General features: G+C 41.0%; 3 protein-coding genes across 4 annotated transcripts; 1 reads left to right on the top strand and 2 right to left on the bottom strand.

The window, feature by feature from the left end:
• Positions 1-11,023: 11,023 nt before the first annotated feature.
• CLCA1 (chloride channel accessory 1) lies at positions 11,024-40,447 on the bottom strand. Its single transcript, XM_004582193.2, has 14 exons — positions 40,282-40,447; positions 38,865-39,005; positions 38,546-38,693; positions 35,992-36,097; positions 31,161-31,338; positions 28,336-28,554; positions 27,570-27,797; positions 24,083-24,257; positions 20,149-20,255; positions 17,445-17,660; positions 16,636-16,897; positions 15,039-15,209; positions 12,492-12,731; positions 11,024-11,687 (listed from the first exon to the last, which is right to left on the bottom strand). The coding sequence occupies exons 1-14, from the start codon at positions 40,441-40,443 to the stop codon at positions 11,305-11,307; spliced, it is 2,736 nt and encodes a 911-aa protein (XP_004582250.2). The 5' UTR covers positions 40,444-40,447; the 3' UTR covers positions 11,024-11,304.
• Positions 40,448-57,307: 16,860 nt separating this feature from the next.
• On the bottom strand, positions 57,308-83,444 carry LOC101530597 (calcium-activated chloride channel regulator 2). Its single transcript, XM_004582080.2, has 14 exons — positions 82,905-83,444; positions 81,972-82,109; positions 80,031-80,181; positions 78,424-78,532; positions 77,193-77,352; positions 74,399-74,626; positions 70,649-70,879; positions 69,611-69,788; positions 68,460-68,566; positions 67,927-68,151; positions 66,204-66,474; positions 63,562-63,732; positions 59,262-59,495; positions 57,308-57,821 (listed from the first exon to the last, which is right to left on the bottom strand). Exons 1-14 carry the CDS (start codon positions 83,088-83,090, stop codon positions 57,397-57,399), a joined length of 2,814 nt encoding a protein of 937 aa, XP_004582137.2. The 5' UTR covers positions 83,091-83,444; the 3' UTR covers positions 57,308-57,396.
• An 18,744-nt stretch (positions 83,445-102,188) lies between these two features.
• On the top strand, positions 102,189-139,039 carry ODF2L (outer dense fiber of sperm tails 2 like). Of its 2 annotated transcripts, XM_004582194.4 has the most exons (15): positions 102,189-102,399; positions 107,798-107,920; positions 110,489-110,551; positions 110,679-110,750; positions 111,687-111,803; positions 114,626-114,811; positions 118,023-118,132; positions 119,373-119,508; positions 128,310-128,420; positions 129,807-129,911; positions 131,693-131,851; positions 133,823-133,908; positions 133,989-134,151; positions 136,808-136,933; positions 138,891-139,039. In XM_004582194.4, exons 1-15 carry the CDS (start codon positions 102,211-102,213, stop codon positions 139,017-139,019), a joined length of 1,875 nt encoding a protein of 624 aa, XP_004582251.2. In that variant the 5' UTR covers positions 102,189-102,210; the 3' UTR covers positions 139,020-139,039. The 2 variants fall into 2 exon arrangements, with proteins under 2 accessions (XP_004582251.2, XP_058514785.1); XM_058658802.1 differs by lacking the exon at positions 131,693-131,851.
• The last annotated feature ends 5,140 nt before the right edge of the window (positions 139,040-144,179 follow it).

The following is a 144,179-nucleotide window of genomic DNA, read 5'->3' as shown; positions in this document are numbered from 1 at the left end:
AAGCATTGGGTTCACATGCTTAGACACTTTTGTTTGTTAGTCTTGGTTACCTTCCTCATTGCTTGTTATTAAGAGCCACTGACTGAGTACCTGGTGTTTGTATTTGACACACATGTTCACTTAATCTAATCTTATGTAGCAGAAAAACAGAGGAACAAAGCTAACTGGATAACTCTTATATATAATCGGTAGATTTGATGGACACACAGTATTATTTCAAAAGAAACTAAGCCGGGCAATCAATAACGTAACCATGTTAAATAACAAATTTGCTTGGATGTAATCATAAAGCCAGAAGCTGTGTTAAGCAAGTCCTTTGTTACGGTTTTGTGAGTCAGTGAGATTTCCCTTTATTTATTGTTTCCTGGTTGTGTCTTAAATATAGATAAGGGAGGACTTTATGTTTGGTAGATGCTTGCAATGAGAGAATCTCAACTGAATTTGAACTGTGGTAATGCAGCAAGGTGGAGAAATCCACTGGGGGGAGGGGTTGGGGAAGGGTGGGAGGAATCCCAGTGCCTATAAAACTGTGTCACATAATGCAATGTAATCAATATATATATATATATAAATGTGAATAAGAGAACTTAATCACCCAGGCTTAGACATTTTTAACACCAGAACAATTTGCTTTAACCTATTAAAATATTTCCTTTTTAGCAAAAAAAAATATATATAGATACATAGATATATAGATAAGGGAGAGAGACAAGATGGCTGAACAGGGCGATACACTGCTGATTCAGGTCACAGAAAGACAATGGAAGAGAAGCAGAGGAACTGCACTCCCAGAGGACAGTTGGAGAGAAATTTGCAGTGGAAATTCTATCAAAAGAGAAAGAGAAGGAGAGAGAAGGAGGATAGAGAGAGAGAGATTGTGGAACAGCAGCTAAAGTGACCACCATCTTCATGGATAGGCACCTAGCAATCAGCAGGGAAGAAACATCATCCTAATAAGGCAAGTAGATGCTGCTGTGGTCAGTGTGCAGCTAGAGGATTTTAAGGATAAACCTGCATCCCCACTGACTTTGGGCCTGATTTGAAGAGTTACAAGGGAGCAGGAAGCCCTCATGAGCAGGTGAAATTTCCCTCTCCTCGCTCCATCATGTTGCCTGGACTCAACTGACCTAGGCAGAGCATCAGTCAACCCCTGTGGATTAGGCAGCTGACTCTGGGAATATCATGGCTCTGCCAGTTGGCAGGATAGGTGGGATGAGAGTGGATTCTTTGCCCCCTTGTGACTGTGGGAGATCTGGCCCTCATTCTGTGATTGTGTCAGTCTTTGGGCAGTGTGCTAGGATTTATATTGAAACACAACAAACCCCTAATAACTAAAGCAATCTTAAACAACAAAAAGTTAGAGGCAACACAATACCAGATTTCAAGACACAGTTCAAGGCAGTTATAATCAAAACAGCCTGAAACTGGCATAAAAAACATGGAGATCAATGCAGCACAACAGAAATCACAGAATTAATCTATACATTTGTACCAAACTAATCTTTAGACAAATAAGCTAAAATCAATGCCTGGGAAAAAGAAAGTCTCTTCAACAAATGGTGTTGTGAAAATTAGATTTCTGCACACAGAAACATCAAAGAAGACCACTATCACATAAGTTACACAAAAATCAGCTCATGATGAATCTAAATCTATGATCTGAAACCATCAAATTACTAGAGAAAAATACTGGGGAAACTCTCCAAGACTCCAGCATAGGTAAAGACTACATGGAATAATGGCACAGAAAAGATTACACATTCGGCTGTGGGGCTGGGGCAAAAAGAGCTCCCTGCAGCATGGCAACTGTGTGTGGGGGGGGTGCCTGAGCCAGGCCGAACCCAAAGCTTGGGGCTCAGGCCATGGTTACTGCTGCCACACAGTTAGCAAGTCCTAGGCTTTGGACAGTCAGTGCACCTATCCGGCATGAGGCTCTGCCTAGTTCAACCCAACCAACCCTACTTTCAAGCCCGCACGCGTGCTGGTGGGTGCCATTCTGTCTAGCCACCCCTGCCCCAGTCCTGGTTCTTATGCTCTCCAGTGGGTGTGGCAACCCAAGAGGGAGGTGCCCACTTTTTCCCAGATCATGCTTTCTGCAGGTGGTTCTGCACTTTAACTTGACAGAATTAGGCCCCAGTGCCAGCCTCTGCCTGCTGATACTTTCGCAATGCCCAACCAACCCTCACGCACTCTGATTTGTGCTTGCACCAGTAGGAACAGTCAGCCCAGCCTGGCTTTTCCTTGATCCAGCTCACATGAGGCCCACAGGTGTTGTAGCCCTACCTGGCCTGATCTGCCCCAATCCCAACTCATGTTCTCCAGTGGGAGTGGTGATCCAGCATGGGAGTCCCATGTGGTCCCTCTCTTGGCTTTGCCCCTCCCCCCACTCGGGTCTCAGGTGTGCTTTTTGGGTGCTGTGGCCTGGTCTGACATGCCCTGCCTCTACTTGGCGTTTACCAGTGGGTGTTGTACCTGGCTCAGCGTGGCCCACCCCCAATTCCAGCTTACATTGGTAGGGGTTACAGCCTAGCCCAGCTAAGCCAGCACCCATTTTCAGCCTGCATATGTACTGGCATTTATTGCACCTGAATCTGGTTGGACCCACATTGCATTCTGGTGTTTGGATTCGCCAGCGGGTAATGTGAACTGGTTCAGCCTGGTTCACCCTGTGCCAAATGTATGGCGGTGAGTATCTTTCCCTGGCCTGGTCTGGGCTGCTCCCTATCACGGCTCTTGCTTTCACCTGCAGGGACTATGTCCTGCCAGAAGAGTTTCCCAGGCTCCTCCATCAAAATGTCTCCCAGTGCAAGATCTTGTGCACACAGGTGGGTCTGTGGACCAGCCCTACTCAATCCACCTCCTGTCCTGGCAGGAACTGTGGCCTTTCCTGACTGGCCTTCAACCCATTTAGGTTTTTATTGTTGGGTGTTACAACACAGCCTAATCTGGTCCACACGCAGACACAACTCACACCTGGCTCAGCAGAGACAAAAACCTAGCCTAGCCCATCCTACACCTACCCTGGTCCTACAGGGCACCAGATGGTGCTGGAGTCTAGCGCAGTCTGGTGCACCCAACCCCAGTCCACACTTGTGTCGAGGGACACTGCAGCCATATGCAGAACAGAATGCAGCTCCCACTTTGGCCCCAGCACTCACCAGTGGGAACCCTAACTTGGCCAGGGTATCTTTTTAGCTCCCCAACCAGGCCTGTTCCCAGCCATAGATCATGCACATGCCAGTGGTTGCTTGGACCCAGTTTGGCATAACCCCTCACCTGCCATGACCTTTGCTTTGGATGCTGAAACCTTGCCTGACCCAGCCTGCCTCCAGTCCTGACTCTCACTGATGGGTGCTAGAACCTGGCATGCTCAGTCTGCTCCCATCCCTGGTTTATGTAAACAGGTAGTTGTGACAGCCTTGCCTGGCATGACCTGTGCTCCAGTCTGGCTTCTGCTGTTGTCATTGTTAAGATTTCCCTATCCTTGCCCAGTCCACCTCCCTCCAAAACCTACCAACACACTTGCCAATAGTTGGAGCTACTATGCCCAGCTTGCCCAACCCCCAGGCTTGGACCATGTGATCACCAGTGGGAGCTATGACCTTTTAGTGGTGTTTTCCACATTCCCCCACTTGGCCCACTCCCAGACCCAGAACTCATGCATGCCAGTGGGTGTTAGGCTACTGCCTGGTATTGCCTTCCTCTACATCTTGGCCTTGTATGAACTGGTGAACTTTGCAGCCTGGCCTACCACACATTTGGGTGCTGCAACCTGGATCTGCCCAGACTGTTGTCGGTCCCTGAACCCATGAATGATGACAGGTTCCATGGCCTCACCTAGCACAACCCATCCCCACCCCAACTCTTGAGCTAACCAGCAGGACTTCTATTTCCACAGGGTGTGGCCCACATATCCCCCACAGAATCTACCACTGGACTTGGTTTTCTTGTGTGCTGTTTAGTGTCATGGCCCTGCCTAATGTGATCCATCCTCTGTTCTGACATTCAACCAGGTGCTTGGCTCTAGTTCTGCCAGACAGGCCCCCAGCCATAGCTTTCATGTGGACTGGTGTGTGGCAGTCAGAGATGCTTTACCCTAAAAGCCCATCTCAGGACTCCCATGCTGGCTGGTGAATCAGTCTGGCCCAAATAGATCTTACAGACTCTCCCCTCCAAACCACCAGGTCTCAGTCCCCAAGCTTACCTGCAAGTTCAGTGAATCTGTTGCTGGGAGTCCTTCTAGATTGATTCCTCACCTACATGCACAGTGACCTTATCCATGGATGTCCCTAGGCAGCAATTACATACCCTAAAAACCCCAGAGCTTACTGCCAAGTGGCCAGGAGGCAGAGCCCAAAATCTCAAGACTCACTCACTACCTGGCAGCGGTGGCCATGGCCAGGGCCCTAAGCATTGAGTCTGACCTGGCTCAGGTACCTGCAGAAGTTGCCATGCTAATGGAAGCTCCCACCACCCAAGTCCCAAGGTCAAACTCCCCTTATTTTTTTCCTCAAGATTTTAAAAATTGGGCTAAAACTATGTACATCTGTGTTTCAAAAGATGAAAATAAATGGTGAACAATCCCATGAAATGATGCTCATGGTCACTAGCCATCAGGGAAATGTGAAGAAAAATCACAATGAAGTTTAATTTCACCCCAGTTATAATTGCTATTATCCCCCCTCCAAAAGAATAACAAGTGCTTGTAGAACATGAGAGAAAAGATATCTTAATACTTAGTTGGTGGGCATGTAACCTAGTACAACCACTGTGGAAGACATTGTAGAGATTCCTCAGAAATCTGAAAAGATATTTATCATATGCCCCAGCCATTCCACTCTGGAAAATTTAACCAATGGAAGTGAGATCAGCATGTGAAAGAGTCATCTGTATCCCCAAGTCTACAACAATTGACTTCACAATAGCCAAAATATGGAATAAACCCAGATGTTTACCAGTGCTGGAGGCCAGCTCCAACCAAGTTCAGAACTCGAGAAGGGTGCGTGGAGTAAGCATGAAGAGAAAAGAAATAGTGAAAAGATGGACCATTACAATTTCATGATCCTAATGGACAATGCAAGAAAGCTGTCCCCTTTATTTATACAGAAGCAGTCACAAACTCTGGCACAGACTTATTATGTCATGGTCAAGTGGATGTTTCCAAGGATAATTCTGCCATCGGTTTCACCTTAAAGCAGAATGTTATCCATCCTGGCCCTGTGGTCAGGAATTTCTCAACAGACATATCAATCAGTAACATATTCCTACTACAATCCTCATTCTACAACTTAATCTTAAACCAGTTAAGAGACGAAATGCATCATAAAAGGAGGGATCTAAAGATCAAGGAAAAAACCCTAAACATAAATTCCCACTACAACCATGGGCTGAATAACCCTAGGTTAGTCTAAAAGCATGTTTTGCAATGTTAGTGCAAACATTCTTGAGCTCTCCCAGCCATATGGTCAACGGTTGCAGCGGAGACAGCATGAATTGTTCTAAGGCCAACTTATCAAGATGTTATCAACTTCCAAGCTCACATTGGTTGTAAAAACCAACAACTCCTCAGGGGCAAACAACAATGCCTCAATTGATTATAGAATTCTCAACGGGGTTGTTGGGGTTGCCGGGTGTCCATGCAAAGGGGGGTGGAACTGCACTGAGATGATTGCAGAGACATCCTCTGGGCCTCATTTTTAAAAGCCAGTATTTATATTCTCTCTTATGTGCCCTCTCTCTTTCTCTCTCTGTATGTCTCTCTCTCTCTCTCTCTCTCTCTCTTCCTGTATCTTCTCTCTCTGTGTCTCTCTCTCTCTCTGCATCCTTTTGTATCTACTTTTCTCATGCTGAGGTTGACAGTACAGAATTAGATTGCTGGAGTCATTTCAAAGTGCATCTGGAAATAGATTTTGCTCAATGTGACTAGTTCCAAGATATGGCAATACTTAGTAAGTTGAAGGTTTGATTAAGGTCGTTACTTCTTTCTTATTTGTTTTGCACTTATATTAAGGCATGAAAGCTAAGTACTATTTCCTATGGCACATAGAAAATATTTATTAAATATCAAAACCATAGCTTCCCACAATGTCTGCTTCCCTAAAATACCACCTACCTTCTGTTCATTGTTAGCTACCTGCTTGTTCATAGGTATGTTGGTAGATGTAAGTGCCCAGAGAACAGACATCATACCTTACCTGCTTATGTTCCTAACCTTCATATAACAGAGCCTGGTGTGCAATATGGGGAGTTGAAAAACCCGACCTGGGCAAGTATTACACTGCTGGGAGAGAAGCAGCCCATAGCTGCTGGGCATTCTGGGCCTGGTTTATGCCACATTTGTGTTAACTCTACCAGTATGCCAGTATACATGTTTATTTCTTTTTTTCCTTTCTTCTTTCTTTCTTTCTAATAAGTGGGGAAGATGGAGACTTTAGCTCCAGACATTCCACCCAAGACCCTTGGTGGGGAGGCTGCAGATTGCCCGGGAAAGGGAATCTGGGGGATGTATTGCAATGGGAACAACATTGCATGTAGGGCATGCTTAACAGGGAAAGAATGACTTCTGGGGTCTTCCTTGGATTGGACCACTGCACTCACAGTTAGGCAAGGGAGCTGAGATGGAGTAGTTTAGAGTGCAGAAACTGGAGGGCATGTCTGGGTCAGGCCAGGGCATCCACCCGTTAGAGACCTGGGTTAGGCTAAACAGCATTATCCACTGCCTACTGGCACTCACAAAGGTTGTGGCTGGGGGACATGACTAGCTGGCCATAGTACCCCCTGCCAGTGTTGGGGCAGGGGGTGAGCCATGTCAGCCTGATCAGCAGTACCCACAAGAATACAACAGAATCAGATCTGGGGGCAGATTCTGTAGTGCACTTAGGCTCAGTTTGTGAGACTGCATCATCTACTGGTTTATGTACAGAGTTGGGGGCAGTGATAGGTCAAACCAGGCTGGTCTCACCTCACAGTAACCCACTTGATACTTGTGGGAGCTGGGACTGGCAGAAGACCAGGTGGTACTAAGCTGCAACACCCATTGGCACATGCAATGGCCAGGACTGAAGACAGATCATGCCATGCAGGCCAGCTGCCCTGCTGGCATACACGAGATTTGGGGCTAGCAGCAGACCTGCTAGGGGATATTGGGGAACTCCCCTATTAGTCTGTACTTCCCTTTGTGGAGCATGGAAGCCAGGACTGGGGGCACTACCCTACTAGGCTGTGCCCTCACTGGTGAACGTAAGAACCAGGGCTGTGGATGGGACAAGCTGGACAAGGTGGAGGTACCTATCATCATATGTAAGAAGCAGGTCTGGGAGTAAGGAGAGCTGAGCTAGGCCACAGCACCCATTGGTGTGCATGAGAGCTGGATGGAATGTGGACTGGGCCAGGCTAGGCTACTGCAGAGGTTGACACATGCAAAAACCAAGGCTGGGGGTGGATCTGGTGAAGACTATTGGGGATTGCCCCAAGCAGGCCAAGGCAACAGCTAATATATGTGAGATTGGGTCTGTGGTGGGCTGATGGAGCTGGGTTATAGCACATGCTGGTTCCTGTGAGTTAGGGAGCTGATTCAAAACTGACCAAGCTCCATCCATTGATATGAGCATTGGCTGGTGGGGGTGACAAAGTGCACCCAACCCTTCACTAGTTGGCACACATAAAAGTCAAATCTGATGTCAATGCAAGTGAGGTCTCAGTCTCTTGAGAGACTCACTGACTTCATCACTGAATTCAGATCCCAGTCACAGGGAAAATCAGAGAATGTGTAGTCCAACCTTGGAGTACATGTATCAGGACTGGGCCTCCTCAGTTGCTGAATTCTGTCCAATAGACAGCATGACCAGATGCATGGGACAGTTATGACAGCCAGCTCATCTAAACCAGTGGGCAATGCCAACTGCCTTGTCAGAGGATTGAAAGCAGAGTGGGTTGGACAATTCTCACGGCCAAGCTTTGTCACATGTTCCTGAATCTGTGGGTACACTGAGATGGACTTTGTGAACCAGTAGACGTTGGAAATATTTTCCCAGCCCTAGGACAATGAGATGGACAATGTGTCAGGACTATGGAAACCTCTCAAGTAACACCCTTGGAACACTCTTCCTCATATCAGGGTCTCTAGGGCATCATCAGGTTCTGATACAGTTTGACAGCAAGGATCAGCCCCCTCCTTTTCCCCTGTGGACACAGGATGAAAAAAATGACTGAAACTTGTATCCCACCCACCTTCTTCCATATATGACCCTCTCCATCCTATTCAGAGCCCAATATGGGCATGCATCTCTCTCAACTATGTAAACAGTAATAAAAATAATGTTTTTTAAAAATAACTTTTAAATGGGTAACTGAGTGTTGAATGTACCCAGCACACAGACAATATACTTAAAATAAATCATGGAAGTGGAGAGCAGAATAATAATAATAATAGTAATAATAATAATTAGATGAGGGAGTTGGAGAGCTGTCAAGGGAGGCCATGCTTGCTTTGTGGAGGAATGTAGGGACTGCTGGAGGAGATGAAAAGATACAGTGATTGATGAGGGTCACCACCACACTACAAAGCCAGTGTGGGAGGAAAGTGACCCACTCAGGAAGAGGAGGATGTAGCATGCATGGGACATCAGATATTTAAGACTTCACAAGTGGAACTGTTTCAGGATGCTAATTGGTCTACAGTATGAGGCTGGGAGTATGAGGTCAAATCATTTGCAATCACCATAATCTTTCATTTTTTAAACTTGCATGAAGGCATTTTTATGATTCAGTTCAAAGGCATGCTGAAGTCTAAGAAAGTTAGAATGAAGCTCAAGAACATTTGAGACCAAGCTATTGACTCATGTATAACTCTGATACTATTCAGAAAGGGAAAGGGAAAAAATGTTATGATTCAAGTACTTGTTGGATGAGGTTAATGGGTGATAAAATAGGAAGGATGAAGGGCATTGATGCATGGCACAGGATGAAACTTTTGAAAAACCAATGTGAAGCAATAACACTTATAACGTAGTGGGATGTGGGTGTCTTAATTGCTGCACCAAACACCAGACCCAAGAATGCCTTTTTCTTCATGATTCTCATGTTGACATTTATCTCTTTTCCTATTGGAAGTTTCACCATATCCACCTATGCAGTTCTCTTCTTTGTCCCATGGTACCTTCCAGAGTTTTCCTTAAGGGGAAATGGAAATCTCAACAAGTTTTAGATATTTTCCAGATTAAGCCCTTGGCAGCCATGTTCCACAGAGCTGAGTGTGGCTTTAGACTCATTTGTCCACATAAAGAGAGTAAATGTCATTCTTGCCAGATAAGTGTCCTAATTGGTTTTGTAAGTTGGAGAAGATTGTTCTGATCCTCTGATCTTATGGTTGGCAAAGCACCTGGATATGCCTTTGCATTCTTTTAGGACATTAGTGTTTACCCAGCCTTGGAACCTTCTTCTGTTCGGTCATTAGAAAAAAAGGTATATATAAGGAACATTAGCCTTGGAAAACAGCCTGAAAGACACAATCCATTACTCAAAATGTTATCCTTGCAGTAGGCTCAAGGGTAGTTTTCTAGACTCACATTATTTGGACTCCTGTAAAATTGCCTTTTCTAAACAACACTAAGGAATTCCTCCATTGGCCTGCAGAGAAGGATGTGATTAGCAGCATGTTAGACTTCTGATGGATTATTATAGGCAAGTTGTTAAAACTGCTGCTCTTAATATTATGGTGCTCTAATTTATTGATGATTCATGGAATGCAACTTCTCATGAGTATCAGAAGTAGTATCAGTTCTCCCCAAATCTCTGGTTTCTTGTTAACTGTGGAGTCTGCTAATCCGGTTACAATATACATTCCCTTTTGTCCTGCCTACTTGGAAGGTCAAAATGAAATGTACTGAACTGCCTGTACCAACTGCACAGAATATTATACCATGCACTGGATGTACTGATCTTTACTCTAGATTTTTATCATATTTTTACTTACTTTTATTGTATGTATAAAAGTACTTCAAAGAGTTCATGGGAATGGAACTAACAGGTAAATTTACTTTGGTGCAAAAAAAAAAAACCTTTCAAGTCCATATATACAAGGCGTCTTCACAAAGTTCAAAGAACGTGCATATTATGAAAAATCCTGCATGCATTTCAGAATTGGCCCAAAATTAATGCAGCTTCTAATTTTACTTTCTCATGAACAATTTGAATTGTGCTTCTATTTCTATGGTGTCTCAAATTCTATTTTAAAATGAAGATTTAAAAGTGAAGAGATAAATTTGGGATATGCATAGAAACAATAGCCCAGATATTTTGTTTTCTATCATGGAGGCACATTTTAAAATTATTTTGTTAAGGGGCTGAGAATTCAAATGGCTTTTCACACGAACATCCACCCCTGTGGATCCTGACATCAGTAATGGAAAACTGGATGGGGAATGCCATACTGCTAGTTCTATGCTTTTATTCCCTCTTCCTGTTCCTCTCCTCCTTTATTGGTCATGTTTTAATCTCTCCCACCTGAATCCAGCTCCCTTTCTCCTCCAACTTCCCTTTCTCTGATCACCTCAGCCTCGTTGTTTTAAAAGTAAGTTCTCAAATACACTTCCTTGCCTGCCGGACGAAGATCAACATTTACCTTTGTATCCTCAGGACCTGGAACAGACAGCTGATGAGTATTTGTTGGAGGAAAGGAGTTACACTAAATACATTAATTACATTAAATACTGTAATGCATAATGAGACATTAGTAGAGCACTTGGCACAACATAGACAAGAATGTTTATTTCTCTTTTTTTTTTTTTGTTTCTAAAATTATTTTATTTATAATGAAGGTGAGCAAGTTTAACGCATTTAAGAATACAGATCTAAGAGCACAGCAACACCCATTCTCTTCCCTTCAAGAATGTTTATTTCTCAATTAGTGTCTAATTCTCATAGTCACAGTGATCTAACTCTGAAGCACCAATGGAGTTAGCAATGCCTTTTGTATTTAATGATGTGAAATCCTTCAACAGAAACCAAACAACTGTTAATAATTTAATTAGATGAACTGCAATTACATGTCTTCTTTAACTGGAGAGCACTTTAAAACACATCTAAGCATATTCCCATAAGCATTGTTTCTTTATAGTATCCAAAATCACTAACAAAATCACTAACAATCAAATTTTTAGATTTAAACATAGTTTTTATACATAGGTACCCAGTTGTTTAGTATTTCATTTATTCGTGTCACCCACCAAAGGAAATATAGAATAAATTTTATATAATTTTATAATTAAAAGAAGTTTGGGTCATTTATTTCATCTCATGGAAAACTCAGCCTGAACCTAGGGTTAGCTGCAATTCCCCTATCCACTTCCACATAATTTTTAAAATGTGAACTCCAGAAATGGTGCTATTGATACTAATATCAGGATAGGGTGGAGTGACTTCAATGCTAGGTGTCTCTGGAGGGATAAATAAAGATACTCGGGCAATGTTGGATATTTCTGATTTCAGATTGACCTTATCAACAGCCTGAATAGCAATGAAGAGATCTGTGCCATTTGCAAAGGTGACGTTTTCTGGCTTAAACACAAAGACTTCCTGAGAGTTGGCCTCCCTTGGGATGAGATCCGTCGTGTTCACCTGAACAGACTTGTTGAAATTGTCTCTGAGATCAAGAATACTTGTGCTTATACAAATGATATACCTGTGAGCTAAAAAGAAATAAGAGGAAAATGATATGCCTTATAATTATCCAAGCTTAAAGGAGTTTTCAAAGCATATGAGAGCTTATACTAACATCCCCCAAATTTTCAGTGAATAAATTAGATTAGCAATCCATATTTACAATGGCTGGTAAATCTTCCACAATTCTTGTCTATGTGTCCTAAAAGGTGATAAGCATATAACTAGATTGGGCATCACTTAGAGCCTGAATCAGCATTACAGGGCATGGTTGAGAGAGGGACTTGTTTTATTATCACTTCATATTTTATTAATTGTTGAGGAGTTTTGGTATCAGTGCTTCTCAAACTGCAATCTGTGTATAATCACCCAGAGGGTCTTAGAAAGCAGACTCTGGCTCAGCAGCTCTGGTTTGGGACCCAGAGTTCCACATTTCTAGCAAGCATCCATGGAGTACCCACACTATGGTCCACAGACCATACTTATCAAAGCATAGGTCTGCTCCATAGAGTTCTATTCTTTACTCATAGTTCCTCCTCCAAATTCACTACTGAGAATGGGGCTCCCTAAAGACAGTTGGACACGACATCAGCAAAACCCAAAGATCCTGAGGCCCGTCTTTTGTGGTGGCACCTTGTTATTCTCCCAAGGAGGCTGTTTTTTCAGATGCTAAACCTCTCTTGTCTAAAAAGCTTTGCTTTTACATTTCAGAGCATATTCAAAATCCCTTCTGACCTCTGCTCTCCTCCTGCCTCCCACCCATTTCCCCACCCAGGGATGCCCTTCTGCATGGATGGTCCACTCCTTACAGGCTCCAAACCCGTTCAGCTTACCTTGTCCTTGATCATAATTATCCCCAGGCGCCGTCCAAGTCAGATTAATGAGATTTTCTCCTTGAATTCTGGCCTTCAGGTCGGTGATTTGACAGGGTGGGAAGAGGTCAGGTGGGGATGTCTTTGGGATATTGGAAACCACAAAAGAACCCCCTGAAGATGTTCTACTAAAGTTCACTTGGTTGTCTTCAAGATTATTTTTATAAATTTCAGATCTGAGAGGGTTCCATTTTATTTCATCTGCATGAAGAAATTGTCAGTAATTAATCATTTAGAAATTCCAGAATTACCTTGATCATTTATCCTATACAATGTTCCTTTCTCTTTTCTCCCAGTTTGTATTTTAGCCTATTAGACTACAGTTTCTTTTTTGTTTAACTTTTTGTAAAGATTTATTTTATTTTTATTGGAAAGTCAGATATACAGAGAAGAGGAGAGACAGAGAGGAAGATCTTCTGTCTGCTTATTCATGCCCCAAACGGCCACAACGGCTGGAGCTAAGCTGATCAGAAAGCCAGAAACCAGGAGCCTCTTTTGGGTCTCCCAAGCAGTTGCAGGGTCCCAAGACTTTGGGCCATCCTCGACTGCTTTCCCAGGCCACAAATAGAGAGCTGAATGGGAAGCGGGGGTGCTGGAATTAGAACTAGTGCCCAGATGGGATCCCAGTGTGTGCAAGGCAAGGACTTTAGCTGCTTAGCTATTGCACCAGGTCCAGATCGCAGTTCTTATGAAATGTTTTAGACTATGGGATACAAAATTTTATAGTGTTTTTTTTAAATTAAAGATTTATTTACTTATTTGAAAGTAAGAGTTACAGAGAAAGAGAGGGAGCAAGAGAGACAGAGAGACCGAGATCTTCCATTCACTGGTTGATACATTTTTCAAGTGGCTGCAGCAGCCAGGGCTGAGACAGACCAAAGCCAAGCACTAGAAGCTTCTTCCAGGCTTGCCACAGGGGTGATAGGGGCCGAAACACTTGGGCCACTTTCTGTTGCTTTTCCCAGTTAAATTAGAAGGAAGTTGGTTTGTAAGTGGTGCAGCTGGGGCATGAATTGGTGCCTGAGTGGGAAACCAGAAGCAGCTTTACCAGTTACACTGCAGTAAATTCATCAATAGGAACCATTGCTTTGGCTGTTAAGTCTCATTAAGGGCCTGAGCTGAGGGAAGACCATGACTTTCCAATGCCAAGCCATGAACTACCACTATTAGCCTTAGTGGTCCCTGCTGCTCTGTCCTTCATTTTCCTTTCTCTGAAAGGAGAATAAAAGGCCCTACTGTTAGTTAGATACTAGGTAGAGCTAGGCTTAGTCACTAATCCAGTCCACTGCTGTATGCTACCCCTAACTCAGATAGAGGAGAAAATGAGAATAAAAACTCGAAAATGTGAAAGAACTGTGGAAGCCACTGTGTCTTTCAGAGGATACCATGGACCCCTTTACTGGACGGGATGGATTACACATGTCTCAGGACTCTTCCCTTTACTGAGCATGCACCCAGGAAGCTTCAAGGAAGGGCTGCTCTCTGTACCCTACCCCAGGATAGGGAAAGGCCAGCCCAGGACACAGTGGAGTTGGATGGAAAACAAGGAACCTGTTAGGACTCAGCCTTGGCATGACTTCCTGCTGTAACCAAGGGCGATGTGGAACTCAATGCCTCATGGACATGGTCTTCCTTCTCCATTGGCTCAGCAGGATGGCCAGTGTTAGAGAGGAAAACAGTAGGCTTGTGAAGATGACAATGAGGTAGAGAACAGATCCCACATTATTTTTACCTCCTGTAGAAATGTCAGTGTTAGAGGAAACAGCTACATTACAAAATGCCTTAAAGTTTTGTTTAAAAACAGTAAATATTTATGGAACACATACTGTTTTCCAGCAACAGTTCATTAAGTGTATCTTGTATCTTCTTGTTTAGGCCTCATAACCATCCTATGAAGTAGTTACTGTTGTCATCCTTCTTTTAGTGTGTGGAAAGTGAAGAACAGAAAGAGTTTGTGCTTTACTTAGTAGAGGCTGGGATTTGAACCAAGGCAGTCAAAAGCTATATTCTATTTAGTGGTTTTCAGTTGAGGTTTATTTTACACTTGTAGAGAGCAGTGGGCAACTGAAGACAATAAAATTTTTGAAAACTGCATTTGAGAAGCAAACAGAGAGAGAGAGAGAGAGACAGAGAGAGATGGGGGGGGTCTGATTCATTCCCCAAATGCCCACAAGGTAACTCAATCCACATCTCCCATGTAGGGTAAGAAAACCCAACCACTGGAGCAGTAGTGCCCAAGCCCTCTAATGTGAGACTTGACACCTATATGGAAACATTTTTGACTGGCAGGCTACTGCTAACATGTGTGAGTAGAGACCAAGAAAGCAGCTAACTATCCCCACAAGATAAAGGGAAGCCCCTAACAAACTTTTATCTGACCAAAATGTCAGTAAAGCTGTGAGAAGCCCTGTCTTGATTACATACAATTCTACTCCAGAGGCTTGATATGATGTCCTCTTGGTCCCAAGTGCTTTACTCCGATCAGATGTGTAGCTACAGATTACTCACCATTCTCAATCCATCCAGGAATGTACATAGCTCCATTCTGATGGGGTGTTGCTTTCTGTATGACTGTGTTGATTCCTCCCAAAGCCCTCACTTTTACACTGTGTCTACCATTTGTGTCGTAAGCTGTAAAATACCTTGAGTAGACACCATCATCCTTAGTAGCATCAGCACCTGCACAGGCAAATGAAGGTATTTGTCAACATCCTAAAGGTAAGTGGGCAACTGTATATTTCCAACTCATGACTAGGCAAAATGCTTCAAATAAGAAAAGGTTAGGATTATCTCCCAGGGCTTCTAAGATGAACCATGTTAAGAATGAGCTCTCATTTTTAATTCACTTGTGTGTGTTTATGCGTTTGTGTGGGTTTATATGTGTCCATGTTTTCTTCCTGAAATGTTTTTTGTTTTTGAAATCAGAGATCTTATTATGAGTCGCTGTTACATTCAGCAAAGCATACTGTAACTCCTCAATGAGTATCTGTTGAACTAAACTGAATATTTGAATGTGACTGCGGAGGAAAACATTTGATGTAAAATTCACAAGTAAGCCCTAGGGAAGATTTAAGTAGATTTGTTGAAAGAATTTGTTCAGAGAAGTTGCTTGTACCATAATAAACAGACATGCTTTCTAAAAAGAAATGTGGAACTGTCTTTATCTCTGTGACACACTCCTTAAAAAAAGAAAAGGCAGAATTTTCACGATGGGGGCAGGCTAATATGGAATCTACATAAATACAGAAATTATATAAAGCTATGCTAAAAATAATTCCTACTGTTTTTTAAAATATGGAAATCTGGGAACCAGCATTGCGGAGCAGGGCTTAAACCACCATTTACAGTGCCTGTGTCCCATACTGAATGCTGCTGCTTCTTCACTTCCAATCCCATTTCCTGTTAATGTGCCTGGACATACAGTAGATGATGACCCAAATATAGTGTCCCTGCCATCCATGTGGCAAACATGGATAGAGTTCCTGGCTTCTGGCTTTAATATCGGCCCTTTGTGGAGTGAACTAACAGAAAAATCTCTCTGTCTTTTCCTGTCTCTGTCACTATGCCTTTCAAAAAATTAATCTTTAAATAAATAGCAAAGCATCAGTTTCTTCATCTGTTATAAAGATATAATCATACTGAAAAATTATGTAGTGAAGATAAACTGAAGATATATGACTACATATCTTCAAATATAGCCTTTTTGGATACATAGATAATAGCAGACAGACATGTATATATGTGCATCTGTATGTATGTATTAGCATGCAAGAGTTCTTGGAAGCATGCTCACATGTGCAGGAGTGTGCACGTCCATCACAAGACAGATATTTGTTTTGCTTGTTCTGTTTTTTCAGGAGCTCTGACAACTCTCAAGAGTCTTGGAGTTTACTGGGTTTGAACCACTAATGCATTTTGGGCTTGACAGAGCTGGTGGTCCTCAACATTTCTCTCAACATCTTTGAATGTAGGGATTTCAGGAAGAGTGGAGAGCCCACAGTCGTGGGCTCTGTCTCTAACTATGCCCACCAGGCCATGCCTTTCTGCCATCCCGTTTGCTTTTTGGAAAGATAAAGAGATATGTTTCAATTACTCAAGTGGTTACCTGCCCCATTGTCAAGTAATTCCAAGGTGACAGTTTTTCCATTCACCGATTCTATGAGAGCTGTGACATTGGCTCTGAGAATTGGTGAGGCTCCTTGGTGAACAGTTGCATAAACTATCATGGGGCTGGGAAATTTGCCTGTGTCCTGGTTCGTTCTGGAAGTCACTGTAATTGGAGGCAGGGTAGCACTTGGCGCGCGGGAGGTGACAGTCAGAGTTAATGTTTGTGAGCTTGCTTGCAGGCTGTATTTCCAAATGCCCACCTGTCCAAATACAAATGAAGATATTCCAGTGCATGAACTGTAGATGACATAGGCATGACTTCAATATCACATATAGGAGAAGCTCATCTGACACAAGCATGTTGCAAACATCTCAAAGAAGATGTGGCCATCTCTCATACTGAGTCAGCCAGGGGAATTTTGGATGTGTTTGGATGAACTCCTTGGTTCCCAAATCAGTAAAATCCTTACTGGGGACACTAAGATCCAGAAGTGGCGTATCATTTTTGTCTTGATTTTCTAACAAGGGAGTTCCTGAGGCACAAAAAACAATGTCCATGATCCCAAAGCTTCAAGGACCAAGAACAGGCACCTTGTCTGTTCTGCCATTGGAAGGTTCCTCCTTTATACCTGGAAATAGCCTTCATTTCCTTTCTCTGGACTTACTGGCATACTGAGTGATTTTTTTTCTCCTTGGTTCAGGACTGGCTTTCCCTTTGGAAAATACCAGCATTTAAAATGCCACAACTATTCTGTAAAAACAAAACAAATCATCTAATTGTGTGAAGGGAAAAAGCTGATTTCATACCTTGGCAGTGCCAGGGACTTGGAGGTAAGCCATTTTGGTGTCTTTGTCCACTGAAAAGTCATTCTGCTTCTTCCCGCTGGGATCCCAGAGGAGGATCTGGGGAGGTTGTGATGTCCAGGTGACAAGAAACAGCGTGTCATTCCCCACTGAGCTGTCCACCACCACTGTGCCATTCATCCACTCCTTGCTCTTGAGGGTTGCCCCCTTACTCTCAAGCTGTGAAGAGAAACAGCTATGACTTCCTAGAAAATAAAGCTCCTATTGTGTTTGTGTGCACACATGTGTGTGTTTTTCTATGCAATCCTCAACGTCAGAATGACCTTATTAAAAATCCTGCTTCTATGCCTGAGCCCTTGGTTTGGTGTCTTAGATCCATGACTGGCCTAGTTCTAAATCACATTTGTAGCCTTTGCACCCACAGCTTGCCTTCTCCCACCCACACAAGGCCGATACCTCAATGTCGTTCATGAATCCCTGCCTCTATGCTTCTCTCCTCCTCTCCAGAAGTCTTGACATTCTTTCCCATCTGTGTAAGTCTTACTCAATGTTTTTAGATGTCAATCTCTGTGATCGACTATAATGGAGCATCCTTCTTTTGAATATGCATATGATTTCTTTGGAGCAGACTTCTGATGTGTATCACAGTGTTTTTTCCTAATAGGGAGTGCACACAGCTCATCTCACATGTCAGTCTGTAAACACTTAAGGGGATTGGTTGAGCCTAACTTTCTACTCACTTAGGGAGAATCAGAATTACAGGAAAGTAACTGCTGGGTCAAGTATTCCTTGGCTAAGGCCAAGGCTGATATGCTTATCTAGAAGAGAAGTGAGTCATTACAGATCAGGGTCTGAGGTGGGAGGACTAAGAAGGTTTTGGAGAAAACGTAATTTTGAGGACTAGCTCTTCCTCAGTGATCAACTGTCCTTAAATTGGTAGTATTCAGGGAAGAGTGGTGTGGCCATGGAGCTAATTTTCCAGTTTCACAGTAGATCCTGAATGATCTTAGATGTGCAGAAAGTGAAGATGTCTTAGATCTGGAAACTGAGACAGGTTAGTAAATGACTTGCTCATTCCCTATCTCTCTCCATCTTAGGTTTCTTAAATAGAAACACAATGGGCAGGAACCACCTGGCTGTGAATTTGTCTCCCCATGAGTTTAATTATTTTTCTTTGACATGTTATTCTTTTCAACAGGGTAACTCAAACGTATTTAATTCTTAGATTAAATAAGTACTGCATCAGACCAGAACCCTTCCTGTTTTGAAATCTCTCCTTTTTAGGCATTGGATTTTTAGTTTTATTCAAATTTTCACAATAAAAGTTAAAATTGAGACTATTGTGCATGCCACTTATTTACTCTCTCTAGAAACTCGTGTTTGGGACCAGCGTTGTTGTAGCATGGAAAGCTTCAGCCTGTGACGCTGGAGCCCCATACAGGCACCTGTTCCTGTCCTGGCTGCTCCATTTCTGATCCAGCTCCCTGCTAATGCTCCTGGATGAACAGCAGAGGATGGCTGAAGTGCTTGGACCCCTGCACCCACATGGGAGACCTGAAAGAAACTCCAGGCTTCTGGCTTCAGATTGGTTCCGCTCTGGCCATCATCTGGGTAATAAATCAATGGACATGAGGTCACTCTGTTTCTCTCTATTTCTTTCTATAACTCTGTCTTTCAAACAAAATAAATCTTCAAAAAAAATCATGTGAATAATTTCTACAACTACTGGAAAAAAAAACCTTTTAAAATATATTTGTCCTGGAGCCAAGTGGTAGTGTACAAACTAGTCCTCTGCCTATGGCGCTGGCATCCCATCTGCTGCTGCTCCACTTCTGGTCCAGCTCCCTGTTTATGGCCTGCAAAGTGCCAGAGGATGGCTGAAGTCCTTGGGCCCCCGCACCCACTTGAGAGACCCTGAAGAAGTTCCTGGCTCCTGGCTTTGAGTCCACTTAGCTCTGCCTGCTGTGGCCAATTGGGGAGAGAACCAGTGAATGTAAGATCTCTCGCTGTCACTGTCTCTCCTCTCCCTTTAAAAATTTGCATTTAAAATAAAATAAATCTTTAAAAATACACTTGTCCTTTGTTTTCAACAGCCCCAGGACTTTTGAAGGACAATTTGATTTTCTTGAATTTTAGGAGCAGGTGGGTGCTTAGAAGAACCCAGTGAGGGAATCTAGTGCCTATAGAGGTGGAGGTCTCTATCAGGGTCAAGAGTGAATGGGTGGAGCCGGGACCATGATCCAGGTATCTGGACTCACACCATGGACTTTCCAAAGTGAAAAGTGCTTTCCATTCATTATTTGAAAATCTTGGCACGTAGCTGGGATTTAAGCTCATGGAAAAATACAGCAAGAAATCTGTTATCCTATTCTGAAGAAAATTCCAAGCCAATTATTCAATTACCCTCATCTTGCTGTGAGTATCTGGGAGCATATGTTATGAAAGAATCTCTGAGCCCATTATTATGTTGCTGGTTTTCTGAGGTTTCTCATGGCAACATTTCCAAACAAGTAACCATGAATTGCCTTGTTGGAGAAGTGTTGCATCTTAGGAATAATGTCTCACATCAGACAGAATCTTCAGTTTGTTTCCATTTTGATTCACTACTGAAAGAGTGAATGTAACACCTAAAATTTTGTGCCATTCAATTCTCCATGGTGGCCATGACTACACAGAGACATGAAACCCTATGAGGAAGAACCCTGACCTGGATGGAGCGCTGGTAGGCGGCGCTGTTGCCTGATGAAAAGGCTCCAAAAGCGTCGATGAGGCCGTTGTTCTGCACTTGATCCGAAGCATATGTTTGTAAACCTCCTAAAATGCAATGACATCATCAGAGACCACATTCCAGAAAGCAAACATTTGCAACATTTCAGCAGTGGTTAGCATTGCAGAATATGGGGTCAATATGAAGCTGCTGTTGCCTGTGATACAAACATCCCATTTGGGCATAGTTCTGATTCCTAGCTGCTCCATTTCAGATCCAGTTCCATGCCAACAGCCTGAGAAAGCAGCAAGAGATGGTTCAAGTTCTTAGATCTTGCACTCATGTGGGGGACCTGGACGAAGCTCCTGTCTCCTGTCCTGAACATTGCAGGACAGATGTAATAGATGGAAGATCTTTTTCTCTGTGTATCTCCCCCTGAATCTGTACATCTGCCTTTCAAATAAATAAATCTTTGTGAGTATATTGCTAAAGTATAAGTAGGTGACATGAAATATGTGCCCAGATTAACTCAGAAGTTAACGCTATTTCAAAATTTCAAATTAATTATTTTATTTGAAAGGCACAAAGAAAAAGAAGGAGAACTCCGATCAACTAGTTACTCCTCAAGTGCCTCTAACACCCAAGGTCGGTACATGTTGAAGGAGCCAAGAACTTAATCTGGGTCTCCTATGTGGGTGGCAGAGAACCTCCACACCCCACTTTTGAGCCATCACCAGCTGCCTCCCAGGGTACAAATTAGCAGGAAGCTGGAATGGAGAATAGAGCCAATACTCAAAGCTGGTAACTCAATATGGATGTGGGTGTCCCAAGCAGTGGTTTTTATCCATTGTGCCAAAGTTCCTCTTTGTTACTAAATTTTTAATTCAAGCTGATAATAGTTTCAGCAACATCTCTGTCATCTGGCTACTGCACCTACCTGCAAAGCAACTTAAATCTCTGACAAGACAAAATTAATAACATAAGTTATACATTTTAGAAGTCATGCCCTTCCATGTTTGAGAATCCATCGAACATTAAGATTTTTGCTTTACTCTTCTTTTAAAAACATTAATGCATTTATTTGAAAGTCACAGTTAAAAAGAGAGGGCTAAAGAGAGAAAATGAGCTTCTATTTACTAGCTCACTTCCCTAATGTGTGCAGCATCAGGCCAAAGTCAGGAGCTAGGAGCTTCTTCTAGGTATCCTACATGGATATGGGAACCAAAGCACTTGGGCCAACTCCTACTGCTTCTGCTCAGGCCATTGGCAAGAAGCTTAATTGAAAGTGGAGCAGTCAGGGCAGGTATTGGTGCCCATATGGGATGCCTGTGGTACAGGTGGCTGCTTTACCCACTAGACCACAATGTGGTGCCCGTTTTCTCTAATTTGAGACAATTCTAACAAACAGCATTCTTTCTAATCAAGGAAAACATGCTATGGTGTGGTTGCAAGAAATAGTAATGGGCAAAGAGATAGTTATAGAAAATTCTGGTATGTAGTAAAATAATAAGATTATACAGCAGATTCAGGTCTCTTGGACTATTTAAAAATAACGTAACTAGGACAAGTGATGTGAAAACACTTTTAAAAATGGAGCCTGGCATTGTGCTTAAGTGGGATAAACCACTGTGTGTCATTCTAGCATCCCACATGAGTACCAGTTCAAATTCCAGATGCTCCATTTCTGATCTAGATCCCTGCTACTATTCCCGGGAAAACAGGAGAAAATGGGCCTTGTGCTGGAGTTCCTGAACTCATTTGGGAAAACTGGATGGAGTTCCAGGCTTCTGGGTTGGCCTGGCCCGGCTCTACCTGTTGTGGTCATTTGGGGACTGAACCTGTGAATGGAAGATCTCTCCCTGTCTTTCTGCAACTCTGCTGATCATGTACATATATAGGTAATTTGTAATCTGTTTAATGTGAAGGAAATACATTTTATGTATTTCATATGTGAGTTTTAAGAAGACAATGATATTTCCACCCCACCCTCTCTTACTCCCAGTCTCCCATCTTCCTCCTTTCTTAATTTTCATTTTTATAATGACAAACTTTCAATTTACTTTAAACTCACAGGCCTAATCCTCCAATAAATAAAAATAATTCAGCAAATAGCAAGTAAACAAACAAGAAAATCACTGTCCTTCAAAAGTGCAGACAAGTACCATAAATAATAATCAAATCTCAAAATATTAATGTCACTTTTTAATATTCTATGAATTTTTATCACAAATCAGGGTAAACATGATTTCGATCTTTGGGAGCCTGTCATATTTCATCAAGCATAGTTTTCTCTATGATCTATTGTATCCATTTTGTTTTGAAAGACAGGATCTCATTCTTTTTTATGGCTGAGTAATATTCCATTGTGTGCATACATCATCATTCCTTTATTCAGTCATCAGATGATGGCCACCTGAGATGATTCCATGTGTTAGCTATCGGGAACTGAGCTGGTACAAACATGAGGTTGCAGACAACTTTCATATGCAAATTTCATTTGGTTTGGATAAATTCCCAGGAGTGGGGTGGCTAGGTCATATGATAGATCAATTTTCAGATCTATGAGGACTATACATACTGTCTTCCATAATGGTTGGGCTAGTTTACATTCCCACCAAGAGTGTATGATGGTACCTGTCTCACATATCCTTGTTAGCATTTATTATGATTATTTTGATTTTTAGAAAGCTGTTTTAATTGTGGTGACACTTCAATGTGGGTTTTTAAGTAAATTAATTTAAAAATAAATTGCTGAAATGTCATCCAATTTTAAGGGAAAGAGCTTAGTAACATGGTTGATGTCTTACCCAAACTGCCTGACCTGCACGACTGCATCTTTTTCCACCTGTCTAAATGTTGGTTGCTAATGGCTATTGCTGCCTCCTTTTCCAAGCAACTGCTTTACCAGAAGGAGCCACCCTACCTAGGGTAACGGTCCCTGCCGCTCCCTGCCGTCCACAACCAATGACTGACCATGATGCAGTCAAGTCTGTGATGCACTCACTCTTCATGCTGAGCCTCCTGTGGGGCAGGCTTCAGCTAGACCCCAACAGCCTCTGCATCCACGCTAAGCTCCTGCCCCACCCTGTCCTGCCCTTCTTCATGTTCTCCGGAGAGCTGTCCCTCTTTCTGTCACATACACAAAAATCCCTGTCACAGGCTCTGCTACTAAGAAACCCCAGTCTAGCACAGATAATGTTAGACTCAGTCCTGCCACAGAAGATAACTGCTTAATGTGATCACTGAGATTCACAACACTGTCTCTACATTTAACAAAGGAAATAAAATGCTGCTCGTCTACTCTGCTAAAGAAATCAGGAACACACAGGGTCTATTTGAACCATCTGTCTGTGTCTGCGAGTCAGGTGCACTGGATGTTAATGTGTTGTGAGGAAATCACATTGTAAACTACATTTTCTGTGGCCTTTTACATTGGTCACCAGGTCATTTGCCCTCCTCTCTGCTACTCTGTCTCTCCGTCTCAGATCCTCCTTCCTGTGGAAAGTTCTTTGTGCCTCGTTGCTCATGCTGTGCGCAACACCCATAGCATGGTTAGGGTGTAGTTAGAAGTTTGTCATCTGTCATCCGAGATCTCTTGGCCAGCTGTCAACTTGGAAGAGAACGGCTCTTGGTTAACCTGTTGGATGTCTCCTGGTTCTTACAAGATGCCTGAGAATAGAGCCCTGCGCTCTCAGCAAAGTGCTGTATTGGCCCTATTTTCCCTAGACTGTCCGCTCCCAGAATCAACGCCTTAAAATAAATCAGTGACATTAGTTCTCATGGCTGCTTGACGGGGAGTGGAGGGGTGTTGTGTCAGGGCAGCTGAGTGGCAAAGATGGCTCCCTCCCTCTCTCCTTTCCTCTACCCCCAGTTCACTGGTGCTCATGGTCCAGGGCCAGAGGCTGTATGGCAGTCTCAGCTGCTACCCTCTCACCTGTCATTTTGGAAAGCTCCTCTAGTTCCAGAGCTGCTGATGGTCCCAGGGCCACGGTGTGGATGATGGCACCACTCTGCTGCACTTCCTTCAGGCAGCTGCTTATGCTGTTGTCTTCCCCATCAGTCAGCAGCACGATCTCAGAGCCATCTGTTGGGTATTTTTTCTTAATAACCTAAGGACAACAACCACAGCACTGAGGGTGACCAGGATGTTTATGAAACCTGTGCTTAAGGAGCACAAGAAAGAAATGTCCAAGGGAGCAAATAGGAGAGATGAAGTAATTTTTTACTTTGTGAACATAAAACAGCATCATTCATGGACCCCGAACATCCTCTTTTCTCTTGGCCTGACAGCTGTAAAGGGAGGAAACTGTGAAACTCAGAGTAGTCCTAGGAATCAACAGTGCTAGGGAAGAAGCAGAGGATGGTACCTACCCATATGGGAGGCCCAGAAGAAGCTCTTGACTCCTGACTTCAAATTGGCCCAGCTCTGGCTGTAGCTACCATTTAGGGAATGAATCAATGGGTGGAAGATGTGTTTCTCTCTCTGTGTGTAACTCTTACTTTCAAATAAATAAATAAATAATTCTTACAAAGCAGGAAGAAGTAAACCACTCACATTTCATAGAGATTATATTTGGGGAATATATTAATTCTGATTGAACATTACCCAGGTAATGGGAATTATTAAAAATTTTGATATCCCTTATGTCTAAAATGAGATAATTTATTCCTCTTAATTACTAGTTCCTAATTGTCCTAGGACACATCTCCACTTTTCCAGGTAGACTCAGATTAAATATTTTTTAATTGGCCTAGAGAGGTTATTTCTTTGGCCAATGTTGAAGAGGACTCTGAAAGAAAATTAGATAAAAGAATGCTGTTATCCGTTTAAGAAGATGAGGGTTACCTTCCCCTAGAGACAGTTGCAGGAAAGATCCAGAAATAAAGTGAACAAAGAGTCAATCCTAAATCCCATAACTTCTCCTCTCCAAATGAGAATCTCCGAGAGGGAAGGAACCTCAATTAAGAAAGTTAAGTGCAGAGGTGGCTTCTGCCCCAGTGTGAGATGAGACTGTCCCCACAGCAGTTTCTGATGAAATAAGTAGAAGAATTCTGTGACTGTCACGGAGTCAGAGACCAGAATCATGTCAGTTCTGGTGCTGGCCTTGGTCTAATCAAGCTGCAGGATCTATAAGGCCCTAAAGACGTTGCAGTATGGATCGTCATGTCCTCCTCCCAGTCATTGGCTATGTGTCATGGAAAATGGGCAGAAATCTCTGTATGCAGCCTAGAGGAGAGAGAGGCCCCCGAGCTGATGGTTGGCAGGTAGAGAACTCCTTGTGCTGTAGTGGATGCTGAGCCATGTATAGCCTGCCTGGATACTTGGTGTTCTCAAGGTTCTACCCCAGACATTGCTGCAAGGAGCCTAAGTGAAAGCCTAACAGGGACTTGAAGAAAATGCAGGCTCTAAGGCCGCCCGTCCCCCCGCCCCCGCCTCATCATCCAGACTCCTGGGGAAGAGGAGGGGAGGAGAGGGTCTTTCTACATTCCAGTCGCGTCTCTCACATCCCCTGTCACTCATCTAAATGGAAAGTACAGAGCCACATGTCCTGGACACCATGTGGCATGAGTCATCTCTCCCAGGGATTTGCATAGCAGAAGTTTAAATCAGAGATTTCCATGTCTGTTTTCTCCCATAATTTGCTTCTTTAATTAAAGCTGGAGTGGGTGACAGAGGCACTGGAACCCAGATGTGTCCAGGCTCCGGAAGAGGGATTTGCTGCTGATGGTGTTCACAATAGAAACTCCCCTAAGAAAACTGACTTTCAAGGTGAAATGTAACAGCCAGAGATACAGGAAGCACCTGAAGGAGGTGGTCTAGTCCTGCACAGAATATAGTGCCGTCTGGAAGCTACACGACCCTACTGCTGCTTAGGAAAGTGTACAAGCCCCATTGACATATGTTGTGACCAAAGAGCAGGCAAAAGACAAAGCTGCTAAGATGCTTGGAGAATCTGAAACCAGCCAAGTAGCCTCTTTCAGCCTCCAATTCTTCCCTTTGTACAGTTAAATGGACTCTAAACAAATAGAGATTGTTGGGTATTTGCATAGAATACAATATTACGTATTTGTAGCAATTGACCATCAGGTATTATTAGTGCGTTAAAGAACTTGACTCAGCTTTATTTATTAAGAGCCTCCTGGCTAAATGATACTATCTCCACAGTCTGGGAGGGAGAGATAAGTTCCATTCTCAAAAAGCTTTATTTGATTGAAAAACATGGCTAGAATATGGCAGAAGAGCTTATTGGTCATTGAGATATCTTTAGGGAAAGAGTCATAGGATTTAGAGAGATACTCTAGCATTTTAGGGACAAGAAGGATGTCAGGAGTAGGTTATATAGCAATGAGCCTTTGCAAGATGCTGAGCTTTGAAGTGGAAGAGAGGAGGAAGGAGTACTTATTTTAAGGATGAGTCCAGAAGAAGTATTGGAAACTCTGAAAGATGGGTGATGCAATGTGCTGGGACACAGAAAGCCTGGGAGCCTGGAAAGGTGGGAGGGAGTTCTATCCTAAAGACATTGACTGTTTAATGGAGAGTTCATAATCTATTTTACTGAAATGAAGATACAGTGATATCCAAGTAGAGGAATCATGTGATTGGATAATCAGGTGAGATCTTTAGATAGGATCCCAATAAAATAATGCAGTTTCTAACTCCTCTTGTTCCATAAATAAGCCTTTTGTTTTACCAAAAGGAGATCCAACATGCTAAGAAATCTAGAATACTCAAACATCTCAAAACTGAAGCATATTCTCCCTACATACACACACACAAATATAATGGTACATAATGTTATATATCCATAATATAGACATATAATATTATGTATAATTATATATAATGTTATATACACATATGCTATATAGATTACACCTATATAGATGCTATGTATTATATAATTTGTGTGCTCTTTTAAAAAAATTAATGTTTTTGAGATTGCATATTTTTAAATTGCAGCATAACCAAACACTTTATGGATCTACTAAATAAAGAGCTCAACCATATCTGGGTTGAGCTATTTCTTCTAAGCTATCACTGTAGTTTGTGCATGTGCATTTATTTGTTACTATGTGATTAGTGCAGCTCTCCCAATAAAAAAATAAGTTCCATGAAAGGAGGGGTGGTGTCTTGCCCTCCAGGTTTTGGAGTGTCCAGCACAGTGCCTGGCACACAATAGGTGCATTAGGAATATTTGCAATGCTGGCATGAGTGCACAGATGCAGAACACACAAATTCATGAAGAGACTTGATAAGAAACGCCTTAGAGGCCTGCATTTTGCAGCATTCAAGCTAATGTTCTGCTTTTGGTTGTTAAACTCAGTGATTTGCTAAGTGTGTAAAGAGATGCTGGAAAAGAAATGTCTCAGGAAACATAAACTGCAGTTGTTGCAAAGTATGATAGAGAAACATGTCTTACTGAAAATGCCGCTCGAAGGCCAGAGCAGATGGATGTCCCTCCCGCGGGCACTGTGGGCAAGCTTTTGGTGAGCGCAGTTCTGTCGGCACTGCTCTTGATCTGCCTGAGTTCACTTTGTACGGAGGCGACACTGTCAAAGGTCACCATCCCAACCCAGGCTCCCTCCTCAACGATCTGCAGCAGAAAAAGCTTGCCGGCTTGATTAAGTCGCTTAAGGCGGTCATCACTCTGGTGGAGGAGAGATCATGTTAGCTTTACCTGGACAAGCTCAGACCAGGAGGGAAGGATTTGGAAGTGACTGATTTGGCATTGAATAATGATAGCAAGCTTACTTGAGACATATCCTTCTAGGATAACAGTTCTCATTTATACTTAGCAGCATCATTAAATTTAGGTAGAATTTAAGTGGTTTAGTATAAAGAGCAAAGCGTAAAGCCAGATTACACAATCATTCAGATTCAATGCTTTTGTGATTATTCTAGGTAAGTTCTATGCCTCTAGCCCCAAAATTTATCAGTGAAGCATAAAGTCAAGCTTATGTGACTCATCGGATCTTTGCTCATAGCTGCAAACTAATTTGGCAAATGAGACAGATGAGACAGATGGTGCTAACTCTTTGGTGGACACAGCTGGAGGGGCTATTCTGATGGCAATGTTGTTGTGATCACTCTGATCTGTGTTTATCCCCAGTACAAGTTGTAGTCCTGATCACACTGCACACATGTCTTTAGCCAGCTTCCAGAAGACCAAGGCTCATTGAACATACCGACATGCTTCCAGACTTATCAAGGACTAAGCACACAATTCTTTGTCCAATCTGCAGCAGTGAGAAGGTGGGAGCAGGGGGCTGGGTTGTCATGGGAGTGGTTTTCTTGAAGTCCTCAGACTCGCTGATCACTTCCCATGTGCTCCGGAGGTTGCATCTTTGGTTTTGAAGGGTTGGAGCTTCTTTATTGTGGTTTTCTTCTGTACAGAATTCCACCACCTGCAATTGTCAACAAACTGGTATATGTAATGATAAATCACAGTTACAGTCTCAGTTCTTTTAAATGACATTTCCAATCTTGTTCAAAAATATTTTCAGCCTTTGTTCCTATCCTTAGTCTTCTGTTAACCATAATCTTGACTCAATCTCACAACCTCTATAATCACAATCACTGCAGAACATCATAGAAGCAGCTCATATTTATTATTGCAAACCAAATCTTCAGCCTCACTGGATCCTTTATACGTCTCAGCAACCCCTCTGCCTGCTTGGAGGCTTCCTTCCTACTCTCAAACTTCAAGCCATCCTTGGAGCACACGTTTGCTAGCATGTTTCTCTATCCTTGCACTACCAAACCCCTTTTCCTTCCCGCTCACTTACACTTCTAGCTGGTGTAACCACTCTGTGCCCAGTCTTGCAAAGCAGTGAATAGAGTTTTTCTTCCTGCCGCTCCCTGCAAACTAGCCAAAAATCAATACATTCTACCTCTCCTGCAATATTAACTTTTTCTCCTGCCGTGATAGACTCAGCCTTATCCACGCCATCATGGCTCCTCCCTCAGCCAACTGCAGACTCCTCTGACTTTTCTGTCTTATTTCCCCTCCAGTTGATTGGCCCTACAACTGCTTTCTTACTCTAGCAAGGAAAAAGTTCATGGAATTTCACATATTGTGAGAAAAAAACGAATGGATGTTGATGCTGAAATTTTTGTGCTAAATTAAACTTACCTTTTAAGTCCATTTTCCACAAACTAGTAGAAGTCCTCTTATCTTCAGCTCACGGTGCCACGTGACTATCTGCACTGCCCAAGGAACTCCCTTCCATAATTAATGCTCATTCAGTGACTGGGATGTTTGTTTCTCTCTCCACCCTTCTGCCTGTGCTTTACAAGTCTAATTTCTCCAGCCTGGCAGGACACAATCCTGCTAGAACTTTCTGCCTCTGGGCTGTTGCTCATGACTCCTACTGGGCAGGAAGTTCCTCCTCCTCCTTCTCCTCTGTCCTCTGCACTGCAAACTCTCCCTTCACCTTTCAGCCACAGGTGACTTCCAAATTGCTGTTTCTCTTTCCTACTCTTTTCCCTGGAGACCTACCACTCAATCCTTTGTGATCTCACAGTACTCTGCATGAACTTCAATACTATTAGACACTATGGGGGCGCTAGATCCATCTACAGCAGACACGTGTGTCATTAAGTTTTGCTTCCTTAAATATTATTTGCCAGGTAGACTGAGAGAGAGAGGGGGGAAGAGAGAGAGGGGGAGGAGGAAGAGAGAGAGAGAGGGAGAGAGAAAGAGAGAGAGAGAGAGAGAGAGAGAGAGAGAGAAAGAGAGAGGTTTCATTACTGTGTGGCAGTAGCTAGGTCTGGACCAAATTGAAGCCAGGGGAAGTTGGCACTGATATAGGATGCCAGTACTACAAGTAGTGGTTTAACCTACATGATGCGACAATGAACCGCTCTAGTCGGTCATTTAACATAGCAGTAGAGGAAGGACAATACTGCAGGTGCCACCTGCAATGTTGGCATCCCATGTGAATGCTATTCAAGTTCTAGCTGCTTTGTTTGCAATTCAGCTCCCTGTTAATGTGCCTAGAAAGACTATACAAGATGGTCTAAGTCCTTGGACCCCTATCACCCATGTTGGAGACTTAGATGGAGTTCCTGGTTCTTCCTTCTGGTTGGGCCAGCTCTGACTGTTGCAGGCATTGGGGAGTCAACTAATGGATGGAAAAATTTCTCACTTCTCCCTCTCTCCCTGTCATTTTGTCTTTCAAATAAACTGTTTTAAAAATAAAAGTAGCAAAGCAGTGGGGCAGGTGTTTGGTGCACCTGTCAAGCAGACCCTTTGGGCTGCCTGCATTCCATATTTGTGTGTCTGGATTCTGGTCCTGCCTCTGCTTTTCCTCTAGCTTTCTGCTAACATGCACTGTAGGAGGTAGCAGTTGACAGCTGAGTCCCTGCTATCCATATGGGAGACCTAGATTAAGATCTGAACTCTCACTTAGGCCCCAGCCAGCCCAGCTCTGGATGTTGTGGGCATTTGGGTAATGAATCAACAGATGCAAGACCTCTCCATGTCTGTTTTTCTCTCTCTCTACCTATCTGTGCCTTTCAAAGAAAGTGGAAAAAAGATAAAAAGCAGCAAAATACTTCTAAATTATTTAAAGTTGTTAAAACTTTGCATGAACTTTTGAAGGACACCACTACTCTTTCAAAAACATTTTCAGTTAGCATCTAAGACAAATATGTAGACCAAAAAAAGAAAAACTCTTTCAAGTAAAAACTTCCTGTTAAGTTTTCACTGACTAATTAAAAGAACTTTCTATTATTTCTTATAAGTTTCTTACTTACCTAAGAATTCGCAACCTTGTATGCTCTTCAGAGCATTTGAAGTACTTCTAAGCGCTTAATCTAGATGCTAGTGAGACAGAGATGGAGGAGAATTGGACCCCGACTCATCCAAAAGCTGGGAGCTGGTGACTTTTACCTTAAGACTGATGATTTCCTCAGTTTTCTCTGTACCTTTGATCTTCCTGAGAATGCCTGGCCAGGAAACCTCACCACACATGTGAGTATCTAAGGGACAAAGCCTAGAGGTGCTTACCGAGCTGATGCTCTGTGCGAACATGATGGAAGCCTTGGCCTCCTGTTTCGCGTCGGGGAGGAACTCGCAGGCTTCCTCGTACAGTCCTGTGTGGGCGTTGGGTCTGCAGGGCCTGCTGATGCAGCTGCCCCCTTGGCACTTGTTGACTTCATTCCTACCAGTGACAGCTGCTGAGCATCTGGAACACGTAACGGGAGAGTTTCAAAGCATCAGGCTCCGTGCTCAGGCTCTGAAATGGCCTGCTCTACTCACATCCCAAGAAACAAACACGTTTCCTTGCAGGTCCAAATTATGAAATCATTAGCAGCATACATTTCTGTCTCTCAGAAACTATCCTCAGGGCTCCCCAAAACCTTTTTTTATGCAACAGAAAGCCGCATCTGGCTTAGGACTCTTTGCATTACTAATTAGGCTCCAAGTCCTTCAGCACCTCCTAGCCCCTGGAAAATCAGGAGTTCTCTTTCATTTTCTCCAAACAGTTTGCTGACATTTTCCTATTTTCTGTTCCTTTTTAATTAGTTTGTTGCCTAGGTTTTTACAAAGTTCTTGCATTTTCATAATTGTGATGTTGACACGTATACTACATACTCATGAGTTTGGTTACTATTATGAATGAACTGTTTTCTCCCATTATTGTATTTTAGCTATATTTTGCATATATAAACAATATCTGAACAGTACTGCAAACTTGAAAACTAGTGAAAAGTATAAAAAGAAAAGATAAAATCATGTCTCGCTATGAGAAATAAGTGACTATTAGCATGTTGAACTATTTTCTCCTTTTCTTACATATCAGTGTATCTCACATATAGCTTTGCTTTCTACTTAAAAAAGACTCCATATTTGAGAGGCCAGTATTGTGCTCTTGGCTTCGGTCTGGCCAAACCCCAAGTTTTGCAGCCATCTGGGGAGTGAGCTAGCACATGAAGATTTCTCTCTCTCTTTCTGCACCTCTTCTTTTCAAATAAATATATAAATCTTTAAAAAAACTTTGATTCCATTTGAAATATAATTGTCACATGTGATTTTAGTATTTTCATATATTTTTATACTATATATAGTATGCATTCAGTCTACTTTGTTTCAGTTTTGCACAATTTCAATAATAAAAGGATGCACTGATATCAATGAATAAACAAAATTTTGACTGCATTTCCAAGTTTGCCACATGATTGATCCTCGAACTGAGCTATCAGATCCCACAGGTTAGGCATTTCAAAGCTCACTGATAATGCTTGTCTTATCCTTTCCTTAAGTCAGCTTTACAAATATGAAGTTGCTGGGTCAAGAAATGAGAAAATCGTTCGGTATTTGCTACCTGACACACAAATTACTTCCTAGAAAACTTTACCAACAGTCCTCTGGGCTCTCATCCTACAGACAGAAACTTACTAGGTAATAAATGAATTTATCAAATCACATCTCTTTGACTACTAGCAAGTAGGAGCGTTTTGTGTTTGTTGGCCCTTTTTATTTTTTTTTCCTCCTTATCAAGATTTTCTTATTTATTTGAAGGATGGCGTTTCAGAGAGAAAGATAGATTGAGAAAGAAATCTTCTATCTGCTTATTGACTCCCCAAATGGCTGCAAGAGTTGGGACTTGTCCAGGCCAAAGTTCCACCCTGGAACTCCTTCTTAGTCTCCCAAGTGGTTGGCGGGAGCTGAAATATTTGGAACATCTAATGCTGCTTTCCAAGGACCTGGATTGGAAGTGCAGCAGCCAGGACTCAAACTGGCATCCAAGAGGGGCTTAACCTGTTGCAACACAACATTGATTTCCATTTTGATTTCTCCTTTGTGAATTATTCATTTTTCTTTGTCTATTTTCTATTCAGGTGTTATTGTTTTACTGATTTTCAAAGGCTCTTTATGTACCAAACCTGGTTTTAAGCTTGGTTTTAATTAAAAGCTTGGTTTTAAATTTTTTTACAAATATCTTTTTCTGTGTTTTTGTTTATTTACTTTTTCATTGAGCTATGTTTGGCTTGTGTGCCATGAAATTTTCCTTTCGATTGTTGAATGCAAAGAAGACATTCACTCTATTGACATTTATTATTTCTTAATGTTCTTTTGGTTTTCATTACAACTTAAGAAAATAATGAGTCTATGCAATTATAAGGGAATTTATTCATTTTCCCCACACAGTTCATACTAAACTGACGTCTTAAAAATGTCTTAAATGATGCTTAAAAAATCCTACATTTCCACGTGGATTCATAATTCTTCCTATGTTAAAAAAGTAAAGTGTGTATATAGATAGATAGATAGATAGATAGATATAAAGAGATGTATATGTATGTATATATATATATATCTGTCAATTCATATTGCTTTAATTAATACAATTAGTAATATATTTAAGTTTTGGAAAGTCAAGTCCATGTTATTAGTGTTTCTTTTCAAAAACTGCCTTTGTTGGCACTGCAATTGAAGCATTGTGGGTGAAGTCCCTATGTCATGATGTCAATCATAGGGCTGGTGATACAGCTTAGCAAGTAAATCTGCCACCGTCATCTATAACACCAGCATCCCACATGAGCACTGGTTCGAGACCCAGCTGCTCCACTTCTGATGCAGCTCCCAGCTGATGACCTTGGAAAAGAAAGCAGGACATGGCCTGAGTGCTGGGATCCGTGCAGGACTTAAAAGAAGCTGCTGGATCCAAGGTTTTAGCGTGGCCTTTTAGCAATCTGAGAAGTACACCATCAAATAGAAGATTTCATTTTGTCCTTACCTTTCTCTATACCTCTAACTTTCAAATAAATAAATTCATCTTTCAAAAACTTGTCATAGCTATTACCATTTGTTGCATAGATTCTAGGGCTTCCTAGGATTTTCAAACTAAGCTAAACATGAATGCCCTTTTGACCAGTTTCATAAAACCTATGTTGCAATTTTGGTTGAATTTATTTGTTCCATGGATTGAAAATCTCTGAACTTACCTTAATTTTCTTTTAAATCCTTTAGAAGGATTTCACAGTTTTTTCAAATATCTCTTCCACACTTATTAGAATTTTTCCTACTTCTATTATACCTTTAATTACTATTTTAAGAAAAATAATTTTTCTATTATATTCTTGAATTAGCTGTTGTTTACATAAGGAACAATAATTTGAATAGTTGTCTTCTATTTGGTCATCTTATTGACTTCTTGTCAATTTTAGTTTCAACTTATTCCCTTGGGTTTTCCAAGTCAGCCGAATATCATCTGCGTAAAAGCCATTTTCTATTTTCTAGTATCCCCTTTTTCAATCTGCGTAGTTTCATGTGTTATTGCATTGATTACAATTTCATGAACAAACGTAGATAATGATGATAATAATGATCTTCTCTAACTCCTGCGAATGTCTCTACATGCAATATATCACTTTAAGTAGCTATCGTCATTTAAACAGTTCCCTTGATTACTTTTATGTCTTAAAAATTAATTTAAAAGCTTAGAGAATAAATAACACACATTACTAAATATTAAATATGTTATTAAACCATAAAAATTAAATATTTATTTATCTATTTGAAAAGCAAAGTAACAGGGGAGAGGGCAGGGAGAGAGATAGGGTAGTGGGGAGACAATCTTCCATCTACTGGTTCACTCCCCAAATGGCCACAATGGCTGGAGCTGGGTGGTCTGAAGCCAGGAGCCAGGACTCCTGGGTCTCCCTCATGCATAGAGAAGCTCAAGTACTTGAGCCATGCTCTGTTGATTCCCCAGGAGCATCAGCAGGGAGCTGTGTTGGAAGTGGAACAGCTGGGACACTAACAGATGTTCATATGCAATGCAGGTTCCATAGGTGGCAACTTTATCTGGCGCACCGCAGATCCAGCCCCAGCAAATTTAATTTAAGAAGACATGGTAATTTTAAGAAGACATCATTTGGCTGCTATGGAAGGAACATGCTGTGTGTGCCTGTATGTTTTACCCAGTCCCAGCCCCGGCTGTTGAGTCATTTGGGAAGTGAATGAGCAGATAAAAGACCGATCTTTCTCTCTTCATATCTCCATCTCTTTCCCTCCTCTCCCTCCCCCTCTCATGTTAATAAAATAAGTCTTATTTTTCCCTTTTAGTGAAGCACATTTGGAAGTCTCTCATGGATCTGGTCTGTACTATTGCAGTCTACATGCACTGAAAGGGCTGGTTACAAGGTTACAAGAACTTGGCCGAAGGCACCATGGCAAGGTCAGGTATCTCCAGGGTTGAGCTTGCTTTCTACTGATACCACACAGGGTCTAGGACTGTCCTCGAGGGAATCTGTTGGTGCTTTAAAGCTGATTATTTTCCAGGTGAGTTTCACAGTTGCTGCCACGGTCATTTCCACCAGCCAAGTCCACAAAGACCTGGTCCTGCCTTCCTGGCCACTAAGAGCCCAGTTAGCACCGTCCATACATTGACCCTGGCACAGGAAGACAGAGGCCCTGAGCACAACCCCTGAGCATGAGTGGTGGCTGACACACGTTGCTTTTTTTTTTTTTGAAACTGATGTTATATAATTTAATGATACATCCTTAATAGTTCAAGTCAATTGAACTATTTTTTTTTCATTAATTACATTGTATTATGTGACACAGTTTCATAGGTACTGGGATTCTCCCCACTGACACACGTTTTTAAAAAGGCAAGTACTTAGTTGCCTTAGAGTAGAGAATTTTACTAACTGAAGCACTTGAAAACAAAAGTTAAAACTTTGTGGAAATGTGAAAAAGAAAGCACCAAGAAGAAATTAAAGCTAGAACAACGGAACAGAAGACTGCTAGCTTAGCATTCATCAATGAATAAAGAAATGTGGTTCCAATTTAAAGTGGCTTGGGAAAAGCAAAATTAAAGCATGCATACCTTACAGCTTCATTTTTCCCCCTGGCTAAGTAGAATTTCTCCTTGTTATTGTACTCATCAAATACTCCCCATCGCAGACGAGCCCATTCTCGAACAAACGCTCTCCCTGTGTGAAGATATTGTAAACACCTGATTACCGTCACAATAGCAAAATACGTTCTCCCACTGGGAGAAACCCAGTCTTCACGTTCATGATGCTTTGATAGTAAGAACAATTCATTGAAGGCATGCTTCTGTTGGACAGATCTAATGCTGTGACTGTACACGTCTGTGATTCATAAACACTACCTGTGTCATGTACTGGCACCTGTTAACTGCCAGGCAGTTCTTCACCCTCAGTTGAAACAGTGGCCAGTGCTCATGGTCAGCCCAGGGGAGCATCGCAGAGTCAGGTGACTGCCTGGGGTGTCCGGGTTAAATCTTCTTAACATCACAGGCATGGACCCTGCCGACTCAGCGCTATCCCTTTCCATGATGCTAATGGTCGCTGCTAACCACCTGCCTTCAACATCCTGTAACTGTGATGAACTGATCCTTTTCTTTGCTAGACAACACCACGCACTTGCTCATCTCTGATTCTTTTCCCCTTGCTGCTTGGAATCTCCCTACCCAGCTGCCACATCACGTCTGCCTGGAGAAGTCCTACTCTTCTTTCAAAGTCAAACTTGGTCTCACCTAGACCTTCCCTGACATGCTTTGACCAGATGTAATGAAACTGGATCTCACTGTGGCACTTGCCAGCTTCCATTGTCATTGCCGCTTAATTGCCAGTCTTGCATACTGCACGCTTGTCTTCTCCCTAAGATCTCTGTATTGTCCCTGCTGGGCACACAGTGTCTGGAACTTACCAGCTGGGTCAGGGAGTGTTTCTTAAATTTGGAAGAGTCTTAGAGGCTTCAGCTTTTCTGGAGCGTAAGTTCCAAGTTAGGTTGGATTATAAAGGGCTTGGTTATGGGGCGTATGAAGGAAGCGCTAGTTCTCCACCTCTGAAGGTTTGGACTTGATTTCATAGCTGCTGAGGTGTAGCCACTGGCCCCTTAAAGGGGAGGGAAGGGGCTAGCAGGGCAGTACAGTGAGTTAAGCTATTGCGTGTGATGTCAGAGCTGCACATCAGAGTACTAATTGGAGTCCTGCCTGCTGCCCTCCTGACCAAGCTCTGTGCTAACGTGCCTGAGAAAACAGTAGAAGACGGTCCAAGCGCTGGGCTCCCGAGACCCGTGTGGGAGACCCAAGTGGATATTTAGATTTCTTGCTCAGCCTGGTCCAGGGCCAACCATTGTAGCCTTTCGGGGAGTGAAAAGTGAATGGAAATCTCCGTTTCACTCTCTCTCTACATAACTCTGCCTTTCAATAAATAACTTCTCTCTCTCCTTAAAAAAAAAAAAGATAAGGAAATACTGTGAGGGCGAAAGGACGGGTTGATAGCACAGGAATGAGATAGTGTGAATGAATGACACTATATGTGGTCATGATGATGTGAGGAAACTTGGACAGATGAGTTGGGAAAATCAGTTCAACGTGTATCTCTTGAGTCATACACTTAGGTCATACTCCTTCTAAGGAGAGGAAAGAATGTTCTCAAACAACAGAGTGATGTGTTTAATTCCTTTCTAAAAAGATCTGTAAGTGCTCCTGTATATTTGGAAGTGGAGCATAAAGGTACCAGGATTCTTGTGTTTGTTTTTGCCACCTTGTTTGCTGAAATAAATAAATCAAGATAATTCTGGGAGATAGTAATCATTTTTGCATTGAAGAAATTCAAGTCATCGTCACTGTTGTGTAGCGGGTGAAGCTGTTGCCAACAGTACAGGCATCTCGTCATCGCCCTAGTTTGAGTCCGGTTGCTTAACTTTTCATTCAGCACCCTGATAATGGCCTGGTAAAAGCAATGGTAGATGACCCGAACATTTGTGCCTCTCCACCCACGTAGGAGACCTGGATGAAGCTCCTGGCTCCTGGCTTCAGAGCAGGTCACTGCAGCTACTTGGGGAATGAACCCACAGATGGAAGACTTCTTTCTCTCTGTTCCTCCTTCCCTCCCTTTCTCTCCCTCTCTAACTCTGCTTTCCAAGTAAATAAATACAAAAAATTGTAAATAAGAAGCAGATTGTTCAATTCCTTTTTGTCCTCATTGAATTGAAATTTTCATTTTAATAAGATCCGTTTATGTCAATGTAATCTGAATGCCCTATGCATTTCTGCCATCTGGTGGCCACAATACGAATTACAGGCAGATTTCATTCTTTAGTGAGTCTCCATGCAATTGCACAGAAACTTACTCATTTACAAGTATCATGTGGTAAGATAATAATTGACAAAATTAAGATACCACTTTTAAAATGTGTAAAATTGAGAAATAGAATTTACATGAAAATTGGACTATTCTTAATCCTCATAATAATTAAAAGAAAATGCTGTCTCAGTTAAATCTATATGTAGCTATTTTGTTGAATTTTATATGCTTACTTATACAGGCAATGCTATTATTATTCACTTCGAAAACACAGTTCTTACATCCCGAGACATGCAGTGGAGGATTTGATCAGCTCCGTACCTTGCGGTCCATATTGAGTCAGCATTTTCCCTGCTAGGAAGTCGGGAGTGAGGTGGATGCTCTCGCCCTGCTCTCCACACCGCCCTATCTGCTCGGTGTAGGGTTCGTCGTTCCCTGCTGGCTGAGCCGCAGCAACCAGGACATCGGCCTGTGATTGCAGAGAAAGGCTTTCGTCACCGTGGGGTCTGAGCAAGCACGGGGACCACATTCACATTGCAGTATTTGGAAAGCACTTCCTTGAATTCCAGAGTAGTTTGATTTTAAAACCGCGCATTGCAAACACAAAACAAATCAGTTTTGAAAGTATTGATGTTCTCACATTTTTGTAGGTCTCCAGTTTGGGTCTCACATAGTCAGGTTTTGTTTTCCATCTTTCAGGAATCAAAATGGCAACATTTTTGTAATAGAATCTTTTCCCTGTAGCTTCAAACAGGTACGGAGAAGCCTGAGTCACCATGTCCTGGGGAGGAGGAAAACACAGGTAGCCTTCTTGACCAAGAACAGCCCGATGGTTCAAGGTCACATCTGCATTCCACACTCCCGGAGCCAGAGCTGCGGATACTGTCAGCAACAGCACAGCGATCCTTGTTGGCATCGCACACACACCGCGTGTCACACCACACTGTTCACCAGGCACACTCTAGAGGCAGATGCTGGTCCTGGCTCCACCACTTGCTAAAGAACATTTAGCACTTTCCAATTCTGAACTCCGGTTGGTCCCATTTACAAAATAGAAAATATCGTAGAGACTGGCTGATGTGGTTGTGATAAACCTAATACGTGAAGCATTAGGAATAACAATCACTTACACCAGCCAGTGTATGTGCGTCCCTGTCATTAGTGGGAGAGCCCCTACTGGAGTCCTAGGTTGACTTCCACCTGGCCCAGCTCTAGCAGTTGTGGCCATCTGGGAAGCACACCAGAGGATTGTTCTCGCTGCGCCTCGCCCTGTTTCGATGTAACTCTGCTTGGAAAATAAATAAAATAGTAAAGGATAATAAAATAAATCTTTTTTGAAACTTTGAGATCATTTCAGATTTGCTTGTCGTGAACTCGCACGGAATTTCCAGCTTCTCCCTATATACATGCATTTTCTATATTTGATTCTCACAAAATTAATCAGAGGGGTACTTACTTACCTCTTACAGGCATGCAATCACTCTTACTGACTACACTGCTCTGTCTCCGAACTTTCACTTTTGTAATTATTCCTGGCTGTTACTCCTGTAATCTTTCTACCTGACTACTAGAAGCGAATTCTTGCCTCTCCTGGCTCCTTCACAGTAGCAAGGTGAAGTGCTGCCCCCGTGTGGTCATTGGTGGGTCTGTGAAATCCAGAGCTTTGCAATCGGAGCCCATATTCAGCATTGCTGGAAGGGGTTTACAATTAGAATAAAAGGAGAATCTGATACATGTCCATGGTAAAAACCAAGCAGTAGCTTCTGTGTATCTGCCCTGTATAGCTGACTTTTTTTAAGGCTCCAAATGAATAATTCAGTTCACAGCAGCAAATATAGACATTATTTGATGTACCAAAAATGTGTCAGACTCTGATACATACATACATACATGCACCTGGCATTTATTTTCTCATCCTACTGATGAAGTGCTATCATTTCCATTCTTCAGATGAAAAAACAGGCTCAGACCAAAAAACCCCACCCTTTTTCATGGCACGAGGCTTGCAGTGATACTCACCGTCGCCGAAGTACAGGAGATTGCCATTCTGCACTTACCTTGATGTGCTGAAGAAGTGTTTCATTTTCTGGCACATTTGGGTCAATGGCCACGACAATACCTTCATAGCCATTATTGTTCAGCTGAATGAGTGAATCACTCAGGGTCCCTTTTAGCAGGTACAGGATCAAGAGGAAGCTGGAACTTCTAAATGACCCCATTGCTGTAAACCCACCTTCAGGAAATGTTGGTAATGGAACTGTCTTTCTGTGCCTCTCATCTCACTATATATATACATATGCTTCTACCAAAATGTGGACACAGTTTTCCCACATTGTTTATCAGAGGACTTTAACCTCTTGAAATGGTGTCACGACGGCATCCTTCTTCAATAGAAGATGATAACTAGAGTCTCTCACTGTGTACTCTGTGTTTCCATTTCAAAAGAGTGTTGGTCTCACTGTTGCGCATGCCAGGTGCTGCAGCGAGGGTGGAGAGCCCACATCCGGGCCCCTGGATGTTTGGCCATAGAAAATGTTGTTTACTTCTGATACCTGTTTGCCCAGCCGGCAATGCTGACTCATGGACCGCCACCCTCAACCCCCAGCTGCTTGGTGAAAGTTTCACTCTTCTACATATTCAACAAACACTCATTACATAGTAAATGCAAGTGTAATATTGAGTTTTTCCTTATGGTGGCTTTTGTTGCTACCCAAATTAACCTTAAACTCAGCACTCCCCTTAGATAATCCACTTGCTCCAAAGCATGAGCAAATAATACAGCTATTCTGGGATAGTTTATAATGAAGACGAGAATAGTTTATAATGAAGATAAGAATTTCTTGCTCGAGTTTCCTCATGAGATCCCCGCGTTCTCTGTTATACATCTTCTACCAGTCACAAAGTTCAAATTAACATAAATCATTTTGCTGACATTAAGTGGCTTCCAGCCCCTACATAGATTCTTTTAAATTCACCAGACCTCAGATGAAAATGCAAACACGCTTACCACTTTCTTGTTCTCAAATTACTAGATTCTTTGATTAATAACTTTATTCGGCCTTCAGCAAACAGTAAACATTGATTTCATCTCATGGTTCCCACTTTCTTTGACAATGGCTCATAAAAATTAAATCACTACCTTTTATCAATATAACCTTAAGCATGTAAACATAAGCTTAAGGTAAAGCATTGAAATAGTGTGGAAGTAACAAATCATTAAATGATTATCCAAGTGATCCAGTAACATAATTCTGTATGAAAACAGGTACACATTTATTTACATATGAAATTCTAAAAATAGGTTGCAAAATACATAGACTCCCAACTTAAATGTCTTTGTTGAGATTTCCTAGAAAAATAGAGCCTATGACAAGCTTGTGTGCTCCTGGTTTATGTGAGAATTAAGCCCAAAGCAGTGAGTGTGAGGGAAAGGGGCAGGACTCTTAATTGACTGGGATGATATTCTACCAGCTCTAACTTCGGACCAGAAATGGTCTCCCCAAGAAACTGTTCAACCCATCTGGACAATAAGTAGCTGGACTCTATGTTTGGTATATGTTTGCAAGGAAAGAATCTTGATTGAATTTGAACTGTAATACTGCATCAAGGTGGAGGAATCCACCACGGGGGAGGGGCGTGGGGAGGGGTGGAGAGATTCCCAGAGCCTATGAAACTGTCACATAATGCATAATAATTAATAAAAAAAAAAAAAAGAAGGAAGGCAAAACATTGTTGGAGGGGCCAGTCAGTGGGGACACCCAGCAGGCCCGGCCACCTGCCTTGCCAGCGAGGGTGACTCCACAAGACCTAGAACAAAGGAACCAGCCCTGTTCCTAGGAGCGAGGAAGGGAAAGCGTTTGAATTGAATCCCTGTCTCCCATTGACAATGGCCTTCCCTGGCCCTTCTGGTTGAGTTTCATGGCCCCCTTGGGCCATGCCCTGATGCTCAAAGAGCCAAGGATTTCCACGCCTACCAGGCTGAGCTCAGGCAGCACAATGATTTGAGTCTGCAAGGCACAGATGACGCCTGAGTGTCAAGGGACTAACGGTATCAATGGAAGATCAAGACAATCCCAGAAGGTTCAATGAAACTAATGCTCTACAGACCAGCTCTCTGCACTACGCAGACCCGCTCTTATTGTAGCTATTGCCAACTTACCAGTGGAGGGTTTGGGTTGTGTGTTTGACAGAGCTCAAGCTCTCATCTTTCCCCTAAGAGAAGATACAAGGCCACTCATTCATAGACTTCCCTTCTGAGTGGGGGCCAATCTGGATCTCCTAAAATACGTCAGGCGAGAGAGTTGTAGAAATAGATGGCAGTGCCTGCTGTTACAACAGCTGGTCTCAAGGCCATCCCAAGAGTGGATTATCTCCCTCCTACACATGCATTTTCCCTGCTCCTGCCCAGGATTGTGTCTGATCTGTGTTGTTTAAGTACCAGGTACAGCATTTCTGCCCTCCCTGCCTCATTGGGACCCTTAGCTACCCTGTGTTTGTTGGTTTATATCTGCTGTCGTTGCCCGTGACTGGTGTGCACTCCCATTTGAGATGCTCCAGCAGGTGTTCTTGGCCTGCCCTGCTGACCTCACCTTGGCTGCAAACTCCTCATCTGCTACCACCACTGGGTCTTCTTGACTTCTCCCAGAGAAGGGATCCAGCCTAGTGCGTCCCATCTACTGTGTAGTCTGTGGTGATGGTTTCACTCTCCCTGGTGACCTAGTCTGGCCTGAGGCTCGGAGGCCAGGGTCAGATGAAGCACTGTGCCACGGTCAGTGCTGCCCAGACGGGCCAAGCAGTAAAACCAGAGGTGCCAGGACAACCTTCCCTCTTTTGTGCTTCCTCCCAAGCAAAAACCAGAGAAAATCACTATTCTGCATGCTATTCCTGCATTCAATTAATGCTGCTGCCTCTCAGCTTCCTAAAAAACAAGAATATACAATGAACCCTCATACTCCGGATGTAACGTTTCCAAGTGAGATTCAGCTGTGTGGTTGCCCATAGCAGAAATATGTTCCTTTTACACTCCATCTGCTGTTGATGAGCATTTCGATTCCTTCCAGGTTGGGACTTTTATGAATGAAATTGCCATAGATGTAAACCCTGATTTGGTTGGGTGTATGTCAAGAGTAAATTTCTAAGTTTGTCTGGTTACAAAGACTCTCCTTTGATCAAAACGTCAGTCACAGTCTCAAGTCCTTTGTGACTAGGCCCGACTAAGGCTTCGTTCTCTGTACTTGTAGAATCCTATTAGAGCAAGAATTCTGCCAAGTAAGTTTGGGGAATATCCCCACTCTTGGCATTTGGGTACCTTCGATATATTATCACCTTGGCTTTCTCTCAGCAATAATCCCATCAAGTCAGCATAGCCAGACACCCATTATCTTTGCTGCCTCCTCTTGGTAATATTCTAACCACTGACCTCACCCTGCTTCTTGGTTACAAATCCCCACCTGTCAAGGTGAGAGTTGAAGGGAAGCCCAGTGTGTCTCTCAGCTGCAAGCCCCTGCTGAAGCAGGCTCTACACCTATCACCATCATCTCTCATGGCATCTTGAACAAGTGCGGGCATCACTTTTCTTTCCTATTAGTTTTCACTGAATTCTCAAACACTGCAAAGTGATCATATCAGTCACTCCACGTTTCCACCAGCACACGATGCTATCCATCTCCACAGTTTCTGAGAGTGGAGTTGCTATGTTCTGTGCTTTGAGTTGCATTTTACGTGATGATTTGCCTTTTTAATGCACGTCTAATAATTTGGATGTTCCTCTTTTTAAAGTTCCTGCTCAAGTCTTTTCACTCGATTCATAATTGTTTTTTTCTTTTTGCTTTATAGGAGTCTGTTACATGTTCTGCACATTGAGTTTTCATTGCATATATGCATTTCTGGTGTCTTCTCCCAGTTTATTAGTTTGCAGTTTTTTAAATTTAGTGGAACTCAATTTAATTTTCTCCTTTATGTACAACTTGTCATATTTAAGGTGCAGACATTATACAATATTCAATTCTAGAAGCTTCATTGCTTTACTTTTTATATTATCATTCTGACTTGTCTCTATTCTGAGGGGAGGTGATATGAGATAAAGATCACGGTTTTACCTGGTTCTGCTTTTCTAGGTGGACTACCAGTAAAGGCAGGTCACTCATGTAAAAGACTATCATTTCCTTCACTGAATTGCTGTCGTGGTTTTGCCGTGAGTGATGTGACTATAACTGTAGACGGCTGCTGCTATGCCTTCCAGGGGACTACGATGTGACCATCATGAACCTCGATACCATACTATCTCACTCACTGCTTTGTGAGTTCTCATATTGGGTAATGCAAGTGCCAGAGATTGGCTTTTGTAAACTATTTCAGGTACATGTCAGTATAACACATAGAATCAGCTCATCAATGCAACTCCTTCTCAGAAAAAAAGGAAAGAAAGAAAGAAAGAAAGAAAGAAAGAAAGAAAGAAAGAAAGAGACATGAACCAGGATTTCTGCCCCACCAGCTGCCTAGAGACTACTGATGGGATCAAGGTCGGGTGGCCAGGGCACCAATGGCACCAGGAAAGCCCTCAGGTGGCCTGGCAGTGAGCTCTGGGAATACGGGATTGTGGGCCTATAAAGTATCTGGTGGATGGCACAGGTGGGTGCATGTAGGAACCTGAGCGTTCATGTCCAGGTGAGGAATGACATTTGAGGGACTTCCATGAACACTGTAACTGTTCTAGCAGGTAAACAATGGTGCTGAGACTGAATTGTTTGAAATGGGGGAAGGCAATCTTTAAAGGTCAGACTGAAGTACCAGCTCACCTGGGAGACCTGAGCTGGGGTAGTTAGCATCTACTATCACCAAATACCATTCACAGTCACACACTGAGGCTGGGATTGGGGCCTTTGTAGCAGGGCTGGATCAAGGTGCCTGTTATTGAGAGTCGCAATAGGGAATGCATACATAATGTGTGGCTGGGCCATGACACTGAGCAACATGTAGTGAATCAGGACTGGAAGCAGAATTTGTGAGGGCATATGGGTGCTCACTCCTGTGGAACAACAATCTCCATTGGCACATGCAAGAGCTGTGGCTGGGAGCAGGTCTGGTTGGGGAGCTAAAGGGAAGCCCCAGCTGGGTTGGTGTTCCCACTGGTGAGTGCATAGGCTGGACAAGGATGCAGACTCCCTTGGCATGGGTGTGGACTGGGTCTGGGAAGTGTCAGACTGGGCTAGACTCCAGCACCCACTGGTACTCGTGAGAGCCAGCATGGGTGTAGAACAGGATGGGCTAGGTCTTGGCTGCCACTGAACCACGTGAACATTGTGTCTGGGCATGTACTAGGTGTGGCTGGGCTTAGCACTCAACAGTGAGAACCAGAATGGGTGTGGGATGGTTGAGAGGGTCACTGCTCTTACCAGGACAAAAGGTAGACAAAGTCAACCTGGGCCAATGACCAACTGGTGTATGCAACACCTGTTATTGGGAGGAGACCTGAAAGAGGAGCTTGGGAAATTCCTTTGTCAGAACACAGTCCTTGCAGATGAGATCAAGAACCAAGGGTGGGAGCAGCTCAGACCAGGTTAGGTTACAATGCCCACCAATATACATGGTCAGGTTTGGGGGTGCGGCTAAGCTGAGCCAGTTCATAACATCCACTGGCAAATCTGAGAACCATGATAGGGTGCAGGAGGGGCTGAGTTGGGCCACAACAGCAGTCAGTTCACATCAGGGCTGGGACTGGTGACTGGCTGGACTTAGTTAGCCTGTAGCACGCACCAGCATGAGCTGGAACTTGAGGCAGCCTCGACTAAGCCAGGCTGCAGCACATGCTGGTAGATACTGAGGTAAGGTGAGCCATGCCAGTCAGGGAGAAATGGGCACTAGATCCATGAGCTCTGAGGGCTTGGAGTCTGGCAGAGCCCTGGTTGTCTGACCTATGTCCTTGTTGTTGGCCTGCCTGTGCAGTGGATGCCAGGTCTGCAAGCCCCAGGACTGGGGAATCTGGAGGGGTCCAGGTCTCGTGGCCTAGGTCCTTTGTGCTCCTATGCAGTGAGTGCCAGGTTCATGAGCCCCGAGAGCAAGTGGGCCTGGGTCACCTGGTCCAGATTCTTGTCCCACCTGTGCAGTAGGTGCCAGGAGCTCTGGGGATGGGGGATCTGGCAAGGCCTGGGTCACTTGGCCTGGGTTTTGGAACCTCCTGTGTGGTGGTCTGTGAGCCCCGGAGGTTGGTTATCCAGAAGGGTTTGGGTCGCCTGGCCCAGGTTCTTGGCCTGCCTGTGTAATGGGTGCTGGATCTGTGAGCCCTGAGAGGTAGGGTCCGGTGGGGCGCTGGTTGACTGGCTCAGATCCTTGGTCCACCTGTGAGAACTGGTCCTCCTCAGTGGAAATGAGAGAGTAGTGGACAGCTGGCCCAGATCCACATGGAGGATATGGCAGCCCATTTAGGCCTACAGAGGACATCTATACCATCCCAGAGGAAGGAGGATAGAACAATGGACAGCTACTCCAGCCAAATGATGACAGGGGACACCTGGGCAAACTCAGACTCTACAGTCAACTATGTCAACCAATGGACATTAAAAGGATCCCCTCATCCTTGTCTCCATGAAATTGACAACATTTTAGAACTATCAAAACTACCTGGGTAGAATGCTTGAAGTATGTGCCATATTGAGACCCTGGATTGATATTGGGTGGCTATTCCCCATCCCTAGGTACTGGGGCAGTTGGGAAGCTGGGTATGGCTTCCCCTCTTAACCCCCCACCGCCCACTGAAATAGGAAGGAGAAATAAAACATTTGGAAACAATGATCACAGCCACTTTTCCTTAAAACTTGATCCATTCTACTCTGATCAACTATGTTAACAACGCCTAAAATTTTAAAGTAAAATAAAATAAAAAATTAAAAAGAGAAGAAAGATAAAGAAAATAAGAAAGGAAGGGAGGAAAGAGAGAAAGAAGGAAGGTAGAAAGGACAAGATAATGGACTCTATGTTTGGAATATGCTTGCAGTGGGGGAATCTCAACTGAACTTGAACTGTGGTTATGCAACAAGGTGGAGGAATCCACCATGGTGGGAGGGTTTGGGGAGGGGTGGGGAGAATCCAAGTACCTATGAAACTGTGTTACATAATACAATGTAATTAATGAATTAAAAATAATAAAAAAAAATTGAAAAAATAAATAAAAAAAAGAAAGGAATGAAGGGAGCAAGGGAGGGAAGGAAGAGAGAAAGAAAAGAAAGAGGGAAGGAGAAGAAAACTGACTGCTGGGCTTGATGGGAAAGTTCCTACTTTATAGGTCAACTCTGCAAGGCTTGACTTTTTTGTAATAATTGTGTCTTTCCATTCATGAACGTGGCATTCTCTCCGTGTTGCTGACTTGTCTCAATCATGTTTTGTAGTTTGTAGGGTACAGTACATGTGTGTGTTTTATTTTTCATTAGAATCATTTTTAGAGTGCTTTTTTGGTGATGACACAAACAGAATTTTTATAAAATTTCATTTCTATTTACTTTTTGCTGGTACAAAGAAACATAATAGATCTTGGAGGTGGTGTTTGGTGCAGCAATTATGCATCTACCTGCAACATTGGCATCTCATGTGAGTGTTGGAGCTCCTTTCTGATCTAGCTCCTCATTAATGCACCTGGGAAAGCAGAAGTGTGCTAGGGCTGAGTGCTTGAGCCCCTGCCATTCATGCGGGGTCTCCAGATTCTGTTCCAAGATCCTGGCCTTGGCCTGGCCCAGCTCTGGCCACTATGGCCATCTGGCATGTAAACTAGCAGACAGAAGATCTCACTCTCTCTCTCTTTAATTCAGTCTTTCAAATAACAAAATAAATAAACAAATAAACAAACAAACAAATAAATAAATACATACATCTTAAAAGAAATATGAGACCAGCATTGTAGTATAGTGGTTAAAATTGCCACCTGCCATGCTGACCTCCTGTTCAGGTGCTTGTGTGTGTCTAGGCTGCTCCACTTCTGAGCTTGCTTTCTGCTAATGACCTTGGAAAAGCAGCAGAAAATAGCCCATGTCCTTGATTGAGCTCTTGATGCTTTGTAGAACTAATGAACCTCCTGGCTCCTGGCTTCTGCCTGGCCCTGGGCTGGCCGCTGTAAGCATCTGGAGAGTAAACCACACAACTTGGGATCTCTCTCTCCTTTTCCCTTTGTAACTCTGACTTTCAAATAAAATAAAGCCTAAGAAGAAATGCAGTGAATCTTTATGAATTAACCTTAAATTCAGTCATGTTGATAAATTCATTTTATTCTAAATGGTTAATGACTTTAGAGTGGGTGTATGTATAAACTTTTCATCTGTGAATAATAACATATTCTGCTCCTTCTTCAGCCCTAGTTAAGCTCCCTAGTAAAATGTTGAGTACAGATGGAGAGAATGGATATTACTTTTAAATTTCGGCCTCAAGGAAAAAACCTTCTATATTTCCCTGTTAAGTGTGTTATATACAGATATTTTATAGACAGCACCAGATTAAGATAACTCCATATGTTTAACTTGTTGATTTTTTAAAAATAACGAATCTATATTTTATTTTATCAAATATTTTTTAATGGACCTATTGAGTTGATGATCAATTTTCTTCTTTATTCAGTCAACATGTTAATACTGATTGATATTTCTATGCTAAGTCACCTCTACCTTCTTAAAATAAACCTGGCTTGATTTCAAATCTTTTGCTAATATTTTGTTAGAATTTTTCATCTACTTTTTCTTCCCCGTAAGGTCATTGCCAGGTACTACTGTCAAGGATGTTTGGCCTTCTCCATGAGTTTAAGATATTTTCTCATTTTTCTATCTTCAGATCAGTTTGTATACAACTGTTTTTGGTTTCGTAAATTTCCTTAAGATTATTGCTTCAACGTTATCATATAATTTTTGAAATACTGCATCATTTAATACAAAGCAAACATTTGGATTCAATAAATGAAGTGCCTTTATATTTCCTTTCCTTGTCACTTACCAAAACCTTAGCCTTGCACAAGAGGCAGAAAAGGAGTCAATATGACAGAAAAAAGATAGGATCATCAAATGAGAAAGATAAAGGTATAGTTTTCATTTTATTTTATTTATTTGATAGAAACAGAGAGATAAAGAGATTTTTGTCTGCTAGTTTACACCAAATGCATGCAAAAGCATGATGAAATTTATGTATGTGCCTTTAACAAAGTGATCACACCCCTACGAATTGACTCTATTGACTTTCATAGGCGCACAAGACGACATGCACAAGGAACAAATTCACCCCAGGCTCATAAAATTGTATGTACAAGCCTGTCCCATAAAGCCTACTTTACAAAGCAAGAAATAAAATCACCCAAATACTTATTGACAAAGGAGTAAATCATTAAGCTTATTTAATATTTACTGTATTTATCTGTCTCACTTAGCTGTTTACACTTTTATAATAGCGTATTTGAAATAAATTAAGTAAAAAAAATAAAAATAAACTGAAAACCATCACTTCGAAATTTCAACAAGTCAAAATAAGAGCATTATTTCTGTTTCTTCTCTATTCTTAAGCATCGTTTCCTGTAACCATTTTATGTCATTTTTTTCCTTTGATTTTTATCTTTTCATGTTGTTGCTTCTTTTTTCCTGTATTGGTTATGTCAAGTTTAAATCTATTCTTTTTGAATGTTAGTTCATTTGTATCATTTCCACATCAATTCAAGGAGAAGAAAAGCAGTTGCCTACTACATGGGATAGCTTTCTCCTTCAAACAGCCTGGAGGAGTTGTCGGAAAGCAGTTTTTGGTAAGATTCAGAGGTCAGTATGTGGTAAGGAGTGGTAAATAAGGTTGATCACCTTCCACCCATCCCAGGAATATTCTTGCTTGTAAGATCTCCATCCCAAGGGCAGCATGGATTCACAGAGCAAGGTAATTCTCTCAACTTTCTGGGGCATGCGCTAGTTAACTCCATTCATACGAGTGTGTCCTTGAGGGCTTCCCTCTTTGCCATCAAGAACTCTGTGGTCTGTGCCCCTAACTTTCACGTGTTGTTTTTTTCTTTCTCTTTGTGTTTGACCCATGCTTTTTTCAGTTCTCTATGAAATACGCAGGAAGTCAAATTCCTCTTTCTTTCGGAGCACACAATTCATTTGACTTCCCTCTGCCTCTATTTAAGGATCTTAACAAAGATCTTAACAGAAAATGAAACATCCACATAACTTTACATCCTTTACTCTACATCACTCGGGTTTTTTCTTATGTAAAAAATAATAACAAGAACAAAGCTTTAGGGGCTGGCATTGTGGCACAATGGGGTAAGCCAACACTTGCAAAGCCAGAATTCCATATCAAAGCACCCATTGAAGTTTCTGTTAATGCACCTGTGAAGGCAACAGCAGATATCTCACATACGTGGGTCCCTGTCACTTGTGTGAGAGATCAGAAGGAAGCTTCTGGCCTGCTTCCAGATGGCCTGGTTGTGGCATGGTGCAGCCCTGGATCTTGCATCTATTTGGAGAGTGAATCAGCACATAGAAGAGTCTGTTTTCTCTCTTGTACATATCATAAAATTCACATATCCTAAGTGCACAATCAGTTGTTGTTGATTTGTTCATAATATAGTCATGACCATCACTAACTTTAGAACATTTTCATGCTCAAAACTAAACTGAATGATTCCATCTTCTCTACCTTTCCTCTCCCCTACCCAACTTTCTAGCACAAAGCACTACTTATCGGCTTTTTCTCTCTGTGTATTTGCTTATTCTTGGCATTAAAAAATACTTCTCCCACATAAAATGTAGTTCTATATCCTTGAACCAGTTACACAGTTTGACAACACTTTATTCATTCTGTATTCTGTCTTCTCACTCTACTGTTTTCTCTGCTGTGCAGGTTTATTTTAGTTCAATAATCCTCTTGGGAATCTGCTTTCTTGGTTCTGCTTTTGAAGTCGTATCTAAAAAATCTTTGCTTCGACTTAAACCAATGTCCTGAAGCATTTCTCCTATACATGTTTTTGGTAGTTTCAAAGTTCCCAGTTTTATATTTAAGTTGTGAGTCCATTCTGAGTTGATTTCTGTATTCTGCAGGAAGTAGGAATCTGGTTTAACTTTTTGGCATATGGTTGTTTTCTCAACACTATTTCTTGAATAGTTTTTTTTTTTTTAAGATTTTTTACATTTATTGGAAAAGTAGATTTACAGAGAGAATATGATGGGGAGAGGAAGAGAGAGAGAGAATCTTCATGCACTGGTTCATTCCCTAAATGATCACAACAACCAGAGATGAGCCAATCTGAAGAAAGGAGTGTCTTCCAAGTCTCTGTGTGGTTATAGGGTCTCAAGGCTTTGGACCATCCTCCACTGCTTTCCCAAGCCCTAAGCAGAAAGCAGGATGGGAAGTGGAGCAATTAAGATATTGCTGTTGATGTTATATTGGGACTCTTAATTGACTGGGATGATATTCTACCAGCTCTAACTTCGGACCAGAAATGGTCTCCCCAAGAATCTGTTCAACCCATCTGGACAATAAGTAGCTGGACTCTATGCTTAGTATATGTTTGCAAGGAAAGAATCTTGATTGAATTTGAACTGTAATACTGCATCAAGGTGGAGGAATCCACCGGGGGGAGGGGAGGGGGAAGAGTGGGGGGATTCCCAGAGCCTATGAAACTGTCACATAATGCAAAATAATTAATAAAAAATATATATATAATAAAAAAAGATACAATATAGTACCTACATGGACACTGGTGATTGCAGGTGGAGGATTAGCCAGCTGAGGCATTGCACCAGCCATTGCACCATTGAAAATCAGTTGCTTTAAATATGTGAATTTATTTCTGAGTTGTCTGTCTTTCTCTATTGGTCTATGTATCCTTTTGTACCATGATGTTTCAGTTACTATTGTTTTGTAGTACCATTTAGAAATTGGGTATTTTAATAATCCAGGTTAATCTTCTTGCTCAGCATTGTTTTGGATTTTTGCCCCATTCCATAAAAATTTTAAGACCACTTTTTCTATTCCTGTGAAAAAATGAGATTGCCATTTTCATGGGTATTGCATTAAGCCCATAGATGATGTTGAGAGCTATGGGCATGTCAGTGATATTAATTCTTTCAATCCATGAACATGGGATGTCTTCTTCAAGTTCTTTAATTAGGGTTTAAAATTTTATTTACTTATTTATTTATTTGGTTATCTTTATTCCTGTCATATTTTTTAAATTTTTGTAACTAGTATGAATGGAATTGCTTTCATTTCTTCTTCAACAATTTTATCATTGATATATAAAAATGCTATTATTTTTATTATTAATAACTATGGATATTTATTAAGCACCAAGAATATAATGTAATAATTGCTATATTTTTAAAATTGATATAGTTTCCTATGTTGAGTTTACAATCTAAAATGAAATTCAAAAATGTTTTATAATGACCTCAAATTTTTCTCAACTTAGAAATGGTTATTTGGCAGATAGACAAGGCAAAATGATGCATTACTTTAGTACAGGGATAATGAGGCTCTGAACATGACCTAAAGAATCTCATTTGCACCATTTTCCCTAATTACATCCAGCTTCCTAAGAACAAGAGCATTTTGCAACTGGGTAAAACAACAAACTGCTTCAAATTGTCCTGTAGTTTATATACAGGACCGGCTGCTATATGCCTTAAAATGGCTATAAGGTACCATTCAGCTGTCTCATGTCTATTTCATTTTAGTATTTAGCCATTTGTTGTGTTGAAGTATAATTTTGCTGATCTTGGCAGATTTTAGGATAATCTAGACTGGCTTGTAACTCTAACAAGATATTTGTCGGCATTTAAGGTGCAGAACAATTTTTTTGGGGGGGGTGTGCAGGAAATTCCTCAACACCATGGTGAGGAGTGACTAATCTTTGTGTCCCACCCAGCGAGGCATGAGCCAATCCACGCCAGCTCTTTCCTGTCAGATTTCAAGCTCTACTTTCTGTTGTTTGTCTATTTATTTAAATTGAAATGTCAATGAACTAATCATAGGTTGTGGTTAGGACTTGCTTTTTTTTTTTTTTTTTTTAACATACTGGTTACTCAAAACCATGTCAATTCCATAATATTGCAAATTGCTGTTGATGTTATATTGGGACTCTTAATTGACTGTGATGATATTCTACCAGCTCTAACTTCGGACCAGAAATGGTCTCCCCAAGAAACTGTTCAACCCATCTGGACAATAAGTAGCTGGACTCTATGCTTAGTATATGTTTGCAAGGAAAGAATCTTGATTGAATTTGAACTATAATACTGCATCAAGGTGGAAGAATCCACCAGGGGGAGGGGCATGGGGAGGGGTGGGGGATTCCCAGAGCCTATGAAACTGTCACATAATGCAACGTAATTAAAGAAAAAATTGTCCTGTAGGACTTTAAAAAGAGAATGCTTACTGGCCTGAGTTTTTTAGTAGTCAGACTACATCCCATGTAAATTTTATGATCTAGGCCAGGTTTGTCTTCCATTCTCTATTATCTTTTTCACCTATTTCGACAGACTTACAAGGTCAGCTCTCAGGTTTCCCACATGAGTGGCAGAAATCCAAGCACTTGGGCCAGGCCATCATTGAGGAGCTGAATTGCCAAGTGAGCAGCCAATTCACAAACCAGGGTCAGTACGATATATGAATCAGAGCACAAGTAATTGCTTTACTTGCCCTCTGATCCTTTCTTTTATAGTGACAATCTGTTGGTTCATGCTTAAAGCTCTTCAACATATATTTCCAACCTTATGATTCCACATATTTTCTTTGAATAATTTATCTCCATCCTTTCTTATTGCCTTTTCCATATTTGTAATAAGTGTTCTTCATTGTAATTCTAAATCGGGATCTTTTCTGAATCTTCTTCTAAACTGACAAATTTCCTACTCGTTGGCATGTCTGGTAATTCTTTACATACAAAAAAATCTTCAAAAAGTTCATGAAAATGTGTATTAATGAGAAAAATGATACATATACTTTTGAAAATTTCACTGAGATAAACTTAGATGGTAATTATATTTTTACACCAACTTTCAAAACTCTATTAGTATACTGGATAATTTGCTGTAGATACTCTGTATTATATCATCTTACTTGGAGTACTAAGCAAAATGTTGGACAATCATCTGGGTTCTGTGGAGACTTGGCATTAGTTTTGTCCTTAGTTCAATGGCCTCTCATTTAGCTGACATAAACCCTCATTGTTAGTGTTTTCCTTTGATCATTTCAACAGAAAACCAAGTATACCTCTTAATTTCTATTACTATGAGTAAAACACCTGTGAAGAAGAAAGAAACACCTACCCATGAAGGAAGAAATTTTATTTTGGGTCAGAGTTCTGAAGGTTCGGTGTCCAAGACTGGGCAGCCCCATTCATCTGATGCTTGCTGAGAATGTTGGATGGAGGAAGGCAAGCAGGGGGATGATCACATGGTAAGTCAGGAAGCAGAAAGAAGCTACATGCAACTCAACTTTCATAACCCACCCTTTCATCAGAACTACCTTTCAAAGATATGACCTAGTTACTTAACGATCTCCCATCGGACCCACCATCCATATACATTGTAAGTATATCAAGCCTCTGTTTTCAATCCATTGACCTTTACTACTGATATAGTAACTACTGACCCAAGATTTGGGGAAGCAAGCCCCCAATATCTGGACCTTTGGTGAACATCCAATCTGTCATCCAAACTATAACACCAGTGTGTTTCCCAAGCCCTCCTGACATAGGTGGTGTTGAACCTTACACTCTCTCACCCTGGAACTAGGCAGGCGCAGACACCTTTTGTTGTTTTAGCCTCATGGATCTTATTTTCCACCAAATTTCTTTGCAATGGAAGACACACACGAGGACTGGGGGATGAGATTTTGGGACTATCCTCTCAGTGGTTTCTTGCTTTTTCAATTTGCTTCCTAAATTTCTGATTTCTCAGAACTCATGCTTCTGACTTGTCTGCCTAGGAACACTGCTGTTCTCTGCTTGCAACCTACCCAAGATTCTCATGCAAAATGGGGAGAGGCCCAAGTGGAAAACCTCATTAAATGTGAATCTTACCTGAGTTTTTTCACTTTCTTAAGTCATAACTGTTCCAGTGTCTTTGTCTTTTGTCGATGCCCATGGCTCTCAAGTGTTGTGTTTTATATTTGTTCAGAGGTATAAATGTTAGCAGAAGCACTCTGAGTTTAAAGTGAGGAATTTCACTGTTAGTACAATAGAATGTTACATTGACTTTTAAGTTCATGTCCTGTCTAGGGATCAACTCTTCCAAGAATAATTACATTATAACAAAAGGCAAATATAATCTTTGGCTGATTTTCTAGTATTAGCATGAAAGCACCAAGGTACTCTGGGGGCACTAGACTGTGCTTGCTTAAAAGCAACAGCTCAGTGCACAGGCTTCACATATCAGCCACCCTTAGAAATCCCCTACACCTGACTCTTGTATCGCTGTCATTAAGATGTAATCCCTTAGACAGGAAAAAAATATATATGATGAGATATCACTCCAACTTTCAGAAAAAAATTCTGCCTTCTGAATATCTGTTCTGACCCTTGACGATAATAGTGATTGCCTATGTTACTCTCCCTTTCCTCCTCTTGTAATCGTGAGTCAAACCTTCAGTGATATGACTAGTCATGTAATATCCCTCTAGTGACCAATGCTTCAAACCTCATTGTTTTTGGTCCTATTCTTCTGTTTCTATTTTTTTTTGTCTTTGTATCTGAAAGGATTTCAAGTAATACATAAAAGTACAAAAAAGAGTACAAAAAGTACATAGATTTAACAATTTTAACATTTTATTCACCTCATATGTAAACATTATATTTACACATATTATATTTTGAACACAAAGGTGGATATATTACTGTCACATAGTGTGTTTCTACTTTTGTCATTTGTTCAGTTCCCTTCTGTGAAGATGTAGACACTGTGAGACTCAGAGGGTAAAGCAGGCAGGTTCACCATAGCTGTAGTGTAAAGTTTGAAGAGGAAGTCTGAGCAAGGTGTATGTTGCTGGCTTTCTTCCCATCACTGCTTCAAGTCTCACTCAGGTTTTATATGGTCCCTTTCTTTTTGTACAGGTTCCCCACATTTCCCTCCCCAAAAGCATGATCAAATTTTTTCTCTTAATTGGCTGTTGTCATAAAATTGAGATTTATTTTATGCAATTATTTACATTTCTTCAAAAAAGTCTTAAGGTCTCTGAAACTGAACGATCTTTCTAAAAAAATCTTTTTTAAAAATTAGAAGTAAAACTAGATGAAAGAGGGTTTTTATGTCATTGCACCTGTGTTTAAACATTCTATTGCTCTTGGTAAATAGCTCTTAACTATAAAAGGATTTCTAGACTTTATTTAACACAACACAAAATCAGCTAATAATTTCTATATGGGTCTCTTCACCTGACTTCTTTGGCTGAAAATGAACAAAACTAAATGAGTCATATATTAGTAAAATAAGCACGGAACAATGTTCTCTATTCTTTACTCAAAGCCTTAGGAGAGTTCTAACATTTTCATCCTATACTTCTCAAGGCAGAAACTGAGAAAGCTACTTTGATAAACAATAAATTCAATAGGCCTTTGTTATAACACCATTGTGAAGGGACAAGGATAATATCAATATTTTAAAGTTATTTCCTATGTTGAAGAAAGATCTCTTTGTGCAATAATGGAATTAGCTGTGGGATAGTTATCCAAAAAGTAAAAGGCAAATAACTTTACGATCAGGGCTTCCTAGATAAAATGCAACTTGATCTTCACTCATAAACAAGCAATCTGTTCTATACAGATAAGGAGAAAAGAAAAATTAATCAAAGTAACTGAACAATTGCCTCATATAGACAGTGATACCACTAAACCTATCCCCCTTTATCCACTTCAATAAATTACCCATTTCTTGACTTTAACTTTGTCCTTGCATTTTAACAGGGTTACCATCAAGAGCAACTTTTATTGGTTTTCCATAACCAAAGCCTAGGGATTCTGTAATTTACCCTCCAAAAATGAGTATTACAAAATAATTTGTGTCTATCATGTAAATATTCTATCTGTGTAATATGTATAAATACAATGCATTCAAATACAGTTTTGATGTTAACTTGATGTTACTGGTGAGTTTTTACAAAGTATGAAAGTCATAGGTCTTACATCTATGAAAGAACATGGTTTGTAGGGTTTGTAGGGTTCTTCATAGTAATTGTGTTCCATTTTCTTCCTTGTCTGCTCTTTTTCTCCTATTTAAAGCACAATGTGCTATAACTATAATAAGGCAAGCCATTCCTATTGAACCAATCGCTCCCTTTAGTATAAGATGATCTCTGGTAAGTACAGGAATAGAATTCAGAGGAATAAATAGAGACACTTGGACAATGTTAGACACAACAGACTTCAAGGAGTTCCTATCCATTGTTCGTATGGCCACATAAATTCTGTGGCTTTCTTCACGAAGTTGATACTCAGATCCATTTGTGAAAAATTTGAGTGAGAATGTAAATAACTCCCTGGTGCCAGCTTGGTGAGGACTTAGTTTTGACGTATTCACTAAAACAGCATTGTTAAAGTCATCTCGAATATTCTGAAGACTGTTACTCAGTCTTATTTCATAGCTGGTAGCTGAAATTAAGAAATACAATGAGATGGTTATATCAACTTAAGTTCTCTAGCTTATTAGTAATGATGAATGAGAATAACAACAAAATAAAATACTTTAAACATAACCAGAAATATGAATATGAACAAATATTAAAATATCTCATTAGGATGCCTTGAAACTTAAACAAGAACACTTACATTTTCTGAAAGGCCAGATTTAGAATAATAAAGATATTTCCCCCATCTTGTCTTGTGAATTTCATGTGATTCTATTAAAAAGGCCAATAGGAGCAGGCATTTGGTGCAGTGGTCAAGTTATCACCTGAGAGGCCCATCTCTCATTGACATATCTGGGTTTCAGCGCTGGCTCTGCCTCTATTACAACATTCTGCTTACGTGTACTTGTGATGGCTCAAATTGTTGGGACCATGTCACCTTCATGGGAGATATGAATGGACTTCCTGACCCCTGGTTTCACCCTGGCCTAGCCTTGGCTGCTCTGGGCTTTTGAGGAGTAAATTATCTTTTGGAAGGGGCTCACTCTCTGTCTCTCTCTCTCTGTCTCTCTCTCTCTATCTATCTATCTCTCAAATGAATAAAATGAAAATGCTTGCAATTCCTCCTTTTACAATATTCACAGTGGCTATATAAAAATCCAAGCAGTTACTAGGGAGAAGGATTAACCTTATTAAATAGAAAAATACTGTAATACTTCAATAGCAAAAGCCACCATCTACTCGAGTTTGAATAGATGTAAATCCAAGCATAGACCAAAATCTGTTCAGTAACTTGGGTCATTATAAAGATGACATTCAAATTAGTTGAAAGAAATTTAACTGTCTCAATAAATTGTGTTCTGATAATTAGACAAAAAGCTAGGAAAAAAGAAAGACGGTACAAGGGGGAAACATGAATGTTAGCAGAGGCCTCACAAAAGGAAAATATAAAGTAGCACTCATCAGTGTCCACGCCAGAAAGGATAAGGCAGCCGTAATTCAAGAGACGGCTTCCCAAGTCCTTAAAAGAAAAAATAAATAAATAAGGACAGCCGAGTGAGAGGGGCCAGGGATCCAGGGCTTGTATGAGTTACGGGACGTTCTTCCCTAGACCTGACTTGTAAAAATCACGAATGGTATCCATTGTCCTACTTTGAGAAGATGAATCACCTTTAGGATTTGGAAGCACATGTTCTCTTCCCACTGCAGAGAGATCTGTGTCTCTCTGTCTGCCAGCAAGAAAGACTTTTGTAGGATCAGCAGCTGCAACTAACCCAGTCTTAGCCCCACTCACTTGCTGGCCTCTGGGAACCGCTGCCTTAGCAGCAATGCAAAGCTGCTCAGGACAACCTTTTGCAGCTTTTTCAGCTCTGAACTCTCAAGGTGTTTCACCCAGCTTAGCCTTTCAGTTACAGGAAATGCTGGTTAGTAGGTGAAAAACGTGTGATGATGTCAGCAAACCTACCCTGGCCTTGATCAAAATCTTCTCCAGGTGCTGTCCAGGATAAAGTCACCTCCTCTTCCACTCTGGCAGCTTCCAGGTCAATAATTTTACATGGTGGAAACACATGAGGGTGGGGGCCAGTTGGGACTCCCCGCACTGAGAAGGAGCCCCCGGAACTTGTTCGGCTAAAGCCCCACTTTTGTTTCTCCTCTTTGCTGTGTACTGGGTTTCTTGGAGCATTCATCTGAATATTACCTGGGACACAAAAGAAAATAGCCAAAACTCACAAATTACATCCCTGTTGAACAGCTTGTTCGTGGCAGATTATTAAGTACCATTTCCAAAGCCCTTTTCTTGACGTATCTTTAGAAAAACTGAGCTTGTTTATTCAGTCAGTCATCCATTCACACATGCTACACCAGTTATCACAAATAATATCCCTCATGAACTTATAGTCAAATTAATCATGTTAATAACACACATTTATCATTGTGATAAGATGTAAAAGAGGCAGGGAAAAACCACAGGTGTATCATTTAGGTTGATTATAAAGGAAGCAATCTTTTAAATGTTTCCTGAAAGTTGTTGAAGTGAAGTAGATAAGCAACAGATGTAGAACATTCCAGTAAAAAGTAAGCTTGCTTAAGAACTGCAATTTGTAGAAGAGTTTTCCAGGAAAAACAAACCAGCAAAACAAAGAAATAAGGAGGATAGTTTGAGAGGGCCATACAGGACAGTGTAGTTGGATTTAGATTTTAATCTTACATCCTACAGAGAAGCAGACAGTGATGTGATGATATTCATGTTACTGTAAATGTTCTGTTTTTCTCTCTATTGTAAATTTTGCTTTACAGTTTTTCATCTAAGTGTAAGTATAGTAACTATGTAGTACAGATTATCACATACAGATGTGAAGATACAATGCAGTGTTCATCTCTACCTCCAAATCGAAGTTGGACTCCCAATGAAACTGTTGAATGAAATTTGACAATAGCATGCTGGATTCCCTGCATTGTCCATGCCTACAATGTCAAGATAACTTAAATAGCACAATGATGGACTTATGACTGATTGTGAAAGACTATACCATTGTAATAACATGGAGGAAATTAGTCTGTGTGGGGGGGGGGGGTGAGGATTAGAGGAAGGGAGGAAATCCCAGAGCCTATGGAACTGTATCATGGAATAATAAATTAAGTAATTCAAAATAATAATAATAAAAAATAAAAGTCACTCTGGCTACCTGGTGGAGAGTGGATTAAAGAATAGTAGCAAAGAGGCCACTCAGGCAGCCATTCTTTTGTTCAGGTCAGAGTAGGTGTTTGCCCTGGTGGTTAAGACCCACTGAAACAACAATAACCCATGCTGGAGTTCCTGAGTTCAAGTCCTGGCTCTGCTGCTGATGCCAGATTTTGTTGATATATTCCCTGTAAGGCAGCATTGGTGAGTCAAGTACCTGGAACCCACGGAAGAGACTAACATGGAGTTCCTGGCTCTCAGCATTGACTTCAGTACTGCTACAGCTGTTGTGGGCATTGTGACAAGCAGATGGTTGGACTCTCAAACAAACAAACAAACAAACAAACAAAAACAAAATTGGGGCTCGGCGCGGTAGCCTAGCAGCCAAAGTCCTGGCCTTGAATGTGCCAGGATCCCATATGGGCACCGGTTCTAATCCTGGCAGCCCCGCTTTCCATCCAGCTCCCTGCTTGCGGCCTGGGAAAGCAGCCTAGGATGGCCCAAAGCCTTGGGACCCTGCACCCAAGTGGGAGACCTGGAGAAATCTCCGGGCTCCTGGTTCCTGGCTTCAGATTGGTTCAGTTCTGGCCATTGTGGCCATTTGGGGAGTGAATCCACAGACAGAAGATCTTCCTCTCTGTTTCTCCTGCTCTTTGTATATCTGACTTTCCAATAAAAATAAATAAATCTTTTTTTAAAAAATTCAGGTGGAGAGAAGATAGCAGGTGGGCTAGATGGTAGCAGTGGGGGAGGCAAGAAAAAATGTATTTCAGACAAAATTAGAAGAAAATGTTGGTGGATTCAAATATGGAACAATGAAGGCAGATTAACTATTTGAGAGGAGGTGTAGGCTAAGCAGAAAGATACTGATGATAAGTCGTAATTTTTGAGTACCTACAATGTACCAGAATGACTCTGTGCCAGTAATTACTCTAATTACTCTGGATGTAGCAGATATTTAATTTTCTGAGCAAGACAATGAATGGGGTGCAATTACTACCCCACACTTTTGCAGTTGGTAAAGTGAGGTACACAGAAGTTAACTAACTTGCAACATTACACACCTAGTAAATGCGGGGAGTCAGTTTCAAATCCAGGCACTGACGCTCAGCTGGCAGCATGAGAAGGTTAGGACTGAGCTCTGAAAATTGCCGACATTTACAGATCCAGCAGACAAGAAGGTGCTGGAACAAAGGACTGAGCAAAAATTTCAGAGAATGAGAATTGGGAACCAGGTGGCCACTTGGGAATAGGGTCACAGCAAGCCCAGTGGAGTGGTCAGAGCGGAGCTCAGATGGCAGAGAACAGAACAGTCAACTGGAGGTGGGAAGGCTTAGCGCCCAGGGTCAGGATAACTGCAGGGAACTGGATGAGAAGGAGTACAGGAGTGACTGTCCGCTGGGAGGTAAAGGATACAGTTGCTGCTGTGTCAGGAGATTTATTTGCTGGTACAGAAATAGAGCAGCTGCTGTTTTTCAGTGATGGGATTCCTTAAGGTCACTGCCCCAAGATGAGTTGATAAAGGGAATAGTTTTGTATACTAGGCAAGCAAAAAGAAACCTAACATTTCTTTTCTGTGCACTCTCAAAGGTGTAGATGCAGTGCGTATATTAAACCATCTTGAATACTTCTAATATTACTGTATTGTAAGTACTGATACTTGCATCCATGGCTTTAAAAAGATATTCAGACCATCTGAAGTCTCCTTGACAAAAATCAAATTCTTCCTCTGTTTTGTATCCCAAGTTGATAGGATTAAGCCTGTCATCTAGCATCTTTCAGAAATGCTACATATATGTTAGAAAAGGAATATCCATTTAGAAACAAAATATTACATACATTATACAAAAATAATATCTATGCAAAGTATGTTGCTGTGGGAGTTTATTGACACTAGTTTTGAAATCATCTAAATTATGGTAAGTAGACATGAGAGTAAACTATGTTCTATGTGACATAAAAAAAGGTCAGAAAATGCAAAACCCTTGTATGATCTTAACTATATTGTAGTGGAAAGTACACAAAGAAAGTTAGAATCATGTTGTAGAATAGTCCCAATGATTGATCACAGCTGTCAAAACACATGTGTAGTTTTACATAAATAATACGAAGTTTTGGAAATGAAAATGCTTAGAAATGTTTTGACAGTTTTGAAAGACTACAGAATGATAGATTTTTTTCTTTGACTTCCAAGATCACCTTCCACCTGAAACTAAAAACAAGTGACATTAGAAAGAAAAAATATATTTCTCTTCTAGTTAGTTGACATTTTTATCTGAAAGAAAGTCAGACTCAGAAATTGCTCAGATGTCTGTAACATCCAAGTTTATCTTTATCACGAACACGTTTTTGGGGTGATGGTTATTTTTTTTCGTCTTTCAGCTGTTAATGACTTTTTGCCTCTGTCTTTGTCAAACTGCTATAGATGAAACACAGGTTTAAGAACTGAGAGAACTCAAGCAATCTCTGTGTCTGTGTATCTGTTAGTAATTCCAATGAAGCAGTCACATGATAAAGGTCAAAATAATGATTAAAATTAAGGCAGGAAACAATAAGATGCTGGACTCTATGTTTGGTATATGCTTGCAATGAAAGAATCTCAACTGAACTTGAACTGTGGCAATGCAGCAAGGTGGAGGAATCCACCATGGGAGGAGGGTTTGGGGAGGGGTGGGGGGGAATCCCAGAGCCTATGAAACTGTGTCACATAATGCAATGTAATAAAAATAAATAAATAAATTTTAAAAAAATAAAAGGTAAAAAAAAAGAAAACAAATAAACCTTAAAGTTCAGGTTGAAGTGCCAAAAAAAAAAAAAAAAAAAAAAATTAAGGCAGGAAGAGTATCCTGTGGGAATAAGCTGTTGCCTTCCCAATATCTACTACCCAAGAATCGGTAAGGACTGACAAGATAGGCAGCAGATTACACACTGACTCAATTATAAAGAGTTAAATATGGAAACAGAAATTCCATGTATTTTTATCATCTCTGCCTCTGTAACACACACACATACACACACACACACACATACACACACACATACACAAACATGTTATTCAAATAAAAGTGGTCATGACGCTTACCATTTGCTATGTAACCTGGTACGTACATAGCATGACTTCCTGGAATGGAGTGGGCTAGGATATGTGTGCTGGGAGAGTGACTGACATGTACTTTCACGCTATAACTGCCATTTACAGCAAAGGAGAAAAAATATCTCGAGTAAATTCCATCATTTTTTATAATATCAGCACCTGTATAAACACACCAAAATTCAATGTCAGCATGTGTCATCAAAGTTCATTATTGAGTCACAAAACTCATAAGGTAATAAAAATAAAATGCATTTCCCTCATTCTTTGCATTTTCGTGTGTGTTGTCATGCTCATAGCTACTCATAGCTGCTTTGATATTGGTAAGAGATTGAAAACTGGTAATGCCATAATTTCTCTGTCATTACTTGACCTCTGAAAACTGTTTTCTAAAGATGAATCAGTTGTACCTACTTCAGTATTAAAAACCTTAAAAATCATCTTTAAAGTACTTTCATCCCTACCACTGAACAGAATATCAGTACTTTCATCCCTACCACTGAACAGAATATCAGTCTTTTATGAAACTAAGCACAATTTTAAAATTGATTATGATCACAGATCCTTCTGAAATAAAAGTTATTCTGTTCCCCAGGATATGAATATATATATAAATATATGCATTTTTATATGATAAATGTTTATGGATAAAAACTATGGTGGCCAAACAATGATACAATAATGTGAAATTCTTTAATTTCCTCATGGGAAAGTAAACAAAACTGCTGCTTTAGATTCCCAGGGGCTTGCTGATCTGGAGTTGGACAGGCTGCAGTTCTGCCCATTGTGCCTAAGCTTCAGGGGGCATACTGAAAGCTTGGTCCATACTAGATGTTCTTCCTTTCTCATTCTTCCTCAGAGCACAGTTCATCTGCAAGCCAAGTCCATCGCTGAATGGCAGAAGTCCTAGATCCCAAGACAGCAATGGGAGATCCAGCTTAGTTCAAGTATAGATGGCATTCACCATTCAGATACTGCTGGCCATATGGGATAATAAGTTTCTTGTATCCTAGCAATCAGTTCAGTTCTCACAACACACAGCATCCTGTAAGCCAGTATTCTATGTTGTTAACGTTTTCTAGAATTCCCTTTCTCTACTACAGAAGCAGGACTCCTACAAGGAAAAAGGTGGGGACATAGTCAAATAAAATAGGAAGAGCTGAAACACCTCATTGAAAAAAATGTGTTTATAGGAAAAACAGAAAAATTGTATTTAGTGATCCATGATTAGTAATAAGAAAGCGTTTATTTGCTGAGAGAATGCAAAGGAAATTTTCTTCGTATCACACTTACAATTACACCTCTTTCAATCATTATGAAAGAAATAAATAGAGGAGGAAACCAAAGTCACATTTTCATGCTAAAGTACTACTTTCATTGTTGCTTTCATTTGGGTATAAATTTAGATATGAAGTGCACGGAATGGTTCCAGGGAGAAGACCATGGAAGTGAGTCGAGCGTTTTTGCCTAGGAGAGCAGGGTTTGTTCTTCCAAGCCAGTGCAGAGACTGTGGCAAAGAAGAAGCATTCTGTGAAGTGCACGACTTTGGACTGTGGATGAGCAAGCACAGACCCAGGGGTTCATCTGGCTCCCTTCCAATAGGCACAACATGAAGACTCCTCTGTTCTCCCTCAGAGAGAGAGCTGAATGAAAAGCTTTTGAATGAACTTCTCTTTTATAAATGCCATGTGTAGATGTCATAAGACACCAATAGGCTGCCTACCTGACGTACAGGGGGAAAATAAAATCCAAAGACCAAAAAATAAGCAGAGAAAAAGAAATAATCTTCTTAGTAGAAGAAGCACTTGAGACTGCCAACATAACCCTTTTAGGTCTACTCTCATCCTGAGTACTTGGTTTAGGGGGAAAAAAAGAATAGAAAGGTAGAATAACAAAATAGTTTATTTTTAAAAGTCAAAAAATAGTGGGAAAAAGTCCAAGTGCTGCTGTTTTCCTGGCCTTGTACTGTACTGGCTGTCCTGTAGAACAATGAGGCTCTGAACTCTGTGTGTGCAGAACAAGAGCTTGGGAGTTGGGCTGGTTGGTTTTCCCAGTAGGGAAATCCATACTGTGATTCCACTAGGCTTGCTGCTCTACTCTGCTGAGAACTAAATCACATACTATAAAGGCACTAATTGTGCTGTGTTTTCATCAACTCAACTACCTGCCCAAAAAATAGTTGAGGCCTAACGCATCAGTCACACATTCAATTTCCTTCCACCCCCCCCACACACACTTAGATTGGTGGGTGGGTGGGAGGGGGAGAAATGATCTGCCGCTATATCTCTCTTTTTGAGTTCCATTTGCTATTTTAGTTGTCTGATTATTTCATAAACTGGTGAATCCTGGAAGGAATAGGGTATGTCCTAAGGACATATAAGCATGGGATCACATGAAGTAAGAGTGGACAGTGTCGTTGGTCTTAAGGAAGCCCAGACCAAGGCACCAAGTAACTTTCTTCCAAATGGTGCTCACTCTTAGCTTCTTAGAGGAGTCCCTTGGATTGGAAAAGTTTGAATCAGAGAAATAATGGGGTTGGTGGAATTTTACAGGTAGAGTTCATGTCGCTACTACTGCATACCATCACTTGAGAACACGGAGACGATGACCCTATAACATTCCTTGTTGCTCACCTGCTCCATTGTCAAGAAGTTTTAGTGTAACAGGCTGCCCAGTCTCTGGCTCAACTGTAGCAATTACAGTGGCATTAAGAATGGGATAGAACCCCTTTCTCACAATTGCATAAATCATCACAGGGTCAGGAAAATGGGTGTCATCTCTGTCTACGAAGGCCTCCACAATGGCCGGGGGCACAGCCGAGGTGGAGGCACGAGAGGCCACAGTCATTTTCAGAGCTTGAGGAGAATGGTGTGTATTGTTCAGTGTGTAAGTCCAAGGTCCAGGCTGCAAAACAAAGACTTTTTGTTTTGTAAAATACGTAAAACAAACAAACAAACATCTTCAAAGAGATTCAAGTGCTTAGCCATCAAGATCTAGTCATCCGTCTATCTAGCCATAATCCATTAAACATCTTCCTATCCTCAGCTCACTTATCACGTATTATTATTCTGCCTGTCCATCTTCCTTCGGTTCTCTTTTTTGGCTCAAGCTGGGTAACAGAACAATGGCAAGAACCTTCACATGAAAAATGTCCCTGTTACATGGCATCTAATCGAAGCTAAGTGGTCAAAGGGAACAAGAGGTATGTAAAGTTTCACAGACTTTGAATGTGGGTGTGAAAATAACATGATGGATTTGGAGAAAAATGTTCAGTAGCAGTAGGAAGTAGGATGATTAGGAGAAGAGATAATCTCAAGAGTAAAAAACAATCTTTGGCAGAAAACAAAACATGAGTTATTTATGTGTCACAGTAACCACTCAGATCTTATCCTGAGGCACCAGTGGTTTCTGATCAGGAGGCTGGTGGGTCACAGGGTTATGCTCAAGAAGGATTACTTAGATAGAAGATAAGAGTGGGGGAGGTGAGGAGCGTGCCAGGTACAAATCAAGGATACCAGCTAAGAGGCTGCCAACAAGGCTGGCAAAGGCAGGTTGTGATGAAGCATGGGATCCAGGCATATAGAAACAGATGTGGTCAATTTACAACCCTCTTTAGAATCCTCAATGGTTCCCTTTCCCCTCCATATTCAAAGCTCTACCCACTTTTAGCCATGCCAAGCCCTTGCAGATAAGACTTCTGCTTTCTCCTGTCTACTATCTTCTCAGGTTATTCTGTCATTCAGTTATACTCAGCTACTCACACTTCTATGAATAGCCAGGTTCTTTTTCTCCAAACCTTTCTGTATGCTGTTGTCCTATAACTAGAATATCGTCACACCTACCAGCCTTCTTATCTGCCATATTTCTGTTTTGGAGCCTTTACTTTCAGGAAGCATTCTCTTTTTGTCTCTTCTGTATGCTCTGATAATATCCTGTGCTTACTCCCATTATAGCATTTTATTGCAAATGACCTAGAACAAGACCCAGCACACAGTAGGTGCTCAAACACAAACACATTGCATGTATTCCTATCATAAATTCTAAGTAGATTTTTTTCCCAGCACAGAGACAAATATGTGCGTATAGATTATTAAATAAAGATAAACACTAGAAAAATTATTCGGACTAGCTGTGAAAAGCATTCATTTCCATCCCTGAATTGCAAAGTCTTTACCCAGTGCATACCTTAGTTGTTTCTCTTGCTTTCAATAGTCAAAAATTGCTTCATAAATTTAAAGTTGTTTTAATATAGAGCATTAGAACACATGTTCCCATATTCAATGCATTGATCACATGATCCAGTTGAAAGTCATATGCCTGGCTCATCGTCACCATGAATAAGCTCATAGCACCTACCTCAGCAGTTCCCGGAATCCGAAGACTAGCTGTCTGGAAAACTGGATTGATGATAAAATGGTTTGTGTGGTATTTTCTTCCAACAGGATCACATAATTCAATCTCAGGGGCCCCACTGGTTTGCCATGTGACAAAAAAGACAGTCTCGTTGCCTACGCTATTATCCACAGTCAGAGAGTTTTTTAGATGATGGTGAGGTTTGACAATTTCACTTGTACTTTCAATCTGTTAAAGAGATTTCCAGTGCATAAACAGTCCTTTCTCTTTCTCATTTATGAAAAATAAGCATCGACAAAGATCAAAATCATTTAATTCTGACATATACTGTTTATATAAATAACTTTTTCTTGTGAAAATGCATTGCAGAAATAGAGCATTATACATTACATATGTGCAGTTGCTACAAATATTTTGTTACAGTTAAAACAAGTGTCATTTTATTATTCTTTATCAAGAGATTTTACTTTTTCTCATATTATTTTTTCATCCACCACCCCGCCCCTCCATAAATGTAACACTCAGGAAATCCTGACCTGGATACTCTGCTGGAAAACGTCTCCAGTTCCAGAGGAAATTCTACCAAAAGCATCAATCATGCTATTGGAGTTTGATTGATCCGGAACAAAGAAGTTTAAACCTCCTGAAATATATGATTGGGATGCTTGCTGTTAAAACAGATAAAATAAGACAAAATGTCATATCATTTCCAACTTGCTTTCTTAGCTGTAGGGTGTTGGTGTGGGGAAGCAGGACTTGTCCTGGTGGGCTTCACATAGCATCCTAACACACCACATGGTCAGAGGCCCCAGGGCTGGTTCTGTCTGTTCTGTCCAGCTTCTGGGATCAGGGCCTAGAACCCAATAAACACTTACTGAACAGTTTGAGGCAATTTCTATCTCAGCTGGATTGCTATCTGTTTACCTTACTGTTTATAATTATGTTCAGAAAGCATATTTTTCTGAAACTAATTCAATAAATCCTATTTTTCAATTGGCAAATTGGTATACTCAATTTTTACTGAAAATAAAATTCTGTGCCTCACCTAGATTGAATATGTTTATATATATGACAATTCTATATTTTATCATTGATGTTAGTGGATTCAATCTTCAAACGTCATATTTAGTTCCATGATTATATGTTCAATGCTGCTTTAACAAAAAAATGATTTTAAAAAACATTTGTATATATTGCTAGCGGTGGAAAATTGAGACTTACTAAAGAAAAAATAGAAACAAAACAGAAAGCCCAAATTACAGATTTTAGCAGTGATTTTTGTGCTTTTTAAGGCAATCTTCTCAATTAAGCCATATAATCTGAGTTCTGTGGTGGTGCTTTATAATATTTACTTTCAAAGGACGTGATCTAAAAGATGAGTTTTTAGGGCAGGTGTTTGTCCTGGGGTTCAGATGCCTGTTCCACCTCTGATCGCCTAGGGTTGACACCCAGCACCAGACTCCACTCCTGCTGATGCAGATCCTGATGGACAGAAGGACAGTAGGAGATGGCTCAAGTCATCATGTTCCTGACACCCCCATGCCAAACTTAGATTAAGCCTGGCTCCCAGTTTCATATGGGAATTCTCTCTCTCTCTCTCTCTCTCTCTCAGGCTCTCTCCTCTCCTTCTCTTTCTGCCACTCAAATAAAATATTTTTAAAAAGACAAGTTTTACAAAGTGTGTGACCTGTACGATGTGCCAATCCCTCTAGGTTTCGGGCTGCAGATGACCCCAGTGTGATGGAATGGACGGTTGAGCCGCTGCTGAGCACACTGAGTAAACAGCTGCCGATGTGCTCATCCTCACCACTGGTCACTAATATGATCACAGAGCCGGAAGCTTTGCCATTCAGTTTTTCCACCTCCTGAACATAAAGCATCAGTCATTTGAAAGGAAATGGAGCTGAAGAATCCATTTTACACAGTAAATGCATAGGCCTCTTTGAGGTTCCCTGTAGCTCCCCATAGAGCAAGCAGTGTGATGCATCCCCAGTTTAGAGTAGTGTCTGCCATAGAGGCCATAAGTACATGTGAGAGTCTTGCCTCTGAGATCCAGAGAGTGACCGGTAAAGGGGTCTGGAGCAATGCTTCTCAACATTTGAATTAGCTGGGGAGTTGAACAATTTTGGTGATCAGGTCGCACTCTAGATGAATTAAGCTATGATCTCTAGGGGTGGGACCCAGTCATCAGCAACTTTAAAGCTCCCAGGGGATTCCAGTGGGCAGACCAGCTTAAGGAACGCTTGCCTGTAGGCAGCAGCGACCATAGCTGATGTGTCTCACTGCAAATCAGATGCTTGCTGCATGGCTACATTCCACATGCAGAATCCAGACTTGTGCTGATTTAGACAACTCTGTCAGTCCTGAAGCACACCTTTGGCCTGGATGGACTCAGACGTGCTGGTCTAGACAGTAACAATGGCCACAGCCAGACTGTCTCAGAATGAATGGGGACAGTTTAGAAAGTGTCCAGGTGTTATTTAATTTCCTTAGCCTTAAATAAGTATGTATGAAGCAACTGTCACATGCCAAGTACTTTGGCAAGCACAAAGAGCACAACGGTGAGTAATGGCTTCTGACTTTCAAAATCATATATCATTACTCTAAAAGTTAAGAATGCTTTGAGCACTTTGCAACAGGTTGACCCTAATGAGAAGGAAGCTCAGGTACAAAAAGCAGGAAAAGAAAAGTCACGGTGATTGAGACTTAGGATTCTCTACTGCACCTCGTAGGCCTTCGTGAGTCCCGAGCAGATGCTGATTTCTGCTTCAGCAGCCACAGCTGTGGGCAGAGAGGAAACTAGCCGCTTGCGATCATCCTGGCTGCTAATTTGCTGGAGCGGCAGTCTGATCTCTCCTTTGCTACTGAAGCTGGCAATGACGACAAAGGTGTGAATTTCAACAATCTGCATCAAATAAAATTCTGCTGCTTGCTGCAATCGAAGGAGTCTGTCAGCCTATGTCCCAAAAAGGAGAAAGCACATATGAACATTTGATCGGTAGCTGAAAGTAGGAGTAAGATGACTTAAATTAACAAATATCTCAGCTAATATTGCAGAAACATCGGGTCATACTTTTTTGAGTGACATAATGCTGGATCTTGTTTGTTCAATTTTTGGTTCAATTTTTACAAAATAAAATTTTGTGTTATTAGCCGGGAGCTAGATCAGAAGTATAGTAACAGGGACATGAACCAGTGTCCATATGGGATGTTGGTATTGCAGATGGCAGCCTTAAACCAGTTTGCCACAATTCTGGCTCCTCTTTCTTAGTAAAATAAAGTTTCCCTGAAGATCAACTAAAAGATGTGTGAGTATATCATAATGCATCTATACAATGAGGCACTCACCAAATGCAATATTCACGCTCAGCTTTGGGTAGGTGATGCCACCTACTAATTCACTAAAGTCATTTGGAAGACTGCAGAAGAAGGGAGAGCAGCAGCAAGCTGAGTTCCAAGGGCCATGTGTTCGGGGATGTCTTTGACCCCTGTGTCCAACCTGGATACTTCCTTTCCTGCCAGGGCCTGTGTTTCATATTCATCATCTACCAGGTAACTCAAACTACACGCTCCAACTTTCTTAAATATTGTTTCTCTTACAGCACTTAGTAGAGTCTGCAAAATAAGCACTTGAATTCTGCCTTTAGCCTGTTGAAATTGTGACGATTGAAAAATTCTTTCTTTACTTGTCTTCTCATTTGCAAAACGGAACTAAGTAAAATTCAGAATGCAATAGTTATTGCCATCATCTTTTCCAACCATGACCTCTATTTCCAAACAGGTGTGCCAGAGATCTACTACTCCTCTGACAGCGGCTTCCATATCTTTAAACAGAACCTAATAGTCAATGTGTCACATCTCATTCAGATCCATACCAGGTCTCCTTCTCTACTGCCTCTTCCTCAGATCTACCCAATGTTAATGATAGCCATGCCCATCAGTCCCCTTTCTCTCAATAAGTCCTCCTAATTTCTAACTGTTGGCCACTACAGACACTGTTTCCTTTCCTGCATTGACCTGCTGACCTAACAAGCACCTACTATCCTTCAGCTCCAAGTTCATCCTTTTCAGTAAAAGTCTACTTTGAGCCCTGTATTCTACAGCAATAGATGCTGCCTTTTTAAATGTTCCCATAGCAGGGAACATTTGTGAGAATTTGTGAAATTTATTCACATGTATGGCTCCCTCATTAGGTCCAAGCATTTTAGAGTAGAGGCCCTGTTCTCCAAATCTCTATCCCACAGGCCAGCACAGCATAGGCACCTGATAAATGAATGAATGAATGGGTACAATGAATCAATGATGGTACGGGCAGGAAAAGGGAGGGTGACTTTGAAGTAAGTTTGTGCTTGGGGCTTATTTCTCTCCTGCTTGATTCATGTCTTAAGTGCAGCTATCTTTTTTTTTTTTTGACTCCATCCATTTTCACTCAACATGGGCAAGTAGCCCATATAATTACCCAGAGATCATGACTGAGAAAAGCCTGTCCTAGTCACTGGCAGAGAGATGGTACTATAAAATTATCCAGCTGCTGATCCCATCAGCACAGTTCTTAATATTTCAGGTGAGCACCCCTTCCCTGCCCATACACATCTCCATGTAGAGGCAAATATTCTAGGACTAATGAGGCACAGACCAGAGCAGCTCAAATGCTCTTCTTCCCTGTGCAATACAATCAAAATAAAAGCTGTCACTTATAAGTTATTATGAACCGAAAACCTCACATTTATTATCACATTTATTCTCCGCCAATATTCATATGATATAAGCAGTGGTAGGATAACAAGTATTTAAAATTTAGCTTTTTGGAATGACAAACAGGAGTGTAGGGAGTCGGAAGAAGAGAGGGATGTAAGGAAGGAAGGCAAATAGGAAGATACGAAGGAGCATGCCCTGATCTCTAGCAGTTGCCATTTGCTGTGGGTAAAGTTTCCCACCATTGCTGACTTCAAGCTAACAATGTAACATCACCAAATGCAGAGTTGGAAAGAAGAGTACAGTAACACACCTGTACAGATAGAATAAATCAGAAATAACCCTAAGACTATATAGATTAGGATTCTGCAGATTGTGTTTTGTTTTGTTTTGTTTTTAGAGTGCCAGATAGCAAGTACTTCAGGCTTCGTAAGCCCGAAATTCTCCGTTGCAACTACTCAACTCTGCCATTATAGCACCAGAATGGCCATGGGTGGTATAGTACATTCACAAATACGTTGTTTTTCTTAGACACTGAAAAATGAATTTCATATGATTTTCATGTGTCAAGAAACATTATTCTCCAGAATTTTTTTCCTCGCCACTTAAAATGTAAAAATACTTCTAGCCAAATCCTAGATCTAAATAATAGTAAAGCTAGTATTAAAGACAAAAACTGGGAAATGATGGATTTTGAGCAATTAATACATTTGTTTAGTATACTTAATTGTAAGATATACAGTTTTAAGTTCTTTTTTTTTTGAAAGATTTATTTATTTTTATTACAAAGTCAGATATACAGAGAGGAGGAGAGACAGAGAGCAAGATTTTCCATCTGATGATTCACTCCCCAAGTGAGACGCAACGGGCCGGTGTGCGCCGATCCTCCGATGCCGGGAACCTGGAACCTCTTCCAATCGGGTGCAGTGTCCCAAGGCTTTGGGCCGTCCTTGACTGCTTTCCTAGGCCACAAGCAGGGAACTGGATGGGAAGTGGAGCTGCCAGGATTAGAACCGGCGCCCATATGGGATCCCGGGGTGTTCAAGGCAAGAACTTAAGCCGCTAGGCCAAGCCGGGACCACAGTTTTAAATTTTAAAAATACCTGTGTTTACCAATTGGTTTGCAAGTTTCCTAAAGGTGTAATGGCTGATTCTTACAGAAGCCAGTATTATAATTTTATCTTATAGATGAGAAAGCTAAGCTTCAGAGAGGTCGTCTTGCTTACAATTACACAGACAGTATAGGAGGCAGGATTTAAGCACATCTGCCTGGTATCAGAGACTATGCCTTGGAACATATTCAGAGCTGAAGTCTCTGTACAGGTTGTTGGGAGTTGGCTAGATTGTTGGGTGACAGAGCTATGGTCATGTACATGTAAGGTTACAGGACATATGCACACAATGTGAGTCAAGCTCACTGCAAATTCCACCTATTGTTTTCAACCACAGATGCTTGCTTACCAATGTGTTTGTTCACACAAAGTCGCTGTGGCAAGAGTTTTTCTTATGTATCAGGGCTTCATAAAGTAATCTTGGTGGGAAACAAGTTGTCATCAATGGCAAAAATGAAGGTTGGGAGTTATCTGTGTAGTTCATTTATCTGCATTGTCCTGATTTCTGGGACACATTCTGAATTTTTTTCCCATCTCCATGAAAATAAGTTGTGATTGTTCCAAACCTTTGCATCTCCCATCCTTATCCTTACCCTCTTAAATAAGAATTAAGAACTAATAGAATGGAATGATAAATGATTTGCAATCATTTTGGTTCGAAGTGCTACCTCTGCCATCTTGATGGACACATCCAACACTAGACAGACCACCTTGTCGCCAGCCTGCACAACGGAGAATGTGGGAGGAGGTGGCAGCTCAGTCCCCCTCAGAGGAGTGCTGTGGTTGAAGTCAGCTGAGGCTGTGATTATGTCCCAGGCACTTGCAAGGCTGCATATCTGGTTCTGGCGGTTAGGAGCTTCTTGGTTGTGGGTACTTGTGTTACAGAATTCAACCACCTGCAAAGAGAGCAAAGTTGATGGGCTGAGAAGAGCACCCCTTCAGTACTGGAGATGTTTCTCATTCTCATGTAGCTTGGACAGAAAGACAAGGTGAGCAGACAGAACAGCAAACCAGGAAGTGTTACAACAAAGCACTTCTTTCCTTCAAGAAGGAGAGCTGGCTTGCAAATAAATGTTGGCATCCTTTTCTGACACCTGAGCACCTGGGTGATGCTGATTCTCATTAAAAGTTTGTTTGCACTTGGCTAACAGAAAGCAGACCAGGTATGTATACCTTAGCCTTAAGAAAACAAAATGATCTCCCTCCTTCCTCAGCATGATGTATTAAGAAAACAGCCAAGGAGATGTTATCTGTGTTAGACAATTCCATAGAATCAATAGTGAATGACTGCTGCACCTTTATTTATTGATCAGTCACCACTTATTGGTTTAGCTCAAATATTGATTTGTAACAACAAGATAAATAAATAAAAAATACAACTTAAATCTACTTCCTGACACTTCCTTTTCCTAATTTAAAATACGGAGGTAGCGTAATCAATTGATACACATGAATCCGTGTCAGCACCCACTTAAAGATGTGGCTTGCACTGCCAAGGAACGGAATGGACCGCTTGTCTCATTTCAGGCCTCCATACTGTCTGCTGACAGGATAGACTCTGAGATCTTAAAGAAATGTCACAGATTCTCTATCATAGATTCTCTAATCTCTCCTCTGATTTCACTGAAGAAGCAGCTGCGGCTTGCTAGTTGGGCAAGGAAATAGGTTAAAGCTGGTTTGGCTTAATTTCCTTTATCTCTCTTTCCCCAAATTATGGCTAAGAGACTGTGAAAGTTTATTCTGACTGGATGTTGATCACAAAGATTGTACTTTATTATAAACAATGGGACCAAACATATGAAATTGAGTTGGCATCGATACATAAGCTAGCAACTAAGAATATAGTGAATGGGACAAGAAACAGGCAAACTCATCGTCAAGTTACAAAACAATTCGGAGTCTTGATTAAAATTAGACTGAATTTTAAAAAAGCATCTTCAAGCAGCAAAATGTGTTAATCCAACGGACATGGGCCAGCCCAACCCAGCCAAGCACAGTACAGCTCAACCCATAGAGGGGTGACCCAAAGACAGGCCTTGCCGGTTTTTGTGACCCAGAAAGATTACAGCTCTCACTCACACAGCTTATTTCTTTCTGATTCCCTGTTCTCAAGGCAGGCTTCCATTGAGAATCTCACCACTCCCTTTATGGCTTCTCTCACAGTGAAAATGAACTGGCAAGAGAGGAAGAGACCTCTCACACAATAGCTATCACACGCTTTTTAAATACAGGTTTCCAAAGCAGTGTTCTGGAATTAGATGCTACAATATGTCTTTTCACTAATACGCCTGAGTTTCTGTTGCGTAGAGTAACGGTTATTAGGCTTTGTGTGAGACTTCGCCTTTCCATTTAATTTCTATACTATGTAAAATAAAAGAGAATTAGGAATTGCAAATAAAATAGAGTGGTTTGCTACCTCAGGTAAGAGTAGATAAAAAGTATATCACTCTTACTAATCCAATGTGTTTGAAAAAAATATTATTTGCCAGGGGGACTGAGGTAGAAGCAGACAGGCAAAGCTTTCTCCTTCCCAGTGGCTCCCTCCCCAAGTGCCCATGACAGGTGGCTATGGGGCTAAGGTTGAGCTGGGCTGAAACCAGCAGCTGAGGTGAATCCAAGTCTTTTATGAGGGTGGAAGCAACTTAACTACTTGACCACTGCCCACTGCCTTCCAGTGTCTACATTACCAGGAAGCTGGGGCCAGCAGCCAGGTCCTCAGACAAGCAACAACGGCATCTTCACTAAGGTCTTAACCACTGACCCCAATACTGCCCTCCTGATCATGCCCTCATCATCTTCCTATGCAATGATACAAGGAACCCCACCATATAAGCAACTAATTTTACAGTATACAGAGTCATCTAGATAACTCACTTCTCCTGGAGAACAAATGATTACTTTTCTAAGGTATTTTGGTAATTATCTTGAGGGGAGACTTTAAATTATTGCTCTGTAGAATAAAAAATTAGATGAACTCTAAGGTGTCCTAGGCTCTAAAATGTAGTGACCCTTGAGCTCAGCTTTGTGGTAGAGTGGGATAAGCTTCTGAGTGTGTTGTTGGCATCCCACATCTGAGTGCTGGTTGAAAGCTCCAAAAGCTCCAGTTCAGATCCAGCTTCTTCTAAAGCCGCTGGAAGGAAGAGCTACATGGTTCAAATATTTTGGGGTCTGCAACCCATGAGGGAGACTAGGAGAGAGTTCCTGGCTCTTGGCTTCAGCCTGGATTAGACCTGGCTGTTCTAGTCAGTTGGGAGGTAAATCAGCAGATGGAAGGCTTTACTTTGTATCTTCCTCTCTCTGTTATTCTGCCTTTCAAACAAGTAAATAAATCTTTACAAAAAAAGGAAAGTAAAACATAGTGAGCTTTGATTGCTTTGAAGTTTAAATACTTAAAGCATATCCATATGTTTTAACCAAGGATGAAATTTTACAGGATTTTTGCCATTCCAAGGCCATACTTACAGAAGACACACTTTGCATGAACATTATTGAAGCAGTGGCATTTTGGGTACTGTTGTAAACAAAAACGCATCCCTCTTTGAAAAGTTTACTGATGATACAGTTTTCTTGGGGACAAGGACCTTTTTCACATACAAAAATGCCTGTGATGTCAGATGAACACCTAAAAACAGAGAGACTTGAAATTGGGTTTATTTTAGAAATAGTTGAGTTTTCGACTATCTTACATAGTTATTTACTTGAAGTACAGTAGATTGCTAGGTACACATAAAACATTGCAAAAACTGCTCTATTAAGAAGTTTATGTATCTTGGAAATGCACTCTGTTGAATTTAAAAGCCCTGGAAAGAAGGGGCCTGCTTGCCAGGGGCTTTCACTGTTACCCAGATGACCTGTGGGGGGCTCAGGAAGCCCAAGACCACCATTATAACACAGCTCTTTTGAGTTTAATTTCATTGCACAGCTAGGAGAACAGAGAATGAGATTTAAAGGCTTCTTTCTTCAATAAGAATTACAAACATCAACGAAATTGAAAAACAGTGCAACTTTCAGGAAAGGATCAGATAGTATTTATCCAAATTGCAGTTACAAATTTGACCCATTTGTTTCTGAAGGCATTAAATATATACACATACCTACCTGCCTGTGTACATGAGAAATAACATATGTACAATATTATGCTTTGTAGCTTTACTGATAGTAACAAAATACTGAGAACAACACATTTGCCCAATAACATGGGATTGGTTGAATAAATTGTGGTTAATTTTACATAGTATAATACTATGTAGCTATTTTTAAACAGAATAAGGTAAATTATATATTCATATTTGAGTTTGAATAACTAAGAAAAGCCAGAGAGACTAATTAAAAAGGTTACCTCAATCTTATGCTTCTTTCAAAATTGAAATTAAAATTTACTTCTTCTCCATAAGCTTTCCGGATGAACTTCTCTCCCAAAACTCACATTTCGTTTTTTTATGAGTCTTTTTTTTTTAATTCTGGGAATCCAGGTATTTTTATGGGAGGAACAGGTTTAAGACAGTGGGTAATGTCAGACAGTTAAGGTATAATCTTTTATAATGTTTATCTATTGAACCACACATATATTTACTTACTTAAAAAACTTTAAGTAGAAAGCTATCCTCCTTGTTTAAATTTAAGCTGTCACTATAAACTTAATTTTAGAATCAAGTAAATAATGACAAATTTAAACATGACTAAAAGTACTAACCTTGTTACTTTAATTTGATTTTGTCCATTTATGTAGAAAGGCTTGTCATTGTTATATTCATCAAATACACCCCACCGGAGATGGGCCCACTCGTGCACAAACACTCTGCCTGAGGAAGAGAGAACTCTGGCTGTTGAGCTCCTACCATCTCAGTGAGGATCCTCGCTAAGCATTTGAAAATGTAACATAAGTTCTCTGTAGGAACTCACTCCTAAGAGTTTAAGTCCAACTACCTATTCCACTTTCCTCTTCCAGTTCCTGTTACTCTACCCCCAACATCATAAAAAGGCAGTGAGGGACCCAAAGTGGTGGCCTAGCGGTTGGGGCCCGCACCTTGCACGTGCCAGGATCCCATGAGGTCGCCGGTTCTGGTCTACTCCCAGCAGCCTCACTTCCCATCCAGCTCCCTGCTTGTGGCCTGGGGTGGGGGTGGAGGAGGGGGCAGTCGAGGATGGCCCAGAGCCCTGGAACCTGGCACCTGCGTGGGAGACCCGCGGGAGGAGCTTGGCTCCGGGCTTCAGTTGGGCTCAGCTTTGGCCTTTACGGCTGCTTGGGGAGTAAGTCATTGGATGGAGGATCTTTCTCTCTGTTTCTCTTCCTCTCTGTATATCTGCCTTTCCAATAAAAATAAACAAATCTTTCAAAAGAAAAAAAGATAATGTGACAATATGGACACATACAGGCAAATCAGTTGCACGTCTTTGTGGAGCTAGTGAAGATTCCCACCACCTCTGCTTCCCCAAGCTGCCTAATGGGCTGTTATTTCACTTCACGGAAGTCATTAGGTTCAGGCGTTGGGAAAAGAAGAAATATATCTGGGCAAGCAAACTGAGCCTTTGTCATCTTCAGTGCTACTCAAGCATGCCTTTTTCCTCGGTAGAGAATTCTTCTGTCTGCAGAAATGATTAAAATTGAAGGGTCAGGAAAGGAGGAAGCTCCTCTCCAGCTTGGGTGGTCTGTTCTCTTCTATTGTATCCCTTATTCTTCATGCTTATGTTTATTTCCAACTCTTGGTTCATGGAACTCCCCATCCCAAGCATCAAATCAGTTACAACTTTATTTCTAAGCCTCTAAATTATACATTTCTTTTCAAATTCAAATCGAAATTGACTTCTCCACAAAAGCTTTCCGAATAATATCCTCTCCCAAAACATAATCCTTCCCTTCCCGCCCCCTTCCTTCCCGTCCCCTTCCTTTTCCTTCCCTTCTTTTCCTCTCTCTCTTTCTCTCTCCCTCTCTCTCTCATTGGTTCCTTCCTTCCTTTCTTAATTGTGTTAAGCTCTAGAAACCAATGATACTTGCTAAGTTGACTCAGTCTGTGGCACACTGTGCAGTTTTTGGAGTTGGGACAAATAAAGGGATGGGAATTGTCCACGATGAACATCTTAGGGGAAGTTTGTGAATGCTCATGGATGTGAGAGGTGCTCAGGAAGCCATGTTTGTGCAAGCATTATCACCATGTTATGGTGACAAGGGCAAGGACAGATTCGATAGTTTCATGAAGAATTTTATAAAATACATTGTGTAGAATGTGGTATTTGTATGGAGAGGATGACAAAACACTTAGAGTTGCAAGATCAAAACATCACTGGAAAGGCACTACTTACCTCGTGAGCCATAGCCTGCAGTAAGTTTCTCACTCAGTAGGAAGGCAGGTGTGAAATGAATGTACTTTCCTTCCTGTCCACAGCCTCTGTGCTGCAGGGCAAATGGGTCATCTCCATGTGCTCCATTCCAGTCAGTCACAAGGACATTGGCCTGCATGAACAGAAGTGCCACCTTAAGACCCTGCCCCTGGGACTATGATGCTGGTGACCGAATGCGTGCTTTTGTTAAAGCATTTTGAACAATACACTTGAGGTCTGTGCCTTTCCCAGTGCAAAGCCACGCTTTAATTTAAAAACAGATTAAAGGGGTGGGGGGACCTTGCCCATGGAGTTTAGAATTCACTTACAGCCAAAAATCGATAGTCAGCACTTGTACAAACATTCCTATTTTAAGAGCTCAGCTAATTTACAGTACTTTCATTTGACCTTCCCATTTCCAGATTAACATATCTTTGTAAGAAATAAGGACTGTGATGGTCTGGTATTGTAAAAGGAAGTATAATAAAAATATTGGAAGTATAATAAAAATATTGGAAGTATAATAAAAATATTGGAGGAAATTTTATGAGCACTTATACCTCATTCAGGACAGCACTATAAAGTGTTTCAGGCTTTTATAAACAACTTTCCACAGATTATTTCACCAGTGCTATGTAATAGGACATACTCCTTTAGGCTCTGTTCAATTAGCTTAGACCTGGCTTTTGTTATCTGAGGGAGGAATACAAGGAATGGAAATTTTCTCTTTGTTTTTCAAATAAATAAATATATCTTTAAACCAACTCAGGTAACCTTTATTCATAGTGTATATTTCAGCATATGCTGCCATGGTTAACCATGATTTGAAATTTATGAGAGTCCTTAAGGTTAAGCTCTTTTGGGTTGAGAGAGAAAAAGAGCCCTCCACCCCACCCTCCCATACACATAATTCATCCCCAGCACACACACACACACACACACACACACACACACACACACACACACACACTTCCTGCATTCTTATTGCTTTACTGTTCTAAAGCAGCATCCTGGATTTGAACCAATGCGAAATTCCATTAATTTTCACCATGATATGAGAACAGTCGCATTGTTGTGTGTGGGTGGCCCCCGTTTCTGTGTAGATGTGCATGCTCACTGCTTCTGACAGGACAGAAATGAAGACGGTTACAACCAGGCTTGGTCACATCACAGCTCATCCTCAGCAGCATGAAACTGATTTTTGGTTCTCAGCTACAAACTTCAGACAGAAGACTGAATTATAAAGTAAAGCGATCCGGCCTGATGGCGTGGCCTAGCGGCTTAAGTCCTCTGCTTGAACGCCCCGGGATCCCATATGGGCGCCAGTTCTAATCCCAGCAGCTCCACTTCCCATCCAGCTCCCTGCCTGTGGCCTGGGAAAGCAGTCGAGGATGGCCCAAGGCTTTGGGACCCTGCTTCCATGTGGGAGACCTGGAAGAGGTTCCTGGTTCCCGGCTTTGGATTGGCGCAGCACTGGCCATTGCGGTCATTTGGGGAGTGAATCATTGGACGGAAGATCTTCCTCTCTATCTCTCCTCCTCTCTGTATATCTGACTTTGTAATAAAATAAATAAATCTTTAAAGAAAATAATAAAGTAACGCGATCATCTGAGAAGCTATGTGGACAAAGGCATTTTACTCAATTATTTTTATCATCTAATTTGCAATTATTTATTTTGCTCTCACTTTTTTAAGTTTTAAAAATGAAAATGCCTTAACAGTACAGTTGTGTGGTTGAAGTACACATTATTCATTTATTTTCTGAACAGCATTCTGCCCAGTATTAACACTTTTGCATCAATGTAAGTGGTTTGTTTTTGCTTAAATCCTCATTTTCAGGGCTTAAGCACAACATACTTTGGTATTTTTTTCCCCTCCAGGAGGAAAAGTTTAAGCTCACCGAATGAAATCTCTCATTCTTACCTTCTCATATGATTCATGCACTACTTTGCTGTAATTACTTGCTGACCATGTGGCAGGTATTAAAATCTGTATGCTCCGGAAAAAAACTCTTCTCTTGGTAGCATTGAATAGGTAAAAAGAAGCTTCAGTTATCATTTCCTAGGATGGACAAAAGAAAACTTGCTTTTATCCCTTGGCACTTCTTTATGCTTTGGTTTTCTGTTATTATTTCATGTTTTTAGAGAAAACACTTTACTTTGGGAAAAATCTATGAAGTGAAGAATTTGAAAAGGTTTTCTGGAAGAGATTTTAGGATACTAATTGAGTGTCTGGACTTGCCTTCATAAGTTTCCTGATTTTTTTAAAGCAGTTTAAGCTTTGGCAGAACAAATCCTTCTTACATCACACCTGTGGATGTGTTTGAGCCCACACCCTATGGCCATACTGATTTCATCCAAGCAATATCAAAGGAAGTTGCTGAGTAATGATCCTCCCTTGCCATAACAAAGTAAATAAAAACAATAAATAAATAAGAAGAGCTAGGTGAGCAGAAAGGTTTTTGCTCTTTGGCACTCTGCATGACTTCTCACCTTCTCTAGCTGATAATTCTCACTCTCAGGATGGAATTCATTAAGAAGATTTTAATAAGCACTAGCTTGCTTACTCATCAAAAAATTAGTCATTGTTTCTGCAGTGGGTTGTTACTTTTCTTCCTTGCTACTCCAAACACAGTTAAGGCAGGAAAACAGGAAGACTAAAGTTAGTAGTGACCAATGACAACAGAAAGAGGCTAGGCTAGATCAACCCTTAGTGATCTTGGTCATGTTGTAATTCTGGGTGCCCGTTTCAAGTGCTGCTCTACTCAAACTGCTCACATACAAACCAGGCATGGTTGTTAGCTTTATAAAGAAAACTACCAATCTGATTCAATGGGATAATGGTGCTGTCACTCACCTGAATGTTTGAGATGAGGATCTGACTCTCAGGTACCCGAGGATTTATTGCCACAAGGACTCCGTCATAGCCATTGTCTCGAAGTTGTATTCCAGCCTCCAGAAATCGGAGTTCTGCGCTTAGGGCAACCAGGATGGTCACCACCTTCCAGCTGTAGACAGCACCTGCATTGTCCCTGTGGGTCATGTTGTAGAGAAGCTTCTGGTTTACTTACAAAGGGTCTGCTGAGCACATCGTAGCTGGGGATCAGTATCAAAGCTGATGGTTGCCTCCTGAACTTCGGAGCTCTTAGAGTGTCTGACTCTAAGGAGGTGCCTTCTCTGAAAATCTGGGGTGGATCTATCTGCAGTCTTGCCTCGACAAGTCTTTTTTCTCTAAGGCAATGCCACGCTGACCTGTTCTGTGGCTGAGCTTTCTCCTGAATCATAGTTGAGCGAGAAATCTTCTGCTACATATTCACTTTTTCAGTCTTCTCAGAGGGAAGAGGACAAGAAGACAAAAGGAGCTTAAAAGCAGCAGGCCTGGCTGATTGGGCTGGCAGTCGGTGTTCCTAGATTGCTGGGTCCTCCTGGTGGTAGAAAAGCAGAGATCCACTGTAGTTTTCCTCTCCTTGTGCTTGATAACCTCCCCCACCAGGCCTCCCATGGCTTCCCCACAGCACTCAGTTCAGGTTTTGTTGCTTGTGAGAGTCCTTTGTTCTGAAGGCTTGGAAATCCGCCCTGCAGGCTTGTCCCTGGGTTACTGGGGTGAGGCAAAGTGGGCAATCGCTCCTGTGTAGGCCAGGGTGCAGGTATCAGGTGTCCCCCAGGGATGGCCAAGTGTCACATGCATGGATGACTATGCAAGCCACAGAGGTCTTTATTGCCCTTTGTGCACCAGAAGAAAAAATGGATTTATTTTTCAGCAAGTCTCTGCCAGCTTTCCATCTCTCTAGCGTTCATTTTAGCATCCTGTCTATATCAGGTTTCCTAAGTAATTTAGACTGGATTATAACACAATGATAATGATCATAGAGATTATTATAATATCAGAGTGCATAATTTCAAATCTTGGCTCTGATTTTGATTCCAGATTCCCACTAATTGCAACCTGGGAATCATCAGGGAATAGATCAAATACTTAAGTTACTTTTGTCCACTGGGAGACCTCGATTGGGTTCAAGGCTCCTGGTTTCAGTTTGGCCCAGATTTTTTTAAGGACATTTGGGGAGTGAATCAGTGGATGGAAGAAATCTCTTTCTCTCTCTCTCTCTCTCTCTCTCTCAAATAAAAAAACATAAATTTAACAGAATGAAAAGAAGAAAGTCTAAATGTATTCAAGGTTAAGATGATTATCATTGGGTTGGTTCTTAGTGTAGTAATAAAGCCACTGCCTGTGATGTTGGTATCCCGTATGGATATCAGTTCAAGTCCTGTCTGCTCCACTTCCAATCTAACTCACTGCTCATGCACCTGGAAAAGCAGCAGAGAATGGCCCAAGTGTTTGGGGCCACACATGGGAGGCCTGGAGGAAGCTCCTGGCTCCCAGCTTAGCATCAGTGTAGCTCTGGCCATTGCATCATACGAGGAGGGAACCAGCAGATGGAATATTTGTGCCTGTGTCTCTCCCTCTCTCTCTGACACCAGTCCCATTGTTTGTCCCTGTATCATGTTCTGTCTCAGTCTCCACTTCATTCTAAGACCCCTCTTTCTCTTCTACCTTAGTGATTAGGAGCTCCGCGTATAGTCACAGATACGAAGAAATGTCTTAGACTAAGGCAGACATTTGGATCACAGGGTAAAGTTGAGACTTGCAGCCCCACACATCATTTCCTGCTGTGGGCTCATCTCTGCAGGTGTTCCCTCTTGACAGACATTGCCTGAGTAATTAGTATTCACCCTGGGTGTGTTGGAGGATGGGAAGCTCTTGGTTACCACATGGCTGTCAAAGTGGCTCACCCTGCAACCTGGAAATCGGTTTAGCTGCCATGTGCTCTGACGCTGATTCCCAGACCTGGGTTTTTTCCACGGGTTCATATGGTGTCTGCAAAGTGGAAGGTCAGAGGTGTGGCAATGTCAAAGGCTCTGCCTATAACTGACTCACTGAGCAAAACATTGCACTTCTTTCCCATTTATTTTGCAACTTGGTGTCCTTATAACAATCTCTTGTTTTTAAGAAAAACTTTCATTCCCATCAACAAAGTAATACGTTTAAAAAGTAAGATCACAAGCACACTATATGAATAGCTTTGTGAAGAAGAGTTTCTTGCCACCATGTGCACTCGTATAAATTGTTGACTGGTCCTGGCAATTGAGGACTGACACTCAGCGCTGTTCTCTGTTTTTGTCAACAGTTGCAATAGCTCCCTTTAGGGTTTGGAGGTGGACAGCATTGGCCAGAAAGTGCAGATAGGTGACTTTGTAAAGAACAACCACGAGTGAATGATCTTGTCTAATATCATCTGCATTAAAACCTGAACAAACACACTTGAACTTTGCTTAGCCTGAGCTGACAGTCCCAAATGACTTTTTCTGCTCTGCTTTTTTTTTAAAGTAAGGATTTACTTGTTTATTTGAAACTCAGAGTTACAGAAACAGAGGAACAGACAGAAACAGAGAAAGGAAGAGAGAAAGGTTGGGGCAGCTGGAGTCAGGAGCAAGGAACTTCATCTGGGTCTCTCATGTGCTGGGACTATCATCTTCTTCCTTCTCAAATGCATAAGCAGGGAACTGAATCAGAAGTATGCAGCTGGGACATAATTAGCACTCCAGTATGGGATGCCAGTGTTATATGCAGTGGCTTAAAGACCATGCCACAAAACATTGTGGCTCCAGATGCAATTTTAGGTGTTTATTTTGCTATACCACAAACTAGCAATCTGCTCTGCTTTCATTTGTTCTCAGGAAAGTGAGAGTCATTCAGTCTCAGTAACTGAAGAGTCTCAAGTCCAGCTTTGCTCCTTGCTTGAATCTGTGGTTTAGCCTGCTCCAGAAGTACCTATGTCTCTCCATGGAATCTCCAAGAAATCCCCCAAGAGTGGCTAAGTCTCCCAGTGGCATCAGCAAAATGAAGAGATTTGACATACTGAAGAGTCCATGAACATCTGGATTATTTTTCTCTCAGGCTATTGCTGTAACTATCCTATTTAGTAAAAGAAACTGAAGATTTCCTTGTAGTTGATTTATGGAACTTCCGGTTATGTAATGTTTGTGATATGTCAAAATAGAATGAGAGAAGCTGTAGAGAATTAGACTTTAAACAGAACTTAAATTTACCCGGGACCCACATGGCACATTTCATGTCTCCATGCCATTTGCTTCTACCGTATACTCATTTTCAAAGCCAAGTAGAGAAGGGAAGGGCACAGATAGGAACTGGAAAGCATTGCTGTTTGTTCAGCCACCAGCAGGCAGCTAAACTCCGAAACTCAAGCACAAGATGTGGTGAAACACAACGCAGTACAAACCAAGTGCTTGGGAGCCTATGAGTGAAAAAGCACACAACTGAATGAGCAGGGCCAATGTCACACGGTAGAAGGAGGCACTGCATTTGGATACTATGAAAACCTCCCTGCTGATAAAGGCTTTTGGACCCCAGACAGTATTAGAAACAATCTCTGAGATTTTTCTCAAGATTTACTTATTTTTATTGGAAAAGCAGACTTACAGAGTGGAGATACAGAGAGAAAAATCTTCCATCCACTGATTCACTCCCCAAGTGGCTACAATAGCTGGGGCTGAGCTGATCCAAAGCCAGGAGCCAGAAACTTCTACGTGTCCCACATGGGTTCAGAGTCATAAGGCTTTGGGTCGCTCTCTACTGCTTTTCTAGGCCACAAGCAGGGAGCCTGATAGGAAGTGGAGCAGCCAGGACACAAGCCAGCACCCGTATAGGATCCCGGTGCTTGTAAGAGGAGGGTTTAGTCACTGATCAATCACGCTGGGCCCATCTCTGAGATTTTATCTTATGCTTCACAGGTCTCAAAGCCCTTTTATACATCTTGCCTCTTGGGTCACAGGAATTTATGAGTTCTCTTGTGGAAATTATTTTAAAGCATAAGGGTGGTCATTTTAAAAAAAATAATTTATTTAAAATGAAGAATTAATAGGGAGGGGGCAGAATGAATCTTCCATTCACTGGTTCACTCTCCAAACAGCTCCAATGGCAGAGCTGGGCCAGTCTGAAGCCAGGAACCTGGATTTTCATCTGGGTCTCTCTCATTTGGGTAGCAGGGACCCAAACAATTAGGCTGTCTTTCACTGCTTTCTCAGGCACATCAGCAGGGAGCTGGATCTGAAGTGAAGCAGCAGGGACTTCAACTGGTGCCCTTATTGGTTGTTAGCGTTACTGGTGGTAGCTTTACCCACTATACCAAATTGCCACTCCCTCATCATATCTGTCTGCCATACGAGGCTAAGATTTAGCATATGAGTTCCCTAAAACGCATTCCAGGCTTATGAGTGTGTCATGCAGAGTGAACTGCTGGAGATCCTGGCTGCACACATTTGCTGCAGGATCTTTTCACATCACTGAAACTCGTGAGATTTGCTTTCACCACCTCTGAAAGAGGAGGTTGATCTCAGATTTAATGGTATTCTTTCCCCTTACATTCATTATCTAATTCAGAGCAACAGTAGCTAGGCAGATTATTTCATACATATGCACACAAACACATGCCTTCCCTCTAATATTCACCAAAATGAATAATCTAGAACTACTTTTAATAACCCAATAAGAAAATGAGAGATAGGGTGTGGGATTTCTCTTCTTTGCAAAACAGGCATAAAATTGCCCTTCATAAAATAATGCTATATTTATTATGTGCGGATTTAGCAACATGTGGCGTAAGTATTACCACTACTATTATCAGTATTTTTCAGAGAAGAAAAAAAGAGAATGCAGATAAAGGGAGGGGGTTGTAGAGATGCAGAGAACAGCTCATCGAAGTGGAAGCCCAACGTCGGGACTGCATTTCCTCTAGTGTCCTCTTATATTTCCTTCTTGCCCTGATCTGACCTTGGTATATCTCTGAGACTTCAGGATTTTGTTACATTTTCCTGCTGCCTTCAAAGCACAGAAAGTAGCTCCAACCAGCTGAATCATATGGCTTATGCAATGCATTGATTCTTGGGACACACCAGTTATAAAAACAAGTTTAAGCTAGCCCCATGATAAACTAAGGGAGGTCCTACATGCTTGACAGAATCCATCAATGTCACCAGGGAACTGGAATATCTTGGATACCACCTTCAGTGGTCATCTAGATGCAACTTAGTAAGACCTCAGCTATACCACATTGAAGGAAAAAAAATCCATCCTGAATTCATGAACCAGAGAGTCATGAACAAAGAAAATGGTTGTTGCTTTAAATTACTCAATTTAACAGTAATGGGAAAAAAACAAAACAAAACAAAAACTGCAAACAGCACATGCAATTCAGAGTGGAGGGCAAACCCTTCAATTCACTGCTTCCACTGTGAATATTGTTTGGTCTGTAGTACACTGGGTTATTAGCTCAAAGTTATCTTACCCCGTATCTCCTTGGATCAAGGTGTTGGCTAAAGTAACTCACAGTACTGCATTCAGCCAGGAACATCGTTGGGCTTTCACCATCTGACTCAGGCGTCTACTACCTCAGGTAGGTGGTCAAAATAGCTGGATCTGGCTAGGTTTTACTCCACCTCAGGGTAACTGAAGCTCTTGTCTGGTAACTGGCTTCCCATTAAATAATAGCAGAGCCAGTTCAGCATCACTTTCACAACATTGTACTGGCCAAATTCAAGGAAACGGGAATTAGACTCTGTTTTCTTAAGGATTTGTTTATTTACTTTTTGTTGGAAAGGCAGATTTACAGAGGAGAGATAGAAAGACCTTCCATACACCTTTTCACTCCCCATGTGGCTGCAACAGCCAGAGCTGAGCTGATCTGAAGCCAGGAGCCAGGAGCTTTCTTCAGATCTCCCAAGTGGGTGCAGGGTCCTACAGCATTGGACCATCCTCTACTGCCTTCCCAGGCTGCAAACAGGGAGCTGCATGGGAAGTGGAGCACCTTGTATTAGAATTGACACCCATGTGGGATCCTGGTGCATACAAGGTAAGGATTTAGCTACTGAGCCATCACACCGGGCTCTAAATTTTATTTTTGATGTGGGTTCAGTGTCAATAAACACACAGGCACACACACACAGAGCGAGAGAGAGAGCAAGCTGCACAAGGTACAATCAGGGTAAATATATTTACCTCTTCACACATGTAATATGTCTTAATAGCATGATATTCAAAATCCTCCCTTCTTGACTTTTTCTTTTTACGCAGTAATATATAATTATAGTCACTCTACTGTGGAGTAGAACCCTGAGGTCTTCCCTCTGTGGGTTCACTCTCCAAATGGTTGCAGTAACTGCAGCTGAAGTGATCTAAAGCCAGGAGACCTGAAGGCAGCCCTCCCACGCAGGTGCAAAGGCCAAGGACCTGAGCCATCTTCTACTTCTTCTTCAGGCCTTAGTGAGCTGGATCAAAAGTGGAGCAGCCAGGACACAAACCAGCATCCATATGGGATGATGGTATCTTGCAGGCAGAGTATTAGCCTCGTATGTCACAGTTCTGGCCCTATCTAGCTATAACTATCCACTGATTAGCTTCTCCTGGCTCCTTCTCCCTCCAATCCCTGAGTAATCACTATTATGCTTTTAATTCTCTGAGATCCACTGTTTTTTAAGACTTCATATGAGTGAAATTACACATATGTGTCTTCTCATGTTTGGCTTACTTCATCTAACGTAGTGACTTTCTGTTTCATCCATGTGGCGGAGAATAACAAGGCTTCGTCGGTTTTATTCTGTCTGAGTAGTATTGCATTGTGTATATGTTTCAGTTTATGACACAACCAAACTATTTTTTTAGTTTGCTGAAATATTTGTTGTATTAATTAAACATCTGTTTGCTGTTTTTATGTATTTGTGGTTATGAGGAAGAATATCACAACTTCCACCCACCATTGCAGTTTTGCATTCCATACATAAACACACAGCTACTGAGTTTGGTATTTCTTAGATATATATTGCATTAATTGCTTTCTTGGCGGTCAAACCTAGCCTGCTACCTCTCTTTCTGAAAGTAAAGTTTTCCTGGCACACAGTCAATCTCTGCTCCTACAGTGCTCTTTGGTTTCTTTTGAGCAACAATAGTAGCCAAATAGCATGACAGAAACCTACAATACATAAAATATTACTATTTGGCCTTTCTTGAAATCCTGTGGAAATTTTAATTGTTTCCTAGGTGCTCCAGACATTTGTAAAAATTGTGTAGGGTTTTGAGATGGGCTAAAATATTTTTCCCATTTAAATTATAAAGACCCTTATATTCAAAAATTCACTATACAACCAGATTGTAGGATCACATTACATTTAGATGTGAAGGCCATGTTTACTTTACTTGAACAATTCAGTTGAAATAATCAGAGAAGCTTATGTAACCATTTTTAAACAGCTTAGGTTTGCATTTTTAAGGATGTCTCCTCTTGAACGTGGTATAAAGGTGATTATAACCAATACCAGAGCAATTCAATTAAGCATTTTGCATTGAAGGCTCCTAACATCTGTTTGTTATTTCCCTGCGTGTTGGACGTTTGCCAGGCTAGCTAGAAAGCCTTGGAAAGGTGCCAAGAATCATTCACGTTTCTTGCTCTCATGTTGTTTTGAGTCCCCTTCTCTGTACAGGGAGGCTGGCTGACTTGCCAGAGGTTGCAACCCTTCAGCTCTCAATCTCCAGAGCTTTCCAGCACTTGGATATACAGGATAGTTAATGCGTTTATGATGAACTTGTATCTCAAGAGCTTTCTGCTGGATACCACTATGCTGGGGGAATAAAAAGCACTGTTGTAATCATCAATGGGAGACAGTCTTAAACTACAATTATGTAAAAGCCCGCATGATTAAAGTGCTTGATCAGCAGTTGCTTTCGTTGTGAAGTTCATACGTTGGTGTACGTCTCGTAACATAACATTACACAGAGGCACGGCATACGTTTTTATTTTTCTAAATAAAATTTTGCATTGCTTGTTCAGGAATGTTTAGATCATCCCAGCTGGTTGCAACGCAAAAACGAAGAGCCTGAGACCTTGTAGACCCCCTGGGGACGTGGTCTGTCTTTCTCCAGAGGAAAAATACCAGAGGCCAGCGAAGGATGTCAGCCAAAATCTTAAGCTTAAGGGGGAGTTTCCTCCAACTGCAGCTGCCTTCTCATTTGCAAAATTTCCCTTTAGAAAGCAGACACAGCTAGAGGAACTGTCTATTGAAAAGGGAATATACATTACCATATGCAGCTCCACTCCGGAGTAAAAGCAGGACTCCCCATAAAACTGTTGAATATATTTGGACTGTTATGAGGTGGGAGCGAGATCATACCACACAAGTCTAAGGTTTTATCAAGGAGTCTTTATTAACCAAGCTTGGTGATAACAGAACATACTAAAATAACAGATCACAAGTCCAATCAAAGCAGTATTGAGGGACCATGCTCAGGAGCTGGCCTGTCCTGGATTAGCCAAGAGTCAAAGTGCCGGAGTAACGGAAACACCTGACCAGAAAGAGTGAGCCCCCGTCTCACGGGCCTTTTAAAGGGGCTTGTGAGGGGAGAAGTTACACAACGATGCAATACTGTCCCTTCTAGTTGATTGATGAGTCACAGGTGGGCAGGAGCGAATACCTAAGTGTTGAGGGCTAAGGAGTTACTGGGACTGGGATGGGCAGAAACAGGAACTGGGCTTGTACCTAAAAAGACTAGTTGGACTCATCTGTGTCCAATATCCCCGCCGAATTAGGACGTGGGGGGAAGAGTATACAAGGAGAGGTGAAGACAATCACTGGCTGCACTCCATAACAGGACAATAGGATGCTGGACTCCCTACCATTGACTATACCTACAATGTCGTGACGCACTTAATAGCAGGATGATGGATTTGTAACTGCTGCTTAAGGACTATGCTATAGTCACGAGGGAAAACAGTGGGGAGTGGAATGCGTTGCTGGAATCTCTTGCCTATGGAACCGTTTCATGCAAAATTAAAAATAATAATAATGCAAATGCAGGATTCTTTGCCAACTGTCACAAAATTCGGAATTTGTTTTATTTCCCCTTTGGTTAACATGTCTGGGAACCACACACGAGTGCAGCCCTTTCCCTTCAATCAAAAGCGGCCTCCCCGACCAGCTCGGCCAGAGGCCGAGTCCGGCTCCGCCCTCACCCGGCCCACCGAGGCAGCGGCGACGCTCGGCGGTCCAAGTGCAGCCAATGGGCAGCGCCTGGGCGTCCCCGGAAGGGCGGGGCGGCCGTTGCCACAGAAGCCACCGTCGGTTACCAGCTTCGGTCTCTCCGCCCGCCCTTCCAGAATAGTCGCCGGGCGGCTGCCTCGCGTCCCTGGCCTTCCTTCCCCGTCTTCCACCCTCGGCGCTCCCGTCCTGTCCTGCTCCCTGCTGACTGGCCGGCAGCCGGAGAGCACAGGTACAATGGGGCGCTGTCGCCTCGGAAGCCTGAGGTGCCGTTATAGCGCAGTCGCGGAGGGCCGACGTCGCGGCGACGTGCTGACGCAGCGGCAGAGGCCTGGGCGTGGCTTTGGGGCTGGGGCGTTTTGGGGTGTGGGAAGTGGGGTGTCCTGGGGCGGTTCTCGGCAGTCAGGGCCCATGGGCAGAAAGGCCGTTCGGCTGCCTCATGTCCTGTGGTTCCCAGAAAGCGAGGGTTGGGGAAAGGCCTCGAGGAGGGATGTGGGCTGTGGGACGTGAGGGCGGGTGTTCGCGAGACGTGCGCCTGTCCGGCACGGAGCCCCGCAGTCCCCGGGTAGGCGGCACGGTCCCCGAGGCAGTGGTCTGGTGCTCCTTCTGCCGGCGTTCGGCCCGCGTGTGTTCCTGAGAGGCCCCGGGGCCTTCCCCACTTTCACTGTAGGTTCCAGCCCCAGTTAGAGACCCAAACCAGGAAGCGTCCAGGCCCACCTGCACTCAGTCCCAGCTCTGCCACTGATAGGCTCTGTTGGCTGGCCTTCGTTTCCACAGTTGTAAAATGGGGACAGCAGTAATCACCTGCAATAAGAAATTAAGGAGATGCCATATTACATAGGTAGCCTTAAAGTAGTGGGCAGTTAGCAGGAGGCGTTCATAAAGTTTATAGCCACCACACTGTGGGCTTTCAGAATTTCCCCATTTGACACAGAGTAAGGTTCGGATGAAGTTCATAGAGTGCTTTTGAGCACCGCAGTTGGTGTGTTCATACTTTTTGATTGTCACACAACTCAAATATACAAGAAAATGGCTGTTAACTGTGCTTGGTCTGTAGTGAGCAAGCCTCATGAAGTTGAAGATAGCAGGGAAGTTGAAACAGCATCTGTCCACTGAGAAGGTTTTTTTCTCCCGGGCTCTGGTTCCTTGTCAGCCTGCAACTACACTGATGAGGATTTGTAATAATTCTGCAACAAATGCAAAAATTGTTTAGTAGAAGTGACACCACACAGACAACTTAGGTAATTTTAGGAATTGTGACTGATTCAGAATGAAGATTTATTTATTTATTTATTTATTTATTTATTTTTAATTTATTATTATTGGAAAGCTGGATATACAGAGCGGAGGAGAGACAGAGAGGAAGATCTTCGGTCCGATGATTCACTCCCCAAGTGAGCCGCAACGGGCCGGTGCGCTCCGATCCGATGCCGGGAACCAGGAACCTCTTCCAGGTCTCCCATGCGGGTGCAGGGTCCCAAAGCCTTGGGCCGTCCTGGACTGCTTTCCCAGGCCACAAGCAGGGAGCTGGATGGGAAGTGGAGCTGCCGGGATAAGAACCGGCGCCCATATGGGATCCCGGGGCTTTCAAGGCGAGGACTTTAGCCGCTAGGCCACGCCACCGGGCCAGAATGAAGATTTTTTAGAAAAAATAATTTTAAAGCCCTAGTGAAAAAGTAGTTCCCAGCTGCTGACCCCAGAGCAACTTCATATTAAAACTCAGAGCAAACATGACCTACACTGCTTCTGTTTTGTTTGATTAGCTGGCAGAGGTTATTGTTATCTTGAAGAGAAAGCAACACCTATTTCTTTATTTCTCTCCCTCTCTCTCCCTCTCTCTCTCTCTCTCCCTCTCTCTCCCTCTCCCTCTCTCTCTCTCTCTCTCTCTCCCTCTCCCTCTCTCTCTCTCTCTCCCTCTCTCTCCCTCTCCCTCTCTCTCTCTCTCTCTCTCTCTCTCTCCCTCTCCCTCTCCCTCTCCCTCTCTCTCTCTCTCTCTCTCTCTCTCTCTCCCTCTCTCTCCCTCTCCCTCTCCCTCTCCCTCTCTCTCTCTCTCTCTCTCTCTCCCTCCCTCCCTCCCCCTTTCGGGCAGTTAATAAGGATTAAGAACTACCAATAGATGATTCTAGCCTAAGAGCCTCTCATTTTAATAGGTTGCCTTTGAATAATCAGGGAGTGGTTACACTGAGTTTTAGTCTACCTGTATGCCCTGTTCAGGAAAGAAGGGAGGAAGGAGGGAAGGAGATTCTATTAAAAAGATTTTCCTTGAAGGAGCTTAAGGTAATTTTGATACTTAAAGGGATAAGCTAATGCTCATTCAGAAAACCGACACAGTTAGTGGAGCTATCTCCTTAGATCTTCACACGGCATGAGGCATGTTACTGCTCTGTGACCACCACCACTTGTACTGGTTTGCTATTTTAGTATTGAATTCTTATTCCCTTGTTGTTTTTCGTGTTTCATCACGAGTAGGAATCATTTTCAGTTGCTTCTTCAACATTTTTAAATAGGAAAAGAATGATGAAATTTCCTCTCTCTAGGACCCAACCAACCAGCGTCACTGCTTCCACTCTATTGCCTTCTGTCTGCCCGGTTTGTTTTCCAAACCATGACCACCTGGATCTTTTAAACTGTACTGCCTATCTGTCAGTCCCCACTTCAGATTATCTAATGACCTTAACCTTCAGGAAGGAAAATGCAGGCTCTTGAGCTGGCAGGGCAGTCAGCCCCTCGGCCGGCACAGCCTTGGCTCATCCGTTGTCATTTGCTTGAAAGACATGGACAGAGACAGTAACAGCTCTTGCATCTACTGGTTTACCCCCAGGTGCCTACACAGCCAGGACTGGCTCAGGCTGAAGCCAGGAGCCTGGAGCTCCCTGGTGGCAGGGACCCATGTGCTTGAACCTGCTGCCTCCCAGGAAGCTGGAATTAGAAGCAGAGTCAGAATTCCAACTTGGGCATTTGATCCCAGGTGTTCTCAAAGGAAGGGAGGCATCCCAGGTCAGCTCCTCAGCTGTGTCTCAGTGAGGTTTGCAAGGTCAGGCAGTGCCCTGTTCAGAAAGTGTAGTGGTTGGCATCCTGCCCAAGGGAAGCTGCTTTTATCTGGTGAAGGAAACTGGTCCTCTGGCCTATGTTTGGTTCAGATTCCTCCTGGATAATTAATTTGGCTCCCCAGGAGTGCCCTTTCATCTCAGATGCGGCCCACATTTGATTTGAATGATTTGGTCACCCTGCCTTATATTTGAGACCCTAACCTGTACATCCCTCTGTTAGGTTTTTTTTGAGGTAGAGGGTGATGGACTCATATCTGCTCTTACACAGGTAGTAGCACATGTAAAAATCATGAGTGTTTATGGAGCAGTTAAGTTTCAAACTATGATTCTGAAAATATCTTTGTTTACAGTTATTGCTGGGCTGGGGGTCCGGGCAGGGCTTTGGTGAGGAGTAAAGCTTGAGCCTTCGGGTACATAGCCCACATTTACAGATTGGAGACTTTTGAAGTCCAGTTTCTATTTTACCCAATCTTCAGTCCATTTTTAAAGTATAAATGAGTCATTGGACAAAGTTAACCTAATCAGAAATTATTTTATTTATCCCTTATGATAAGGCACAGTTATAGATGATAAAGTAGACAAATTCTGTTTTATCAATTTATCTTAAACTTCAGAGAGATTATGTCTGCTGTCATTGGCCCACAAAACCAAGAAACTGCTTCAAATTTGCCACAATGAATCCTCAACACATTTTTTTCCTAAGTTTGTTTTACTTATTTGAAGGGCAGAGTTACAGAGAGAGCAAGAGGCAGGGAGTGAGATAAAGAGAGTTGAGATCGTCAGTGGACTAGTGCATGTCCCACATGGTTGCAGTGGCCCGGGCTGGGGCAGGCTGACCTGGAACTCCATAGGGGAGAGCACCAGCAGATGGAAGATCTCTTTAGCTCTCTCTTGCTGTCTTTTGTAACTCTGCTAAATAAAGCAGTATACCTTTAAAAAATGCATTCTTCTAACCCCTTGCTTTGATTTTTCATTTAATTTTGTACATCTGTATTTTTAAAAATTCTTCTGTAGATATTTCAAATTGTCGTTATGCCCAAGTAATAGACATCCCAGGGTTACGGCATTGAAATGGATCGTCTTGGACGTTCTGTGGGTTATTTAGCAATTCCTTGGGATCTCAGGGACAGATGTTTAAAAAATGTGAGCCTACAGTTCATTGGCTTGAATCCTGAGTACATGCTCTGCAATGTTTATCACTTTCAGACAAACAAATACAATTTAATAGCCTTGTTGAAAAGTTTCGCAGTTGTGAATTCATGATTGTAAATAATTTTGATTATTTCATACCCAAGGTATTTTATTTAGTATTCATGAACAAAATATATTTTGCACTATTAGAAATGTAAGACACAAAGAGGTATAATAAATGTAATATTTAAATAAAAATCACAAAGAGGTAAATATCTGAAAATGTGAAATAAGATTGTTCGTTGTTAATTTGTATAAACATAAAAGGAAGATACATTACTGTGTTAAATTTGTAAAAATACAGCCTTAATGGTTGCTAACCCCTTAACTCATTATTTGAAATGGAGTGACTTTTGAAGGGATTTGTCAGTGTTCACATTTCCAAAACAACATGTCCAAATGTGACCGAGAAGAATTAGAGTATTTAGGAAAATTTGTAAGTAATGTCCTCTATTTTCATTATTACCCCAAGAATATCCTAGGTTGAGATCTGTTTTCAGAAGAATATTCTGTTTTCTCTCAGGACTGGGGCAGGCTTGGCTAGACTGAGAGTAGCACCCACCAGCATGTGTGTGGGCTAACTAGTGATGCTGTTTGGGTTGAACTAAGCTTCAGTGCCCATTGACATGTGTAAGAGCTGAATGGGATGTGGGACAGACTGGAGCAGTCCCTTGTACATATTGGCAAGCATGGGAACTAGGGCAGGGACAGGTCTGGTGGGAGTTATTGCGGGTCACCCCAACTAGGATAAAGCTCCCACTGTTTTATGTGGACAAGCGTGTGCTGGGTGAGACTGGGCTGGGCTGCTATACCCGTTTGTTTGGATAGAGGACAAGGCTGGAGACAGAATCGATCCAGCAATCACAACCACCAGTCTGCATATAAGTTGATTGGGGTGACAGACTGTGCCAGACCCTGTATTGGCAAGCACACACAAGAATCAGGTCTGGGATCACCTCAGATGAGGTTTCTTTGGGGATTTTCCAACTGAACTGCTGGACTCAGAACTCCAATCATGGAGAAAATTGCAGGGTACATGGTCCAACCGTGGAGTGCTTTTGTCAGAGCTAGGCCTCCTTAGTGGCTTAGACAAAACAGTAGACAGCAAAGCCAGTTGCACAGGAGGATACGATGGTATGTTAGAACTTGCAGAGGACACCTGGTACCATAACAGAGGATGGAGGACAGAACAAATTGACCAACTACCCCAGCCAAGTGTTGGCAGTGAATATCTAGGCAAATTGAGCCTCTCAGGTGAACCATGTCTGTCAGTGAATTCTGGAGAGATTTCATCATGCTTGGAATGGTGAGATTGGCAGTAATTCAGAACTGTTGAACCATCAAAACCAGTTGAGCAGTGCCCTCGGAGCATGCCCCACATCGGGGACCTGGGATGCTTGGGAGGCTGCTGGGTGTGGCTTCTCCATCTACCTACTCCCTTACCCCAGGAACAAGAAGGAAAAAGACAAAGTGGAAACAATGATCTTACCACCTTTCCTGTTGCACTTGACCCTTTGCCCCCTAATCAAATAAGCAAAGATCATCCAAAAAAAAAAAAACCCGAATATCCTGTTTTCTTTGTAATTTTTGTTACAAGCACTTTGAAAACTATGTTGAATTTCTGCAGTTCCAGGTGTAGGTAACTGATATATCTAATTGGATGGACGTAATGAAGCTGAGCATTGTAGACCTGCTTTCCCTCCATGGTGTTGATATTCTTTCTCTAGGCTCACTGAATTGTAGTACTGCAGTACTTGAAGAAGTAGACTAGGGACCTGGTACAGTAGCCTGATGGCTAAGTCCTTACCTTGCACGTGCCAGGATCCCATATGGGTGCTGGTTTGTATCCCAGCTGCTCCATTTCCCATCCAGTTCCTTGTTTATGGCCTGGGAAAGCAGGAGAGGACTGACCTAAGTCTTGGAAATCCTGTGTGGGAGCTCCTGGCTTTGGATTGACCCAGTTCCTGGTTATTGCAGCCACTTAGTGAATTAGTGGACGGAAGATCTTTCTCCTTCTTTGTATAAATCTGACTTTCCAATAAAAATAAATATTTTTTTAAGAAATAAGCTAGGAAAGATTTCTACACTTCTGTGATTAGGTGGGAAATAGCTGACCTCAGGGGAAAGTGTATGACAACTGGCAATTATTGAATGTGTAATTTTAACACAGTTTTATCTATTGTAACAAATTAATGTTATAATTTTGATTTTGTCTTTGAAGTATTATTTTATTGCCAAGATCTTTATCTTTTATTATGTAGTAATCACAGAAAAGAAAAAAAATGCTTACTGAAATGATGTCTAGAAACTAACCTGTTCCCGGCTTTCAGCTTAGGTGAAGCCCCAGCAGCCACCCGTAGGTCCGCTCACCGACCTCATGGCGAAGTCTGCCGGTGATGCAGGTGGTCCAGGAGGGCTGACTTACCATCTTCAGAGCAGGTGTGAGAGAGAATCTCTGGCAGGAGCTGCCGATAAAGGCCATCACATATGGTACGTATGTAGCATTAGGGGAAATGGAATGCTCTGATTTCAGGGTTTTTTGTATTTTATCCATAATGTAAATTGTTTGAACCAAATGCATTGTATTTGCAAGAAAATATTCTTCAAATCTAGAACTCATTCACTAAATGTATTTAATCTTTTTAAAAATGATTTACTTATTTTTTATTGAAAAGTCAAATATAGACAGAGGAGGAGAGTCAGAGAGGAACATGTTCCATCCGCTGATTCATTTCCTTTGTGGCCGCAATGGCTGGAACTGAGCTGATCTGAAGCCAGAGGCTAGGAGGTTCCTCTGGGTCTCCCATGCAGGTACAGGGTCCCAAGGCTTTGGGCCGTCCTCAACTGCTTTCCTGGGCCACAAACAGGGAGCGGGATGGGAAGTGGGACTGCTGGGAGTAGAACTGGCGCCCATATGGGATCCTGGGTGTGTGTGAGGCAAGGGCTTGAGCTGCTAGGCCACCACACTGGGCCCAATGTATTTAATCTTATTACAAATTTACTCCTTGGAATCTAGCTAGTTTTTTGGGGATATTAATGAAAGCAATTAAACATGATAGCCTCACCTTTTAAGAATTTGTACAGCTTTCTAACTAAGGCAAATGAAAATAAAGGTGTTATGGAGTATTGGAAATATAGTTGAGTGTTAATTCTCTACCATTTGGTAAATAATGAAGCTTCAGAACGAAGTTCATGGAAAATGTGCATTACCTTTTAATAACATTGCCAGCAAGTTTTACAGAGCATTCCTGTGTTGCTGTGCTCACACAAACGTTTGCCGTGTTTTACTTCTTTAGAATGAGGAATACACTGATTATTTACGTGAATTATTGTTGCTAGTCTCACCTGTCCCCAACAATGACCTTAAACTACGATTATGAACACTATAGTCCAGCTTCTGGCTCAACTTATAATTCAAAATATTATTTTGTTGCATATTATTCTCAACGTTCTGCTTGTGATTGTTAAGAAGGGGCAGGTTTATTGACAGCCAGCACCTCCTTAGGCCAGTGCTTTGAGTCTAGTGTACTCAAGAACATGATCTACAAATGCTCTGGTGCCTGTTAATGTGCCATTTTATTACATTTTGTGAAGAAAATGGAAAAGCTGGTAATTAAAGACCCAGGGACCCCTGTGTGGGAAAGCATGATAAACCATTGTCTCCTGAGTGCCAGTTTGTGCCTGGCCCAGGCCTGCTGTCATATGAACCAGTAGGGGGAATATCTCTCTCCCTGTAGCTCTCCTTTCAAACATATAAATAAATAACAAAAAATAAAAGCACAAAGTTTCCTTATAACTTAGAATCATGCTTATAAATATTAAAAAGGCTCTTTCAAACTTGATTATATATAGATTCTAATCAACAACTCATGTAATTATGCAAAAGTATAAGTGAAATATATTCATTAAGACAATCTATTATACTCAGTCTCACTTAGGATAACTTTTTGACTCAAAGTTGTCCTTATTAATAAATCTTGATGTTCTGGTGTTGTCCTGAAAGCATCTTTAAATGAAAGAAAATGTTTGGATGCTAAGCTCTGAATTAGAAAATACAGAAAAGTCAAATATAGACAGAGGAGGAGAATCACCATTCTGTGAGTTTGGAGTGTGAACACAGAGGCAGGGAGATGGCCTCCTGGCTGACAGGGATTATATGAAAACTATCCCACTTTCAGGATGTGGCAATGTGGCTTATATCTGCCCTGCCTGATGTGTCTACATTATTAATACATGGCAGTAGCTAGGTAAGGCATAATCATGAAGGCAGATATCAGCAGTTTAATTTCTTTTTTTAAAAAGATTTATTTTATTTTTATGGAAAAGTCAGATATACAGAGAGGAGGAGAGACAAAGAGGAAGATCTTAATTTGTTGGTTCACTCCCCAAGTGGCTGCAATGGCTGGAGCTAAGCCAATGTGAAGCCAGGAGCCAGGAGCCTCCTCCAGGTCTCCCACGCGGGTGCAGGATCCCAAGGGTTTGGGCCATCCTGTCTGCTTTCCCAGACCACAAGCAGGGAGCAGGATCAATATGAAGTGGGGTTGCTGGGATTAGAACCGGCGCCCATATGGGATCCTGGGTGCATACAAGATGAGGACTTTAGCCAATAGGCTACTGCGCCAGGCCCATCAGTTTAATTTCAAATGGTGATATTCTAAAGCCAAACGGGAAGGATTTTTCCATTTCCAAGGATCCGTAGTATTTTTTTGTGTGTGTTCTTTTTGTATAGTTCATTGATTGTGCTGGAGGGAGAGCCAAAAGTTTAAAGAAACAATCTGGGAATCCAGAAAGACTTCTTTTTAAAATTTGGAGTAAGGGAGATGGAAAGGAAGGAAAAAAACACAAATATTTCAGCGCAGTGGCCTAGTGGCTAAAGTCCTCACCTTGAACACGCTGGGATCCCATATGGGCGCCGGTTCTAATCCTGACAGCTCCACTTCCCATCCAGCTCCCTGCTTGTGGCCTGGGAAAGCAGTTGAGGACGGCCCAAAGCCTTGGGACCCTGCACCCATGTGGGAGACCCGAAGGAAGTTCCTGGCTCCTGGCTCCGGATTGGCGCAGCACCAGCCATTGTGGTCACTTGGGGAGTGAATCATCAGACGGAAGATCTTCCTCTCTGTCTTTCCTCCTCTCTTGTATATGTGTACCTGACTTTGCAATAAAAATAAATAAATCTTTTAAAAAACCACAAATATTAGTGTGTTTAAAAAGTTCATGTAAAGTGTACATCTTTTCTTTTAGAAAATTTTATTTTTATCTAAGAGAGAAATCGATCTTCCATCCACTGGCTAATTCCGCAAATACCTACCATAGGCAGGTGAAGACCAGGTAGAGCAAAGCTAGGATCCTGGCCTTGGGTCTGGGTCTCCCCCAGTGGGAACAGGAAGTCAAGGCCTTTGGCGCCATCTGCTGTCCAACAGTGCACTAACAGGCAGTTGGATCAAGCTGACTCACTGGCGCTGAGGCTTTGATGTGGAATGCATGGAGCTGCGTGCCACAGCGCTCAACTCCACATTATGTTAATTGCCCTTTCCCAGTCTTTTTGAAACCCCAATTTTTTGTGCACCAATTATTTTGTAAACCAGAAAGGGATTCTAATGATCAAACATAGAATTATTTAAACATTATTTATGTTGTATTTTGTGCATTTTTAACATTATAAAAAGTATGTTTTTCTGTGAATAGAAAGTATAGAAAACATAAGCAAATATAGACGGGGGGGACATACATTTTCCATGACAGTTTACAGCTGCATTTTGCAGAAATTTTATGGAACTGTACTATTTAGTCAGGACGTGGTATATTTCTCTTCAAAGTATGGCTAGTTTATGTGATAGATTTAACTTAAATTGTACTTGTGCATTTGTATTTAGCCCACAGCAGGTCATCTTCAATGAAAAGAGTGAGCTGAAAGAAACACCTACAGAATGCGAGCGGGCAGCCTCTCCTGCAGAATTACTCGTGCTTTTACTGAAAGACACCGTCGAAGAGATTAGTTCTGAGAATGTGAGTATCAGAGTTGTGAATGTCTGGTGAGATGCAAAGCTAATGTACATAGAGAGCAGTGACTGAGGTCCTGTGTCTTGGCCAGGTGTGCTCATGTGTGGATGTTTGATTCCCCAAAAAAGGGTCTCATTAGTGCTCCTTTGATTTCAACTTTTTTTAGTGCATTCATCATTTATTTTAAGAAATAAAATATTGCCAGTGTGTTTGGAACACTCTGCGCTCTTCCTGATGCAATGCCTTGCTGCATCCTGTAGGTAGCCATTCTGCTTAACTTAGTATCAGTACTCCCATGCCTTATCACATGGGTAGTCTCCTACTCATCCTACATCTCTTTTCTTTTTTTTTTAACGTTTTATTATTATTATTATTACCATTTTATGATACAGTTCCATATTCCCTTATCCCCTCCCCAACTCCCTTCCCCCACCTAGTTCCTCTATATCATTACTAAAATATAGTTCTTCATACACAGTCATATGTCCATCATTGCGGGCATGGACAATGGCAGAAAGTCCACCATCCTATTGTCAAGATATAGTAAACAGTTTCATTGTAAGTCCATCTTTGTCTGGAAGCAGAAATGCATACTACATTGTATCCTCACATCTCGATGTTAGTCTCCATTTCACAGCTGCTGTACATCCCCTTAAATGAGAAGTCATAATACAAAATCAGCAATAGAAAGAAAAATAGAAATTTACAATGCCATGAAGTTAAATGACATGTTGCTAGTTATGACAGTCTCCATTTCACAGCTACTGTACATCCCCTTAAATGAAAAACCACAAAACAAAATCAACATCAGGGAGAAAAAAGAAATTAACAACACCAAGAAGTTAAACAACATGCTATTAAATGACTAGCGTGTAGCTGAAGAAATGAAAATCAAGAACCTTCTTGAAGAAAATGATGCCACTGCAAGAACTACGAGTCATTGAATGATTTAATCAGAAGGAAGTGTTTTGAAGAGATGAAACTAACAGAGAAAACAAAACCCATGCGATATAGTTTCCACTGATCTTTGTTGATGAAGTGTGTCTCTTCTAGACAATAAACAGATGGGTTTTGTTTTTAAATCCAGTCTACTAATCTATGACATTTGATTGAGCTTAAGCCATTTACATTCAGAGTTTAATATGTATGGGTGGTACTTTGGTCCTGTCATTTTAGGAATGGGTTGTTCATTGGTTTGGTCTTCTGTTGCCATTTTACTGGGATGTTCTTCACATTTGCCTTTGGTTTTGGTAGGTGCTATTCCTCTTCTCTGCCAAGAGAACATCTTGAAGTATCATTTGTAGGGCAGGTTTGAAAGAGGCAATTTCTTTTAGCTTTTCTTTACTGTGGAAGAATTTTATTTCATTTTCAAAGACAAAAGAAAGCTTTGCTGGATATATTATCCTAGGCCGACAATTTTTTTTTTTTAGGATCTGGAATATGTCACTCCATTCTCTTCTTGTCTGTAGAGTTTCCTGTGAGAGATCCTCTGTGAGTTTCATTGGCATTCCTTTATATGTCAGTTGATTTTTTTCATGTGCACATTTCAGGATCTTTTCCTTATGTTCAATTGAAGAGAGCTTGAAGATCATGTGTTGTGATGAAGATTGCTTTTGGTAAAGCCTGTTGGGAGTCTGTGCCCCTCCTGGATCTTGTTTCTCAATTCTTTCTCCAGATTCGGGAAATTTTCCTTTATTATTTCTTTAAATACATTTGCAAATTCAGCTTCTGTTTCTCCACCTTCTGGGACTCCCATAACTCTTAGATTTGGCCTCTTGATAGTGTCTTTCAATTCTTGAATACTTTTTTTGGCCTGATCCAGCTCTGCTTCCAGCTTTTTGTTTGCTTCCCCCTGATGACAGAAATTATCTTCCCATTCTGAGATTCTTTCTTCTGTTTGCTTCATCTATTTTGGAGACTCTCCACTGTACTCTTAATTTGCTGTACTGTGTTCTTAATTTCTGATATACCAGCCTTGATTTGCTTTATTGCTTCCTTAAATTCTTTGAACTCTTGCATGAGCTTCTCATTGTTGATCAGAATCTTTAAAATGAGTCTTATGGATTCTGTATGCCCCATTTTCTCAATGTCTTCCTCAGTGAGCTCTGAGATTGGCATAGGGTTTTGCTCCTTTGCAGGAAAGTTTTCAGCAATATTCATTGTGCCTTTGTCTCTTCTTTTGCTCTTGATCATTGTACTTCTGGTTAGCAGAGTCTTCTCCTTGGGGCAGGTTTCTAAGCTGTGTTACCCACAGGTCTACAATGCGATTTTACTTATTGCAGTTGGTACACAACTTTTTGCTTACAGCCACTTGTGCCCCAACCTCCAGCGAGTTCCAGGTCTGGGTTCTTATGTCAGATTTCCACCGTGGTCTCCACAGCCCCAGCTCCTGGCTCACCACTCACCTCCTCCTGTGATACCATGCTGAGGCTGCACTGTTGTCTCTGCAACCTTTCTCCCACTTCTGGTTGGAACAGGTCCCAGGATTAGAGAGACACCAGGTGTCCTATATAGTTAGGTTGTTGGTGGCGCTGATCTTGCTGAAACCTGTTGGACTTTAGGTCTGGGTGCCGCACGGACCTATTTTGACCCGTACGATGTCACAGTCGGTATTATTTTCCTGTGGGATCAGTGCAATTCGCTGAAGTCAGTGAGTTCTTGTGTGCTCAGCACATGCGCAGTTCACTGTTGTCCCCTGCAGTCCCAAAGCTATTGCGACAAAATGGCGCCTGATGTACCACTACTAGAATTCTTGATCTGCTGACCATCAGGTCTTAGGGTTACCCAGACCTGTCTTGGGTGGAACCCATAGAATGCCAAGTTGCTGCAGTTCACTGAGTCAGAAATGAGTTCACTCCCAGCTCAGCACATGCTCGGTCGTTTCCCTTGCCCTCGCCCTTTCCTCCTTATGCAAAATGGTGCCCAATTCAGCTTTAGGGGGCTGACTGGGCTGTGAAATCCATGCTGTTCTCGCACTGCCTGTCTGTGATCTGCTGCTCTGTCTCTGCTCCTGTCAAATCAAATGGACCAGCCGGATGGACAGTTGTTTGTCTGGGTTTACCTCCCAAGCTCACAGTGAAGGTCCGTTCCCACCTGGTTGCTGGTGGAGTTCAGATTGCCGTTAGTTGAATCCTGCTGGAGTATCAGTCTCTGCAACACCACACTGTTGTGTCTGCTGCTTTCCTGTGTCTGTCAGTCTCCAGGCACCCCTCTGCTGTTGTTCTGTCCTTTCCTATTTTGTGGAATGTGTCCTCTCTGCTTCATCCTGACTAAATATTTTTCCACCCTTTTAAACGTGTCCTTTCCCTATTCTGCCCTCTTGATTCTCTGAATCATCAACTGTAATTCTTTTCCTAAAAGAACATCAGGAACACACCTGATATGAGGTTCGATTTAATTAAGACTTGAACTAGAGAATCATTTTTTCTCTGCCGTGAATTTAAAAACCTGAGAAGCAAAACATACCTGTTTCGTATTTTGTTATTTGGAATGGAAAACTACTTAAAAGTTTTGTAAGCTCAGGTTTTTGACAGTGAACTTGCCAGCTGTGAGACCTGCATCCTGGGTCGGCACACCTGGGTTCTGGTCCTGACACCCTTCAGATCCACCTGCATCCTGGGTCGGCACGCCTGGGTTCTGGTCCTGATGCCCTCAGACCCAGCTGCATCCTGGGTCGGCACGCCTGGGTTCTGGTCCTGATGCCCTCAGACCCACCTGCATCCTGGGTCGGCACGCCTCGGTTCTTGCCCTGATGCCCTCACACCCACCTGCATCCTGGGTCGGCACGCCTGGGTTCTGGCCCTGATGCCCTCAGACCCACCTGCATCCTGGGTCGGCATGCCTGGGTTCTGGTCCTGATGCCCTCAGACCCAGCTGCATCCTGGGTCGGCACGCCTGGGTTCTGGTCCTGATGCCCTCAGACCCACCTGCATCCTGGGTCGGCACGCCTGGGTTCTGGTCCTGACACCCTTCAGATCCACCTGCATCCTGGGTCGGCACGCCTGGGTTCTGGTCCTGACACCCTTCAGATCCACCTGCATCCTGGGTCGGCACGCCTGGGTTCTGGTCCTGATGCCCTCAGACCCACCTGCATCCTGGGTCGGCATGCCTGGGTTCTCGCCCTGATGCCCTCAGACCCACCTGCATCCTGGGTCGGCACGCCTGGGTTCTGGTCCTGATGCCCTCGGACCCACCTGCATCCTGGGTTGGCACGCCTCGGTTCTCGCCCTGATGCCCTCGGACCCACCTGCATCCTGGGTCGGCATGCCTGGGTTCTGGTCCTGATGCCCTCAGACCCACCTGCATCCTGGGTCGGCACGCCTGGGTTCTGGTCCTGATGCCCTCAGACCCAGCTGCATCCTGGGTCGGCACGCCTGGGTTCTGGTCCTGATGCCCTCAGACCCAGCTGCATCCTGGGTCGGCACGCCTGGGTTCTGGTCCTGATGCCCTCAGACCCACCTGCATCCTGGGTCGGCACGCCTGGGTTCTGGTCCTGATGCCCTCAGACCCACCTGCATCCTGGGTCGGCATGCCTGGGTTCTGGTCCTGATGCCCTCAGACCCACCTGCATCCTGGGTCGGCACGCCTGGGTTCTGGTCCTGATGCCCTCAGACCCAGCTGCATCCTGGGTCGGCACGCCTGGGTTCTGGTCCTGATGCCCTCAGACCCACCTGCATCCTGGGTCGGCACACCTGGGTTCTGGTCCTGATGCCCTCAGACCCACCTGCATCCTGGGTCGGCATGCCTGGGTTCTGGTCCTGATGCCCTCAGACCCACCTGCATCCTGGGTTGGCACACCTGAGTTCTGGCCCTGACGCCCTCACACCCACCTGCATCCTGGGTCGGCATGCCTGGGTTCTGGTCCTGATGCCCTCAGATCCAGCCACCGTGTACCCTGTGTGGTAGCAGGTGATGCCTCAGAGCCTTGAGGCCCCGTTGCCTGTGTGTCTCTATGCCTTGCTTCACTCAGGCTGTGCTGATTGTTGTGGACATTATGGGAGTAATCCAGTAGGTGGAAGATCTGATTCCATCTCTGTCTTTCTAAGTCCCCTGCCTTTCAAATAAATGAGAGTAATTAAATAAATGAATCACATTTTAAAAAACTCCAGTAGTTAAAGAGTAAAATGTTGGTTGACTAAAATTTGAGTTAAGAACAAAAGAGTAGATGGTATCCTGTAACTTTGATTAGAAGCAGTATTGGGAATACTTTGTGTTTAAGCTGTTATTTCTATCTAACTTTACTTGAATATCCTGTGTAATAGTTACTATTTACTATTAATAAATTTGGCAGAATTTCCTGTTACTGCATGTAAGTGAATTTTGTCACTAAAAAGTTTTTATTACTGTACTTTGGAGTGTATTATTTCATGCTGTGTCTCAAATATGTGTTTGGTTTTTCTGGCAGGCTGATCTTTCTGCATCTAATTTGAAGATTTCTAAGCAGAAGGAAATATTAACAAAAGAATTAGACACTTTCAAATGTGAAAACATAGCTGTAGACCATCTTAGAGACACAGACTGCGAACAAGTAAGGCTTCTGTCCTGCGCACTCATTTAGCAGTGATATTTCTCGCTTAAAGGGTGTGTTAGTGTTCAAACCATAGAAATTAACATATTGATATATTTGAAAAGCAAAACTTCTTGGAATTTTCATTTGAAAGGAATCATTGAACTACTACTTTAAAGTTACATTAATAGTTCTATATGAAAGCAGTGTTTTTAGAGAAAAATAGTTTCTTTTGTAAGAATTTACTATGTGTTGTTCTCCAAATTATGATAGCATAGGTATATATAGCTGATTATAATAAAATAGATACTCTACATTTTATTCCTGTGTGCATTGCATTTCCAAATGTGTATTTTAGTGGCTTCATTGAAATATAGTTCCCATACCATTCAGTCCTCCCATTTAAATAATGCAATTCAGTGGGTTTTTTAACATGTTCACAGAATTGTGTAGCTTTGAACAAAGTCCAATTTTTAAAATGTTTTCATCACTCCGAGTAGACCTTGTACACAGGTTGTCCCAGCCACCCTTCATTCAAGGAGCTTTAGGCAGCTGTTGTTCACTGTCGTGTTTGTGGCTTTGTCTATGCTAGATGCTTCACATGAGACCCTGCGAGAACTGTAAGTTAGCATATTGTTTCAGGGCTCATCCATGCTGTAGCCTGCATCGGAACTTCACTCCTCTCTGTTGCGGAATGTGGCCCACTGTGTGGTTGTACCACTGCACGCATCGTTTACAGTTGGTAGACTTTCAGATCAATTCCTATTGCTGTGAACATTGATTTACGAAGCTGTGGTGTGAATTCAGGCTTTGCCTTCTCTGGACCATAGACTTAGGGATGAAGTTGCTTGACATGCCCGTGCAGATTGAGTATCCCTTATCCAAAATTTTGGGGAGAACTGAAGCATTTTAGATTTTGGATTTAAATATACAAAATTAAGTGTCTTGGCAGTGGGACTCTAATGGATTATGGGAGCTCTGTGCTTGATATGCACATATCTTTGTTGGATCCACCCTCTGACTGTGATTCATGTAAGGTCAGGTGTGGAATTTTCCACTTGTTTTCATCCTGTTGGTGCTGAGAAAGTTTCAGATTTAGGAGCATTTCAGGTTTCAGAATGCCACATTTCATGCGTTAGGTGTTTAAGGCTGAGGACGGCTGACACGTACCGAATGCTGTCAGCGTCATGTTTGTGTCTTTCGTAGTCTTTTGTATGTGTTTATGAATGAATATTGTTTTAGAAAGATGAGTGGTTCTCTTTTATTTCAAGATTTATTTATTTTTATTGCGAAGTCGGGTACATACCGAGAGAAATGTATTTTGTCCAATGATTCACTCCACAAGTGACCGCAACAGCCGGTGCTGCACTGATCTGAAGCCAGGAGCCTGGAGCCTCTTCCGGGTCTCCCATGAGGTGCAGGGTCCCAAGGCTTTGGGCCGTCCTCGAACTGATTTCCCAGGCCACAAGCAGGGAGCTGGATGGGAAGCAGGGCTGCCGGGATTAGAACTGGCGCCCATATGGGCTCCCAGTGTGTTCAAGGTGAGGACTTAAGCCGCTAGGCCACAGCACTGGGCCCGGGTGGTTCTCTTCATAAGGACTGCTTTGTAATTTGATTTTTGACCATAGCATCAATATTTTATCATTCATGAAATATTTTTTTAGTAGGAGAGAATCTTAACCTGTACTCTGTGGAGCCTTCAGAGCTCACACAGCCCGTGAAACTGTGGTACAATTTTTTTTTTTGTTGTTAAAGATTTTATTATTATTGGAAAGCCGGATATACAGAGAGGAGGAGAGACAGAGGGGAAGATCTTCCATCCGATGTTTCACTACCCAAGTGAGCGCAATGGGCCAGTACGCGCCGATCCGATGCCGGGGCCAGGAACTTCTTCCAGGTCTCCCACGCGGGTGCAGGGTCCCAAGGCTTTGGGCCGTCCTCGACTGCTTTCCCAGGCCACAGGCAGGGAGCTGGATGGGAAGTGGAGCTGCTGGGATTAGAACCGGCGCCCATATGGGATCCCGGGGCTTTCAAGGCGAGGACTTTGGCAGCTAGGCCACGCCGCCGGGCCCACTATGGTACAATTTTACACTGTGTAATGGTGTGTGAGTAAGAGCTTGTGGATAAAGAACGTTGAGACTTTTTCACATTCGCAAGCAGGAAACTGCCTGTCAAAAGTGAATGCACGTTCTTCTGTGGATTCATAGAAAATTGCTGTCTCAGGTCTTGCTGATCTGCTACAAGTCTCTTAGATCTCGTAGTGCTAGAATTTTTGTTGAAGGTTTTGGCCTGTGTGTGAGTCACACTCTGTCATGCTTTGTGTACTGAATTTTTGTGACTTTCGTATGTCACTCTATATGTTTTGAGGTGTTTTTCTGAGATCAATTTATCAAATTTAGTGATTCCATCAGTTGTAGGCAGATAGGGCTTAAAACGCCTATGCAGAAATCCTTCTGACAGCCAATGCCTTGGGGGATCTGAACTGTGTGTGTTAGTGGCCCGTATCATGTTCTGGGATGATGCTTTTTCTGCTTCCTACCTTTCTGCGTGGAGAAATAACACTGATTTATGCCATCCTTTTTTTCACAGACAGGAGATTCTTCCTCCTCCAAGTTTGTAGAGAATCTAACCGGTGATGAAGATGAACATGCTGTAAGTCTTGCCTTACACCCATTCTTTCTGAGGATTCTTGTTTATTTGTAGGCTGTTCTGCTTCATAAAATTAGTTAATAGTGTCCAAATTGTGAAATGTCTAACTCTTATATTACATTTGCCGAAGAATCTACAGAAGAAAATAATGGAAAAGGAGACCTATATCCAAGAACTTTCTTCTTTGTTTCAGGATGAAAAGGTAAGCAAGGCCTGGAATTTTGACCTAACTCATCATACCTTTGTTTATGAAGGGAGAGAGGGACAAGGGAAAGGAGGGGAGGGAGAAAAAGGTATCTTCTATCTGCAGGGTTTTTTTGTTTTGTTCTGTTTTGTTTTTTAGGATTTATTTATTTTCCTTGGAAACGCAGATTTATAGAGAGGAGAGATAGAAAGAAAGAGTTCTACTTCCCTCACTCCTATTTCTCATGCTGTGGGTGGCAGCATGCCAAAGTGTTTGAGCTGTCACCTGCTGCTCCTCAGGAGGTGCGTTAGCAGGGAGCTGGGACAGGAGACGAGCCGGGACCTACACCCAGGCCCTGGGATGTGGACTGGGGGTGGTCCAAGCGGTTGGTTAAACTGCTGTGCCAAAGCCTGTCCCTATTCCGTCATGTTTTCTTAAGTTGATTTTCTCTTTTCTTCTTCCCACAGTGGACTCTGTTCTCAGGAATCAAGACAGTTTTGTTTTTTTTTAATTTTAGATGAGTGGAATATTTCATACCTTTTATGCATTATATATATAATGTCTTAATTTAAACTTTTAAAGAAGCTGCAGTGTTTCTGTCAAGGTACTTGGCATAAATCAGTACAAATTAAGAGCTGTGCAAATTTGAGTTTTACTTCAATTTGCAGCTAAGTGAAGGAATTTTGGTATTTCTAGGAGCACTGTAGACAAACCTATAGTATGCCTAGCAGGATGGGGGTAATTTTTAAGAAGAGGTAATTAAACAGGCGCCATTAAATAAAAGCAGGGGGAAGGAGAGAACTTCCTGATAGCTTTATATAAAATACATTTACAAAGGACAGACAGTATGTGTTTCATCAGCTTTTTAGCTGTTGTCTAAATCAAGACACAAAGATTTTGAGGGGAAGTAAGATAAGCAAATAACAGCTGTTTGGTTTGTGTTTTCTTTCATAGGCAAATACTTTGAAAGCAAACCGTTTGTCTCAATCAGTAAAGCTAGTGCACGAACGACTCCAGCTCCAGATTCATAAAAAAGAAGCAGAGAATGATAAGTTAAAAGACTACATAAAGGTCATTAATATGTCTCCATTGTTAAGGTTTCAGATAAAATGAATGAAAAGATGGAAAGGCATTCTTAATTCTGAAATTTGTTGATTTTTGGAAAATGGAACTTAAGTGTTATGACAAATACACATTTAATGTAAATCTTAAAATTTCTGACACACCTAATGATCTGAGTATGAATACTAATACAAAAGTGCTACCTATATTTGGGACCAATCAAATCAATTTTTAGTGATTCAATTACATTTAAAAATCTCTTTTTGTATAGTTGTGTTTATCCTGGAAAACTAATGGAGGAAATAAAAACTTAAAAAATACTGATACCATTATTAATATTTTTGTATAGATTATTTTTTTTAAAGATTTATTTATTTTTATTGGAAAGTCAGATATACAGAGAGGAGGAGAGACAAAGAGGAAGATCTTCAGTTTGTTGATTCACTCCCCAAGTGGCCGCAACAGCCGGAACTGAGCTGATCTGAAGCCAGGAGCTTCCTCCAGGTCTCCTATGCAGGTGCAGGGTCCCAAGGCTTTGGGCCATCCTTGCCTGCTTTCACAGGCCTCGGGCAGGGAGCTGCATGTGAAGTGGGGTTGCCGGGATTAGAACTGGCGCCCATATGGGATCCTGGCACATTTAAGGCTAGGACTTTAGCCACTAGGCTACCGCGCCAGGCCCTGAATAGATTATCCTTATATTTTTTTCTTTAAAGGTTTTATTTACAGCATTTTTTTCTGTACATACGCCCCCACCCCCACATTTATGGTTGATGTCTTTATTTGAAAGGCATAGTTAGAGAGGAACAGACAGGGAGAAAGGAGACAGCATGCCATTCACTGATTCCCTCCCCAAATAGCCACAATAGCCAAGACTGGCCTGGGCCAAAGCTGTGTAAGTCCAGAACTGCATCAAGGCCTCCATGTGCGTGGCAGGAACCAGATACTCGGGCCGCATATGTATTCTGGCATACATTTTATAATCAACCAGATTTTTTTTGTTGTTGTTTGTAATCATGAGAAATTTTAAATTTGTTCATCTAGCTTCACTGTTCAGGTAATTAAGTAATACCCTTGTTATGTAATGCCACAATGATATAATTAAGGGGATTTTTGATTAGTTATTCTCTTGGAGTGACAGAGTTTTGAGAATAGAATTTGGGGGGTTCCTAAAATGTACTCATTCATTTGCCAGGTGGTAAGCAATTATTTATTTAGTTTAATTTGATAGTTTCTGTGTGCTTCTTGGTAGTGCCTAGTACAAACTTTGATAAATCTACTGATCAAAGTTGGTTTAGAACCTTATTAAAAATGGTTATCTCACCTCTACGTAGGGTGCGAGTTTTTAACTCATTTAGCAAGCATGCATGGTAACATCCTGACACCCTGTGGCAGTTTTAGGAATGACAGCTGTATTTCCTTTGTCTTGGATCTGGTGCAATGCCCTTGTCTGTTTTCACTCAGCTTCTTATTACAGTGTTTCATTATGGTTTGTTGTTGTTGTTGTTTAAGATGGATTTTTTCAAGTCAGTTTAAGAATGTTTTGTCTCCTCTCTTAGGTTACCTAACCACTCTTTAAGAAATGAAATCTAAACCTTAGAATGTGCCTCTTAATCTGAGTTTTATGAAGTTAAGAAGCATAGTTTTTGTTGAACTTAGTAGAAAACATTTTTTTCCCTGTGATTCTTCTGAAATTTTTAAAAATTAAAATGACAGTACAGGAAACGGGAGGCCAAAATCTAAATTCTGTAATTTTGTACTTTTTCCCCACCAATACTAATCTACTTTCAAAACAGAAAAGTATTAACATCTTAAGTCTTCAAATTAATAGATTCTCTGTACTTAGGAACTTTACAGATGAAGCCTTTAAAATTAATTAATTAATTTGATATTAGCGATGAATCTTCTATCTGCTAGTTCACTTCCTAAATGACCACAGCTCCTGCGGCTGGGTTAGGCCGAAGCCAGAGCAAGAGATCCCAAGTACATTGCCCAAGTGGGTGTCAGGCCCTTTAGCTCTGGGGCATTCTTTGCTGCTTTACTCTGCACAAACAGCCTTAAAATAATTTGAAATATGATTTATCAGACTACATCAGCTAATCATCTCCGTAACCCAACGTTATATGATTATGCTCCAAGAGGTATAGCACGATCATGTTGATTAACATCACACTGCCTCAAACATCCTCATCTTAGGGATTTGATAGTGACTCACTTATCTAAATCCAAGTTTGATGATGTCATAATGACTTAGCTCTCACTGGTTCAAGTGGCACTTCTGTTGTCCTTATTGGAACCCTGGAGTTGGGGTGTGCTTACTGATCCTGGTAAATTCAAACTTGATAAATCAGTCTATATTTATATCTTTTGTATCCTTCATGATTTACAGATTTTGCTAAAATGTCCTTATCTTTCAAACTAAAGGCATGGACATGTTTGTGGGGATACCAGTTCTATTGAGCTTTGCATACCTATTATGTGGCTCATTTCTAGCTCAGTTACGCTTTTTTTTTTAACTAGTGCTATGTGTAAGATTCTAGATATGCACAAAAGTGTTCTGGTTAATCTCAGATTTTTTAAGGAAGTTAGTATCTATAGCAAAGTCACCAATATTAATATCCTTAATAACGGTAATATTAGTTTTGTGTGGGCATATGTTTTCAATTTACTTACATTACTGGTTATGAAAAAGCATTGGTGAAATCACTTTTCTTCACTGTTTTGCTTTTTATTAATCTTATGTTTAATAACTGAAAAATCTATAAAAATCATGTGTTTTTAAAAAATGATTACATAAACAGAATTCTGAAATCATATGTCTGTTATTTTTTCAGGGCTTAGAAACCAAGATAGCCAAGTGGAACTTACAGTTGAAAACCAGTAAGCAGGAGGCAGTAGCAATGAAAAAAGCCAGTAGGCAGAAGGCTATAGCTCTGAAAAAGGCATCTAAGATTTATAAACAGCGGCTTGAGCATTTTACAGGCGACATTGAAAACATCACTTCCCAAATTAGAGATCAGGTAAGTACACATGTTCTTTTCTAAAGATGGTGCTTTGTGGAGTTTATGTCATGAATGTTATGATGCTTAATATCAAGATTTTGTTCTGATTGCTACTGGAAAAACTCTACTGCTACTTTTTGCTTTAGTCTTTTATTTTGAAAGATTCCATAAAATGCTAATTTGGTACATTGAATTATATCGGCATGTTCTTGGGAACATAAGGGAAATGTTAAGGCTGTTAACTAAGGCTAACCCTACCCTGCATTGGTGGCTTCCCATGAATATTAGCGTGTTTGAGGTCCTGCAAAGACTGTTAGAAGCACAGTGCAATGAAGGGTCCTGAACTAAGAGTTTCCCATCCTTACTTAACCACAGAGAGCTGCTTCTACCCACAAAGCAGCTCCTGGAACTGGTTCTGAGGAATAAGTTTGGGAAATGCTGATTTATGTTATTAGGCCAGATGACTTTATTCAGTAGTAATTCGCCTCACTTGATCTCTGTAATGCATTTAAAACTGCATGCTGATGTAAACAAGCCATGTGAAAGACATCTTCGGGTATGGAAGAAAGTTGAAAACTTGTTATTGACAAATTATTGTATTTATTCAGTTAATTAATGAGTGCTGCCCTGGTGTCCCACCCTTTAAGAACTTAGGTTACAGTTTATAGAATTGTTAGAGGCATTCAGAAATGAAAACATTTTATAAAACTCACGAAATGAAAGAATACTTTAGAAGCTCAAGTGTTAACAGTTGAAGGCTCCAATGTTTAACCTATGTTTAGATGAATTTAGGTAAGAGTTGAAGACTCGGTCCAAAATCAGGGAGGTTGGAGACGTGACTGAACACTAGAGACAATGTGGAATGGAAAAAGCCAGCAGAGGCACTGATTACTTGAGTTTTCTGTTTCCCTAACATCTTGCAGGCCCCAGGTCACAGTAGAGAACCCCTTCCCCATCTGTGAACTTGTGACTTCAGAGAAGGAACATAACTTCTCCAAGCTTCCATTTCTTTTTTTCTATAAAATAGGACAACGGTACGATTCGTGTCACCTGAGCGTAGTGGGGGATAAGTGAGACACGCATCGTGGCCCAATGTCTGTCTGTCCCACTTTCTTGCCATGCTCTTCCTTCCTGTTACTCTGAGGTGGACAGCTCATTTTGTTCTATTTGCTGCTACCTCCAGCTTTCATGCTGTTCCATGGCTCAACACAGCTGGTTCTATGGTTCTATATTCTAGTTGTTCAGGGGTCTTTGCAGCTGAAGTTTCTCCAGAGAGACCTTTCCTGGCTATTTCTTAAGGAGTCCTTTAACAATTAATCGTACATTTGTTTTCCATAGCATTCATTAAAATATGAAACTGTCTCACTAATTTTTTAAGTTTACTTCTTTTTGTAGCAATTCCTCCACTAGAGTGTAAGTTTCTGGGTGGCGTGGGCTTGCTCGTCCTGTCCCATTCACCTGGGAGTGCCCTTATCTAAAACGGCATCTTAAGTCCAAAACATGAGTAGTTCAATATGAGCTGAGTAGAATTGAATAAAATATCATCTCATCTTTATGCAATGCCCAAAGCTTACCAAGTACTTACAGAGAGATCAGAGAGAATGAGAATTTGGAAGTGTCTACTAGTTACTGGTTTCAGAGAACTCTGATGCAGGAAAAGAGGAGGCAAATGGATTGTTGCTGTGTGTCTGTGTGTTTATAAGGAAGATGAGAGAAGAATGTGGATTTTGGAAGTGCTGGGCAGAACTTCCACAGTTGAAATATCCTGTCATTCTGTATCCTGAAGATGGTTTCCTTTGTTTCTTTGAAAATCAGACACATTCCAGTTGTGTTTCTCATGGCTTAAATGTGCCATATCTCCAAAGCAAAGAGAAAAAAGGTAGGTCACCTTAGGACATCTCTTCTAGGAAGGTAATTCCCTCCCTGACTAGCGCTACATTTTAGGCATGTCATATCAAGTACTATTCTCCACACTAATTATAGGTAGTGATTACATGTCTAGTTGTTGTGGCTGTTCTAACTCATACCAGTTGTTGACCTTGTTTCATGGCTTCTCACTTACTATAATGTATAGTGATGGAGTACTGGGATCTATCATATACAGATGTGGGGGTATAATGGAACATGCAACCCTGCATCCAGATGAAAGATGGATTCCCAATGAAACTGTTGGACATGTGTAGACAATGGGATGCTGGACTGTCTGACATTGTCTGTACCAACAATGTTGGGGTACACTTAAATAAGAGACTGATAGAATTATGATTCCTTATGAAGGACTACACTATTGTAACAAAATGGGAAAAAAATCTGATGGAGGTTGGGAGTTTGGGGGGAATCCCAGCCTATACAAAATTGTACCACATAATTCAAAATTCGAAATAAAAATATATTTAAAAAACGCCTTTATTGAAAAAATTTTACAGCTGATTTTGGACAAAAACTGTCTAAATTTAGAGAACTCTTTTATGAAAGATTTGCCCTATATAAGACATTTAGGTCAATTTGAAAAGTACCACTTCAAAGGGTCAATTAAAATAAAATTGTGCTGAGCAGCCAAGACAGAAAAGACATACAATCATACTAAATAGTTTTTGTATTAAATCTTCCTCCTGAGATTTTTATTTAACTTACTCAAAAAGTGTGTGATTATTTATGTTTTGTCACTGATAGCCTCTAAATTATCTTACAGAATATCACCACTTGATCAAAAACATGTTTTGATTATATGTTCATGCCAATAAGTTTATAAATGCATTTCAGTTTATTGGTTTCTGAAGTCATCAGTTAGCTTTTGTTGGATGATAAATCCTCTTCAAAACTGAAAAAAAGAAATATGGAATTAGAAGTAGTCCCCATGTTTACCAAAGTAGGATTCTTTTCCTTCTCACACTCCAAAGCTTTTATAATTGTTTTGCATTTTGTGAATAGAAAGGAAATTATCTTCATTTATTAGGATATGCTGTTTTAAAATAACTGCGTCAACATCTTTTAAAATGTTACCTTGGAGCTATCATTATGTGCATATCGAATATTAGCAATTCGGTTAAAGTATACTTTAAAACTTTCCTATATTCAATGTTGTATACTGGACTTTTTCCAATTGGGTTTTATGCTGTCTTGGAAGAATGTTTACTTGTTTAGGAAGTATATGTATTTACAGCCCTGAACAAAGCAACAACATTTTTTTTTTTAAAGTTGCAAGATCAGTATTTTATGTATTTTTTAGGAAGCCAAGTTGTCTGAAACAGTTTCAGCTTCCAATGCCTGGAAAAGTCATTACGAGAAAATTGTAATAGAGAAAACTGAATTGGAAGTTCAGATTGAAACAATGAAAACGTAAGAATTTGGGATTTTTTTTTACTGTTTAGTAAGGAATGTTTTTGGTTCTTTGGTGTTTGGGTGATTTGTATTTTGGTTCTAATGTAGCAAGGTGCTATCTGATTTATTTTTGCTACTTATAACTATAAGCTTTAATTACTCCACTATAAAAACTAGTAAAAGCCATTATTCATTAAAAGTGAACTGGTTTTCACATTTTGAAACTTTGAATTTGTAGATTAGTTATGTGAGTACACGTATCAGCTATTTCTAGTATATATTAATAATAGTAAGTTTGTCTTCAATGGCAATAATGTTTCTTTATTAAACAAGAATATAAAAGATTATATGAGGGAACTTAAAAGAGCTTGTAGAAAATGAAATTAAAAGATAGCTTTTTTTGGAACTTCCTGAGTAATTTTTTTCTCATAATATGCACTCCCTTCCCACATGCAAGGACTTAAATTTTGTCTTTGCAGCAAAATAAACTTAACATCTGCATTCCATTTTGTACAAACTCTTTATCTTCTTGAAACAAAGATTGTGATACATAAATGCTTTGAAATTCTAAAAGGTAATATTCTAAGTTGGAGTAACTTAAATGTCTAACAAAGAAAACCAATGAATGAAAAATACATATATCTCATGCTTTTAAATGTATTACTGGAAAGTTAACAATAATGAGTTCTAAATATTTGCTTTTAGATATTTCGCTTTTATATAACTTATTTATATAAAGGGAACATGTATTCTTGTGTTTCGTGGTACAGATTTAGCTGCATGGTGGCACTTGCCAGTGCTCCTCACCCACCCTTCCCTCCTTTTAAAATGGCATATTTTGATTTCACTTTGTAGACTCAAGGTTAACACTCCACTAGGTAAAGAATTCAAATATATTCAGTTTTATCATTGCAAACTTTCTGAAGATTAGTTGTAATTGACTTATGTGGTCTTTTTCTTCCACCTTATCCCTAAAACTGTGTGTGTGTATGTGTACCCTCACTGGTGTGGATGGTGGGTGAGACGTTTATTGAATATAAAGTACTGGGTAGTTGTTTCTAATCATGATTACTCTGTTGGTAATACCAGATTACTTCTTCTTTTTTGCCTTGTTCTGTGAGTTCTGTTCACTTCCTGTTTGTGTACTTCTAAATGGTGCACCTACCAAAATGATTTCAGAAATGCACTTGATACGAGTTGCTGGAATAAAAATTTATATGACTTTTTTTTTATCAACGATGTTATTTATTTCATGAAGGCAAATTGTTAATCTTTCGGAGGACATAAAGAAAATGGAAGCCCATGGTAAAAATTCATATGAAGAAATTCTTAGAAAACTACAATCAGTTGAGAATGAAAAAGAAACTCTGAATCTTGAGAATACAAAGTTAAAGGTACTAGCAGGGATGTGTGCTGTGTGTTGTATGATCACAACTTACTGTATTTCATGGAAGGGCTTGTAAAGCCAGTGTGTTTAACATGATACTCCTGTATTACTTTGTCCTTTATGTTTCTCCAGATATTACAGTATCATTATGATAGGTGACTTCGAAAACTGTCTTACCTACCTGTATTAATGCTTATATACACACAAACTTACTCATGTATGTACTTTTGTTTATAGTTGTATACACAGATACTAAAGTTAAAACTAAAATTGTTTACAGTAGTAAAAAATAGGATTTTAAAAGTTAAATAACTATCTCTATGTCTCAGCTTCAAGAAAATTTCTTTACTCTTCCATTTTAGCAGTTAAGTGAATCATCCAAAATTACATTAAGTTTAATGCGTAAGACTATTTCTAGGTGTCATGGTTACGATAGGATATAACCTCAGGCCTGGGCTATTTGAAACCACAAAGTATGTTCTTGGCTGCTTTATAACCAGAAAGAATTTTCCAACTTAGTCAAACAAATCCAAGGGGCGATTGGTTTGTCTGTGTATGAGAGAAGAAATGGGGAAGACATTTTATACTTTCTGAGAAAGAAGATGTATGAGCTCTCAGTAAGTAGAGAGATTTGTAACATGGGGTGACTTGACCAAAGTTGATAGCTTCCAGTTCCATGACACTACATTGTAGGGCAGAAAATATGAGGACTCTTAAAAAAAGTTCATAGGAAATACTCTGCTTAGATTTCAAAAGATTTTTATGGCCAAAATAAACTTATCTTTTAATTCCATTGTTTCATGAACTTTTTGAAGTTCCTTGTAGGACAAAGTAAACCCCATTTTGAACCATGAAATAAAGTTTGTATGCACAGGGTAAATAATAGTATATTAGAATGTGTTATCAGTAGCATAGAATACATTTTAAAGAAGCTTGTGAGTTTAGGAGCTACCATTGTTTTCCATGTTTATAGCTGTTAGACTTTAGCACTGCATTTACAACTACATGGTCTTTATTGTGTCTGTGTGGCACTTAAGGAAGATGCTAGACTCCATTTTTTTTCTCTTTTTTTTAATAATTAACCTTTTTATTTATTTATTTTTTTCATATTAGAAAGTTACTGATTTCCTTTTTTGGGAAAAATTATAATTTACTGGTTATTTAAAATTATGTAGGCGTTATGTAACAATTGCAATGGTTTGTTTTTATTAATTATTTAAATATTTATTTGAAAGGCACTGTGGGAGAGGTTGGAAGGGAGGGAGAGAGAAAGGTAGACAGAGGTCTTCCATCTACTGGTTCGTTTCCCAAATGCCCACAGTAGTCGGTGTTGCGCCCAGCTGAAACCTGGGCCAGGAACTCCATCCCGGTTTCTCACGTGGGTGGCAGGGACCCAAGCACTTGACCCATCATCTGCTGCCTCACATGCACATTAGCAGGAAGCTGTGTTGGAAACAAATGTGGAACTTGATTCCAGGAATCCTACTATCTTATGCAAGCATCCTAAGCAGCAGCTTAACCCACTACACGGTGCTTACTCTTACAATTTTTAAAAAATATTTACTTATTTTTATTAGAAAGATTTACAGAGAGAAGGAGAGACGGAGAGAAACATCTTCGTTCTGCTGGTTTACTCCCCTGGTGGCTGCAATGGCTAGAGCTGAGCCGATCCCATGCCAGGAACGATAAGCTTCTTCTGCCTCTCCCACAGAGGTGCAGGGTACAAAGGCTTTGGGCCATCCTTTGTTGCTTCTCAGGCCACAAGCAGGGAGCTGGATGGGAAGTGGAAGAGCTGGGGCACTAACCAGCACGCATATGGGATCCCAGTGCTTACAAGGTGAAGCCATCAAGGCAGGCCCCCTGTATATTTTGATTTATTTATTTTTAATTTTTTAATTTTTTATCTTTTATTTATTTTATTTTTTATACATTTTATTATTCTTCTTATTTTATAGTACAATTTCATATTCCCTTATCACCTTCCCAGTTCCCTCCCCCCCCAGTTCCTCTATATCATTACTAACATATACTTCTTCATACTCAGTCATATGTCCATCATTGCGGGCATGGACAATGGCAGAGAGTCCAGAATCCTATTGTCAAGATATAGTAAACAGTTTCATTGTAAGTCCATCTTTGTCTGGAAGCAGAAATACATACCACACTACATCCTCATATCTGAATGTTAGTCTCCATTTCACAGCTACTGTACATCTCCTTAAATGAAAAGTCATGATTCAAAATAAACAATAGAAAGAAAAGAAGAAATTTACAATGCCATGAAGTTAAATGACATGTTACTAGATATGACAGTCTCCATTACACAACTACCGTACATCCCCTTAAATGAAGAGCCACAAAACAAAATCAACAACAGGGAGAAAAAAGAAATTAACAACACCAAGAAGTTAAACAACATGCTATTAAATGACTAATGTGTAGCTGAAGAAATGAAAATCAAGAACCTTCTTGAAGAAAATGATGCTATCGTGTGACATACGAGTCATTGATTGATTTAATCAGAAGGAAGTGTTTTGAAGAGATGAAACTAACAGAGAATAACAAAACCCATGTGATATAGTTTCCGCTAATCTTTGTTGAAGTGTGTCTCCTCCAGACAATAAGCAGATGGGTTTTGTTTTTTAATCAAGTGTACTACTCTATGATGTTTGAGTAAGCTTAAGCCATTTACATTCAGAGTTTAATATGTATGGGTGTTACTTTGGTCCTGTCATTTTAGGAATGGGTTGTTCATTGGTTTAGTCTTCTGTTGTCATTTTACTGGGATGTTCTTCCCGTTTGCTTTTGGTTTTGGTAGGTGCTATTCCTCTTCTCTGCCAAGAGAACATCTTGAAGTATCATTTGTAGGGCAGGTTTGAAAGAGGCAAATTCTTTTAGCTTTTCTTTACTGTGGAAGAATTTTATTTCATTTTCAAAGACAAAAGAAAGCTTTGCTGGATATGTTATCCTGGGCCGACAATTTTTTTTTTTTTAGGATCTGAAGTATGTCAGTTTCCTGTGAGAGATCTCCTGTGAGTTTCATTGGCATTCCTTTATATGTCAGTTGATTTTTTTCATGTGCACATTTCAGGATCTTTTCCTTATGTTCAATTGAAGAGAGCTTGATGATCATATGTTGTGATGAAGATTGCTTTTGGTCAAGCCTGTTGGGAGTTCTGTGCCCCTCCTGGAACTTGTTTCTCAATTCTTCCTCTAGATTAGGGAAATTTTCCTTTATTATTTCATTAAATACATTTGCAAATTCAGCTTCTGTTTCTCCACCTTCTGGGACTCCCATAACTCTTAGATTTGGCCTCTTAATAGTGTCTTTCAATTCTTGAATACTTTTTTTGGCCTGATTCAGCTCTGCTTCCAGCTTTTTGTTTGCTTCCCCCTGATGACAGAAATTATCTTCCCATTCTGAGATTCTTTCTTCTGTTTGCTTCATCTATTTTGGAGACTCTCCACTGTACTCTTAATTTGCTGTACTGTGTTCTTAATTTCTGATATACCAGCCTTGATTTGCTTTATTGCTTCCTTAAATTCTTTGAACTCTTGCATGAGCTTCTCATTGTTGATCAGAATCTTTAAAATGAGTCTTATGGATTCTGTATGCCCCATTTTCTTGATGTCTTCCTCAGTGAGCTCTGAGATTGGCATAGGGTTTTGCTCCTTTGCAGGAAAGTTTTCAGCAATATCCATTGTGCCTTTGTCTCTTCTTTTGCTCTTGATCATTGTACTTCTGGTTAGCAGAGTCTTCTCCTTGGGGCAGGTTTCTAAGCTGTGTTACCCACAGGTCTACAATGCGATTTTACTTATTGCAGTTGGTACACAACTTTTTGCTTACAGCCACTTGTGCCCCAACCTCCAGCGAGTTCCAGGTCTGGGTTCTTATGTCAGATTTCCACCGTGGTCTCCACAGCCCCAGCTCTTGGCTCACCACTCTCCTCCTCCTGTGATACCGTGCTGAGGCTGCACTGTTGTCTCTGCAACCTTTCTCCCACTTCTGGTTGGAGCAGGTCCCAGGATTAGAGAGACACCAGGTGTGCTATATAATTAGGTTGTTGGTGGCGCTGATCTTGCTGGAACTTGTTGGATGTTAGGTCTGGGTGCCACACGGACCTATTTTGACCCGTACGATGACCCAGTCGATATTATTTTCCTGTGGGACCAGTGCAATCTCGGACCTCAGCAAGTTCTTGTGTGCTCAGCACATGCACAGTTCACCATTGTCCCCTGCAGTCCCAAAGCTATTGCCACAGTGCCCAAAATGGCGCCTGCCGTACAACCAGTAAGGTTCTTGATTTGCTGGCCGTCAGATCTGAGAGCTATCCCAGACCTGCCCTAAGTGGAATCCGTAGAATGCCACGTTGTTGCAGTTCACCCAGACAGAAATGAGCTCACTCCCAGCTCAGCGCATGCCTAGTCGTTTCCCTTGCCCTCGCCCTTTCCTCCTTATGCAAAATGGTGCCCAATTCAGCTTTAGGGGGCTGACTGGGCTGTGAATTCCACTCTGTTCTTGCACTGCCCGTCTGAGATCTGCTGCTCTGTCTCTGCTCCTTGTGAAATCAAACGGACCAGCAGAATGGACAGTTCTTTGGGTTCACCTCCCAAGCTCCCAGTGAAAGTCCCTTCCCACCTGGTTGCTGGTGGAGTGCAGGCTGCTGTGGAGTTCAGATCGCCGTGCTGGATTATCAGTCTCTGCAACACCACACTGTTGTGTCCGCTGCTTTCCTGTCAATCTTCAGGTGCCCCTCTGCTGCTGTTCTGTCCTTTCCTATTTCCTGAAATATATCCTCTCTGCTTCATCTTGGTTAAATGTTTTTCCGTTTGTATAGATGTGTCCTTACCCTATTCCACCATCTTGATTCTCTGCCCCCTGTATATTTTTAATGAGGAACAAGACTTATTTTTAATTTTACTGTTTAAAATTTTTCATAGTATGTTTATAGGTACAGGGATTCTTCCTCTCCTACCATACCCTCCCTGTCATTGTTGTCCTTATTATTACAATGGTATAATCCTTAAGCAACAGTCACAAGTCCAATATTTTGCTGTTTAAGTGTATCATGGCATTGTGCGTGTAGACAGTTGTACAAAGTCTAGTATCCTATTGTCAAAATATACTTACCGGTTTGAATGGGAGTCCTCCTTTTATTCGGGAGTAGAGATGTATAATTGCAGCACATCTCCACTTCCCAGCATGCTAGTCTTCATTATGCAGTTCATCTTTTAAGTATCATTACTAAAGAAAGCATCCTAAGAAAATGATGACATTCTAAGCTTTCAGTTTCTTAATTGTTAACCTAAAAAAAACAACAACAACAACAAAAAACCCAAAAACCAAAAAATACCAAAAATACCCTACTATCTCCCAAGAGGAGATACATCTAAGTCTCCTTTACCCATTCTAAACCCCCTTTCCTCTTGTATCTCTAATATGTGCTGGAGGGAGAATTTTTTCCATTGGAGGTTTTGGCATATTGTCCCAGGGATTGACCTCTTTTTCAGCTCCTGATCTGTCTTTGTAGGGAAGGCAGGATATTGCACTGTACCTTGTATGGTCAATTAGTGGTTGCTTACCCCCTGTGACAGAAAGCTCAAACCTTTCCAATGATTTATAAAATTGGTTGGTTTTCTCACTGTTCAGTTCCATGATCTTTAGATTAATGGGCAAGGGCTGGTTCGTAAACGTCCTCTGCACTGATGTGGTGAATTTGAAGTGTAGAACTTGACATTGCCAGTCCCCTTGGCTGTGGTGCTTAGAGGGGGGTGAGTGGAGGATGTGGCACAAAGGAGAGGAATAGCCAGTTCCTACTTCTCTCACTTTAGCTTCTTTAGGAATACTGTTGCTTTGACTACTTTTTGTCAATAATTATCTTTTTTTTTTTTAAGCAGTATTGTCTTTTGAGGGATGTACAGGTACGCAGTTCAAAAAATTGTGGAAACTAGAAATACAGAAAGGAAAAAATGAAGTGATCCTTGATTTCACTTCTCCTGCAGTTGCCCATCTTCTGTGACATTTCTGTTTTTTTTTTTAGAATTGTTTCTAAAATAACATCTTGCTCTGTTTACTTAAAAATGTAAAATGAGGGATGTTTCTGGACATCTGGTCTCTCCTTGTGGTGGTGAGACCAGAATGGGAATTAGCACAGGGGCCATGCCAGGGCAAGCATTTAGGAAGTTTCATCCTCTGACAAAGTGTTGCCTGAAAAGAGTGTCACAGAAACTGTAGCCAAAGGTGTCATTATGCGCTTAGAAAAAGCTCAAGGAAAAGCATTGCAGCCAACAATAGTAGAGCCTGTTGGAAATGGTGGAGATTCAACTAAGTAGTGGGAAAGTTGGAGGTAAAATTCTTCTTCTGAATTATGGGAGCATTAAAGTAGTTCTAGACAAGAAAGATTATTTTACCTTTAGAGATGGTTACTACTGGAAGATAAGTATACTGAAATCACTGTTTAAATGACATCACATAAAGATGCCATTTCATTGAAACTCTGAAATCTTTCATCCTGTAAATAATCACTGTGCCTCTTTTATAATAAACTAATGTTACATAAACTAATGACATCTGTTTTTCTTTAAACTGGCTTTACTGTTATGGAGTGAATATTTCTAGATAAAATACATAAATAAAAAAATGAAGAAGTAAATATAAAATGTGTATGAACTCATTTTAAGCATCTTTTTATTGATTTATTTTTTTCTACTTTTTATGTAATAGAGTTTCTCAGGCTCAGGGATTTACCTTTTGTCCTCCCTTTCCTGTTCCCCTCTATTATAGCAATAGTATAGTCCTTCAATAAAAGAGTCACAAGTCTAACTTTCTGCTCATTAAGTGTATCATGACATTATAGATATTGGCTATGATGGGAAATCTAGTATCATTAATGTGTATTTAATAGTTTCATTGGGAGTCCATCTTTTATTTAGAAATAGAGATGCATATTACAACATATCTTCACTTTCAATTATACAGTTCCTTTGGTATATACATGTTTACCTATGTATCTGTTTTGTTTGCTTTTGTGCATGAAGGTTGTCTTTAGTCAGAATACATGTTTGTTCTTTTGGGATCGGCTTATTTTACTGAGCATAGTGGTCTCCAGTTGGGACCACTGTGTTGCAAATGGTAGAATTTCATTCTTTTTAATGGCTGAGTAGTATTCCATGGAATAGTTGTACCACCACCATTTCTTTATCCACTCCTCTTTTGACAGGCGTCTGAGTTTCCATGTTTTCACTATTATGGATCGTGCTACTATAAACATAGGGTTGCAGGTCACTTCCTCATGCATAAGTTTCATTTCCTTTGGCTATATTCCCAGAAGTGGATTAATTGGGTCATATGATGTATCAATTTTCAGTTGTCTTAGCACTCTCCATACTGACTTCCATAGTTGTTGTGCATGTCTACCCGCAGTGAAGTAGGGTGCCTTTCCATCCACATGCATGCTGTCCCTGTGGTGACTGCTGCAGTCGGCTCTGCGTGACTCGGGACTCCTCAGGAGACACTGTCGTAGAGTGTGACATCTTTGACCCGAGATGCCAGTTCACTAGATCTTCTTGACTTTATGCTTACGAAGGTTTTCCTGTCCTCAGTTCAAGTTCAGTTTACTGTAATCTTCAAAAAATATTTGCCTTATTATATATATATTACTTAATTTCTTTTCTAAGTTCATTCTTGTAATATCAATTTTGTACTTCATTGTTACAGTCTTAAAAGCATGACAGTTCCCACCAGTCCCTCTCACTCCTTCTTATTCCAATGTTGCCTCCTCCTCATTTGTCTTTTACAATGATATACTCCAGTTTTCATTATAATCACAAGCTTAACTCCACTAAATAAATAATTTTAAAAGTAATAAATGGAAAACCTACTGTTCTTCAAAAATATGGACAAGGGCTGTAAACAATAATCAAATCTCAAAATATCCATTTATACATATACATTACACTTTTGTGAATCTCATATTTCCCCTGATTTATATTAACTAATATTTTTATGTGTATTATGTCATTCCTCCACTGCTTCTTTAGTGTTGAGGCAATAGTTAGCCTATTTCTCCCATAATAGTTAGAGCTGTCTTCTTGCCATTTATGGTAAGCATGTTAACATAACTGTTCTCCACATTGATTTAAAACCATAACTTTTATTGTCTGCTAAAGATAGTTTTTGAGTATTTTTTCTATTTAGCTTTGTATTATTTATTAGCCTCAATAGCTTTAGTACATTATACATTTTAATGTCTAATAAGCACTTATTCTCTACTCATAGTTCATTTCAAAAATTTTTTTAAAGCAGACAAAACTTTATTTTAGAAGGGACAGAACTGTGGGGTGGGGATTGGGTAAAGAGAGATTTGAGGTTAAGGATGCTTGAACAGAGGGCAGGGGTTTGGACAAAATTCTTTCTTAAGTATTCTTACCTGTGAATTTTAAATTAGATTTTCCATAGTCTGTTATACTTTTGGTTGGTTAATATGAATTTTTAAATTAATCTGGAAAAGGCTGACTGATACATTAATAGTATTGCTTTTTTCTAACCAGGAATATGATTTATTTTCTCAGTTAATTTTGTAGAAAATGTAATATCCTGTGTAATTCTTTGAAGTGTTATTTTTATTAACCCCCCTTTAAAATTCCTGGATTTTGAATTGTAATGATACATTAGTAAAATTATTAACTTAGTTGGTAAGTGAGTTACAGCTTTAGGATTCTGAACATTAAAGGCATTCTAGACATTAAAATGCATTGGACTGTGGTTGCATTCTCATGACTTACAGGCATCTGTGCATTCTTTGCTAGACTACACTTGCTTCGTTGAAGGAGGAAGTCGTGTCTGTGGAAAATGAACTACATGAATTACAAGAAGTGGAAAAACAACAAAAAGCCCTTATTGAGGTATATGAAACTCAGGTAATAGCTTCATCTATTTTAATATTTGTTAAAGTTGGTAGATAATTTAAAATAATGTGTTTGTTTGCCATTTAACTGAATGAAACTGAAGAGAGGTGGGGATATTATTTTGTGGCATAATATGATAGGTCCCAGGTCCCAAACAACATTTCTTTCTTTGTTTTTTTTTTTTTTTTCTCTCCCATTTTCCTCTTTTCTTTCTTCTTTCGAGGATTTATTTGTTGGGGCTAGTATTGTGGGGTAATGAACTCCTGGCTCCTGTCTAACCCAGACCTGGCTGTTGTGACCATTTAAGGAGTCAATCTGTGGCTGGAAGATCTCTCTCTTTCCCTGTAACTCTACCCTTCAAATATGTGAAATAAATTTTGAGAAAAAAAGACTTGTTTAGTATATTTGAAAATAGATATTGAGAGGAGGGATAGAGACACACACACACACACCACACACACACAATTTTCAAGCTCTGATTTACTCTCCAAAGAGAGAGAGAGAGAAAGAGAAATTTCCCAACCTCTAATCTTTTCTCCAAAAGGCCACAGTGACCAGGGCTGGGCTGGGAGTTCTCTGGGTTTCTCATATATGTGCAGGGGCTGAAGCACTTTGGCCATCCTCCACTACTTTTCTTAGGCCATTAGCAGGAAGCTGGATTGGAAATGGAGCAGCCAGAGCACGAACCAGCGCCCTTATGGGATGCTGGTGCTGTAGGAGGTGATTTAACTTAAGTTCCTAAATAAATGGTTCTTCTAATTTTTGATGTGAGCACTACCTGTGGATGTATTGGATATACCTAAATGTATATTATCAGTTAGTTATGTAGATACAATATGAACCTTAATGTATGATCCTGTTCATCTTGATTATTTGTTATCTTTTATGTTTAAAGGTGTTGACTTAGAACAGGACTAAGGAACCTATTTTCTGTCAAGGGCCATTTGGACTTTATTTATTATTTGAAAGACATATTGAGAGAACGATAGAGAAAGACAGATATCTTCCGTCTGTTGGTTCACTCTCCGAATGACCATAATGGCCAAATTGAAGACAGGAGTCAGGAGCTTTTACTGGGCCTTCTATGTGCATATAAGAGTTCAAGCACTTGGGCCATTTTCTACTGCTTTCATAGGCAGATCAGCAAGGAGCTGAATAGGAAATGGAGCAGCTAGGGCCCGAGGGATCATGCATGTGAGATGCTCGTGTCACTGGCAGAGGGTTTGGTTGCTACTTTGTAACACTGGCCTCCAGTGATTTCCTATTTAAAGAGTTACATTAGACAATCATTTATAAGAAAACAATTATTTCTTCAAATGAAAAATCATATTTTTAGTTGTTTATTTAATATGAAGTCCTGACATAATAAATGACACTCTAGTGATTTTATTTTTTCAGGTACAAAACTTGCAAGAAGCTGCTGAAGTGGTGAAAAGCAGATGTGAAAATTTGCTACGTGAAAATAAACTAATAGCAAAAAGGAAAAATAAAAAAATAGAGAAAGTAAGTTAAAATCTCAAATAATCAATTAGTAATTGATATGTTTTTAACTTTATGAATACTATGTACACTTTGATAATTTTCTCTAGTTCTTACCAAGGTATAGTTTGTTCTCAATCTTAGAAGTTTTTTTTTCCCCCCAGGGAAATAATATTTCTTCCAGGTTTAAAAATGTTATTTGTTTATATGAATGTTCTTTATTTTTTCTTTAATGTTTGAGAAATGGCATAAATTTTTGATTTTTTATTAAAAGCAGACTTAACTTAAAAAACAGAATGTTTGTCACTAACCTTCATCCACTGTAAGTTTGCAAATTGATCTCTCCTGCTTGTATATCTGTTGTGTCTGAAAGTGCAAAGTAAGTATTTTCTGATGAATGCATTTTTGGGAGAAAAATTATATCTCAAAAAACCCATCATTTTTTATTTTATTTACCTTAATGCAGGAGAATGAAGGGAAGGCTAGTGTTGGCAGGTTACAATGTTTTTGTGAATATTTCCAACTTTTGAGATGAAACCATTTGTCCCTCCTTGGAGTTTCCTGCTGCCTTGGTGAGGAGGCTGGCGAGGTCATGGGATGTGAGCAGTCACTTCCCGCGTAGTAGGGTTCCCATATTCGCTGGGAGCCTTTGCTCTGGGAGTGAGAGGTCAGAGGGAGGCACTGGGGTGAAGAAGTCGGCCAGCGCCCGCACCCTCCGGATATACCTGTCCCTGCACCCTGAGAAGTGGTTTTCTCCTGTTTTTAGCAGACACATGAGAAACCACTTCATGTTCTTTGGTCTCTTCTCATGAAACACATCAGTGCACATATCTCTTCTGCCTGTTTAAGAACCTACTCAAAAAGCAGAAGGGTCAGCAGCCTGTTGGCCAGGTACTGGGAGGTCACAATGTATTCCTACTGGTACTTTACAGAAAAGTAGTTTGCTTTTGTTTTAATGAGATTAAATTATCTGTGCATTCTTTTGTACTAATCTTACCATGACTCCTAGATGTTTGAGGACACAAGGTGCAGTTTGTTCTGGTTTTATCTTTTTTTATCAAGAATGCCTAGTGTTGCCTAGAAGCTCCAGGTACTCCCTGACTCAGGGAGATAACCTAGTTCTGGTTTTTGCTCCTGTGAGTGTCCTGGGTTCTGGCTCCCATTGTTTTCTGAGTCAGGCATTTCTGAAGGTTGCTACTTGTCACATCGCCATAAAAGCACAGCCGCCAAAGACATCAGTGTAGATAAAATTAGCGTGATTTCATCATCGTAACAGAAATGATAAGAGTGGTCTTGTGAGAACTGATACTGTTCCTTGTCTTGAAATAGTTGGGTGAATCCCACCATGCTGAGCTGAGAGACAAGGCTAATCTGGTTTAGTAAAGTCTGATTTCTAATTCTGAGTTCCTAAAGGTGATAAGTCCCTTAGAGCTAATGTCTGGATGGAGGAAAACTCTACCAGCTTTATTAATTTATTTATTAATACCACTGTCTAGGCTGGAATATAATGTCAGGATACAACATATTTATTTTCTTTTTTCCCCCTTGCCAGTTAATGTTACTATATTTCATTGTTCAGCAAACTGCTTGAAAGCTAATGTCCAACCCATGCTTTAGATATATATTCTTACATGTCAGAATTGAAAATAGTGTTTATTCTCATTTGTTCTATTAAATCTTTTTGGCCAAAGCCATTGTAGCTCACACCCTTGTTACATTACAAGCATATCTAGTATTTACGATAGTGAACATATTAATGCTGAATGTGTGATCTTGCACTTGTTTCCTTTAATGCCACAATTCAGATGAGAGGCCAGATGGAGTCTCAGATGCAGGAGTTAGAGCACGTGCGTGATTCCTTGACGGCGGCCGAGCGGAGGCTTCGCGAGTGTCAGGAGAACCTACAGCGCTGCAAGGGGATGTGTGCGGACCAGGCGCACACCGTTAGGGAGCTGCAGGGCCAGGTGTCCCGTGGGTGGCCTCAGCTCTGCTGCATGGGTTATGGAATGCCTTGCCCCTGGAACAGGGCTTGATTATTTTATTCGCATATACATCGGGTGTTTGAAATGTCATTTTCATGCAGACACCATAATATTTTGCAAGCTATGCCTTTAGCATTTTATGGTGAAAATTTGGTATTGGGAAGTGTTAAATTACCTTATTCATGCAAATGTGTACTTAGACATCTGAGGATGTAATAATAGCATGAAAGAAGGAGTAAAGCTGTGCCTACGTATTTGCTGATGTTTGGTTAATGTAAATTACTATAATTTACCTTACAAAGAATGTAATTGAGTTTTGTGGTTTTTGGGAGTATTTTCAGTGTTAATTTTTCTCAATGTTATTTTTTTCTCCATCACAGTAAAATATATATTGTGTATGTCCTATTAGTCCCCACATAGTCATATCCTAGCTGCTTGACTGACATAGTAAGTACTCGATAAATTATTTAGTCGCTTTTTCCAAAGAAGCAAGAAGCATGTTCAAGAGTGGTGGCAAGTCTTTTGCATTTTTTACTTGCAAAGCAGTTTAAGGAGGAACACCTGTCTGGCCTCCTCCTTTTATTATAAAGATTTTAATTTTGAAACACTTACTGTTTTTTGTTTTTGTTTGTACCATACATGGGCAAGCATTTAGCTACGGGATTGAGATGCCAGCTAAGATACCCATATCCCACGTTGGAATACCTGGGTTTGATTCCCTGCTTTTGTTCCTGAACCCAGCTTTCTGTTAATGCAAACCACAAAAGGCAACTGTGATAGTTTAAGTAATCGAGTGCCTGCATTCTTTTTTTTTTTTTTTTAAGATTTTATTATTATTATTGGAAAGCCGGATATACAGAGAGGAGGAGAGACAGAGAGGAAGATCTTCCATCCGATGTTTTCACTCCCCAAGTGAGCCACAATGGGCTGGTGCGCGCCGATCCGATGCCGGGAACCTGGAACCTCTTCCGGGTCTCCCACGCAGGTGCAGTGTCCCAAAGCATTGGGCCGTCCTCAACTGCTTTCCCAGGCCACAAGCAGGGAGCTGGATGGGAAGTGGAGCTGCCGGGACCAGAACCGGTGCCCATATGGGATCCCGGGGCTTTCAGGGCGAGGACTTTAGCCACTAGGCCACGCCACCGGGCCCGAGTGCCTGCATTCTTGAGGGAGACTTGACTGGTGTCCATTCTGGTTGGCCCAGCCCTGGCTGTTGTAGGATGTTGGGGAGTGGACCAACAACTGGGAGCTCTGTCTCATTCTAATTTTTTCTCCCTCTCTTTTCTCTCTGTTTGTTTGAGTGTGTTTGTGTTTATTTGTCAGATAATTTATCAGATAAATAAAAACAAAAAGGCACAGCACACAAAATTCTTGAGAAGAATTTTTTTCTAGAAAAATATCATTTTACATAGGTCAATCTAAGTTACTAGGTAAATTTTTTTTATTATCAAAGCTGCTTAATACTTTAAATCAGTTTTGAAGCAGTCAACAGTAATGTTCTTTTCATGGGCATGTGTGTCTTTGGCTGATTTATTTTGCATCTCAAAAACATGATTTTTACTTATAATTACAGATTTAATGATATAGTTATCAGTTAATCTTTTTTAATTAAAAGAAAAAAACTGTAATTAAAACTCTTAAATATCCTCCAAATAGGAAGTTTAATAAAATACATATTATTTTCCCATAAATTATTGTTAAGGACAGTCTAACTACTTTTTCCTAGAAATGATTACATTTAATGATTTTCCAAAATGAAAACATTGTTTTTTTTTAACTGATCCAAAAATGTAAGAATTTGTATTTTAACATTGTGACATTGGTCATTGTCTTTTTGTATAGGAGTAATCATATTTATATCTTTTGTTTCTTATGGTTTTTCTAGCAATGAAACATGTCTATTTCTTTGAAAGTTGATAATGAACAAATAGACAAGAAAAAAATTTTTCCTTTCAGATTGAAGGAAGTAACAATCTTCTAGCAAAGGTTTCTCTGGAAGAGGAAAATTATCTTATTCAGTTGAAGTGTGAAAGCCTTAAACAGTAAGTATTAAATTGACTTAATATTAGTGTTAGATTTTTTTCCTACACTAATTTTAAAATATATTATTTTTTGGAAAAAGAAAATTGGAGCAAATGGATGCAGAAAACAAAGAGCTTGAAAAGAAATTGGCAAACCAAGAGGAGTGTCTTAAACAGAGCAATCTGAAGTTTAAAGAGAAATCTGCAGAATACACAGCCTTGGCCAGGCAACTGGAAGCTGCTTTAGAGGAAGGAAGACAGAAGGTACAGATGGCCTTTGTTTAGAAACTTTTTAATTAGTTTACCAAGGAGTTGTTTTTCAACAGACAATATCTAATCTTGCCAAGCCTGTGATTGGTTTTTGTCCTGATGACAGGGTGAAGGGAGTTATTACATTTTTGTTTTTTGCCTACTATCCAGGGGGAGCAAAACAGGTCTATTACTGATTTAGATGAGTGGTGATGTGGCAGATTTGTGAGCAGAGATGGAAAACACTTTGAAGCCATTTAACCACACCCCCTCTATTTTTTTTTCCCTTTTGAGATTTATTTATTTTGCTTGGAAAGTCAGGGTTGTGGAGAGAGAGGGAGAAAAAGAAACAGAGAGAGAGAGAGAGAGAGAGAGAGAGAGCTAGCTCTTCCATCTGCTGGTTCACTTCCTAAATTGCTATAGTAGCCAGAGCTGGCTCATTCTGAAGCCTGGGGCCAGGAGTTTCTTCCACATCTCCCATGTACATGTGCATGTGCATGCAGAGGCCAAGAAATTGGGCCATCTTGTGCTGCTTTCCAAGTTCATGAGCAGGGAGATGGACTGAAAGTGGAAGAGCTGGGATAGGTTAAGGCACCCATACGGGATGCCAGTGCAGTCAGGTGGAGGTGGCTTATCCATCATACCTCCAACACCTTGCATTTTTAATATAAAACAAATTGTGCTGGAAATGGAAATTTTGCTTTTGGTTAGTCTGGTGAGCTCTGAAGCTCAAATCCCTTTGACATATACTGTTGATTAAATAAGTATATGTAAGAATTAAATTCCAGTTAAAAACATCAGATTCCTAATCATTGGTAACACGGTACCTCCCTGTGTGTCAAGCTCTCCATTATTGCTTGATTTGCAAAGAAGGGAAGGCCTAGCCTCAGCTGTCGGAATACCTGCAGTCCAGGAGAAAGTGATGTGTTAACAAGTGAATGTCACCCGCCAGCTGACTGCTCTGGCAGAGGGTGGGTTCAAGGTACACTGGAGGCAGTGGCCATTGTAGTTGGAGGTGAGGGGAAATTGCGAGAAAGGAAGAGCTCAGAGAAGAAGCATACTTTTTAAGCCACTTGAAAACCTGATTTAAAACAAATAAAAGTTGGATTTTGGAGGCCTTCAGGAGCAGGATTTAATTTCTGGCTCTGACAGTTGCATGTTGTACCTATTTCAGTTCATGCCTTTACGCTTGAGCTTCTTTATCACTAAAATGGGGTGATGAGATTTTTGAAGAACTGAGTGATGCTCAGTAATTATCATCTGCATCACGGTGACTCTCACATGTATTTTTCCACTCAGTCTTCTCTTCCCACTGAAATGCTGACTTGTATTCCACGTGTATTTAACATGGGCATCTCCAATTCAAAATGTCTAAAAGTAATTTCTGTATTTTCCCTTCAAATTTGCTTCTTCCCAAGGTCTTCCTCAAGTTCATTAATAGCAGTTCTGTAAAAGATAAAATCTGGCATCCTTAAAATGTTGGTGTTATCCCATAAGTTAGTCAGTCTCTGTATCACTCTCTCTCTCTCTATCTCTCTCTCTGTTTCACACATACACACACACACACACACACTCTCTCTCTCTCTCTCCTTTTCTCTGTCTCTCTTTTTGAGCTCTGGGAAACCAGTTTAAATATATCTTGGCAGATACTGTAGAAGATCGAAGTATAAAATATATTGCCAATTATTGACATGGTCCACCAACTTTGAGTTCAGCCTGAGTCGACTCTGGAAAAGGCTGTTGCCCTCAGATTCCTTCCTGAAGGAGTATTGCTGGGAGTCCTTAGAGGTGTGTGTGCCCTCCATTTGTCTCCTGTTGCGGTGGCATGTGGGCATGTGACTGTATGGTTGCTGCCCTATATGGGCTGCTCTTGTGCCTTGCCATCCCTCTCTGCGTGAGAGGGACAGTGCTAGATGTTTGTGCTAAGTGTCCTTTTCCCCACAGCTTTAGATTTTGCTGGCAGCACTCACTCCCAAGTGCTTTTGGGATTTGCGTAGAAGAAATCTTTGCAAGTCACTTTGTAGTAACTTAGAACTTTGTCCATGGGAATTAGGTTAGAAGACCGTTCTTCCCTCTAGCTCCTTGTCTCAGAGCCAACCTCTAACCAAACATTCTTAAAAATAGACCCCCAGATATCTTAATCCTTGGGTGATCATAGCTAAGCCAGAGTTTCTGCTAAAATTAGCAATCAGAAATATGAAAACTCAAATTTAGACTCCTGTGGAACTAAATAAATGAGAAACCAGTCCCGTGTGTTTTTGTGAAGAGTGTGTATATTATCCCTGTCCCCAAATTCTGTCCAAGTATATAATCAGTATGTAATGAGAACTTTCTATCCTGCCTCACCACCCTAGAAACCATGGTGAATGTAAATACTATTTAAAATGGCAATGGGTTTCATTATGTTTAAAAATAGGATGTTGTGAAAATACCTGGCTAAGTTACAAAGCAATGGAAAGGTATCCCTTCCCTCTCAAGGTAATCCTACCGTATTTTTGCTACAAAGCTAAACATACATACTTACACAAACTGATTTTTAAAGTTAGAACATCTTTGAGTATTTTCTAATTAAATTAATATAATACCCAGTTAATACCTATCTGGAAAAAAGAGGTGCAGTATAACTCTATCAGGCCTTTAAGTTCTTTGATTTTCTTAATAAAAATTTCAGGTCTCTGAAGAAATAGAGAAAATATCGTCTCGAGAGAGGGCTTTGCAAATTAAAATATTAGATCTGGAAACTGAGCTTAGAAAGAAAAATGAAGAACAAAATCAATTTATTTGCAAAATGAACAGTGTAAGTATTAGTATGATTGAATGTATTAAGGTAGCATTTAACCTTCTTACCATGTAGTTTAAGCAGTAACTTCATTATGAAGAAAGGGGGGTATTGCTTTATTGATAATATTGAAAATAACAAATAATATAAAGCCACAAAATCCAAGTGTTAGGATCATGCTGAAAAATGTGTGGGTCCCTCTTAGCAGGGTGTCTTCATGGTCCCTGCCTCATCACCTCAGCCTGGCAACTGCTCAATGAAGGCTAGGTGGCTGAAGGGACTCATTTTCCTTGTGGTATGAATCTTTCAGTCCTTAAAGACAAAGCAAAATTTAGATTTTATATCTGTCTTGGATCACGAATTATTTCTACAAAGTTATAATTTGGTATTAAGTAAATAATCATTTTTGTTATGTCCACTCAGTAATGAAATGAGAAAACCAGATTGACTGAGCTAAATTAGTCCTTTAGTGTTTTTTTTTTTCCTGAATATTCATGAAACAGTCAACTGGCATAAGACACTGAAAGCTAGCACTAGTCATGAATAAATTACTTCATAACTATTTAATAATGACATCACATAATGATACTTTGTTTTTCCCAAGAGCCAAAGAGTCTGTGAAAATGTCTTTTTCATTGCCAAAGGTCTAAAATATTAAATGTCTAAAAGGTCCAAAAAAGTTAAATAATTTTGACATGTACTGTTTAGTTTTAGCCCCATAAAATTTTATGATGAGTAGAACAAAACAGTTATCGTTTTTAATTTAGCACAGACCTTCCCTTTATTTCTGAAGCACTTGCTTTTTCACTGTCATGGTTTGTGATGCTGTAAAATATGTGTGGTGATGTTTCTTGTGTATTGAAGCTTCTGGAACACTGAGACGGGCTTTACTGTAATGATCCCATTGCTGGGCTACAGCTACTGAAATAACCCACCTGAAATCTGATGCTTTGTTAAATTTGGTCATTTTATACCAGTGATTTAGACGTGGCTGAGAAATTGGCCATGTGCTCCCTGCCTTCCTGGGGACAGCTCAGTATTTAGTTTAAATACATGTTTCAGCCCCACTTGAACTGCCAGCACTCTGGGGGCGGCTGTCTGCTGGTTGATAGTACCCTGCAGCCACTTCCGAGTTCCCACCCAAGACCTCCAGGGGAGGAAGAGAGAGGCATGCACAGACCCTAAAGGGCCTCAGTGCCTTAATTCAAGAAGATCCTCAAGAAACCTGAAATATTTTCAAAGTTTCATGCATCATCATCTGATAGCCACATATATTTTGCATTCTGCCCTGCAGTGTGAGTGTGTTTGGGTGACTTTTTCTCTCTGGATTGTTGGGTAAACATAATGACCTGTAAGGCATCGTGGTATTCACATTCCTAGACTCTCGAGTGCCCCTTCCTACCCAGGCCTCAGCCCATGCCCGGTGTCTCAGGGTCTCACACAACACAACCCACCAAGTGGCTTTGCTGAGGGTCACAGACATCAGCAGTCCTTGGAACACCCATTGAGAAGACTGTACAGGATTTGGTTTGCCCTGCTGTCTTCATTCTGCTTGGAAGCTAAATGGTGTTTGCAACCTGGCTTTCTCTAAACCATTTGTAATGAACAAGTCTACTTAGGAATTTGCATACAACAAATTAAAAAAAAAATTGGGCTTTAAACTTTTTTTTTTGCTAAAGAATGGTTACAATGATGAGATTTCTATTTTTGAAGGATTCAATTAGTGTGAAAATACTAAATGTCATGGAAATTGCGACAGCTTTAAACAAGGTCCATTTATTAAGTGAATTATGTTAAATATATAATAAGCAGAGGCTAAATATATCACAATAAATTTTATCATAGTAGTTATTAATTTTGAAGAAGAACCATCCCTAAATTACTAGGATGCATTCTTTATTTAAATTGAATTGGTACTCATGAATTATTCTTTGATATGAATGTTACTAACTGGTTATCTTTATGTCTTGTTTAGAAAGCTCAACATCAGGAAGTGTGTTTGAAAGAAATTCAATATAACCTTGAGAAGACGGAGAGTCAAAATGAGAGCATTAAGAATTATTTGCAATTTCTTAAAACTTCTTATGTAACAATGTTTGGATAAATTGTATAATTTCTTTTCTATGAGCAGTAGTTTTTTATTATGACTCTAAAATGTGATTAGGATAAAAAGTAAGTAAATATTTTGCCAGTTGTTTTATTTTAGGATTTATGGGTAGTATTATTAGAGTTTATATGTAGAGGTTTTTGAAACGTAATTTATTTTTTAATTGAAACTTTAAAACAAGATAACTGTTAATATTCTTTTTTTTTCTGGAATCGTTCTCATATAGCTCTGGTCTGATTCATTTTAAAACTAATGGGTTTTAGAATTTTTCATACAAACATAGAAGTCAAAATCACTCTTTACAATCTTTGTAGCTTCCATTGTACTGAGTTTGTAATACATTTAGGCCAGTTATGAGCCAAATGCATGGTTTTAAATAATGTGTATGATTGTTTTATATATGCTGCTGTATAAATGTAATAAAGGAAAATATTCTGAATTTTTAATTTTGATCATGCTATAAAATATACTATCTACATAACCAAATGTTTCATTATACTTAATATTGATTCAGGTAAATTCTGGGTTGCAATCATTTCTATTAAGTTTAAAAATGCAATACTAAATAGCTACTAAATAGTAACATGACATTGATGCTGTTCCTTTATGGAGACTAGGCATGCAGGCTGTCCTGGTCATTCTTGCTTGTTTATGGTAGTAATGGTCTGCCATTGTTATTGTAGACATTCTAAAGCCCCTGACCTAAGTTCACCAAAGATTAAAGTGGAACAGCTTTTTCCAGCCTTCCCATGGCTGACTCACTCACTCATGTAGGATGATCAAACTAAGCACTGTCAACACCAAGAACCTTTTAGGAGTTCTTTATTATTGGAATGAAGAAGATGACTTCCAATGTAATCCTTTAGTCTCGCACCCTGTGTGCCAGAACAGGGCACTTTAAGATGGGATGGCTGTGGGTTATAAGGGATAAAGTAAGACTCCTCTTGGGCAGTGATGTGAGAGCTATGTATTTAAAACAGCATTCAGATCTTAAAGGTCACTCATAGAGACAGGTTGTATACTATGCTATGTCCCCATTATATTTTAGCCTGCTTTCTGATCTGTTCTCCCCTTGTCCCATCACTCCAACAATGCTGTGCTGTTCACAGGTGCCTTCTCCTTAGCAACCCACCTGCTTCTTGGTATTTTGTCTAAAAATAGCAAAACACTCATAGTATGTTGGAAACTGGCTGTAATTTTTCCATCAATTGTTTGTTTAAATGTTTTGTTCAAAACTTTTAAAAAAGATTTATGTATTTGTTTCAAAGGTAGAGTTAAAGAGAGATTGGGAGAGAAACATACCTGATCTGCTGGCTCACTCTCCAAATGGCCATGATGTCCTGGGGTTGGGCCAGATGGAAGCCAGGAGCTTTGAATTTCTTCCAGCACTCCATGTGGGTTCAGGGATCCAAGCATTTGGGCCTTCTTTCCCTGTTTTTCCAAGCACTTGAGCAGGGAACTGGATTAGGAGTGGAATAACCTGGAATTGAGCATGTTCTCATATGGAATGCTGGCATTGCAGGCCGTGGCTTAACTCACTGTGGCCCCACAAATACATGTACTAAAACTACAAATGACTATTCAGGCTCTTTATTCACTATCTTAAGGCAAAAGAAGCCACCAAAAAATGAAGGGAAACTAACTAGAGCCTCTGCTCCTGAAGGAGGTAGCTGCCTCTCACTACTGTTTGTATTCCAGTCCCTATGCAATCGTAGGTACTCATATTTTTGGGAGAATGGTTGGGTGTTGAATGAGATAGGTATTCATAGTCCTGTTTCAGATAGGAACACTGTAAGCTGAAGGGATCAGCTGCCATGGCTGCAGTCTGGAACTCCAGTTCACAGTTGGCTTTTGTCCTCCAAAGTCTTTTGATCCCCAAATCAGTGTGCTAAAAACAGAGTTGTGTTCCTATTGTGGCCACAGCAGCAGCAGCAGCAGCATTGAGACTGCTTGTTAAACATTTGCTATGTGTCAGATTTGTATTAACTTATTTGCTTTTTGGGGAAGTGGGACACAGAAAGGTTAAATAATTTTCCCAAGATGACACAGAGAGTAAGCAGCAGGCCATCCAGTCTCTGCTGCTAACTGTGTTCACATCACCTTTGTAATTATTTCATAATTCAGGACAGTGGTTTCTCTTAACAGGAAAGCATCTATCTCATTTCCAAATCTTTCTCTCTTTCCTATCATTCAGTTTTCATAAAAGTGATTTACAGCTATGACATTAAAAACAGGCACCTGCAGCGTTTTATTAGATAGGCAATGGGAAGAAGAGACTGCTGTGAAACCCCTGAAGTCGTTAATAGCTAGCTACTGATGGCAAGGCAGTGAGGGAAGCTTTCCAGATCCCAGAAGAATTCTGATGGTGTCTGTGTTGAATGTTTCTATGTGGAGCCTGGTGGACACACTGGTCTCCCTTGGTATGTGAACAAATTGAGCAGCAGCAAGACCCCTGCGTCAGCACCCTGGTGTTTCTGAGCAGTGTCTCTGTTTGCAATTTTCCACCATCCTGAACTGTCTGTTTCTCCATGGTGCTGATGTCCAGGGCCTCAAGTGTTTCTTAAGTTCTAAAAGTTTCCTTCTCCTCTCTTGGTTATTTCTGTGTCTTCACATGTTCTCTGCTTCTCCCTGTTTGGTCCCTTGGATCTGATCTGCATGTGGCTTGGCCTTCTCCCTGAGAATGTCTGCTAATGCATTTCTTGTAAGGCGTTTCTTCCCTCTTGATTTTTCTGACCACTAGTGGCATCTTCAAGAGCATTCTCTTTTTCCACTGAGTGTTGACTTTTTAATTAACAAATTATGTTTTTTTTTTTTAATTTTCTCCAAGTCTTTTAAAACTTTTTTAGTTCTTTAATTCCATTATATTTTCATTAAAATTCTCTTGTGTCTCTTCCATTGGTTCTACTAGAGGAGACATCTTTTATTTCTCTTCTGTGGAATATCTTTCCTTCCAAGCCTCGTCAGTGAGTTGAGTTTCCTATGCCTGTTCATGGCTGTGGTTTCCTCCACACCTGCCAGCAGCCTGTCATGCACATCTGCTGGGCAGTAGCAAACAGAGTGATGAAAGATGTAATGGATTTAGTTTTTGTGGGCCCACGAGACATGTTACCATGTGGGGTTTCTGGGCAAAACTTCTGCTCCCAGATTTTGTCAGTGACAAGCAGCACTCCCCGCCGCCCCCGCTCCCCAACTGCAGATTGGAATCATATGGCTGGAGAACTCTGTGTCGTGTCTTGTGGGGTCAGCAGATCTGCAGGACTCAGCAAATGAAGCCCTCTCTGAAGATGAACCACCAACAGGGCCTGTAGTTGGGAAAACAAGCAATAAAGAATGAACTGGATCTACTGTTTAAATAAGAATAAATTTGAGCTATTTATGCTTGCTAGTGATTTACTCCTTACTTTTAAGTGAAAAAGTTTGTAAAATTATGTGTTCAGTATGACTCATTTTTGTGATTAACATCTGTTTTTATATTTGAGTTCACAAATATTAGAATGTGCATTGAGAAGGGTATAGCATCATATACATTTGGAAAGGGTGAGTGGAAAGTACTAACTCTCCCTGTATGTACTATTGTTTCACCGTATCTAGTGAGACTTTGTTATTCTTTTCATCACATAAATCCATTTAAAAGAGGGTAGTTCCAATAAGTGTTAGGGAGTAGGGAAGTGGGGTTGGTAAAGAAATAGGCAAAGAATGAAATATTGAAATTTTCAGGGCTGCTGTAGATTTGAAGAAAAAGTTAAGAGAAACATGCTAGAGGCAAAGATGAAGATTACTAGAGTCCAGGATAACCGTGCCTAAGGTTTCATTCATATCCTTGCCAGCAGTTACCTTTTGTCTATTTGATAATAGTCAATCTATAGAGATTAGTGATACCCAGCACGTTTTCATGTTGTTGGCCATTTGTATGGCGTCTCTTGAAAACTCATTCAGATGTGTTGTCCACTTTTTAATTGGATTATTTGTTCCCTTGCTGCTGAAATGAGTTCCTTTTATATTCTAGTTACTAAGCCCTTGTGAAATGTATAATTTGCAAATATTTTCCCCCATTCTGTGAATTTTCTCCTCCATGTGTTGCTTGCTTCCTTGGCTGTGCAAAATGTCTTCACTTTGATGAGGTTTCCCCCACCCCTTTTTATAACTTATTTGAGAGGGAGAGAAGGAGTATGAAAGAGGAAGAAGAGAATGGAGAGGGTGGTGAGAGGGAGAGAGGTATCAGGTGCTGGTTCACCCCCAGATGTGAACAATGGCTGAGACCAGGAAGCCAATCCAGGACTCTTCTGTGGGTAGCAGGAGCCCAGTTTCTCCCAGGATCTGCATTAGCAAAAAGCTGGAGTCAGGAGCCAGAGTCAGGCATTGAGCACAAACGCAACATGCGACTTAGGTATGAAATGTATTAACCACTAAGTCAAGCAGCCAGTCCTGTTTTTGATTTTGTATTCTATGCATTTATGGTCTTACTCGCAAAATCCTGTTCTGTTCCAATGTCCTGAAGCATTTCCCATATATATTTTCTAATAGTTTCATAGTTTTAAGTGTCACATTTTGGAATCTTGAGTTGGTTGTCATGTGTAGTGAGATAGAGGATCTATTTTAATTCCTTCACATATAGAAATCCAATTCCCCTCCTCCCTTCTCCACATAGGCACCTTTGCTGTAAGATCTTTTTTCTGTGAATGTGTAAGTTACTTCTAGGCTCTGCCTGGTGGTAATCACTTTTGATTAGCCTGGGAATGTCTTGTCTCTTCTTAATATCTATAGGACAACTTTGTTGGGTCCAATATTCTTATTAAGCAGTGGAAATCTTATTCCCTTTCTTCTGGCCTATAAGTTTTCTATAGCAAAATCTGCAGTCAGACATCTCTGAATATGATTTCCACCTATTTGGCCTCCTCAAGTCCATCTTGAGCCCTTACAACTTGAGTATTTGGTCTTTTAAAGCTTTCCCAAAGTTATCATAAACTCTTCATTCATCTTCATTCTTCTTCTTTCTCCTTTGACTGTATTTTCAAATAGCTTATTGTTGAGCTTGCTGGTTCCTTCTGTTGGATTTTGAGCTTACTTATTTCTTCCTCTGTTGGATTATTCTGCCATTAAGCCTTTCTACTGTATTTTAAAGTTAAGTTGGTGTTTTTAAAAATTCAGGTTCATGTT

This window comes from Ochotona princeps, chromosome 2 (genome assembly GCF_030435755.1).
Source record: "Ochotona princeps isolate mOchPri1 chromosome 2, mOchPri1.hap1, whole genome shotgun sequence".
Taxonomy (NCBI): domain Eukaryota; kingdom Metazoa; phylum Chordata; class Mammalia; order Lagomorpha; family Ochotonidae; genus Ochotona; species Ochotona princeps.
Note: the sequence above shows the minus strand (reverse complement) of the source record. Positions and strands in the feature narration are given on the sequence as shown.

What these genes read in the sequence shown, in the direction of transcription:
- ODF2L (XM_004582194.4), top strand. Translation starts at nt 102,211, where the DNA reads ATGGCTAGTTTATGTGATAGATTTAACTTAAATTGTACTTGTGCATTT. An exon ending in CTTCCCAAATTAGAGATCAG is followed by an intron (nt 114,812 to 118,022) that starts GTAAGTACACAT and finishes TGTATTTTTTAG; the next exon opens with GAAGCCAAGTTGTCTGAAAC. An exon ending in TTAGGGAGCTGCAGGGCCAG is followed by an intron (nt 131,852 to 133,822) that starts GTGTCCCGTGGG and finishes TTTTCCTTTCAG; the next exon opens with ATTGAAGGAAGTAACAATCT.
- LOC101530597 (XM_004582080.2), bottom strand. Translation starts at nt 83,090, where the DNA reads ATGACCCACAGGGACAATGCAGGTGCTGTCTACAGCTGGAAGGTGGTG. An exon ending in TCCTCATCTCAAACATTCAG is followed by an intron (nt 82,110 to 82,904) that starts GTGAGTGACAGC and finishes TGTCCATCCTAG; the next exon opens with GAAATGATAACTGAAGCTTC. An exon ending in TGTCCATCAAGATGGCAGAG is followed by an intron (nt 70,880 to 74,398) that starts GTAGCACTTCGA and finishes TTTGGGACATAG; the next exon opens with GCTGACAGACTCCTTCGATT.
- CLCA1 (XM_004582193.2), bottom strand. Translation starts at nt 40,443, where the DNA reads ATGGGGTCATTTAGAAGTTCCAGCTTCCTCTTGATCCTGTACCTGCTA. An exon ending in GACTCAATATGGACCGCAAG is followed by an intron (nt 36,098 to 38,545) that starts GTACGGAGCTGA and finishes ATCTTCACACAG; the next exon opens with GGAGAGCGTTTGTTCGAGAA. An exon ending in CCTACCAGCGCTCCATCCAG is followed by an intron (nt 17,661 to 20,148) that starts GTCAGGGTTCTT and finishes TTCTCTTCACAG; the next exon opens with CTTGAGAGTAAGGGGGCAAC.